Below are 136,316 nucleotides of genomic sequence, written 5' to 3' on the forward strand. Positions count from 1 at the left end.
AATATTATTTCAATGTTGGGTTTGAACTTTGAAAAATCGCAAATTGTCAATATCTGTAGAATAATAAAACAATCCGATCTATGCAACAAGGGTTTACTTCTGACGGATAAACGGTTAAACAATTGATATTGAGTTGAATTCCTCAAAACAATATAAAACAGAAAATAAGTGACTATTTTGTTCATAACCGAAGAGACATTCATATTTTGTTGTTTAAATATAATGCCTGTTACTACATTCTCCTCGGTGGCATCTCATCGTTAGAGGATTAAGAAAAATCCAAAAAATATCTATTACTACCCTCATTTTCTCGTAGTTTATATACAACTACAGAACCGACATTTGTTTCCTAACTACAGCATCTCTAACAATATTTTGATGTAGGGGGTGAATTCACATTTTCTGCTTACAGAAAAAAACCTTTTACTGCATGTGTACAGAAGTAGCAACCAAGGACACAATGAGCATATAAAATGGTGTTACTGGCAAAGAGCTCTCTGCTCTCGTATTTAAAAGATAGCAATGTAAAGCAAAATGGCTGCAAAAGAATGTTCAAACAGTTGAGATTACTCGGTGTGCAAAGGAAGAACATTATTAAATTTGCTATTCATTAAATTATGAAATCAACGATTGTCATATTTATTTTATAGTTTATAGAGTTTATAAAGATATATTAACTCATACATAAAAAAAAAAATATTTTAATAAAGTTTTAATAACGGGTTTACAAATAATGTACAGATTTAAATATTATTAACTTTGAAATAAACACTATTTAAAAAAAGGACATTTTAAACCTTTTCGCACAACATTGAGTTTTCAATCACATCTATTTATTAGTGTTCGCTAGTTTATACTTGAATAAAATGGCAATATCCGACAGTTTGTTTAATTTCAAAGCATTCGACAAGCTAAATAAATTAACACTATACTACACTTACTATCCATTATCTGGTGTAATTTCAACCTGGTGTTATTTTAATATTTAATTTATTGTTTATTTTCACTTTTGTCTTTATTTAAATGGTACATTAAAACCAAAAAAACTATAACTACAGGTTCTATTGGACACCTTATCTCTGCTGTCGTGAATTAAATTTAGTGATGAATCTTAAACAAATTGTGTTTTTAAATAGCATGACCAAAGCAACAAACAATCATGGGCTTTCCATACAAAATTTATTCTTTTTTCATTTTCCTTAAAAACGATGTTGGGGATCACCTGACGTTGACTTTGGTAAATGACGGAGTACGACCATTTATATCAGTAAAATAGTTTACATCTCCCTGTAGTACTTTGAGGCGATAAATTTGCTATAAGGAATTTTTGATAATTCAATTAATTGTTTCTAGAAGTCAGAATTGCTCCTGTTCTTCGTGTACCATATAAACTTACTACTCAATGTGGAATATTCATTTGAGCGTTTGAGAGTGAGACTTGAACACCTCTGCAAAGGTGAAGCATTTGTACTACTTAGTACTGTAGGAGACATATGGTATGCTTGTGTGACTTTCTTTTATAAAACATCTTTTTTCCCGAGGAGTCTTCCGACGCTCTTTATAATCAGTACATGAAGTGAGAAAGTAAATAGGCATTTAACTAGGCAGTTTACTGGGCGGTGGTCAATCTATCAATATTCATTACGAGTTTCTTAACTTATTAAGATGTGTAGTTTTAAAATAATATACTCAACACACAGCCGTTCTGAAATGTATTGAAAAAAAAATTACGGTACATCTAGCTTTAGAAGGAATTATATAAAGTCAGTTTTTATTGGTCAATGTGTCACCTGCTTTGAACCTTATTGTGCAAAGAATATTGATGGGAATGTAATTACATACTATTATAAATTTTAAATGATCAATAAGAGTAATCAACATGCAAACATATATTTTATTAGAAGTAAACGAAGGAAGCAAAGAAAAGAAATATAAAATGCAAACAAAGCAGAATGTAAAATAGACTATTATTTTCTTTTTTCAAGCATAGCAGTATTGAATTTCATTGCATTTAGGAAACAAACAATATCATAAAATAGTTAAAGACTAAGGTTAGTATGGTAGTTACGGATTGGAAGTTATTGAGCTACTGCAACGCAAAACATGTAACTATATAACTGGGACATGCAAGTAACTAAACACATGTAAGAATAAAAATAAATCGGCCCATGAGCGCAGGGGCTCACCACCTCGACGGCGTGGGTTCGAATCCCAACCGAGACCGGACCCGCCCTTGTACAAGAGGACTGACTATCCACGTACAACAGGGAAACAAGCCTTGTAAGCCTTTAACAGGCAGGCAGAAGAATAAAAACTCCGGATTTTCAGATAGCATTCCGAAATAAATATATGAATGAAGCAAAATTAGATAACTACCATTCAACAGAGGGGCTAACTTTTTTATTTACAATAAATTTGGCGATTTTACAATACGGCAAAGCCCGACATACGTTTATAAATAATTAAATTTGTCGCATATTTAATTGTTTCAAATATCGAACATTACGGCCTGCACTGTGAAAACAGAAAAAAAACCGGAATTATCTTAACTAGACATACTCGAGGGGGTCCGCGACAGCCGAGCGGTAGCGCCGGTTAGAAAATCGGCCCATGAGCGCCGAGGCTCAGCACCTCGACGGCAAGGGTTCGAATCCCAACCGAGACCGGACCCTCCCCTGTACGAGAGGACTGACTATCCACGTACAACAGGGAAACAAGTCTCGTAAGCCCTTAACGGGCAGGCATGACCAAGAGGTCGTTACGCCAAGAAGAAGAAGAAGAAGAAGACATACTCGAGCAGGGGTTTCTTGAAATCCAAAATATATGGGATTATATTTCATGTCTTCAGAAAGGACACTTCCCTTGCGTCAACTCCGTCTTGTTATTGTATTGAAAAAGGGGACTTATACTGGATGTGTAACGGTTCTTCGCACAGGAGTGCTGATTCCTGGGAACTGACCGTTGTCCGGTTTACAAATAATAGATATAACCCAGTCTGACGAATGCATCTTGTCGTCCCCTGTAAAGTACATTTGCATTTGCTCCGTCCACGATGTTTGACCACTTTTTCAGCATTTAAGTCTTACCGGTTACGGGACCGTTTTTCGGTAATTCAGCACATTTTAGGCCAGAAGGTATTGGAAAACCTGAAAAACAAGTTTCGATTCTAAAAGGGGATGAATTTTCTAATTCATTTGTGAATTGTTTCTGCAGTAGACTATAAAAAAGAGGTTTTGGTGTCCATCTGCTGTTTTCCCTGACCTTTACTGAAACAGAGGTATCATGAGTTTATTTATAACGTTACCAGCTTGACAGCCTGTTAGAGAAAATGTGTAGTACAAGACGAGTTTTTAAGAAAAAGACCGAAATTTATGAACTTGTATGAAGCTAAAAAGTAAACCGTTGCTTTATCATGACAACTAACTATCGTCCAGAAGAATGTGGTAGCTTTTTTTATATCACTCAGCCCGATTGGACGGCTTGGAAACATAAAAAATGTCAAAGCAGTTCCAAATCCTGCGTAAGCCATACATTACTAAACCATATATTTGTTGCAAACTATAATATAATAAATATCTATCCTGGTTACTTACGAATACTTGATTCTTTTGCGTACAATAAGTTGTTATAAAAAAGAGGTTTTGGTGTCCATCTGCTGTCTTCCCTGACCTTTACTGAAACAGAGGTATCATGAGTTTATTTATAACGTTACCAGCTTGACAGCTTGTTAGAGAAAATGTGTAGTACAAGACGAGTTTTTAAGAAAAAGACCGAAATTTATGAACTTGTATGAAGCTAAAAAGTAAACCGTTGCTTTATCATGACAACTAACTATCATCCAGAAGAATGTGGTAGCTTTTTTTATATCATTCAGCCCGATTGGACGGCTTGGAAACATAAAAAATGTCAAAAGCAGTTCCAAATCCTGCGTAAGCCATACATTACTAAACCATATATTTGTTGCAAACTATAATATAATAAATATCTATCCTGGTTACTTACGAATACTTGATTCTTTTGCGTACAATAAGTTGTTCCCTGTTGAAATGATTATTTAATTAGAATTAGAGTTAGCATTAATAAAAGTATTGCACATCACACGAAAAAGTAGTAAACATTTCAGAGAAAATGTGGTTAACAACAGGGTCTTCGAGTATGTTGAAATCTTCATGATGAGTGATACTCATTGCTAAATTTTTTAATTTTTTTTATATCTAGTAAAGCATTTATTACGAATAACTATACAAATGTTCATCGGTGACAGAAAATAAACTAAACAAGATAATGAACTCAATTGATTTTGCTTCGTAGTCATTGCAAAACACTGGGTAGATTGGATCTTTCTGCGACAGAGTTGATCTTCTCTTGGTCCATCTATTCCAATTATGTCTTGTAATTAATTGTGTACCGCGGCCCGGTATAATGATGTTTCTAAAAATGTTAAATTGTATAATTTCATCAAAAATAAGACAACGTTAGTTTTTGCCGTTTCTCCTCAATAACATAAAAAATGTCAAAAGCAGTTCCAAATCCTGCGTAAGCCATACATTACTAAACCATATATTTGTTGCAAACTATAATATAATAAATATCTATCCTGGTTACTTACGAATACTTGATTCTTTTGCGTACAATAAGTTGTTCCCTGTTGAAATGATTATTTAATTAGAATTAGAGTTAGCATTAATAAAAGTATTGCACATCACACGAAAAAGTAGTAAACATTTCAGAGAAAATGTGGTTAACAACAGGGTCTTCGAGCATGTTGAAATCTTCATGATGAGTGATACTCATTGCTAAGTTTTTTAATTTTTTTATATCTAGTAAAGCATTTATTACGAATAACTATACAAATGTTCATCGGTGACAGAAAATAAACTAAACAAGATAATGAACTCAATTGATTTTGCTTCGTAGTCATTGCAAAACACTGGGTAGATTGGATCTTTCTGCGACAGAGTTGATCTTCTCTTGGTCCATCTATTCCAATTATGTCTTGTAATTAATTGTGTACCGCGGCCCGGTATGATGATGTTTCTAAAAATGTTAAATTGTATAATTTCATCAAAAATAAGACAACGTTAGTTTTTGCCGTTTCTCCTCAATAGAAACTCAACAATCATTGTAAGACGCTGCGTTAAAGGGAGCGCATCAGTTGTCAATCTTATAAAATGAAAAATAAATGTTACACTGCCTCATTTAAAAATGCCATTAATCAAATATTTTAACATTGTTTCATTATAAATGGCCCTCGATTTCTTGTTACGAAATTAAAAAAAAGTAATTATATTTCTTATTATGGAGGAAACGGGTTATACACAATCAAAACTTCGCCGCCATCGAGGCGAAAGTAAAATACATCACAGAGAGAAAATAAGAAGAAAACACATTCTCTTAATCTCAGTAGCAAACGATGATAGCGAAAAGCATGAAATTTAATCAAAAGATGTGTGTGGGAGTGAAATAGCTAATACGAAATGGGATGGAAAAAAGGATGTCTCACAATTTTCTTCTTTTTTTTATTTGACTCAGAAGCACCAACCTTACAGTTTAGCATCAGGAATCGCTCCCGTTTCTACCAAGAAAGCGAAGCGAATCCTTTGGTTGGCTGCCTACACAGCGTTGAAACTTGCCTAAAGAACTGAAGAAAAACTTGTTTCTTTTTCTAAAACACCACTCTTTACTCTTTGAAGGGGCTTTTCATATTCTAGGTTACCTCGCCTCATCACCCTCATCTCGTATAAAGGAACATCAGAGCAGGCGCGATAATTTCATTCCTTATACCTCTTCCTTTCTGAAAGTATATTCATCTCTTCGCGACGCGCAAGTTTTTTTTGTTATATTCAGGTCTATCTTCCTTACTATTACGAACACGCAGAAAAAGGCGTAGCAATAGATCGCGCCTGCCTTTACTGCGAGATTTTTTCTATGTTCTCTCTCAGTTTTCTCGATAATTTAACTTATCGTCTTGCGCGTTAACGGATTTTTTTGCCGTTTTTATGTACGCGACGATGTTGAGTCTGGCAAGGGAGAATACTGCGAGGGAGTCTTTGCGCATTACAAATATTAGTGTTGGAAAGCAATCCGCTGAGATGATGCCGTGGTCTCAATTATTAGAATTTGTTACAAAAAATGAAATACTCATTTTTGTTCAAAACCTTTTATCCAAAACCTTCAACGATTACGGTAAATCGCTTTGTTGTTGTTTGTTTTCGTCCTAAAAGAACATATGCTGTTTTACGTTCAAATGCATAACTTATCTTTTGATTAGGTTTGTTAAACCATACAATAAGATATTATATTTTTTTAAGTTTTAAAGATTTAAGCAATATAAAACGAAAATATTGAAGTGATGTTGAATAAATGTTAATACAAGAACACATTGCTTTAGCAATCTTAAAAGCAATAATGCTTTTTAGAGGTTATTTTGACCGCTCTTTGTAAGATGCTATAACTTTTCTATTTTTTGAAGATTTTTGTAATCCGCAAACAGCAACTTTTTAGTACATTTGAAGACTATCTTTTGGCATTTTTAATTTGTTGATACCCTTATTTTGCTTTTCGTCCAACATGTAACATGGTTAAATAGTACGTAAGAAAAAATTGTTATATACGCTTTAACAAAAGCCTTTTTTATAAAAAAAAAATCATCATTTCGCTCTACACGAGGTGTAGATGTCCTGTTTGCTTGGTTTAAACCAAAAAACATCAAATTGAACGGAGTTTGAATCCCTTTCATCTTTTACTTTTTTTCCAAAATTAAAGAAATAGTGCACCAGAAAACCAATATACAAAGCCAGCTATTAAAAACAAATTCAAAGTTCATATTTCTAAGATCACAAATGACGCCAGAAATTGGCCTTGAAGTTGTCGATTTTTGAATTTTTCATAGGCTGTTTCCGTCCTGTGATTTCTTCTTATTTCCACGCGAGCATAATGCGGGATGCGTTACTGAGGAAATTTGCGTTATTTTCGATCTTTGGGGTCAAGTTAAGGCTTTATTTGTGATCAGCAAAATAAATTTTTGAATCATTAAGTACGAAAAAATGTTGCTTAACGTATTTGATTTACAGCGTACACTTTTTTTATTGTAAATATAAAAGGTCCGCGGTACGCGACAGCCGAGCGGTAGCGCCGGTCAAAAACATTGAACCCTTGAGCGCCGGGGCTCACCGCCCCAACGGCGTGAGTTCGAATCCCAAACGAGATCGGGCCCTCTCCTGTACGATAGGACTGACTATCCACGTACTCATAGGGAAATTACACCGAGTTAGCGGATTGATGCATCAAAAACCAAAAACGCCAAAAGATAGTCAACAACGCCAAAAGATAGAAGCCATGGCGCACAACTGGGACGTGGTGATCCAGAAGTTCCGGCAGTTGGTCGGTCCGGCTTCATCGTGTGAGAGATCTGAACCTGGTCCAAAAGGTGCTACTGCTTAACACCTTCCTGCTCTCCAGGCCCCAGGCTGTGGTTTGTCGCGTCGGTCTGTGGAGCTCGGCAGCAGGACGTGACAAAGGTCTCTCACATGATTGAATCACTGAACCAACGGCACTGGTGGCATCCTCGTACCTCTCCACCAGCTAGCGTTGCCACGAGACCGCGGTGGTCTAAACCTTCACATTCCCGTCATCACCACACAAGCGCTGCTAACTAACCGGTACCTCCTGGAGCAGGGATGTTTGGTGATCGGTTCTGAGCATATCGCCAATGCTGGGAACCCTCCCGATACCAACTCCATCCCGTCGTACTACCCTTGCCTCCGCAAGGTTATCCAGCACCTGTCGTACGTGCCAGAGACCCTCCGACGAACACCATCAACACGAGGTCTGCCGCGCGCAGCAACAAACGCCCTACCGGACCCAATGATGGCTGGAGCTTCCTCACACACGATGTGGAGAAGATTGTGGGGAAACGTTAAGCTCCAGGAGGCTGACGTCAGCACAACGTTCCGCCCTGTACCTGCTAGAAAATGGGAAGATACTAAACGGGGAGCATCTTTTCCGAGCCGACAGAGCCGACACACCAACATGCCCGTCCGCTGTTGAGACCCTGGAGCATAAGTTTGCAGCATGCCCTCGCATTACGTTAGCGTGGGGCATTCTGCAAACGCAACTGCAACAAGTTGCTCCAGGGTACCATTTTTATTTCTCGACCTGTACTGGCCCGCTCTAAACTGGATAAGAGCTTTCACACGTAGTGCAATACCCTAGGGTTTTTCAAACTACATTATCCACATCATTAGAAACAATTGTGTTGCGATTGATGTAGATGTCCTTACATGTTTCTTGTAAAAGCATTCTGTATGTAAAAAAATGAATTTGTTTCCCGCCCAACATGTAACACCGTAGGTTTTTACGACAAAGCAAGACTCATATATGAAGTAAATCCGACAAAAATTGAGATTTGATGTTGGTCCCTGACGGGCCCATGGATCTGACTTTGCCCACCCCTGGTTGAGAGGGGTATAGTCAAGCCTGGCAAAATACCAGGCTTAGTTACTATAGTTATTGATTACATCCCATGAAATAAACCAAATACAAAACATTTGAATGAAATAACATTGATACACCTCATATAGTTAAATTTAAACATCAATACTATTATTGGTTTAATATTGATTGACATTTTAAAAATACTACAATAAAAAAAATGTTTGGTGAATTTAATGTGTAGTTTTACTATTTACTTATATGGCGCTACAACCGCTGAGCGGTCTTGGCCTGACGAAGCTCCATCAGAAACTGTTCACTTTCGCCCGCCACGCTGATCCATTTCCGTATCGCGGCATTACTGGTAGCTTCGTCTACGCCAGGGATGTCAAACATGCGGCCCCCAAGAACATTGGATGCGGCCCGCCACTTCTTTGAAACAATACATCGAAAGTTTGGATCCTTGAGTATTGACTTTCGTTTGAGTAGCAAAATATTTTTTCTGAATGGTGAATAGCAAGAGAACTGAACGAAATCAATTTAAACAATTTCTATAAGAAAGTGATATACAACATTGATCCACATCACGCCGATATATAGCAGTTGACAAGAGCAAAGGTTGTACACATATTTTTGGCGACAAGTGAGTATATAGTGTTCATAGAAAAAAAGTGATGAACTAGAAGAGCATTCTAAATAAAATAACAGATGTGGAGCAATAAGTTAGCTATAGTATTGTACGTGGATAGTCAGTCCTGTCGTACTCATGGGCCGATTTCCACTCTAGTCCAGATCAATGTCGTAACTCTTCGAAATTAAGGAACCGCTGGAAGTCTTCCGTGCCACATGACACAAATTTGAAAACGTTTGAAATCAGTAATAAATGCGGGTCAAATAATAAATAAATATCAAATCACCTTAAACTGAACAAAGTTCCTGCCCGATCGAACTAAACGCTATGAAATTACAAACGTTTACATTAGAATGTGATTATGATATAAGGTTCTTCATGTTTTTATTCAAAAGTAATATTCATTATATCTTAATTTTTAATACTTCAATAATTTACATTTAATTGTACACGGTAAAGAATTGTTTAGTTTTTGATTTCAAATGATCGAGTGCTACCGCCGCTTGTAATTTGGTCACATCGTCCGTGTCAGTAACAATAACATGTTTCAGAAAACGATAAACGGAAATCAAATATTCTTGCAAATCCATTAAACCTTCCATTCCTTCGATTAATTGTGACAGTACAAGAATAGCGGCTCTCCGAGTTGGTAAAAACGTATCTGTTTCCATTATACAGCTTATACAGGCAAATACCTGAAAATATGAAGAAAAACGGATTGATTGCGATGAGATGTTTAATTTTTTTTTGTCATTCTTTATACATACCTCGTAGAAAAAATGATGTACTTGATAAGAAAGGATGCGACATATGTTTCCAATGTTCGCAAGGCTCGATGTGCGAAATTCATCAACGGAATTTTTCATCCCAAAAAGAAAACAGTTTAATAGTTCATCTCTGTAGCGAATTGCAGTTGGGCCAAGAACTTCAACTATCTTTATAATTGCTTCGCCGATCTTTAGACGGTAGTCAATGTTTTTATCCACGCTATGATATTCCTTTATAAGTACTTCAACTGTTTCTGTTTCGAAGACTTCGCACAGACTAACAAGCAATCGAACGGAGTTCAAAAATGCATAACTTTCTTCGCTCATCAAGTTTTCTAACGCCAATATGAGGATAGTATGACGTCGTGCCACCGTTTCGACATCACGTTCTTTAATCAATTTTATGAGAAGTGTTGTACCGTACACTTTGCTATACGGTTCTGAATCAGCACACAAGGACAGCGCATTGTGACAGGTGGAATCGGATATCGTATCGTTGTCTACCATTGATGTGTTGCAAATATAATCTATCTTTATCTTCATTTGATCGGTACATCCCGGTAAACTTTTATATTGTTCCAGAAGCCTTACAATTTTATTAATTTTATCAGAACTTCGTACTCGTCTCAAAAAATCTCCTAAAATAGACAAGACAATATCTAAAACATCTGTCCTTTTGCTACTTCTTGTAACATTAGACTCATTTTGTATATCAATACACTCATCGCTTATGTGGGAGGCAAGTGAAGCTTCAAAGATCTTCAAAATATCATCAGGGTTTTCGTATATCTGATTTTGGAACCTTTTTACATTAATTAAATCTTCCAGTGACTGAATTAAAACACACTTTTCATACATTCGTCTGCATAATACGTCTTCTTGTTCCGCCGCATCCATGATAATAATAGGCTCTGAAGAAATTTCTAGTCTTGTAGATAACATAAGTTGTTTCAAAAGAATTATGAAAACATCGTGAACAAGTAAATTGCGATCCGTTGATTTAAGGATAGTCACGAGCGGTGGCAGTAGATGTCCACCTTCTAAGCTGTTTTTATTTCCTTGAGGTCCTACCTGAATAGTGTAATAGCCGTTAACTGGCGTTTGTTTAATGATTATCCTAGGATGAAGGAAAAAACATCCGTTTTGAGTTTCAAAGGTTGAAAGTTCCAACGCCATGGATAGCACAACTTGTTCCAATTCATTTTTTGTTCGATTGGATAGACAAAAGATGATCATTTCCTCAAGATAGCTTCTTTCTTTGCATCCCAAAGGCAGTATAGAGTGAAGTTTCAAAAAAAGTGGTAAATAAGGAGTTAAGATCGATGATGGTAAGGAATTGATTGAAATTCCAGTGAACGCCATGCGACATTCGTACAGTTCGGCAAGCAGTTTGGATTGATCTACCACGACGTAACCCGTAATAAATTCTTCAGGCGAAGAGAGTTTTTGAAAACGTCGCATAAAATACGTTTCTATTTTGTTATGTAGTTCACTATACGCGATAGGCAACTGGTAAAACTGTTTTAGACACTCAACGCACGTATTTGTGTACGTAAGGGCGTTTTCATTTTTTGCGTAAATTGCCCCTTGATACATGGCAAAACAATCGGTCAACACTTGGTTGTAAAATCTTTTGGTGTGTCCTTTGCTAGCGACAATTTTCGCAATCACTTGGCTTTTATGCCATACGGGAACATTTGCTTCACTTCCACTTATTGTCAACAAAGTACGACAGAGTGCGGTAAATCCGCCTGGCTCTCCAGTAAGTTCCAATAAATTCCCGTGTATTGCTTTGGAAATTTCCAATGGCAATTCTTTACACCCTTTTATCCTAAGCAGACATTTAAACATCATTTCTTTAGGAAATGCAATTCCTTCCATCTCCGAAAATGCACATGCTCCGAATAAACTATATGTTCCTGCCATGAAATCGATGACACAATCGATCATTCTGGAATGCAAGGCTAAACGATTGTTCTTAAATAGGCTTCTAAATTGAGCAACACAGTAAGATAGCCTTCGAATACGTTCCTGTTCTTCCACTATCACGTGCAACTGCGTTTCACTTTTAGTCAATCGTCTTAGTTCTTGCGGAAGATATAGATGCAATGTGAACTGACGAACGAGATCGATAGCTCCGTGGAAATCGACTGTATCCTGGCTTGAAGAAATGTCACTCTGTTCCTCGACATTTTTCTCGGCGAATTTGGTCAATACCAAATAGTAATTGCAAGTTATTTGCCACAAAGTGTCCGATTTAGATACATCAACAAGAGCCGTATGCTCAGGCACAGACTTCAAGCAATCTGAAAGCTTCGCCAAGGATATGTCTAAAAATTATACAGAAGTCAGTATGCTATACACACATATTTGATAGTGATCAACTAACCTGTCGCTTTCAAACTGGCAATACAATTTATTACTTCTTGCAGCACTTTACTATCCATTTTTTGTTCAATAACAAATCGCGTGTCCCACACCTGGCACCTGGAGACTTTGACGTGAATAAAATTGTAAACAACTTCGTTCGTGACGCTGTCGAATATCTTTCATTTATTTTGACAGCCAAGTAGTGAAATATTCCATTGCTCCTGTTTTCTGTAAAATGGACAAAAAGAGAACATGGCTCACCATTTTTTTTCATACGAACGCTCTTACGGACTTAGTAATGTTTGAATAACATTCCTAATCGCATCTCATACATATGATGTACAAATCTTTTTCAAGATCGTAACCCTTCTTCCCGAAGAGGGAACCATTTTCGATACTATCAATAAATCCGACACAAGCCCACGCAGAGGAAAACAATTTTTCTACCCTATAATTGTTTTATATCATTTCATTCCTTCGATACAAAATAAAGCAATAATTAAGAGCAAACGTCGATAATGGACACAGGATCTAACTTATTCTGCATCGCTATGATCAGAAATGTTGTTCTAGTCATCAACGTTTAAGAATATCCGCCTCGCAACGCCAAAACCAAATGCAAGACAGATCCGCCTTGTACTTTATAGTCTTGAGCAGTTTTATCATCGTTCCTGAAAAACAAGACAAAGTTATTTCCGCACAATGATGCGCTTGCTCAATGTTGCTATACATACATTTGTTTGCCAGAAAATATCAATCGCTGCTGCTGCGGAGGAATGCCTTCTTTTTCCTCTACACGCTCCTTAATTCGATCCACTTTATCCGTAGGCTCGATGTCTATTTCTATTTCCTTGCCGGTCAGAGTCTTCGCATCACCCAAGATCCGGAATCCGCAATGTTGTCCCCAACGTGAATGTTGGATAGAGATAAAACAAGAAATGGAACACTAGCACCAACCAAGTCTCCACCAACTTTACTTATCGTTACAAACCTTAACTTTAATCAACATGATTGAGCTTATTATTAGGAATTTGTAAACCACTGCAAAATGCTGCAATACTTCAGACGCGAGATCATCCAACTGACAGATAGCTGTCATAAAAAGGATCACCCTTTAGAATCGGACTAAACGTCAATTGTCTGTCAAAACCAAGATGATTAAATACTGAATAGTATATGGTTTGTATTTATCATCTTCAAAACTGATATGATATCCGACAGGGATTGAATAAATATAGAATGTGTGTTATATACATGTAGTTTTCTTAGATAATACAATTTTTTTTTGCAATCGACAGGTACCTGTCATAAATGAATAACCTTCTAGAATCGGACTAAACGTCGATCATTCCACTGACAGATGATAGCTGTCATAAAAGTGGATGACTTGCAGTATGTGACTGTGACACATTAAGTTTTCATCGCTATTGTGCTTTTTATAGGTTTTTTGTTATTGTGCTATTGCAAAAGACAAACAAAAGACAAAATTAGTGTGCTATTTTGCAAATTTCAATTAAATGGTGAATAACCAATAAAATCCTTTGTGCATGTTTATGAAGTATACAACTCATCCCATTTCCTTTCGTAAAGGCTCATGATCCTTGGTTGAAGCATATAGAAGTAAATACACGTGCTCAGAACGCAGTGCGGTACATTTATTTGTAATCAAGTGACATCAAAAACTTTAATAATGAGTGACTCGGAATCTGATAACGGAGACCAAGCTGGAAACATTGAACATTTCAATGGACCAGTGGAGAATGCTTGGTTGTTAAAAATACCGGAATTCAAACCAGAAGACAACCCGAACGGGATGGTGGAAGAAAGTTCATTCTCATGTCTTTTTCCAAAATATCGTGAAAAATACATTAAAGAATGTTGGCCGCTGGTTGAAAAAAGTCTCAGTGCACATCATATAAAACCGGAACTTGACCTCATAGTCGGAAACATGACGGTTCGGACAACGAGAAAAACTTGGGACCCCTTCATTATTCTGAAAGCACGCGATCTCATCAAATTATTGTCTCGGTCTGTCCCGTACGAGCAGGCTGTTAAGGTGTTGGATGACGAAATTAGCTGCGACATCATTAAAATAAAAAATCTCGTTCGCAATAAGGACAAGTTTGTGAAACGACGTAGCCGACTAATAGGCCCTAATGGTTGTACTCTGAAGTCGTTGGAGTTGTTAACGAATTGCTACGTACTGGTGCAAGGAGCAACTGTGTCAGCTATAGGGCCATATAAAGGTCTACAATGTGTACGGAAAGTTGTCGAAGAAACGATGAAGAATATTCACCCAATATACAACATTAAAGCACTGATGATAAAAAAAGAGCTAATGAAGGATGACAATTTGAGAGAGGAAAACTGGGAGCGATTTTTACCTCGGTTCCAGTCAAAGAATACATCAAAACGCGCGAAACCGAAAATGATTAAAAAGAAGAAGGACTATACGCCATTTCCTCCGCCACTTCTGGAGAGTAAAATCGACAAACAGTTGGCATCCGGCGAATACTTCCTGACCGATGAACAGAAGCAAGCTAAAAAACAGGAAGAGCAGATAGCTAAAGAAAAACGTGATGCCAATGTTCAAAAGAAGCGTCGCGAGCAGGCCTTCGTGGCGCCAAAAGAATCTAGTGGTCGTGCAGACTTCTCAGTTGCTAGCTCCTTTCCCAACAAAATTGATGTGAAATTACTGAAAGGAAAAATTGCGAAAGCCAGCAAAAGAGCAGTCAACAATAAATAATCAAGAAATACATTATGAGAGATTTAGAAAAGTAACAACATATTCATCATTTATTTATTTCTCATGTTCGAGCTTTGTATCTCAACCCATCCCTTGTAGGATAAGACTGGCTATCCTCGTACACAAAGGGAAAGAGTCTAGTAAGCCCTTAAAGGGCAGGCATAACAAACACGGCCGTTACGGCAAGAAGTTTTTTTATCATATTTAAGTTGTTGGCAAAGAGCGTACAACTGTTTCTTTTCACTGAAATTTTTGTTTTCGATACCTTTACCTAACATTATTTTAAAAAAACATGTAACTCAGTGAAAGATCGCAAGCTTCGTCCAGCTTTCTTTGCAGTATCTCTTTTTCTTCTGCTGTACGCTCGGTTAGAATCGATAAACAGCTATCTTCGTCATCTGTGCTGCTGGTACTTTCATTACAAACTAAGGATACGTGTTCACCAATTATTTTGCTAAGCTCCTCAGGTGGATTTTTCATGTTTTCGAGAGCATGTTTCACTTGCAGGTAAACACCTTCTGCCCGCTCGAGTACAGTTGTTAGATGTAAATTGCCTGACAGCTCGTTAACATGCTTCAGGATTTCAGTAAAACTGAATTTTCCATCGATAAACACATCCATCTCCTGATCCAATATAGCGACACACACAAACAGATGAAAGTTCCGGCAGGGTAACCCTGTCCACAGAACTTCCCACAATTGCATTATATCTGAGTTAGAAAATTCACGCTTAAACCATACCAGTAACCATCGGAAACAGAAATACATATTTTCCGACTGGTTCTCACGCATATAATTGAATAGACGTTCATTGACGAAGGAAAGCAGCACCCGCAAATTTTCCAGTTGTTGTTTCATTCCTTTTTGATCGATATCGAAATTGGCAAACACCTTCTGCATAAATCCAACAAAACACCAAAAACTCTCCGCTTCGTTTTGTACAAGACTGAGAATAGGTGCTAGTAGATCGCTCATACCTTGCACATACCCTAAATCAAAATTGTACATTACGTAAGTCATCAGAATATCCTGCAGTTTCGCCAAGTTGGGGTTATTATCACCGGCGAAGAATGCGTACGTACGATCCGTGCGTTTAACGTCCTTCTCAATCTGACATTTACGTTCACGGTAGCCGGTAAAGTTGTGCTCTTGAATTGGTGTTATCGTTAGCCATTGGAACTTCATTTGAAAATACTCTTGCGTTTTTTGTGCGCGCCGCTCGTCTCTTTGCTGCAAACTGTGCTCCCAGATGTCAAACTCCAGCAAATACTTCCATACTTCCGCTCGAATATCCTGCTTTATTCCCTGCAAAACAAAAACATTGGATGGATACATTTTCTTAAATTTACTGATAACAGATAGAAATGTTGTCCTACCCCATGAAAGATAATTTCTTTCACTCGTTCTGGATCAGAAATAGATCCGTTGGGACACTTGACATCTTCCCATGATCCGGCGTCTAAAGGGAGCCCTCGAGTCACTTGCGGTCTTGCAATGAGTTTCCATTTCTCATCGTTAATTGACTCTTCTGTATCATTCGTCGCTATAGAAACCTGATTTGAATCAGCTGTTTCAGTTGGAGTTAATGTACTGAACCTAAGTTCCCTGTGAACATTACTCTGCGCTGGTCTGGTTAAGGGGAGTATTTGTTGGACGTTTGCAAGCTTTGATAACATATCCATGTACGGACGGGGTCGAGGACGAGCACGGATATCAGCTATGTTGAGCTCAGAAAATGATTTCTGCAATTTGTCTTGATCAGGATCGTCGATACATCTATAAAAATTTTTCCGATGCGTACTTCTCCGTATACAGCGAAATCTTTCCAACAACTGAATCAGAACACTAGTAGATGATTGTCGGAAGAGATAAACACTGTGCACTGTATGGTCACTGTTATACAACCTGAACTCTTCTTTGTGTGTTTCTATTCCTCTTAGATCACGCAAATACACACGGAGAGTAAGTTTCAATTTTATGGATCCGTACGCGGGTTCATTGCACGAGACACGATCATTGCCACCTCCCATAATGGTAGAATCGGCTGAATGTGATGCTGCTGATTTCGATGCAGCAAAAGGATGGACTCCCTGTGGTGGGGACGAAGGCTGTTTTGATATAGGGTCAACCAACGACCATCCACTTTCTAAACTCTCCGAATCGGTGATTTCGCATGTTTCAGGTTTCCACTCAAAAATATGAAGATTTGTCTTGGTGCATTTTCCAAAGACTAATATACCTTCCGTATTGAGCAGCGAAATGTAAGCTGCATTTCCTTTTTTCAGCAAGACACCGTTCTGAATAAACTTTTCCTTAATACGTTGAAACGAGAGGAAATAAAAACTGCGTAAGCAAAACGAAACAATATTCTCTTTCAGTGCCAAGCATCTTACCTCTATTTCAATTTCACAGTCCATTATGTCTCCTTATGGTTGGCCTGTAGTTTAAAAAAGGTGAAGAGGTACGTATTTAACAACTAAACACAAGTTACGCCAACCAAACATTTACAGAAATATAATGACGATAAACACCTGGCTGATCTGCGCGTCAAATAAAAATTCCTAGATCTAACCAATTCCGTGTCTTTGTTTTATTTGACGTTAACTAATAAAAAAAATATTTTTATCATGGCCAAGGTCCGTCCAACAGATCGGGTTCTGTAAGCGAAACCGAGTTGAAGTTTTAAAAATTGAGGATATGTCTAAAGTTACTGGAACGAAGCAATACTTGCACGATGCAGTTACACGTTTCTTTCTCTACCTTGCACGATGGAGCGAAGCCGGGATAAAAATCAAAAATTCATTTTTGGATTTCAGAAAAATGACATATGTTTTCTTAAACTACAAGATGAAACTAAGAAATGACCCAAAAACTAGAGCCCCCGTTCTTCCAGGTTCTGAGAAACAGCCCGTCAAAGTCAAGATTTGTGAAAATATTGCGTGAAAAATTGAAAAAAATCCATCAACTTTGAAGGTCTGTAACTCCTATAGTAATGGTCGGAATCGAATTTCAAGTAGAGTTTTGGAAAGCTATATTATCATGCTTTAAAATTGTTGACAGTTTAAGTAAATTGAAATTGAAAGTCACAAAATATTAAGCATTGTTTCGCATAACTCTATGAATTTTTTTCAATTTTCTGTCTTTAACCTTACGCCATCGCTAAGGATTGTGAAAGATTGTAATATGATGCATACCCACTTATAGTCTAGAATGTTTTGTAACAATAAATGATAGGTTTTTTTGCGCATACGCGCGCATCTGTACGTCATTCTGTACTTTATATGTGAAGCTTATAGTTTATCACCTACTAGGCGTCTCCATCATGCCATATGCAGCATCATGTGTGGTAAGAAATATATGAAATTGTCATTCAATCAAATATAGGTAGATGATCGTATCGTTAAAATGTGAAGCAGGGTAGTGGTTGAACATCACGTGAAAGGGAAAAGACAAGCCAAGTCAATGGCAAAGAATGAAATTTGGTTTGGCTTGCTTTGAATGTATTAGGTCGCTTTTTCTTGTTCTTCAGCTCACAAACTCATCTGTTTATACCCAGAATTCCTCGGAATAATGTACCCTACACTAACATTTTGTTCTGTTTGTACCCTTACCTGTAAAAGTTGAAGTTAATCTTCAAGAGTTGGTGAATCACACTGCATGTAGAATAATTGAAATGCAAAAAGCAGAAATCTTGCGGCACCTTTCATCTTCTTTGTGTGATTCACTAAGCGTCGTATTATTGCGCTCGTGGGGCATTGACGGATCTAGTAGACACAGCATATACAATCAACCGGTTCATGGTTCCGGAGAAAATACTGCATCAGACAGTGATTTACTAGTATCGGCGTTAACGCCTATCCGTCTTTCGTTCATTAGTGACGATTCAGGTATCATCTGGATTAACTTGATGCCACAAAGTGTAAGGTTTTGCAGGCCAATTGTTATCGAGATTGCGAAAGAGTCAAAAGATAAAGTTATACAAACAGTAGACGAAATCAAAAGCCAAATAGCCAGGTTAGTTCCTTATACAATTAAGCTAAATGAAACAAGTTATGTGGCAGTAAACTATTCATATTACATGAGTTTAATTGATGGAAAAATATTGGCATATTTAACCGACACTCTGTCTATGCAAACATGTTGTATATGTGGTGCAAAACCAATAGAAATGAACAGTGTAGAGCACTTAGAATAGAATCCTGAGAATTTATATTATGGAATATCTCCACTGCACTGTTAGATGGATTTTTCGAATGCTTGCTCCACATTTCGTACAGAATTGGATTTAAAAAATGGAAGGTTACTAAAAAATATAAAAGCAAGTATAATGATCGAAAAAAAATGTATTGGAGAAAAAAATTTAAAGTAGATGAACCAAGGCAAATGGGTGGAAATAGTACGACGGGAAATGTTTGTCGTCGGGCTTTTTCAAACATAGAAAAATTGAGCGATATTTTGCAAATAGAAACAGAACTTATAGAAAGGTTTAGAAATATTTTAATAGCCATTAACTGTTCACAGCCTTTAAATCCAAAAACAATTAGTATATGTTGCAAAGACACATACATGTTTTACATCCATCATTACAATTGGTACAAAATGCCTTCTACTGTCCACAAAGTTCTTGCGCATGTAATTGTCCCAGCACCATTGGGATCCTTAGGAGAGGAAGCAGCAGAAGGTAGAAATAAAATATAAAGAAGGGATAGAAGAGAACACGTCCGTCAAATGTAACGAGAATTCAATATTAAAGACATTTTTATGAGAGCATTAAAATCATCCGATCCATACATTTCAACAATATCTCTGGCTAAATTGTTTAAAAATATAGATAGATTACAGCTCCTCAAATAGTAATAGTCCCTTGCCAATTCAAAACCAAGAAGATAATGGTACAAGTTCAGAATATTCAGATAGTAGCTCTTCGTTAGGAGACGTTATGTCCGCGTTAGATGCTTTGAATATCAATTATATTCCAGATGACAATATTTTGAATGAAAGTTTGTAGTAAATTTAGTTTGTTTTGTATCAAACTTAAAAAAATCTTTAAGTTAATATAAAAAAGAAAATTGAAAAAATAATGCACCCATAGAAAATTCCTAAAATTTGTGGATTTTGTAGCGCCACCTGGCGGGAATGTCCTGAAACATCATAATTGCATGTAATATAATAGTATTACACGATATTACAATGAAAAAATTGCAAAACATTTGATTCCGAATTTTATCCCGGCAATTTGCTCTTTTTGCTCCATAGTGCCTTGTAGGTACTGAGTCCAAAAACGAACCAATTTTGAGGTTGGAACCACTGTTGATGTACATACACCGACAGGAGTATTCCTTAAAATAGTAATCAAATAGATTTACTGATTTGTAGCAGTTGATCAATATAAATGTGTTTTAAACCCCGGTTCAACTATTTTTTTTATTATAGAATTGAATTCATTCGTTGGTTATGGATGTTTGGTTTGGTTATTACAAGTTCAATAAAACAAAAGGAGCAAAAACCGAATTAGACATAAAACACAAACGTTAGACTGGTTATAAAGGGCATGGTAAACGAAGTGTAATCGCTAGTGTAATCGGAAATTAGTCTTGTCTCTCGTGTATCGTCAATATTCGAGCCGTAATTTGTGGTAATTCGAAGCTACGACTGTTATTTTGTTAATTATTGTTGAAAATACAAAAACTACGCTAAATAACCAGCGAATCGTATAAATGGTTCGTTTGTTTATGTTTTGATAAGATTACACATTACGATTACGCTTCGATCCCAGTACCCTTTCCGTACAAATCCTTTATACTATTGAAATCAAACCGATTTATTCAGGACGAACACATTTGATATGTTATATTCAGCTTGGCAATTCCTTGCTGTCAGACCTGATTGTCAACAGCCATTCTGAAACTTGAACCTGAAACTTGAATTTCTAAATACCTGTTCGGCATTTCCGATAGTGCCTTGTGTTGTGACAAGCAGAACAAATAAACAGGAAATAACATTAGATCCGGAAAACTACGTCTTGATGTAATCGGCAATAAAGACAATAAAGATTTAATCCCCACGAATAATTTGGTGATGGTTTGTGTTTTCAATCGTACAGCGCAAAGTATAGCACAATGAAACAAGAACCCGTTCCTGAATATAGTTCAGTACCCATTATGAGAGGACGAGAGAAACTAATACGTCCTCGGAATAAACGTAAATGCAAAAGAAGAAAAATTACGCGTGCCCATAAGCGTTTTTGCAGTTTGAATGCACACAAGGATTTTGCAACCACATCAAAACAATCATCACAAGACAGACAGTCTCGTTTCAAGCTTCAAAATGTTGCTGATTTTGGCCATAAATATGCACAAAATGTGTGGATAAAAACATATGAGAGGATTGTTAGATGGCAAAACATCCATCAGATAAACTATTGGAAATTAACCGCTCAACGGTTAAAGGCAGAAAACAACAGGTTACAGCAGCAACTCTTATGCAAAAAGGTAACACCCGAATATGAAAAACACACAGTTAGAAGCACCAGATTTCACTTAAATAATCATAACGATCCGTATGGAGATACTGAGAACGAAGATTCAGACGATTCCGTTGGTAAGATGTTTTATTTTCCTAAATTATCTAAAGAAAAACCAATAAACCAACAATGAAGTTTAATCACACCGTTTTCAAAAATTGTTTTTTCTTGCGTTCAACAGAGGTCAGAAGAAGCTGCATTGGTAAAACAGCGTCAACGGGAAATACAAACACAGAATTTGATGAAGACTTCCTGGCCTTCATGGAAGTATCCGCACGGCATAGATTCGAATATAGGAAATTGAAAAATCAATGCATTAATTAACATTATTTGAAATAAATTGACATAAAGTTTAAATTTCTAAGAAATCAATGAAGTTAATATTAAATTGAACATCCAAGCGTTACACTATAATACAATAAAATTATAAAATGTATAAACGTATACTGCTATAGCGGGTCCGCGACAGCCGAGCGGTAGAAAATTACGGCGTAGGTTCGAATCCCAACCGATACCGGACCCTCCCCCTGTACGAGAGGACTGACTATCCACGTACAACAGAAAAACAAGTCTCGTAAGCCCCTTACGCGCAGGCATAGAAGAAGAAGAAGTATACTGCTAAATACATGAATGTAATATTGTATCAATTAAAATGCCATTTGTTAATGGAAGACAAATCCTTGGAACTTTGAAACATTCCCGGGTATATGAAAAAAGCTAGATTTTTTAATTAAAAAATTAGAAAATTCAGTTCTATTAACAACAGATCGTAGAATTTTGAAACGAATCTTTGAAAGTTCCAGATTTTTCAAATCTAAAATGTTATAATGTGTTAGGCTATGGTCATGCTTTGTCATAATGGGCCTACTAGAGATTTTCCATGTTTTACATAGACCTCTTGAACACACCAGGGCTTAGTCTCGGCTACGAATCAATGCACTGAGAATGTCCTGCAAAGCTCATGAGCTGTTATAGTATACCTGAATGGTATAATATTATTTAAAACAAATAAAAATATCAACTTCATTGTTAATAAAAAAATCAACATAACATAATTTGCAAATCATGACGCAGTCGCAATATTCCTGCTGTTGCGCGAACATTGTCCTGGGCGCCTTCTCTGACATGAGTCGAATTTACAAGTAATCCCACTATCATAATGTTATGCTGTGTTTATGTAAATCTTTTAATTTACGAAAATAAACAAATATTCTGTAGAATTCGTCTCCAATCTTTCAACATCAACGGGGTATTTAATAATACGTTTTGAAATAATACATGGTTCCTGTAGGAACCAACTTCTTTTACAACTCAAGCTAAAACAACCGTTAGAAAACAGTTCCTATATCAACTAATGTATATTTGAAGATGATTAGGATATTATTCAGAAACGGTATGAGGAGAAAATCGTCCCATGAGCGCCGGGGCTACACCACCTCGACGGTGTGGGTTCGAATCCCCAACCGAAATCGGAAGATTATCATATTCTCCATATTGATATACAAAATTGCAACTCATGATGGCTTTCTTTAGAAGTTAACCGTGTAACGGTTGGCTACGTTTTAGCTATTCGTCATGTAAATTTGGTGTACTAGCTGTAACTTTCTGAATAAAATCTAATGATTGTTATCTTACTTATTTCTATAAAATTCTCATTTTATCTTTCTCAAATTTCTGTCACATTCCTTTTTTCATTGATATTTAATTTAAATTCATGTGATTTTTACTAGATATATTTGTGTATTAGAAAGCTTATGTTTATAAGCTGATAACATGTCCTTTTGCGGTATTTTTTCACATTTTTCACTATTCTCTGTGCATCCTTTTGCAACGTATTTGTAAACGACAAGAAAGTAGTCCATATGAAAAAAATAAAAATAAAATGGAGCACAGAGAATAAACTACATACTTTAAAATACAAAATGTCTTCTTCTTCTTCTTGGCGTAACGACCTTGTTGGTCATGCCTGCCCGTTAAGGGCTTACGAGACTTGTTTCCCTGTTGTACGTGGAAAGTCAGCCCTCTCGTACAGAGGGGGGTCTCGGTTGGGATTCGGGTACGGGTCCGGTCTCGGTTGGGATTCGAACCCACGCCGTCGAGGTGGTGAGCCCCGTCGCTCATGGGTCGATTTTCTAACCGGCGGTACCGCTCGGCTGTCGCGGACCCCAAAAAAAAAATAAAATACAAAATGTATAAAATTTATAAAAATACCAGCTGTCCGTCCTGTGGTTTGACGGCTCATCACAGTACCGATTGTTAAACAGAGTGCACGATATCCTAAGGATGAGGCAACCCTAACGTACACTGGGAAGCCAAGCACCATGTATCAACTTAGCATTATGTTTTGATGGTACATAACATACGTTTTTTCTTTCTTTCTTTCGTTATTAAACACACTTATCATAAGTGTATAATGAAGTGCATCCAAGAAATACCGTATCTTTCGAAACTGAAGTTCTGAAACAAAGCCTGATTTTGGAGGATTGTTTTATTTCCTAAGTGTTGGTAATGAGCTTTTGATGAAAGAAATAAGTTTTAAGAAAAAACTGAGAACGTAAAAAAACAGAGAAATATGAATTTTTGACATTCTTATAAAAATAAACCCGTAAAAGAAGGGTACGCCCTTCTTTGTAGGGCCGTGCTTGTTTATGCTGCTTCGAAGTTTCATACAAAAGTCAAATACAATTTGACTAAGGAATGATCGTAACGCAGCATCGCATCGTGAAATCGAACCAACATTTCAAGATGTTGTTTCGATCGCAAGCTAAAACGAGTTCGGGATATGCTTCTTCTACCAACACCAACACTATGGACATTCCTCAATTGTATGCTATATTTTCTTCCTAAGCGTGTCGCATAGCGCTATTCTTCTCCTTCATTTCAAAATCTAGGTCCGATCATGACGCTTTGCCGCTTTCTCAAGCTGTTTTTTCACCGACAACACTAAACTTCTATCTCCCATACTATTAATCAGCATGACAGTATTCCATCATTTCTATGCAATTATCTAAAATATTTTGCTAAATTGGCTTTCCCTAATTCCTAAAGGAAGATTGTAGCAAAATGTTGTGTATTATGAATATATATTTTTTGTTCCCAAATCGTCGATGCTTTTTTATGTTTAAAGTTTGCCTTATGATGAAACTATGTTATTTTTTGTCAGGTTGTGCAAGCCAACCGGCAAACATTTAATTCATCGACATATTTAAAAATAAAGATGATGCAGAAAACGACATCACAACAAATGAGTCACAGATAACAAACAAAATAAACATACAAACGACCATATGCAATATTACTTCTGCCTACCATTTCATTAAGTTTATTGTATTATGTATGATTACATATTACATATGACATGCAACCAATATATTAGGTTTTGGTGTTTGCAATCCATCCATTTTGAATTATAGTTCATCAATGCAGTGCTGTAATTGAAGAAAAATTAGAAAATAGGTTTAACATTATTAGGTATTTAGTTTCGACTAAAACGTTTTATTTGCATTCTTTGCAGGTGAAAAATCTCCATAAACAATATTGAGCACTTATAGCCTATCTAAGGTAACGAATCCAAACTTCTTAGCATGGGTTTAGGTTTTGACCGACAACAGTCCACGCAAAACATCTCCACGTACCAAAGTATCCGATCGTGGTTGGTTCAGGTTATAATTTCACATAAAAACACTCACACACAGGGAGTGCCAAAAGGGCACCGCAAAGACCAGCTCAAAGGGCGAAAAAAGTGGTCGCTTACCTGATCGTGGCAGGTTCCTACCAGTACGAACACATACGGCGATCTGGATGAGATGGTTTATTCATATATTGTTGATGCTTCTCGTTACTGCAGCATAGCACATAATCGATTGGTGGCTTGCGGTGAGATGAGTTTCTTTGCACCCTGCGTGTTCCATTCAACTACCAAACCAAGGAACTTTTTTTCGGCATTCCATCTACTAGTTCGGCTCATGAATGTGTCAGTGTTGCCTCTCCAAATATCAGTTACCATTGGTATTTGTGACTTCTAGTGCCCTTAGTTGTGGAAGGAAGAAATGGGATTCTTCTGTTGTAAGAAAATAAATTCCCATGTATCAAATTCAGTTGAAGTCGGAATACGACGGTGTTGAAGCAACAAGTGACGCGCTGCAATGGCGCTAACGCCCTGTATAAGTTTTCAGTGGTATCACTAAAGTTAGTTGTAGGTTTTTCATCGGTATCAAAAGTTTTCTTTATGTAGCTTATGTTGTAAATCGAAGTTCATTTTTCGAAGCAGTTCGAAGCAAAATTGTACAAACATATTAAATTGGCTTAATCAGCACTACGTTACACGGATCTTCGTCGCATATTATACGAATATAACGAAAAAAGATGAAATAGACATGAAAGACTTCAACGATACGGTAGAGGTGAACTCCATACGGTTGGGTTTGTCGCAAAGTGTCTCATTTGTGTTGAAGTGGTTTTGTGAAATGTTGCTTTCCATTACCTATGATGTCAGGGTAAATAGTAAAAAATTAAGTGCTTTTCCCAAATACAACGTGGCAAGTGAATATGAAATGTGCATAAAAAAAAAGATGGTTTCTTCGAATGATAATATAATTGAAAAGAGCACCTTAAACCACGTGTGAGATCTTAGATGCAATAATTTTGTACCTTTTCTGTAAACGGAGTAACAGAAGATGCAGCAGAATGTTCATAAAATAAGCATACTCCAAGAAACAAGAAAAGATGAAAAATCGTTTTAACACAAGAAAAAATTGGAATTGATACTAACGGTAACACGGATGTGTTTTGATTTTGTGTGCGTAGGTTCCAGAGTGTAGAAACGCAAGTATATTATATATAATATGTCAAATATATATTTATATATATAGCTTTATGGATACATATATTTACATATATGTAGATATATAAAAGCATTCCCTGTGCAAGTGAGCTACACGTGCTTACGTGTGTATTGTGTGATCGCGGCTATAAGTATATGTATTTGTACGTTTATGTATGTGTATGTGTTTTGGTCCACATGAGTGTGTGTTTTTGCGTGATCGCGTGCGCATGAGAAAGAGATATACCCTTATTCGAATGCGAATAAAAAAAGGATACATGTAATCTAAATTTGCTTCAGGGTTCCCTATTTCACTGATTGTTTCAAATTGAATCTATTTATTTATAAAGATGTATGCAAAAAGACGTTAAAATATAATATAGTGGATGAGAAAAGTGAATTGAAGTTGAAGTGATTAGCTTTATGAATTCAGGTGTGTTAAACATGAAAATCAGTTCTTGTGTTCCAACATCACCTAACCGAATGTGAAAAATTCGACAAAAAGTGAAATGGGTACAACATGTTCTTGTTTGACGTTAGTTCAGGCAGAATAAGTGGTAAACCGTGACGAAATAATAATCAATGTTCACATAAAAGCTTCGTTTTGTCCATGTGGCTGAAAGTTAAACGAGAAAGGCAAAAAAATACAGTGATGCTGTTTGCTGCGCCATGATGTAGCACAGTGGAATAAAGTGATTTGCGCAAATTTCAAATTTGATGCTTGAAGCAACGCTGGTATAAGTTGTAATCGTACATACGGTACTGGAAAAGTACATGTTACCTTATATTAGTAGATATGTGTGAAAAAGAAGATAAAGTGAAAGAATTAGTGATAAAAATTACAAAAAAGGAAGAAATTGGTACATTTTAGTAGTTTTCGTGTTAAGTACCAAACAAAACCTATCAACCGCATTCACATCATTAACAGTCTACAATATTAATACATCCGGAAGTGTGAAAAACGTTAATTATTGTTTTTCAATATTCAGACTTTATAAGGTAAATAAACGGTTTGGAAACATAATCATGTTCGAAAAAAGAATTGAAAGAATTGAAAGAATTGAAAAAATATAAAAGCTTTGGCATAAATAGAAGTCAAATACAACGAACTTCATAAGTTCTAACATAGATGATCAATGATCATAAGAGTTAAAATTGAGTATAAGTTAGGAACCTTGGTAGTAATGGTCAGCAACCTTTGTTTTTTTATGTGGCACAATATCCCCCTAGTGGGACAAGGCCTCTCACCGAAAAAAGTTACTGTGACAGACACACGGTATATTACAGATCGGTGTAATACCGGGGGTGCCAGACTCGAGATTAAATCCCAAATTGTGCATAGTATTACCTCGCGCTACTGCTCCACCATCAGCACCCGTCATTTTACTGGTGTTTTATTAAATTATAAATTCTTATCAGTTCCTTTTCCTTGTAAATGTAAGCTATGAAATAAAAAACAAATTCATCTGCTACTGAATTATGGTTTTTCGAAGTAAACTTTAATTTAAATACATGTTGTATAGAATAAATGTAGTGAAAGCTCGATAGTTTTTCAACCCACTCATTTTTTAAATAAAAGTTTGAACCTTCGCTCTCAAAGAGCTTTTTTGTTTGCTCTACGATCAATACATTTTTCTGGAAATGCTGCACTAAAGTGATATAAGCTACTTTTTGGCCAATGGCATGAAAAATATCGCAAGAGTGTCTTAGAAGACAAGTTGTAATTAAAACTTAGGCATTTTGATCTGACCACTCGGTTACCTAGTTATATTCGGAAAACGTAAATATATGCTTATCGTCAACTTTTCTATCGTATTAAATTCGTTACAATCATAAATAAATACATTTGTTAATGGAACCATCTCCTGTGTTTTACAGATATCGTCACGAACTACAAATCGAAAACGTTAACAAATACCGACGGGATGACACAGTGTATCAAATGTAGCATAGTATGTCGAGATCGTTTACGGGCACAAAGGAGGTGATGATTTGTAGCGACTGGCGATCAGCGGTGAAGGAGTTACGCCGGTTTCAAAAAACTCCATACGCTGTACTACTGCAGTATTATCGCGAGAATCCTGGCATATCAAGTTCCTTCATCTCCGACAGACAAGAAAAATTCAGAGTGCACAAGCAAGTTGATCATGTTGAATGTACACACAATGACAGCAAATGAAACCACAGGTAGTCACAGTAGCTGCAGTAATCGGCACAGAAAAATGTCACTCCTGTGGTTTTTATTAATGATCTGTGCCTTTAGTGGAGATAGTGGTGGAGGGGGAGGTCCTGGAACTTTGTTTAATATGCTACCAATAGCAATAGCAGAGCATGTACGGGAGCTGGAGGTATCAGAGGGTGTCCCGATAGGACATCAAATCGGTTTCATTGGGGAATTTTTAAACGACGAGAGTGGTGACAGTGGACCACCGTATCTGATTGTGCCTGTTCCAGGCAGCGCAGTAGATACAGACTTAGCAATAGATCATACGACGGGAGAGATTCGGACAAAGATAGCACTGGATAGGGAAAATCGTTCGTCCTACTCACTAGTAGCCATTCCGCATAGCGGGGAGAACGTACGTGTTTTGGTACGCGTACTGGACGAAAATGACAATGCGCCTACCTTTCCGACAAGCCTGATGAACATTGAGTTCCCGGAAAATACACCTCGAGATGTAAAGCGGACACTCAATCCCGCACGAGACGCTGACCTCGGCCGATACAATACACAGCGGTACAGCATAATTTCGGGTAATGCAAACAACGCGTTCCGGTTGTCTTCACATCGCGAAAGAGACGGTGTACTGTATTTGGACCTGCAAATCAACGGATTCCTCGACCGGGAAACAACTCCAGCCTACAACCTTGTTGTCGAAGCGCTGGATGGAGGAAGCCCCCCAATGCGCGGTCAAATGACGGTCAACATCACGATCCAGGACGTGAATGACAATCAACCAATCTTCAATCAGAGTCGGTATTTTGCGACTGTGCCCGAGAACGCCACGATCGGTACAACGGTCCTTCAGGTGTACGCTACCGACCAGGATGCCGGTGAGAATGGTCAGGTAGAATACGCAATCAATCGGCGGCAAAGTGATAAAGAGCAGATGTTCCGTATCGATCCTTCTACGGGACTCATATCCGTCAACAAACCACTTGACTTTGAGACACGTGAGCTGCATGAACTAGTCGTAGTGGCCAAGGATAGAGGAATGCAGCCGCTGGAAACGACAGCCTTCGTGTCGATTAGAGTGACAGACGTGAACGACAACCAGCCGATCATCAATGTTATCTTTCTGAGCGACGATGCTACACCCAAGATATCAGAGTCGGCCCAACCAGGCGAGTTTGTAGCTCGGATTTCCGTCAACGACCCAGACTCCAGGACGGAATATGCTAACGTAAACGTGACCCTTTCTGGAGGCGAAGGACACTTTGGGCTGACAACGCGAGACAACATAATCTACTTGGTGATCGTTTCGTTACCACTCGATCGTGAGATTAAGCCGAATTACACCCTTAGTGTGATCGCGACCGACACGGGTAATCCTCCATTGCATGCCGCAAAGGACATTTTCCTAACCGTGACCGATATCAATGATAACGCGCCTGAGTTTGAGAAGGACGTGTACCACGCAAACGTCATGGAAGTTGCTGATCCGGGTACCTCCGTTATTCAGGTGACGGCAATCGATCGTGACGAGGGCAATAATTCTGCTATCGTATACTCGCTTGTTGACACGCCCGATACACACTCGCATTGGTTCCAGATCGATAGTCACTCTGGGCTTATCACGACACGCGCGCACATCGATTGCGAGACGGACCCGGTGCCACAGCTAGTTGTGGTGGCTCAGGACAACGGAAGGCCACCCTTGTCTTCTACCGGCACAGTGCTAGTTACGATCCATGACGTCAATGATAATGAGCCTATCTTCGACCAGAGTTTCTACAATGTATCCGTGGCTGAGAATGAAACTAAAGGACGCTGCATTTTAAAGGTGAGTTAATTATGTTGTCATTTGCTCAGTGAAGTCAATCTGACACGGAAATCTTATCTCACAATGAGTCAAGGGAAGTCTAGTAAAAGGGACACTCTTTTCTAATCTAATAGTAAACAATTTTAAAAATGTTATTCACTTCATGGATTCATTTTTAAGCCTTCCTGGTTTGTATCTAGAAGATGGTAATAGTTGCCTATTGTTTAACATGGGCGGACTGAAACAGTTTTTTAAGCCAGAGAATGAATTTGATTGACTTGAAAATCTCAAGTAGAGGTTGTGACTCTTCGAGTTGAGCATGATCATAGGTTCATTTCCCCATTTGTTTTCCCTGCATACCATATTTTCTGTGACGGACCGATTCCAATACAAAAGGGCTGACTATCTACTTTCGTTAAGAGAAAAAGGATATATATATATATATATTTTGAGGGCAGAAGAAATAAAAGATATTATGAAAGCTATTGAAGAATATTGATCAGCCATTTGTCGTTATAATTTGTTTGCTAAATAATGTTTTTACAACTTAAAGAACTTGTACAAAATTAGTCGCGAGCTTAAATTTGTGTTCAATGCGAGAAGTTATTATATATGAACAAAAATGTTTAAGTAGGTATATTACTAGAACATACAAGCACCTTTACAATATGTCATTATTCCAAAATTATAGTCTCATATTTTTATAGCGTGATGTAATTTATGAAAAGATAAGTTATTCTATTTGCCTCTTCATACTACATTCAAAAACTGTCATACATTCAAATTCATACTATCGAAGTATATTCTAATAAGCTGTTGTCAATAGTATTAACGCACGAACGATGTAAACTAAAGCATATTTACATTGCTTGTGCCTAAGAAGTAATAGAAACATGAAAAACTGATAGATAATATAAACATACGCCGATGATACCCATGTTTCCGACAAATGAAAGTAGTAGCTGATCAACAATGAAGCAGACAGCGACATTCCAACATAACAATGTGTACGTGAAACATAAAAAGTTACACTTTCGTTATAGTTGCACGTATACAAGTAACGTCTGAAAATAACATAAGACATCCACACTGCACCAGATCATTTGACAACGGGGTCGCGGTTCCTTAGAGAACGATCTTACAAGAAAGGTGCCGCTGCGGGTTGAGGCTTCCACCAGACCTGTTCATGAGTTCAGAAAAACTTGTTTCTTGGTCAGTAAGACCGCGTAGTTATCGGCAGCTCGCTCTTGAGAACATTCCCTTCACACTTGGTTTACACGGTTCGACATCGGGAAAAATTTAACTTTTGTTTCCGCCGAAGCTATCTTCAACCTTACATCCTTCCCCTCTTGTACCAGCAGCTCACTGGATCATCAATCGCCTCATTGTGTCTGTCACAACTACAAGGATCAAGTATAGTTGGACAGAAATTGAACATGGCGACCAACTGTGGTTTTCGTGTGTTAGTGCAGACTGTAAGATGAAAGCTTTTCGAAGATTCTCTTTTAAACTCTGTTGAGATGTTTTTTCTTCTATCCAACGTTTTCACCTCCTACATCGTTGTGGCGCAGCGATCGGCAGAATAGAAACATTTTATGCGGCCATGTGCCTCCTCACATACCTAAGGATTCCAAAGCTCCCAGTGCAAGATACACGTTATTTTTTCATCTTCGCGTTTCAGCTTCATTCAGTTTTTCTCCTTTGCACACACGAACTATTTCAGGTTTCCTTAACTGTACCGTTCACCACCTTTTTTCTCCATCTTATGACACGACAATCTGCGTTTTATGCATTCAACCTATTCGTTCGTTTGAATTATTGTTAAAAATGCTCAATTTGTGTCATTGTTTAAAAGGACTGATACTTAGTAAATAGCATGGGCAAAATCAAAGAGTCAATGCGCATATCCAAATTGTTTATTAACCATTTTGGGCTCGAATAATGGATAAATTTATAATTGATAATGTTTACCTTGCAAATCTTACATTCCCCTGTACCTTTTGCGTAATCATATCTTAGGGGTGAATGCTAATGCGATTTTCATTAGATAAGTTATATGGGCTTTGTTGACAAAATTATGCTCTAAAGAAAAAAACATTACTAGACCATATTACCTGACCTGAGATATCTCGAACAAAATTATAAAGAGGGATCTAAGGAAGTTTGTATCCACATGAACCAATTTATGTAGTCCAACCGCTGTCATTTTGTTCATTTCTATAAATTTTTCTTTTAGTTGTGTGATACTGATTCGTTCAATTCGTTTTTTCAATTGATGTGGTTTTTCTACTTTTCTCTCCGTTTCTGTTGACGCCTCAATGTGATCTGCTTGTGTAAAACAAGGCAAGCATCAAGAAGGGTTATCAGCAAGAGCGAAAAGCAAGAACAAACGAAAGAAATGGAAAAATGAAATGGGAAACACAAACCCTTAGACCCGATGATTGGCAGTAAAACTTTTCGGACTAATGATGCCTGACTTTTCCTTTTCGTTAACTGTTTGCGGATGGCATCCCTACCACAATCGAAACGTAAACGATGAACAAGCAATGCTGAATATTGTGGTGGTCACTTTTACATTTCTGTAGAACTAAGACATAAGATGGTGCTCTGCACAATGAGCTTTGTCTTTCATCCGCTTATGTTTTCTTCGCCTTTATATTTTAGTTCAAAAGCTGTCGACTGCTATTATCGCACCTTTTTCGCAGTCCCGACTTCGGTGGTGAAAATTAGACTTCAAGGGGGAGCGTTCCCCTGCCAGATTATATCGCTTCCTTTTACTTTTAAATGTGGTCTTCTACTTATTTGTTTATGGGAAATCAGATGGAACACGTTAGTAGATAACCTGATAGCAAAACTCTATCGTATGAGTAGTAATATGTTAATATGTTTAGTGAAGACGTGCAGCACTAAATGTTTTATTTTATTTTATTTTGTTTTGCGATTCCCTTTTGTAGTGTTGCTTCTTTTGAAATGCCTCAAGTTAACAAAGTTTGTTTAAAAAATTTTAATGTGAGCTCATATGCGGTGCAAACGGAAACCCAGCCTAGTGCAGTTGCTTTTGCATTGCATACCAATCTAGCTGCTTTCCTAATAGATTAACGACCTTATGTTTAAAAATAGAAAGACTTTTTTGTGATAAAGCTTTGAATTCACTATACCATACCTGCTTTTTATAAGCTTTGCAAAAATGAAATTGAGTAACTTTGAGAATAATTACATTACTTATAGATTTATAGCAAAACCTTAACATATTTAAAACCCTGCAATATAGACAATCACAAAGAAATGTTGTAAACGATATTCGTACTTCGAAATAGCAGTAGTTCGAGTGAGCAGTACTTGCAAATTACAAATCGGAGTTCACGCATGTTTCTTCCGACATCGTCAAAGTGGTCAAGCAGCAAGCAGCTATAAATTGAAGACTCCAAAAACTTACGCTACATTCATATTTCTTTCAGTAAAAACGGTTTTTTACATGCAAAAAAAAAACTAAAATGTACCATCTATTACAAAACGGCTGGGTTTTTCCCAACGAAGTGTTCTGGTGATATGTTCCTTTTGGTCCTATTAAGGTTTTAGGGAAATAAAAAGCTTGAAAAATTTCCAAGGAAAAATCAGAAAGTCAAAAAACTTGAAAAAATATTTGTATCTATAGTCGAAAAAAAAATGAAAAACTCAAAACCGGCGGGACCAATCTTGGCGATGTCTTCGTATGTTGTGTTCCTTGTTACCCAAGAAAGGATAGGAAAAAAATAAAATTTGAAAATTTCTGAAGAAATGCTAAAAAATTTGAAAATTCATGAAAACAGCTTTTATCTATGCTAATAACTCCAACTGGATCATTGCGCTCATGTACTGATCGCATTGAAAATGAAAATGAAGTCGTGAATCATTTAGAGAAATTTCTAAACATTTTTTGGGTTTGCCTGATATGCCACGACTTAAAGATGGATCTGTTATTCTTATGTGTGTTCCCTTGAGTTTCAACAATTTGTTATACCAATATTAGCGTATTGTTAATATGGAACGTGGCGAAGTTCGTTGGGTCCATAATATCAATTTCTATGATCAAAATTAGCACATAATTTATTTTATAACTTTTTAGTTAAATATCTTTCCACTTGTTTTAGTCCGTTTTAAAACTGAAAAAGTTCGGTTTTGGGAAATGAGTCAAATAGAAAAAGTTACTACCATTTGAAGATTGATTTCTATATTTGGTAATGTATAGAAAATTTAATTTGCTATTCTTTTATTAATGCATTATCCTCAATCTATTCTACGAGTTGTCCTCCACTTTGATAAAATCTTTAAACTGATCTCTTTTATATACGTTAGTGCATCAATCTTTTTATTTTAACCAAAACAATACACGAGAAAGCGACGTTTGGTGACCTTTTCTTCATTGAAACTCAATGCAGATAATTCAGTTGCTACATTCTCACATTTTCATATTCTTTATTTCCTTTCATTCGAAAGTAAATTCACAAACAAAGTATCCAGTTGTTGGCAAAGAATTCCAACATCAAAATTTGAAAAAAATATGGACAAAAAGAACGGGGCCCTCGAATGCTCGGGATCCCAAGCAGCTGCTGCTGCTTAGATTGATTACGCTATGATCCGCCTATGGCCATCATGCATTTATTCGGGACAAAACATATAGCATAGAGTGCAAAAGCATTTTTTAATAATGATATAAGCATTGTGTTGTTCATCTAGTAGAAGTTCTGAAAAGTTAGGAACGATAAGCTTCTGTTACTGAAAGTGATATAAATCTGGGCTTGTTTTTTCGATGGCATACTTATTATTTAGTTCAACATAACTAAAAAACAATCCAAAGAGCACTTTGTCCCAGCCATGCTCAAGTTAACACGTTAAGCGCTACGTCGGTCCCGTGAGTCTGACAGTGTTCTTTCCCGTAAGCTGGCGTCGGTCTGCTTGGACCGACAGAGTCCGTTAGGTAGGCCGGCGTTTCTACGAATCGCTGGCAGAACGGAAAGCAGTGCAATTTGCGCATAGCGCATAACGTGTTAAAGTCCATTTATCGACCTATCTTATCAGTAGACTACACACGCCACCTGCTGATAAGAAATGTGTGATGTGTTTAGGCGATTCATGCACTCATATCGCATTACTCCATCATCTACCAGCGCTCCAAATAACCTCTGTCAGTCGATATTTGCGTAGTGGTACAGCTACACACATACAACGTGTCAGTTGATTCACAAATAGTTGAAATTAAGCAATTTTGTTTCCTGAAAATCATAGCCACAGTCAAAATGCAAACGCATTTGTTCATAACATCGCTTTTATTGGCTGTACTGACTTCCTCAGTTCATAAAGCGTACGCTGACATCAACTCTGAAATGGCAGCTTGTGCGTGTCAACTCATATATCGACCAGTTTGTGGAAGCAACAACGAAACCTACTCAAATGATTGTGTTTTGAATTGTGCAGTGAACACACCCACTGGCCGATCTATCGGACTGCATAAAGTAAAAGACGGAAGTTGCACAGAAGAAGAGTTATAAAGACATTTCTACATATGATCCAAAAATAAAGTCTGAAATATTCAGTATATACCTCATCTGATAAATTTGTCATTGTATTATTGGTTACTACTAGTCCTATCTCCATCTATAGACTGCATATTAAGTGGCTCAGTTGTGAAGAAACTTATACATTGAGAAACATGATTTTTCAAATGTTCCGGCTAATTAGTTCTTTGAAGCAGCATTAAAACCAACCAGTTTTCGTCTGTTAAAGTAACTATCAGAAACGTACATGAGCTACAATTGAGTTAACTCATAGGATTGATCACCGTTTATCTAAGCTAGTTGATCCCCGCTTATGTGCTATATACATTCCTTTTGTCTCTCTGCGAGAGCATGTCACAAAACGTGTGTAAACTCTTCGTGCCATGTTAACTTCTAATAACGATGAACCTAATAGCATATATATTACCCATGCCATGTTAACTTCTAATAATGATGAACCTAATAGCATATATATTACCTTCAGCCTTGAAGAAAGAACGCGATATATCAACTATATTTAACTACATATATCCCAACGATTTTTTTCCTTTTTGTGCCATTTCAGTTTGTTAGGATTAGTGCTTCGTTTGCCATAGTGACAGTCTTTTCATTCATCTCCATTTTTTTCTTCGAATTAAAAAAAATATATTTCGGTGATTGAATTAATTTATTACGCTCGAAGGCGACGAGAAATCAGAAGCAGATCAATCTTCTCTTGGGCCCTAGCGGTAACCAAACTGATTTGTTGCTTATTTTTATTTAATTATTGTAAAAACCTATACAAATTTAGAAAATACTGTTTTTTAGCTCTGACCAAGAAGTGGGCGACAACTAAGTTAGAAAATGGGCCTACGAGCGCCGAGGCATTCACTCGATGGCCTAGGTTCAAAATTCAACCGAGACAAAATGTAGTCGATTCGCTAAAGAAGAAGAGAAACCTATACCAAATCCAATCCTGCTGAACACCAAACGGCTAACAGTGCTTACTGTTATCTACAACAAAGGAATTTATTGAGATAGTGTTGTAAGATGGTACTGGTACAAAAAATCATGTAATTGGATTGTATGTCGTCCGCAGGTAACTTTTTTATATGATTGTACAGCACATGGTTAGATGTAGAGGCTGTACATGGTTGTACAGACCATGGTTGGTATAACACAAATGTACTTCTCAAGATTACATTCATAAAACTACCCTTTAAAAAAAAAGTCTCAGTAAGGTAACGAACGTATTGTGACAGAAACACTTAGATTTATATATTGTTATACTGATTTTAGTACAAGAGGAGGGTCCCAGCGTCAGTATGGATTCGTACTAACGACGCCTAAGGAGCCCAGCGCTTATTTTTTAACCGGCTTAAACTGAATATTTTACATTTAGACTGGTCTTTAATGGTTCATGTTAACCGTTATGTAAGTGATGTGTAGATTTGCACAATGTTTCATCAAAACCAAAATCAAAATATTTGTCCAAATTTGTACATTGTATCACAAATCTTAGTATTAACGAAAATGAAACATGATCTATCTTACCATCCCTTATTGCACATGAAGTAAATTTAATTCGTTCACCTGCGCGTAGCCATCAAGATCCTCAAACCCAATCTCCAACTTGGGATGCAAGCGGCGTTAAGATTCACTTTAGGAGTACATCGCCAATTTTCCCGCAGCCTTCCCTGTGGGAAGGGACGATCAGCCCACCCTCCGGATGGTGTCGAATGACCCGTCCGTAGGGCATTCTGTTTCAATGAATCAGGAAGATTCCGAAAAAAGAAAAAGAAAACGATCAAGACGATCAAGTCCTGGTGAAGCTATAAGGGAAGAAAGTTAGCCTTCTACATTCCATTCATCTTCCTTTTCGTCTCTGCACAAGGTAAGATGCATACATAGACCGACAGTCAAAAAACGTTATGATTGCGATGCTATCTCATTTGAGGATGGGTTTCATTCAAGTTCTTTTCCCTCATCACTCGCGCTGCACAACCGAATCCCAATCAACTTCCTGCGTTTTCCACTCACTTCCATTCCCTTTCACGCATTGCCGGTTTTTTGTATTTTATTTTCCACTACTTGGCTGAGCAATGAAAACCTTCTTTGAATTGAGTTTGTATTGAACGAAAAATCTCATTTATTTAAAAGAAGCCTGAAACAAGCTATAAGGCGATGGGCGATAGTGTGCATGTATTCGTTGATTGAAGGTTCCAAGGATGGAGATAAGAGTACATTTTCCCTTGTTTTTCATTACACCATTGAGCCTCTGCATCATTGATTTTCGCTGAACCGCTGAACGTAATAAGACGATCGCGGATCCAATCGACGGCCATTCGATGAGCACCTTCATGGTCAACCGATGATGGTGACGAATTTGGTGGTTAGCGTATTGGTTTCAACGAGAACGTTATTTTCAACTGCATTGGCTTTTTCATATTGCTTGTCTTCTCATATTATTTGGATTCATTATTCTACAAATCGATTTATTTTGTTTGTTGGTTCGTTCGTGATCAATGTTAGTTTTGAAATGTTTCAATAATAATGGTACCGGTTTAAAATAATTTCAACAAAGAAGAAATATCCAGTTCTAAGTACGCCAGTCAAAAGTGTATCAGATTTCTCATTGCTATTCTTATAGCGTATTATAAGACTTAATAACATATTGTTAGTAATTTGCCAAGCACTATTAATTAGCTTAGATGTAGGAAAATACATTTTTAGTTAGTTTGTTGCTTCTTAATATCTAACAACAATAACAGTATAGAACGAATAAAGACTGTTATTTTGAATTGTAAGCAATGTTTTTCAATGTATGGCAACATCTAAAAGGTTACGTTAGATAGATGATAGGAAATGGTTGTTTCTTTTCCTTTAGTTCATTTGCAGAAACGCATTGCTTGTATATCAGAGAGATGAAAATGTTTGTTTTTCAACGCACTCTTTAAGTATTGCCCTTGATTTATTCGAAAACCTTGTATTTTTGTACAAACAAATACTTGTTTCTAATTGATTGACTATCAATATTTTTCTTGCGTCTCTGTTCTTTGGGTTTAGTTGAAAGATAATTTCTGCATGTCCACCGACTTGTTTGATGGAGTCATAACTATTAATATAGTTTAACAGATATTGCACACTGATAATATAGTGGACTATCCTTTCATTATTTAGTTATCGATTAATTACAGCGACTAGTGCTAGGCCTCGACTGCGTGGGTTCGAATCCCAACCGAGACCGGACCCTCCCCTGTACGAGAGGACTGATTATCCACGTACAACAGGGAAAGTCTCGTAAGCCCTTAACGGGCAGGCATGACCAAGAGGTCGTTACGCCAAGAAGAAGGAGAAGAAGATGTGCTAGGTTCTAATTATTATAGGCTACAGTAAAATTTACCATTATTATAAGAACGAGATCATTCCAATTTATTCCCAGTCAATCGTAAAAGAATGTTGATAAAATATTTGCTTATGTTCATAAATCTAAGGAGAAGGATCGAAACACAGCGATATATGATTATAACGGCGCACCTGCCAAACATATTATGATAAAACTTTGCAAGTCTAATCAATGATTGTCCAGTCCAGTAGTGAATTTTGGTGAAAAAACTCCTGGTGATATATTCGTATTTTTGATGAAATGAAAATTAGACATGGTGCTGTTAAAACCATAAATTGTGCAATTTTGCGAAGAAAATGTCAGGATGTGAAAGATAACCCGTTAACGTAACATCAAAGTGACAGAGTGTATAACATTGTAATTTATTCTCTATATTATCCAAATTTGCAGGTTTCGGCAACTGACCCGGATTGCGGCGTCAATGCGATGGTAAACTACACCCTCGGTGAGGGATACAAAAAGATCAACGTGTTCGAGATCCGGCCTAGTACTGGTGAAGTGTGCATCGCTAATGAACTTGACTATGAAAATCGAAATTCGTATGAGTTTCCTATAATTGCCACCGATCGGGGTATGTTTTAGCACTCACATTTGTTTATCAACTTTTAATGCTGTTGCACGTTTTATCTTTGGCTTTCTTTTTGTTTCTAGGCGGTCTTAGTACGACAGCTATGGTGAAAATTCAATTGACTGACATCAACGATAACCGTCCCACGTTCTATCCGCGCGAATACAATGTGTCTTTGCGAGAATCTATGCCAACCAATTCACTCCTTTCTACACCTGTAGTAGTCGTAGTGGCCACGGATTCAGATTCCGGTAGCTTTGGTACCATCAGTTATCGAATAGTGGCGGGCAATGAGGCAGGCATATTTCGCATGGACCGATTGACAGGCGAAATTTTCGTTACTAGACCCAACATGCTCTCGAGCAGGACACAACCGTACCATCGGCTTAATATTTCAGCGAGCGACGGTGGAGGTCTACGGTCCACGCAAGATGCCGAAGTTTTCATTAGTGTTATCGACGCCACGCAACGCCCACCAATTTTCGATAAACCGCGGTACACGTACTATGTCAAAGAGGACGTCAAACGTAATACGGTTGTGGGAACAGTTTCAGCAACGAGCAGCAGTTCCGGTAAGCATACAATACTTTTTTCAATCATTCCAAACATTAGTCAGTTTTTAGTCTTTTCACAAAACATTAACTTTCCATTTTACTTCTACGTTTTCAGGCAATCGGGGGTCGCTTAGATATTTCATCTACTCTGGCGACCCAGACGGATACTTTGCTATTGATCCAGTATCAGGAAACATTCGCGTGGCTAATGCACTCGATCACGAAACTAAGCCACAAGTGCTGCTGAATATCCAAGCAACAAGTGGAGATCCTCCAGCTTATGGTCACACGCAAGTCAATATTGATATTGAAGACGTAAACGACAATCCACCCGAGTTCGAATCCAACATGGTTCGCATTTCAGTACCAGAGAATGTTGAAATTGGTTCCCCGCTGTATGAAGCAAACGCCCAAGACAAGGACTCCGGTATGAGCGGTGTCATAATTTACAAATTGGCAAGTCAACCTGACGCTAAAAAAAGAAGTAAGACCAATCTATTCAGTATAGACAGCCGTAGTGGACATTTGACGCTAGCAAAATCCCTGGATTACGAAACTATGCAACGACATACGTTAATAGTGACGGCATCCGATTCTGGTACGGTATCACTGTCCACCAATCTCACCATTATTGTCGAGGTTCAAGATGTTAATGACAATGCACCAGTCTTTGAAAAGAAAGAATACTCAGTCAAAGTACTAGAGTCAACGTCAAGCAACTCGCAGGTAGGTTTATAACATTCATCTACTCGAGAAATAGCTGTTGATTCAATCTATTTTTTCTTTTGTATTCAATAGATCCTTCAAGTCACTGCGAGCGATGCCGATACTGGCAATAATGCACGACTGACGTATAAGATTCTTTCAGAAGATCATGGTCGAACAGAAAAATTAACGCAAGATGCTATAAAAGAAGAGACCGTCTCGGATATTTTCGGAATTTTCCCTAACAGTGGGTGGATTTATCTTCGCACAAAACTTGATCGAGAAGTAAAGGAATGGTACAATATTACTGTCCTGGTTAGTGACAACGGTGTGCCGATTCTCAGTGCCACGACTCATGTGATTGTCACAATACTTGACGCAAACGATAACAACCCGATCTTTACGAAACTGGTTTATAGTTTCGAAATTGAGGAAAATATGCGGCGGGGAGCTACGATCGGAACGGTTGTTGCACTGGATGCTGATGCCGGAATCAATGCCGTCGTGCGATACAGTATTATTCCGAGCAACACCAGTTTCCAGATCAATCCCGTATCGGGTATGAGAAAAATCACTAGATTGTAAATGACATATTCGTTTCTTACGTCAACTATTTTTGTATTGTAGGTGAAATAACTACGCGCGACTCGCTTGATCGTGAAACTAAAGAAGATTATGACCTGGTGGTGGAAGCCAGAGATCAAGGCACTCCATACCGTAGCTCACGTGTTTATATCAAAATCCATATTCTAGACGTCAATGATAACGCTCCGGACATTGTAGATCCGCAGGAAGATGTAGTGAGTGTGCGAGAGGAGCAACCAATTGGAACGGAGGTTGTAAAAATTCGCGCTATCGACCGTGACAACGGCCAAAATGCATCGATCACTTACTCCATACTTAAGGGTCGCGACTCTGACGGGTACGGTGTATTCTCAATCGATACAATAAGTGGCGTAATTCGCACGTTGACCTCATTGGACCACGAGGAAAAAACTATCTATCGGTTGACAGTAGCAGCTACCGACGGAGGTCAACCACCAAAACAGACAGTTCGTCTCCTCAGAATCGAAGTACTTGATTTGAATGATAATCGTCCTACCTTCACAAGCTCTAGTTTGGTGTTTAGAGTAAGTAAATATTTATATTGCATTTTGTTGTACTTTACTTAATTTATTTTTTTTACCCTACAGTTGCGCGAAGATGTTGGTGTGGGACACGTTATTGGCTCTATCAGTGGCAATGAACAAGCAGATATGGAAAATCTTATCTCAAGTGCAACTGAGCATATAACCTACACGTTGACACCCCTCACAAATGATATTTCAGAAGGAGCATTCGATATTGATCGCAACTCGGGCAAACTAGTCGTTGCTCGACAACTCGATCGTGAGCAGCAAAATGAGTATCGTATGGAAATACGTGCCTTGGACATGAGCGCATCCAACAATCCGCAGAGTTCGGCTGTTACAGTCAAAATTGAAATTGCCGATGTTAACGACAATCCACCAAAGTGGCCCTGTGATCCCATTAACGTTTATATATCTGAAGATACTGCTGTGGGAGCAATCGTATATAACTTTACCGTACAAGATAACGATACCGGTACGAATGCAGAAATCAAATACAATCTCTCCAGACCTATACTTACTGCTCAAAAGGAGTATTTCGCAATCGACTCGCTTACCGGTTCACTAACGCTCTTATCACCTCTGGACCACGAGCAGAGTCAAGAACTATTGCTTATAGTGCAAGCAACCGATCAATCGTCAAATTTCTCAGAAAGATTAACAACCTCAGTCACAGCGCGCATCATAGTGACTGATGTGAATGACAACACGCCAATATTTGTGGTTCCACAAACGCCAGATACCGTGGTGCACATCAGCGACTCACTGGAAATTGATCAGGTTGTTTCACGTGTGGTGGCAATCGATCAAGACAGTGGCGAAAATGGTCGAATCGCGTACAATATCGTCGCTGGTAATGATGACGAGCGCTTTACGATCGATTCTAACTCCGGTATCATCAGATTGGCGAAACCATTTAGTAGTAATTTCATTGTAGACAGTGGCAAAAGAAACACAGGAAATGGAAAGTATCAGCTGCTGATTTCAGCTAGAGATCACGGTTCCCCTCATCCTCGTGACGCCAAAATTACTATCCAGATTGTAATACAAAATACAACCAACAGTCCCCCGCGCTTTTCCGAACCTGTTTATCATGTAAACATCACAGAAAACGTCCCAATAGGCAGCTTCGTCGTCCGTGTATCCGCCAAGTCTTTTTCAGACACTGGCACTCCAGGAGGTTCTGTAAATCTTACGTACGAAATCCCAAAAGGGACCGGTGATGATCTGTTTACTGTGGATTCAATTCGTGGTATCGTTACTACACGCGGAATGTTTGATCGAGAGACAAAGGATATCTACACCATTCCAATCTATGTGACGGAAGTAAACCTGCTAAGAAATCCACTCTCCCTATCATCTGCTAATCAGGATGTGGTACAATTTGACGTTGCTACGCTAGTTATACGCATAACGGATGTCAACGATCACGCACCAGAGTTTGTTGTGGGATCTTGCTATTCGTTGGCCGTTCCCGAAAACAGCGAACAATCTATCATTCACACCGTAGTTGCAACTGATATGGACGATGGACTGAACGGAGAAGTAACCTATAGTATTTCAGGTATGTATAACTTTGCTTAGTAAGCTTATATGTTGATTCCTTATTAAATGGTCAATTTACGTTACACAGGTGGAAACGTGGGCAATAAATTTAGCATTGATTTACGCACCGGTGCTTTGACAGCTCGTCCGTTAGACCGTGAGGTGTACGCCAGATACGTTTTGCAGATTACCGCACACGATCGTGGATCGCCGTTAGCTCATCAGGGACATTGCAATATTACTATTCACGTAGAAGACGAAAACGATAATGATCCCAAATTTGAGCTTCAGAAATATATTGCTACGATTGATGAGGATGCAAAAATTGGAACACATGTACTCACGGTGAAGGCAATAGATGCTGATGTCGGCATCAATTCCCGGATTGCATACTCATTAGCTAATGTTACCGAGTGGTTGTTTGATATCGACAAAAAGACTGGTCTTATAACTACGGCTGGGTTAGTGTAAAGAAAAGATATCAAAATGTTTGATTTATTACCCTAATTAAGCATTTTCAACTTACAGGCTTTTCGACCGTGAACGACAAAACGTGTACAATTTTATGGTTGTAGCTATGGACGGCGGGAAATACAATGCACGATCACAAAATGTGCAGGTGCAGGTCATCATTGCCGATGTGAATGATAACAAACCAGTGTTCGATAAATATCCGTTTCGAGAGCACATAGGAGCATTAGTGCAACCAGGGCAAACATTGCTACACATATCCGCTTCCGATTATGACCAAGGCAATAATGGAGAGATAGTCTATAGCTTGATCGAGAATTCAAGCAATGCCAAATTTCGCATCAATTCTGCAACGGGAGCACTAAGTGCAACGCAAAGTCTTGCTAGCGAAAACGGTCGCCTACTGCACATCGAAGTCACCGCACGTGATAAAGGAAACCCACCACAAATAGCAAACGGATTAATCGAGCTTCGAATTGGGGAAGTACAGCAAGATCTACCTACGCTGCGTTTCCAGAATACCTCATATAGGGTAACGCTCATGGAAAACACTCCAGTTGGTTACGCAGTGCTACAGTTGAATGCAGTGCGAAGCGATGGTCGGAGGCAAAAGATCATCTATAGCTTTGGTTCAGGAAATGAGGCAGGGATGTTTTCGATTGATGCAGTTACAGGAGAGATTAAAATTCGCAACTCCCACAATCTTGACTTTGAAAAGTTTAGCCGGTTAAAAACCGCAGGCATCGAGCTAGTGGCAGTCGCTAGGACCGATGGTAGTCCGTTGCTGTATGGATATACAACGATCAAGGTGGAACTGCAGGACCGAAATGATAATGCCCCACGTTTCACTCAGCAGCAGTATGCAGCCTCCGTTTGGGAGGGTAACAATAAGGGCACATTCGTTATCAAGATTGATGCATTTGACACAGATCAGGGCACAAACGCAAGAATTTTGTATCATATTGTAGATGGTAATCACGACAACGCCTTTATCATCGAGCCTGCGTTTAGTGGAATCGTCAAAACGAACATTGTTCTTGATCGGGAGATCCGTGATAAGTATAAACTAAAAGTCATAGCAACCGATGAAGGGGTTCCTCAAATGACCGGAACAGCCACCATCAATGTAAATGTCGTCGATGTTAACGACAATCAACCAACATTTCCTCCCAATACGGTCATAAGCGTTAGTGAAGGTATGTTAAACTATTTCTCGCTAGAAACATCTTTATTGACTATTTAATCCGGTCGGGCTCATCCCATTTTCAGCAACGAGCGTTGGAACGGTACTGACTACTATTACTGCGAACGATGTAGACAGCAACCCTCCGCTTACTTACAGCTTTTCCGAACTCATGGAGGACGATGCTACAAATTACTTTTCAATAGATCGATATAGTGGTAAAATCATTCTCATAAAACCGCTTGACTACGAGGATCGACACGAATTTCTGCTACGATTATTGGCTTCCGATTCAGCACATATTGCTCGAACAACGCTTACCGTTCGAGTGCTAGACGTTAATGATAATGCGCCGGTCTTTCAGCAGATCACATACCAAGCATTACTTTCAGGTAAACTATAACTTAAAACAAAACTAATTTGTATAGGTTTACGAAATGTGAATACAATACTTTTACCTATTTTTAGATTCTTCTGCTGGCAGTAATGGAAATGTTATGGTACTAACGGTAAACGCATTAGATGCTGATAGCGAACGAAATGCAGCAATTCGCTATTCTATTGTATCCCCTACAGCCAGCGGTTTCACCATTGATGAAACTGATGGTCATCTGTTTGCTAACATCAGTCAACTAACTAAGCGTGTTCGCTTCGGAACAGTTTACATTACTATAGCTGCTATCGATTCTGGAACACCAGCACTTTCATCCACTACTACCGTACGTTTAGAGATGGAGTCTAAAGGACTACCACATCCTCATCTTGTACAAAGTCAGTATCGAGCAACAGTGAACGAGGCTTCTCCTCCTGGTACAATAGTGGTCAACTTATTACCGAAATCAATTAACACTCAATATTCTGAATCAGTAGCTTTTCAAATCATCGATGGGAATGAAGGAGAAGTTTTCGATGTTGCATACCCCGAAGGCAATATTGTGTTAGTGGATAAATTAGATCGTGAGAAGATTGACTACTACGAGTTGAAAGTTGTAACTCTCGATGCAGGAGTGAGGCACAAGTATAACAAAATGAACCTCACTACAGTAGTGCGAGTGATGATTACGATAGAGGATGCTAACGATAACGCACCTGAGTTCCAACCGGGAATCTATGAGGCAACGATCAGTGAGCTGGCACCGGTAAAGTACTCGATTGCAACATTAGTAGCAGTCGACGCAGACCAACCTGGTACGCCTAGCTCCGAGGTATTTTACCAGATAATCTCTGGCAACGACTGCGGTGTGTTCTCTATCGATCTAGTATCCGGGCTGCTGTACACCAACAACTATCTTGATTACGATCGCGGTCCGACGCATTATAGTTTGGTCGTTCGTGCATGTGACAGCCATTTCACAGCTAGATGTTCAGTTCACCCCTTCACCATTGATTTATCCGACGAAAATGACAATGAGCCACAGTTTCCAGTTCCGGAATATCTAGAGTTTGTTGGAGAAAATGAACCGATCGGCATTAGCATTTTCACTGCCCGGGCTACGGACATGGATCGGGGCCCATTTGGTACTGTGAACTACACGATTGAAAATGCACTCTCCAGAGGCTACACTAGTCTAGACGACAGCGGAAATTTTTTCAAAGTCGACGCTATAACTGGTGTCGTTAACTCGAATGCTATCTTCGATTATGAGGAAAAAAGTCGATACTCGTTCACGCTGCGAGCCACCGACAAGGGCGGAAAATCGAAATCGGTTCGTGTAAAGATCATCATCGAAAGTCGTGATGAGTTTAGTCCACAATTTACAGAGCGCACTTATCGATTTGTTATAAAACCTCCAGAATCGGGATACTTTTCCGTGGGTTATGTTGTTGGCCACGTAACGGCGACGGATAGAGACTGCGGACCTGATGGCCGTATAGTGTATCAACTCACTACCCTGCATCCGTATTTTAAGATGAATCGTACCACGGGAGCAATCCTGATCAAAAAGAAACTAGACAACATTTCCTCGATGCTTGACACCGGAAGAGACATTAGTTTGGTTGTAACTGCCGGCTCTGGAAGACAAGGGTCGCTTACTAATATGACTGTGGTTGAGATTGCCATAGATGCATCGGCCCACAAAGGCACCGAGCCCAGCACATCCGGTGGCTATGAAAACTCACACTCCGTTTCTGGTGGCGGAAGCTTTGCGAGCTGGGCACTCGGTTTGATCATCTCACTTCTACTAGTGATCATTGGTGCTGCATCTGTTTTTCTCTTCTTGCACCTACGCAGCCGGCAACAAAAACATGTCAATAAGTCTGGCCTAAGCTCGGAATCTGTTGGCCACTCCAACAATTACGTCGATCCTAGTGCGTTTGATACAATCCCTATTCGAGGATCATCCAGTGGGACAACGAGTGCGACCCAGTTTGCCCCACCGAAATACGATGAAATTCCACCTTATGGTGCAAGCTCCAACTCAGGTGCTGCTACTACATCCGAGTTATCTGGGTCTGAACAATCTGGTTCAAGTGGACGAGGTTCAGCTGAAGATGATGGAGAAGATGAAGAGATCCGCATGATCAACGAAGGTGGACCTCTACAACGGGATGGACTGCAGCTTGATGGTCGATTGTCAGACGTGTCCGTACAAAACACTCAAGAGTATTTGGCTCGTTTGGGAATCGTGGATAACGGTACAACTGGGAACGCGTCAAATTCTTCACGTCGCTGCTCAGAAAGCATGGGCTTAGGTAGTTCTAAGGATGCCATGTTGCACACACTTCCAATAGACACGTTGCACATGTTCGACGACGAACACCATAGGGAATCTGACTTGACGAATCTCATCTATGCCAAGTTAAACGATGTGACCAATAATAGTGATAGAGCCAGCAGTGTGGACGAGACGGTCACCAATGCGGGAAGCATCGGTGCCACGGTGGACCATGTTATGATGGGTGGATATGGGGACGTACCAGTCGTCGGTAATCAACAAGGAATTTCAATGAACGGCTCGCTCAGTTCAATTGTACATAGCGAGGAAGAACTGACGGGTAGTTATAACTGGGACTATTTACTCGACTGGGGCCCCCAGTACCAGCCCCTCGCGCACGTATTTTCTGAAATTGCTCGCCTTAAAGATGATACACTGTCTGTACAGAGTGGCAACAGTGGCACGTCGAGTGCGAAAAGTAAAAATTCGTTACACCACACGGTGAAAAACATACCGCCACCATTGCTAACAAACGTTGCACCACGGTCAATCAACGTGCCAGTTTTTGCCGGGCGAGGAACCGCAAACAGCCACCATGCAGGAGCACCGAACCAGTATTTACTTCCCCGCTCTCCCATAAGCCACGACTCTGCTGCTGGTTTCAGCACCTCTTCTGCCATGTCTCCCAGTTTTTCACCATCGTTGTCACCCTTAGCAACAAGATCACCCTCGATTTCCCCACATGTCGTGTCAACAGGCGTCCCTACGTCGCATCACATGGTTTCGCTACCTCGACCACCGCAGCAACGAGGTGGAGGCCAACGTAAACCCTACTAGAACCAAACTATCCTGCTTTCCTCCATTCAACGTGGCTGTGTAGGACTAAGACCTTTTCCTATGGTGTCAACCGAAATTGGCACGGTATTTAACACTGAAGAAAAATGTAAATACTAAATATATTATTCTATTTCAATGAAAATAGCTTGATTATACCGAGAGCACAGTTCTAAGCTATTTTTACAATGTTGTACATATTAAACGACTGGCAAGACAATGACGTAGTAAAACCCACGTACAATTCACTAGCATTTGCAACCAAAACGATGAAGATGTTTTCAAAACTCAAACAACTTGATTTTTACAAACTTCATTAGACTTGAGGAAAAGTGTACAGTTGTATGGCTTGTGATTCTGTAAATATCTTCAATTCACAACCCATTTTCAACCCATTCTCAACAATTGCTTCAGGGGCTGGTTAATTTAAATTTTAATAAATTTATGCCAGAGAAAAACTTATGTCTCGAGAGATCCTAGCTATTTTTAATAGAACATTATTTTGTATTTCGATGTTAAAATGCCTCCACTAGGAATTGGAGGCAAACCGAAAATCAATCGATGAATAAGACTGCAATAGCATAGGTTTTACGCCATTTTAATAAGATGAAAATTTCTAGATTTTGGTAATGAGGAGAATTATCAATTTACTATCATAATCGTAGGAAAGATTGTTTTTGGGAAATACAGCATTTATTTGAAACTAGAATCACTTTTTGGAATTGACAAACAAGAACGGTGTTGCACTCTTTCATGAATTTATTGAAAAGTCCATGCAATAAAATAACACACTTAATGCAATGTTAAACAAATTTAAACACGATTGTGTAACAGCCCATTAACAGATTTGGAAGCATACAAAGCTACAGCACAGCAAAACTACCCCACTGCCATATCTAGAGAAAGATGATGAGATAAATGTATGTTTCTGAAAATGATCTGTAAACTGGTGTAAATAAAATGCATGTCAGCCGATTTGTTTAGAAAAAATAAAGATAATTTCCTATTGAACAAAACCCACATTTTCTGTTTCTGTTTTATTTTTTAATTATTATTGTTCGTAATTAACTCACACTATGCGATTGAAGTGGGACCGGAAATTTCTACATTTAAATTCACAGAATTTGGAAAAGAAGAGTTGCGTTTGCCAGTTAAATTTGTATCACACTGATGGTCCGAATTCACATCTGCCTCATTACAAAATAAGTCGGATTCGATGTTTTGTAGTTCATAACGAGATAGATGTTCAACAATAGCTGCAGCATAACAATCACCCAGAAGATTATTTGTTGTCCTTATTCGATCGCTACGGGTAGAAAGATACATTTCATTCATTTTCTTGTCTTTTTTTTCTATCCTACATACTTACACGAACCAGTCAATCGCAAAGAGAAGCGTGGCATTGTTAATAGGTGCATCTATTGCAGACAGGGCAATTAGTAGTAAAACAAGCGCTGCCGAAGGAATACTAGCAGAGCTCATTGATGCAGCCGTTGAAGTAAGAATAACAGTGACCACCTGCCCAACGTTGAGCGTCATGTTGCTCATCTGCGCAATGAAGATTGACGCTACTGCTATAAAAAGAGCTGTTCCGTCCATATTGATATTACACCCAATCGGAAGAACGAAACGTGTAATGCGAGAGTCAATCTTGAGGCGCTCGTTCATGCATTCAAATGTTAAAGGAAGTGCCGCGGCCGTAGATGCTGTCGCGAAACCAGTTAATATAGGCTGCATTAGCCCTAGGTAAAATTTGAATGGGTTTTTTCTCAAAAATATAAAGTATATTGCCTGCAGGATAACCCACTGGTAGAGAAACACACCGAAAACTATCGTAAATATAAACCAAGCTAATTGCCTCATTACGAAACCTATGGCGTTGACGCTCAATATTTTTCCGGCTATTACACTGCTGATGCCGATGGGTGTAAGCCACATGACTCCCGTAACCATCTTCATAATTACTTCGAATATAGCGGAAAAAAACTGTATTACCACATATCCTTTCCTCCCAATTGTTCCAAGGAGGGTTCCGAAAACCAAGCAAAAAAAAACGATACCCAGAGAATTTGTACCCGCCCGGTATTCTATGATGCGGGTCCATTCCACTTTTTGATCAGACCACACATCAGGACTCATTGGTGATATCGTTGTAATAATACTTGAGGAAGAATCGCTATCGTTTGTCGACAACAAGCTTGCCTTGGGAACATAAACTGTGTGGGCTTGTTGTAAGGCAGCTTGAAATATGTTATCGGGAATTAAATTTCTGAAAAAGATGGAAAAAAGTTTAAACATATTTCTAAATCATCATTTAAGCTAACGTACCGCCCAAGGTCCAGAATGCTGTCCATAAGACTCACAGCCTTGTGTTTGGTGATAGAAGAATCTCCTATAGGTTTCTCTAAATTTGAATTGCCTGGATGAATGATAAGCGCCAGTACCGTGCCAAGAATTGCATTGAGTAGTGATGTGGTAAGAAAGTAGACGAAGGTTCGAAGAGCTATTTTTCCATTAAGTTTGGCATTCAAGCTGGAAGAACCACTTATAAGGCTTGCTATCACGAGGGGAAGGATCATAAGTTTCAGAACTCGCATGAACAGCTCACCAGGGTAGGCAATTAACATAACAGATTCCGCGGACAAATCAAACAGTCGTAGTGTAAAGCCTATAAAGAAAATACCTTATTTAGCATCGCAGCAACAAATATCAGTTACGGTAAAACAAATTTAATGAGCGACATAGTATGCTCTGGACAGCATTGAACGAAGAGTTGAACAGAAGATCTCTTTGAAGCAAGACGAGTTTATTAACTTTTCCGTGTAGTTCAAGAAAGCAGTAATTTTCTTTTTTTGCTAAACCAAATCGTTTTCAAAATGTTTTCTTGCATTATACGACGGTGCTTGAACATTGAACGCATAGTTCTTTCCAAGAGTCATCGGTATTCCACACAAATTGGAGAAAATCGTTCGGATGTAAGTATGTTTGAAAGTCAGGACGAACCTTCCATTCCTTTGCATTTTTTAAACCATGTTCCATTTCGGCATAAAAAAAAACAATATATTTATTATTGTTCCATAGAAAGGACTGGTACTAGGGCTTTATGAGCAAGAAAATGATACAGAAGAGCCGAGACTCTCCCAAAGCGCAATCCACTTCGATGCTAAAACCGACGGAAAGCTATTAAACCTTGTAAAAGAGTAAGTTTTCTGTATCTGCTAATATGAGTAAGATTAAAATTAGTAATTTTTTTTTACAGATACAATCTAAAAGGTAAACTCGGAAGTGTTAAGGTTTTTACTAATATAGACCATGAAATTGGATCGGTTGCTATTGCCGGTCTGGGTCTGGAAGGAATTGGTTACAATGAACTGGAAACGATTGATGAAGGCATGGAAAATGTACGAATAGCAGCAGGAATTGGGGCTAAGACTCTCGCAAAAGAAGGATGTTTACAGATCTTTGTCGACCCGATGGATTATCCAGAGCAGGCAGCTGAAGGCAGTGGACTCTCTACTTGGCGATACCAGGCAAACAAAACGAAGAAGAATCGTCAACCCATACCAAAGTTAGACCTTTACGATGCGATCGATGTGGATGCATGGACACGTGGTTTGTTTAAGGCTGACGCACAAAATTTGGCACGAAGTTTATCAGATGGTCCTGGAAATCAAATCACCCCGACTTCGTTTGCCCAAGCTGCTGTTGATGCACTGTGCCCTTGTGGAGTCAGTATCGAGGTGCGCAACAAAGACTGGGCCGAAGCTAAGAATATGTCATGCTTCCTATCGGTAGCAAGAAGTTCCTGCGAGCCTCCAATTTTCCTTGAGATTAGCTACTGTGGGGACGACAAGGCCGGTCGACCAATTATGCTAGCTGGCACTGGAATGACATTCAACAGTGGAGGGCTGTGTATAAAGAATCCAGAAAACATGAGCCAATTTCGGGCTAGCATGGCTGGAGCTGCTTCGGTAGTGGCCACTATTCGAGCTGCGGCTGCCCTTTCCCTCCCTGTCAATTTGGTAGGACTTATTCCGCTGTGCGAAAATATGCCATCAGGCATGGCGTTTAAACCTGGAGACGTAATAACAGCCATGAATGGAAAGACAGTTGCTATTCACGACACAAATAATGCGGGTCAACTGATGCTAGCCGATGCTTTTATCTATGGCCAGACGACCTTCAAGCCGAAGCTAGTTGTGGATGTGGCCACGCTTTCGGAAGGAATTGTCCATGCATTAGGTGGTGCATCTAGTGGAGTATTCTCAAATTCTGATTTTCTTTGGTCTCAGATGCTAAAAGCTGGTTCAATATGCGGCGATCGTGTCTGGCGTATGCCGTTATGGCAATATTACACCCATAAAGTAACAGGTTAGTGGACATTGTTGTAATCAACACACTAAATACCTTAATTTTCATCATTTTCTTTTGTTCTACAGAGTACAGCAATGTGGATATCAGTAATGCTGGTCGAGGTAAAGGAAGCGCTTGCTTAGGAGCAGCATTCCTTAAAGAATTCATCCCGTGCGCAGACTGGGTGCATATGGACATAACCGGTGTTGGTATGGTCAAACAAGGCGCCGGCATCCCGTATCTCGAAAATGATCGTATGACAGGACGACCAACCCGTACTCTCATTCAGTTCCTTCAGCAGTTAGCATGTTCAGATCTGCAGAAACATGATCTGATTGAAACCAAAACTGGCCAAAAGTAGGATAATCAACAAAATGAGCAAAGGAAAAATTTAGCTCTTTAACAATTAGTGACCAAATTCTATTGTAACTGTCTTTTTCTAATGTCAAATAATAAAAAAATAAAATAACCTAATAAAAATAAATAACAATGCTGCATTGCTTACCTCCTATGACACCGAAGAACACTCCAGCTAATGTGATCAGCATAAGTTTGTTGCTTAGCAGTGAAACTTTCCAGCTTGAATGATGTTCAAGGGCGCAAAGTAATGGTTCTTGCCTTTCCATCCCTGTTTCTTGTTTGAGGAAACGTTGTTGATTCTGTGCCATTTCTTTTGCTATCGAGAAACATATAAGCATATAAATGCATTAAATATGACATGACACGCGCTTTATTTTTATATTGCTGCGGTATTGATGTTGTGTTTATTATACGTTTGAGTGCAAGTTAATAAAGGTTAAAAAAGTTAATTCAAATAATCTTTGCATAATGTATATGAATTTAGACGACACATGTGTGCAATCTCTCATGTGAATGGTATATACCCAAGAGACCAACCAATTGCCAGTGATTCTATGCCTTTATTAGGGTAACGAAAAGATTTGCATCGAAGGTCATTGCGTTAACTAAATTGTTCCATTTTTATTTATGTCATCAATCTTCTCCAATTTGCATATAAAGTATGGCATTCTGTGTGTGACACGAATAACACGCCGAAACCGTGATTATGGTAGCATTAATGATATATCAGCCTTTAGTTATTGAATCAAGTGCGTCTTCAATCACGATTGTATGTAAGCCGCAAAAATGTAAAAAAATAACGAAGTTAGATAAGGGTTGGTCCCAAAGCAATCTAATTATCGCACAACCTTCATACATGCAAAAAATTAGTTAAACTATGTTTTTGCAAGGCAGGTCAGCGAAGAAATATACCAAATTTTAAAGTAGTCAATGAAATTTGGATTTTGCAAATTCCCTAAGATTAAAGCCAATTAATAAATCAGTAATACGTTCAAAACATAACAAGTTCAAGGTTTAAGCCAAATAAATCAATCATTAAGTAAAGGTCAATTTTAATACAAGTGTTGACTATATTGAAACCACTTGAACTCTCAATCTAAATTGAAAGAGCTGCATGCCTATCATATAAACGTATTTATGTAAAAAAATATGTACTTTAATTTATATTGTAGCATGAACATGTGATGGAACTAGAAATCGTTGATTCTGCACTTTATCGCCTTTACCTATTCTATTACGCCACAATCTCCTACGCAACCTTGCATATGCTTGTTCAAAAAGAAACAGTCTTGTTTATTCCACTAAACAAATACACGAGCAACAGTATTCAACCAAAATAATCCTTTTAAACTGTACGTAGACACAACACAAACGCAAAACACAACCCTTTGCCGTCATTGGCCACATAGAACTGTCTGTTTATGCATCGGTTGAAAATGCATCGAGTGAAAGATGCCTGCGCTGAACCCATCGTCTAACAAACGACAGTGCAAAACCAGGTCTTACTTGGTAGGGCAGCCTGTACTCTATGAACGTTGTAAAGGCAAAAGAACCAGAGCTCTCACGGTCTTGAACAAGGCACGAAGCTTCAACTACTAGTGTGGGTCGCGCGAATCTCGTAGCATTTACGCGAAAGTGTGCCGATCAGTGAAAAAACACACCAGCCTAAAACTATCACTGGTCATCACCGATATCTAAAGCGTTCTATAAATACAATCAATGGATCAAATAAACAATCCCTTTGATTCAGTTTACGACGAAAAAATCAGCTGTTAACGTGCAATGTAAACCACCACAAACATTTAAACTTTGATTTACCAATAGAAAAATCTCAAATGTTTGCTTAATACAGTGACGGTTGCTGTACAAGTTACAGCTTATGATAGATGAACGAATAAAAAAAAATATGTGAAGCATCCAGGAAACCATAACTGTACGTAACAAATAAACGAGGCTTATGGGAGCAAATCTGTTTAAACCATTTTATGATCCTTTTTTAACTACACTATCACATCGCCGTGGAGCGCATTAATCGAAGGGATTATCTGCGGACCTACAATTGACGGTTCCAAAGGCGTGTTGATTTTTTTAATGAAATAATTTAATTCTACTTTAATTTGTTCGTTTAAAAACAATCTACAGCATCAAGGGCTTATTAGACTTGTGTACTTGAATAGTCTCGAAATGGTGCGCTAGGCTTCGTGTTCCAATTTTCTAAAGGGCGTAGTCACTCGGTTGTGTCAGAACCCCTCATTAATAGAATTATTAAAATAAAAAACTGTTTTTATGATACCATATCATCTGATGGCGTAAATTATACATCAGATATGTAGCATCAGACTATCTGTGGATTTTGACTATCCGGCAACTGTTCGGAACCGAATACCTCGAATAATCGACGCTGTCGACGCTATGGCGTTTGCAGCATTGAATCAATTTTGAGTCCATTAAGTTAATAAAAATAATAAATAAAAATATATAATTATGAACGAAAAGTATTGATAGCAAACTAATCTCTTAATAAAAACTCTGTGGCTAAAATCGTTCTTCTTTGTTATAGGGTAAAAGTACCAATTATGGCCCACTTAGAGTACGGTCGTCGCGAAAGAAATCGTAGCATCATTGTATCGACCATATAACGATAAACTTGGTATTGTAATGTAGAGTAGCAATCTAAGTACGCACCAAAAATATTTTTGAGTTTCTTCTTCTTCTTCTTGGCGTAACGACCTCTTGGTCATGCCTGCCCGTTAAGGGCTACGTGGATAGTCAGTCCTCTCGTACAGGGGAGGGTCCGGTCTCGGTTGGGATTCGAACCCACGCCGTCGAGATGGTGAGCCCCGGCGCTCATGGGCCGATTTTCTAACCGGCGCTACCGCTCGGCTGTCGCGGACCCTCATTTTTGAGTTTATTTTATGTTTTATGTTCACTTGAAAACAATTCCCGAACACACTTTTTGTCGCTATTTTGGCCAACTTGTGTATCAGTTTTGACCCACATAAAAAATGCTTATTTTATGTGTTTTATGTTTTATACAATCTTTAAAATAATTTAGACACTGCTATTTACTTTTACCGTTTCACCCAAGTGAGATTAAATTTTTTAATTTGGTATTTTATTATCCACTTTTTTGCAGGATGATAGTTTTTTCGTTTAGAAAATTAGGCCTTTAGGCCTTTAACAAATTCCGGAACATGGTTCATTGCTCCGTTACGAGGAACGGCACTGTGTAGGTGCAGAACCGTTATGCCAACACTAGCCAAAACAGCCGTAAAATTTTCTTTTCTTGAGTCAGAAAATTGCCAGAAAATAGAGAAAACACTATTTTCTAGAGTCAGAAATTAAAAGTTCACCTATTTTCAAACGTGTCCGAATATTGTTCGTGTGCTAGTCGTCCATTCGAAATGGAAGGTTCAGGCGATATGCTAGCAATATACAATTTCAACGAAAATGAGATGCTCGATGTAAGTATAGCGGAACAGTTCCCTACAATTTGTAGTTGATCGATAATCTGTCTCATTGTCGTATATGGAAGGAAGAAAAACCGTCAAAATTATGCAGCCTAGTTAATTTCTTTTCCATGTTTACACGAAACGTTTCCTATTTCATTACAATGCCTGGTTAGCTTTCTTCCAAACGACCAATATCTTTTAAAGGAAGTGTTTGTACTATACCCCTAACTTAGACCATTTTGTTGATAAAATAATTCTCTGCTACTTCGTTTCCGTGATAATAGTTTGATGTAAGTGTCGTGCCATGCAAGCAGCCTACAATTAAAAATTATCCATCATATAAGAGACAGGACCGACTGCTGCGCCGGATGTTTTGAGCCAACAAGTTGTATAGCTGAACTACCAAGTAGGCCGATAAGAGACTCTCTTACTATGAAAATGAAAACCGATCTTCAAAAAACCTTCGGAGACCAAAGATCAGTTGAATAGAGAATCTTGCAGCTATGATTATGAACCCGAAAATGGGTTTAGTTTACATTTGCCTATCCGGAATTGCCGCCGAACTCTGCTACAACAGCCAACACTCTACGTGGGATGCCAAAGGACTACAAAGCATAAACCCATTAGTTTCTGTGACTTTTCATTTCATTAACTTGGTTTCTACACCGATCGTTGTCGTTCATCTGTTCACTGTGCCTCATTCTTCTATATGTTTTGAAGCAGCATTTAAACTGAACATTTCATCTACCCGCGCCTTCATGTCACTTATTACATTATACAGACATTTTTTAGTCCCTTTATGAATCATCCCGCAAATATCTTATACCTTATTTCCTTCGCAGGGGAACAATGTTTTAGAATTTCCTGATCTAGATTTTGTTTACGCCGATGCAGACAGCCATACAAATGAAATTGCCGAGCTTTATAGCTACACCGAACAGGCAGAATTCCAGCAAAATGTTAAGGTAAGCCATTTGAATTCATGGCGATCAATCCTATTCATGTTCATTATCTTATACTCTATAGGCATTTGAAGATCAAATGGAACAGTACAATTTCCCACCTTGCTGGCAGAAACTGGCTGAAAAAAAACAAAATGGCATTGTACTCAAACTGCTTGACCAGCTCGAAATGTCGAAAAAAAGTCTCCGGATGAAAGCAGCCAGATGTATTTTGTACCTTGCGCAAGGTTGTTGGGCCGAAGTTCAATCCGACCAGGAACAGCAATTGTGGGCTAGGAAGAATGTAATGATGCTTTATAGATGCGGTGTGTTTGGTGCATTTGTTGAACTACTTAGCTTGGAAATTGAGTATGTTTGCTCTCTTCTCCAAAGACGCAAATTCATATTGTAATCATACTACTTTAATTTCAGTAACTCCTCAACAGCAAACATTGCTATGCGTAAAATAGCTGTTTCGCTCGCAGATTCGATTGATTTACGTATCATACTGTCAGTGCTATATATTATAACAGAAGTTATGCGCGCGGAGAAGGAAACAAAAGGCCAAGAATATTCTCAGTTGGTTGCGAATTTCGTTACAGAAATAAGTATGTAAGAAGTACAAATTTCTTGTTATACGTATAGTCTATGTTATTAACAACTTGCAGCAAATCCTATAGGCGATGAGTTGTTGCCTGTAAAGCTACTCGGGATGGTCACACAGTTTTGCACCGGTATGGCTCCACATTTTCCAATGAAAAAAGTACTACTTTTGCTGTGGAAAACATCTCTAGTGTCCTTGGGTGGCATGGATACACTGAAAGATTTGAAAGGTAAAGATAAATAAGGTCGCAAGCAGCATATCATGCGTTGTATTCTATTGTTTGTTGCTGTTATGTTTCATAAACAGATAAATATCGCAGTATGGCCGGCCTATCCCAGAATCGCGAGGACACATTAGAGATATCAAGGGCGATGCGTGCTAGTTCGCCTCCTATAACGGCACCTTCAAATGATGATAATCAGAACGCCAAAAGAAGCAGACCATCCCGAAGAGTATGTACGAACCCTAGTCAAACGCAAGAGGTAGTGAAGCTTTCTTGAGTCTCATCTTTATTTATATTTCTTCTTTTTTCGTCCCGAAATTTCTTGTCATTCCATTCGTTTTTTCTATTTGTTCCACTATGATACTTACCACTTCTGGAATACTATTAACTTCCCGACCGATTTTTTACTTTTTCCCTTTATCTTTCTACCCTTCTCTCTGTTATCTCCCTCTTGCTCTTTCTGGTCCACTGTCTGTCTCACGCTGTCTTTTGCCTTATAATATATGACTTTATAACCGTCCAACATATTTCTTTATGCTCTTCGCTTTTCTTTCACCAGGATACTTATTTGTATTTCTGCCAAAGTATCCTATAGAACATTTCTACCCCCTCTTATTAAACAGTTTTAAATTTGGACTAGTTTACTTTTCAGCTTGAAATTCTCGATTGTCTTTTGGTTCTTTCCTGGCAAAAAGTCGAAAGCATACAGCAATCTCCTATAAAGAAGTCATTTATGCTAGACAATTAAAAATCGATATTGAAATAGTAGCTTCGTCAGTTTTTAACATATACGGGCACGATAACGAATTCTTCCTTCTTTGCCCATGTTATTAAGTAACAACCAAATGCTCATTTTATATTTTGCTATGGATAAAACCATACCGCTTCCAATGTTCAATCATACTCGAATTATTTTCTATGATCTCTATGGTAGAAAAAGTTGCTGCTTATTATGAACTGTTCCCAAGGCTACTTATTCAACAGTCAAACTTACCGGTTTTCAGCTTCTATAACACTAATCACTTTTTTATCAATAATTACGAATGGCTACGCTTCATTTAACTATACGGATATGAAAAGATTGCTGCGCGATACATAAACAGCTGCGCTGATAAGAAACAGCTGTCACGTCTGGCAACATAATTTTGGCATCTTTCACCGTTTATTGACTCAATTCGTTGTCCATACAAATATATTTCTTATCTTTTATTTCATCATGCTTTCATTTCATTAAATTCTTCTCTTTCCAAGAACTCAGGAGAGCAAATACTACCACTTCGCTTTCATATACCGTAAAAAAGAAGTCTTATCGTATAATACCAGCACTCAAATTCACACGATAATAAATAATGAAACATCTTTTTAATAACACATTCTAGCTTCAATATGTTTAATGTTTCGTGTTTTTTTGGTCGACATTACCTAGTGTTGTGTAGTCATTGTGTATCATAAAATTATTCTTAATGTTTGATTATAATACCAGCAACAATTAGACAAACGATTTCAAAATGTGTTTGTACATATCAATTTTTTTCATTATTACTATTGAATGGCATCATTCAAGACTCTAGAATAATAGACCCATTATTCTATCTATCTAATTATGTTTTCTGACGCGCTTTTAGTTTCTACATTTTTATTTCTCATCATCCTGTTAATTTCTTCTGTATCTTTTTTTCTAAAAAAATTCAGTGACATAGAAAAACAGTTTTAAACAAACTTGTAATTAAGTATGAATGCTTGTTAATATTTAACAGAAAATTACAATCTATACTCCTGCCTAAAACGCTGCTTAATGAATGTATGCGAAATGATGTAAATTTCAATTATCTTACCAAGGTGTAGTTAATGTTTTTTCGTTCCTGCAACAAAAAAATGAATCGTCAGGAACTGTACATGCATTCTCGTTAGAAGTTGGAGTGTGGTTTGAAAAGTGTCTGCATGCTAACGAAACCCAGCATCGTCTACGATATCTGGTATTTTATTCATGGAAAAAAGCCCAAGGTATTCGATCCCACTGGTCGAAACCAGCTAATAGTAGCGTATAACCTTTCGCGCAAAAAAAGGGGTAGAAACAGACGGGGGTGTTTGCACATCGAGTTGAATGTTCAATTGTTTGTCGAAAATAGTGTTTGGCTAAAATTTTCATTTTCTGTCCTGCGTTGTAGCATGAAAATGACATAGCAGCAAGAAAACCAACTAAATCCACAGCTAAATTTACATGAAGCGCAAATGACTGCAATTACATGTGCAACTATCAGTTTTGCTTTGTCCTTTGTGCATTGCGTGTAGTCGTTAATATTATTGAGCCAGTGCAATTTAAGTCACATTCAGTCTTGATCTGCGTGTAAATTTGTAAAAGTACAGCATAGTTTTATTTGTTCAAAATCATATCAACTAACATCATACATAATCGCAAACAAACAATAATGCTCCACAACTTGTAAAGGTTCCTTTGCGCTTCTCGTAAACCTAGCAAGCTTTTTCCTTATCCGAACCTAACGTTATTCATGTTGAATTGAATCTGACATACTTGGCACTCGTCAATCCGTATTTTTTTTACAATTATATTGCTTTTGAAAGCATCATGGTTAAATTTATTTATTTATTGTCGTCATACAACTAGACCAAAGAAAAATTAAAAAATAACATATTTCTAGTTTAATTGATAATAATACCGATGATAATAATTACCGATAATTGGATTCAAAATAAAATTCGTAGTTGAACTAGAAATTTTTCAATTTATACTTTCTGATAGGTGATGAAAAAATTACATATTATCTAGGATAGAATCATTAAGCATAAGAGTTATAGATTTTTTTTTATCAGAATTGTTAGTTTGAATGTTAGTTTTGCACTTTAGAACGGTGTAATTTGTTATGACATACAAGCTGTTCATGTAGTGAAACACTCGCTTTCACCTATCATTCCTCTTGTCTCAAATATGTAATCTTAATCTCAAACATTCGCTTACATTCAGAAAATTCTATATTATTCATTTATACCACAACTCACAAAACATACTACAAACATTAAATTCACAACGCCTTGTCCATGTGTTTTCTAATATATTAAGCGCGAATAGTTAAACATTGGGAGTAATAACACTTTATTGTCAACTTCTGGTAACCCCAACCTTCAGGGATTAATCAAGCAAAGCTCATTGGACGAACAGGAGCAACTTGGTCTGGAAATGGAAGCTTCTACAGCAGAAAACGAAGAAGATATAACCGATTACTTTCGCCAGTACGAAGATCCGATGAATGGAACAGGTTCGACTACTTCAGATGAAACTATCGCTGACAATGCTGAAGCACAGGATCCCAAGAGTTCCCCTCCGCCAGTTGTACTCGTCGAAGAATTACCACAGGAAATTACAAATCGTTTGCCATGGGCACCTAAAATCAGACGAAAAGATATCGATCTCTTTCTCAATAATTCGCGTAGTAAATTTATCGGTTACACTCTGAAGGATGATCATGAAACTCTTGCCGGACTGCCACAACCAATACAGGAAGGATTCAAAACATTGAAAAAGGTAAATTAAATCAAATTAATGGTATAAAATGCATAAAAACTTTTTAAAAATGAACTAATTTTTATATATTTTCTTGTGCTGGCTGTAGCATATGTATGTTAGCTTGGCCGACGTACAAATTCGACGGGAAGAGGATATAACACGTAACCCGTTGTCGACGACAGAGGGCGAAATACAGCTTACACCAACCGAAATATTATACCAAGCAATGCTGCCAAATCTATCGCAATACATGATTTCGCTCCTAAAAATTCTACTAGCAGCTGCACCAACATCAAAAGCCAAAACGGAAAGCATCAACATAATGGCCGACGTATTGCCTGAAGATATGCCGTAAGTTGATAAAACAGCTGATCTTGTTGATGATCGAACCTTAGAGATTAGAAAAGCAAAAGAAATAATGTTGATGTTTCTATTTATGTGTAGGATGACCGTCACGCAATCGACAAAACTGGGTATTGATGTTAGTCGCCACAAGGAGATAACTGTTAAAGCGGTATCGGCTATACTGCTTCTGTATCTGAAGCATTTTAAAATTAATCACATCTATCAGTTTGAGTTCATGTCGCAGCATTTGGTTTTTGCAAACTGCATACCGCTAGTGTTGAAGTTCTTCAATCAAGACATCATGAGTTATGTTGGCTCAAAAAATGTAATTCCTATTATGGACTTCCCATCGTGCGTAATCGGCGAGCAGCCTGAATTAACTTCAGAAACAATGATCATCGGCGATTCAGCTCCATTTTCTTGGCGAAACGTATTCTCTTGCATTAATCTTTTACGTATATTGAACAAACTAACCAAGTGGAAGCATTCACGCATAATGATGTTGGTCGTATTCAAATCAGCCCCTATACTTAAGCGCACATTAAAAGTACGGCATGCCCTAATGCAGCTGTATGTACTGAAATTATTAAAAATGCAAACTAAATATCTTGGCCGACAGTGGCGTAAATCGAACATGAAAACGATCAGCGCCATTTACGCTAAAGTACGCCATCGATTAAATGATGATTGGGCATTCGGAAATGACTTAGATGCACGTCCGTGGGATTTCCAGGCGGAAGAATGTGCCCTAAAAAGCGGTGTGGACAGGTTCAACAATCGTCGGTATCTGCAAGTGAATAATGGCATCTTGATCGGCATTGAAGGACTGGACTACGATGATCCAATCGAAGGAATAGGAATTGGAGTGGGTGGTTCTATAGGTGTTAGCGGTGGCGTTGGAGGTGATGGAATGAACGGTGGAGGGTCAACTGCAGGAGGCGGTGCAATGTGTACAAATGGTGGCGCTGTGTCGGCACTGGGTTCATCTGATCGTTTTAACGCGTGCTATGGAGGTCTCGCGCGCAAAGCAGAAGAGATTGAATTAAGTGAAGAATTTAAACAAAATTACGAAATGTGGCTTCAACAGGAGGTATACAACAACAACATAGATTGGGATGCATTACTCTCTGTCGAAGAACTTGATTAGAGATTACTGGTAATTTAGAGGAACACTGAATACAGATAACAGATAATGTATCTGTCGCTCTTTACCCCTTTCTATTGTATAAAACTCATGCGAAAAAAATACAACAGTTTACAATATATTGTTATTGAAAAACTATTTTATCTTGCTGCTTTATTCCTTGTAATCCACAAAGAAAAATGACGCAGAGGTTAACAACAACGAACAATGAGGAAAAGTAGTGATATTGAACATAAAGGTTGAATTTATTTAATTCTATCCTGAATGTTGTACTAATTTAGCTCCAGGATACAAATCGGAAAAGGACATCTCATCTCCCGGAGTTTTTTTATGGGACCAACATTAACTTTATCTTATTCCATGATGTAATGGTTACTAAGAATTATATAAGTAATGCCGAGGGCACTAATTCAAAAGCTATTTATTTAAGCTTGATAAGCAGATCGTCAGCAGACCCTCAAAATGTAATTTACTGTCCATTTCATAACTACAATTGGCATCTGACGATCGATATAGAAAAAGATAAGAAAAGATATTGCTAAAAATGTCCATTATATGCACAATGATGATAGGCATGAGAAGTATTTTACTTCACAGATCACCCTTCAACGTTAACGGCATTTTAAGAACGTGATCTATTCGACAATCGAGCAACGTATTTCAGAATAAGTTTGATACAATTGGTGTTTTATTTGCAAACTGTGTAATATGCTAAAACAACATGATGCAATCGTTTTCAACCTTGTTGTGTTTTAATGTTTTTCTACTTCAGTCATAGTTATATGGTTACCTTCCAAAGTAAATTTTACTTCTATTTCTATTGCTGTTGGCTATTGCTACTTGTTTTCCTGTTGTACGTGGATAGTCAGTCCTCTCGTACAGGGGAGGGTTCGGTCTCTATTGAAATTCAAACCCACGTCGTCGAGGTGGTGAGCCCCGGCGCTCATGGGCTGATTTTCTAACGGGCGCTACCGCTCGGCTGTCGCGGACCCCCGGTGTTGTTCATACCTATCCATTTAGGATTTACGAGACTTTTTCCCTATGGGTAAGGGGATAGTCAGTCCTTCGTACAGAGGGGAGGATCTGGTCTCGGTTGGCTGGTGCGAACCCCCCGCGGATGTATCGATTTACTCTAGTCTTTTAACAGGAACATTACAAAGAAAAATAAAGTCGATAAAAATCGGTAAGGAACGAGCGTAAAAAGGAAATGCTAAAATAATGCAATGATATGCTGGTATCCGTTCGCCTCGTGTCATGGCGAACATGTCCGTCTTGTCGTCAACCAAGTTAATCTAAGTTAACCCGAACGTGTACGGCCCCGTCAATAAAGTGTTAACGCAGATTACAAAAGTGCACGTTCTATTGACCGTCAGGCGCTCAGTCCGAAACAACCTGAATAGTCGAAGTTATATTGTTTGTTGATGGCTACGGGTTTACTCGCAGATGTGTTCACGTGTGTAAAAATAATTGTTTCTGTGCAAAATCGAAAACAAGCCGACCAAGAAGAGCAACATTTGTGCTGGTATATTGATTTTGTAACTGAGTTACATTCAACTGAAAAATTGTATCCAAGCATTATTAACGTATTAAAACGTGTTAAAATTAGTTTTATTGTTTGCCTGATAAATATGTCAGCTCCTTAACTGATGACACGTGAATAATCTTGAAAAAACGTACTAAAACTATATAAAAATAGGAAAACACCTGATTGCTGTAAATTACTTTCTTATTAAATTGAGCTTCAACTAGGTCATATCAAGATGAACGGACAACGAAACCAAACAATTATGAATTAGATTTCACTGGCACCATAAATATAATATACATTAGATAAATTGCAATAACTTGCACTATTGAAACTCACCAGAATATATCATTTATAATTAGCATGGTACAATCATACCTTGCAAAACTCAATGTTTCGCAACAAAAATTTCAATGATTACAAACCTGCAGCATTGCAACAATATTTTTACTGTGGTTTTATTGAGGAAGTATGTATTTGTACCGGCTAGTGGCTTAGTAAACGCATTTGGATGGTTTCAATAAAGTGCATATATATTTAGTTTCTACTAATTATTGATGGACTCTGCTTGTTGCTAGCACTTTTTACTAACAATCATGGTCTGATTATATTACCATTTCTTTGCTTAAAAACCAATATATTCCAAAATAAAATAAAACCATTACACCATTGATTTTTGTATCCTTAATCGTTTATCATTCAGTGATCAGATTGTTTACTTCCTTTATCCTTCTGTTTTCTCGACATTGCTGAAACTCTCCATTTTTCCTGCAGCAGTTAATATATACCGATTTCCATGCAGATAGTTTTCTTGTCTACAAGTTTATTTGTTGGGTTTGATCCTTTAAATATAATGTATTACTGTTTCCTGGTATGCCATTACTAGTTTGGAATCGATCTTACTTCCTAACAATTTCATCATCAACTTTATCATACTCCTTTTTCTCATGACCGTCAACCCCAGCATAACTCTAATTACCATTTTACAATATTTCATGCAGAAGCTTTCACTTCCATCCATCGGACAGCGCACTGAAAAATAAAGCATTTTTATTATGAATACCAAATCTTTTAATTAGCATTCAGAATTATTCGTTCCGGTACAAAAACAGGCTGAACACTTTTAATAATACAAAACGAAACGCCAATTAAAAGGACCACAATACGTGCAATGACAAACTTTCTCAATACGCTAACACAAAATAATACCATTTGTTAATCTAGTAGCTTAATTTAAAAACATATCAAATTCACTAAAAATAGCTGTGTTTTAAAAGCATTTACGCCACAATTTTCCTCCTGGTTTAGCATACATATAACATTTTTAATTGCACAACATTAACATTTCGACATTGCACGTTTAAACCAACTGACATAAAATCGTTTTGGATTATTGATTTCGTCAATTATAATGATTATTTTCCTAATAAGCAAAACATTGCGCAGAAATAATGGGTTTTAAAAAAAAGTACAGTACCGGATGAAGAACATCACTTGCTGCAGCAACCACTGGTCTGTCGGTTTGTTTCATTTTGCGTTGGTCTAATATTTTGCTGCGGACCAGCACCTTCATTCTTAGGTAGCTTTTTAGCTGTTGGCGAAAAAAAAAACAACATTATCACCATCACTTAAACATATCACCAATCTACTTTATCTGCATAAGCATCATCCTTAGATATTCAATATTTACTAAGCAAAAAAACATGTTAATAAATTAATTGACTGCAAATCAATGTTATTGAATGTATTTTTGTTTACAATTTTGAGCTAAAATGCCGCTTCGAATATAATCATTGTTGTGGCTTTGTTTTCTCTTTCGTTAGTCGCCGTTTTTACTAAACCTTCGAATGCTAATTAGATTAAAATTGAATCCATACGGTTTAAATTATTTTTTTGACTTTACGTAGAGAGATTCTGTAGAAAACAAATAATATTGCGACGCCAGTTAAGGTCATCATAGTAAGCGAAACCTGAGGTGTGACCTAAACCTATAAAAAGGTTCATCAGACACGCTATTGTGACACTTTAAAGCAAATACAAAAATAGCTACACACACACACACACACACACACACACACACACACACACACACACACACACACACACACACACACACACACACACACACACACACCACATTGTGGCTGTAGCACACCAAAAATGTTTTGGATACAATTATCCCAAGAGCTCAAAACATTGTAAACAATCCTATACTAAATTAAGGGTAAATATATCCTATTATAATTATTAAATTTAAGGGATATGCGATGAATCAATAATCACCTATTGCAAGAAATATATCGTTCACATTGACTGCCGTCTTTGCCGAAGTTTCCATAAACAGCAGCCCATTGTCGTCCGCGTATTGCTTGGCTTCTTCATAGTCTACCACGCGACTATTCGCCAAATCGGCCTTGTTCCCGGCTAATGCAATCACAATGTTTGGAGATGCCTTTAAATAACGTAAAACGTAAAATAAGATAAATTAAATCACAACAAATAACTTAAGCGAAACATTACCTGTCTTTGAAGCTCCTTGACCCACGTTTTAGCTCGCGCAAAGCTATCACTGTTTTGTATATCGTAAACCACGATCGCTGCTTGGGCGCCACGGTAATACATTGGGGCCAAACTATGGTATCTGAAAATACAAAACTAATAGCTTTAGAACACATATCATTACTCAACATTATTATTTTTGTTACTCCGTACCTTTCTTGTCCGGCAGTATCCCAAATTTCAAACTTTACTGTCGTGTCATCAATGCACAAAGTTTGTGTTAGAAAAGCAGCACCGATAGTGCTTTCCTGATACTCGTGAAACTGTCCTTTGACAAAGCGTAACACAAGGGACGATTTACCCACTGCTGATTCACCCAACAGAACGAGCTTGAACTGGCAGATTTTGTTCTGTGTGGCACCATTTGGGCGCTGGGCTGCCCCGCCGGCTCTCGGACTGGATGCCATCTATTCAAATTCAACGATTGGAACTGTTTTTCGACTGCCACTGTTTTTCGTTGATACTGACAAAACTGTATTTGTTCCAAATCGTGCGTGGGCGGTTTTTTTTGTAGCGTTGGATGACTTTACTCTAAGAATTTCAGCTGAAAAAAATAGTAAAAATCAATATCAGAATAAAAGTTATTCTACGCTAATCCAATTAAGTGATAGTTTAAAAAATACAACACATATTATTCGTAGTAAAGCATATGCAAAGCTGATATGTCGTATAATTTCACAAAACGATGAGTCATATCATGATTATACAACAATGAATGATTCAGAGTGTAGAGTATGAAGGACATTTTTGGGACCGGGTTTTACATGTTATTTTTCATAAAAGATACCAAAACAATAGAAGAGATCAAGTGCTAGTCCAGGTCAGCGAAAAATCTTGATACAGCAGAACCGTTAGGCCTCATTAACATTACACCGCTAACATCGTATATTAAGCACATATTTAAAAAAATGATTTTATAAATATATTTGATAGCACTAATCAACGATTACTTTTAGTTTTTCTGGTAATATGGACTACTTCGATAAGCTTCCACAAGCACCAAAAACGCCTACCGCTCTCTTTTGATTTATTATGTGTACTAATCAGATTTACGCTCACTGTACCCAACTGCTTTGCTCATTTTCAATTGTTCAACAAAATCGTCCATTCTTTTTCTATAGGAATGGTAGAAAATCCATGTATTTTTTTTAAACCACAATAAATTCCACACTTTTCATTTTCAACAAAGCCTTACCATAAATAACGCGACTCTTTGTTACACAGTGAACTATCTCTTATTACGCAGTACCACGTACAGAAAATCGGGGAGCTATTGCCTGTTTGTATTAAATGATAATGTGTCAACTACCCAAAAATGAATGAGTTGTGGGACACCCACTACTAGAACCCCAATCCAAAATGCAAAATCAACCTCATAACGTATTTCTTATTCAATTCATCAACCACCCAAATTCACTAATCACAATCTGTTCTTGACTCTTTCTTTGATTGGAACAATACCGAAACGCTAGTTATTGTTTGAAAGCATTAGCACTGCTTACGAAGTAATTATTGTAATTAGTATAAACTTTGCACTCCATATTATTTACTTTTTGCACTAATTTCACAGCGTATGGCGAATAGAATCACTGATAAACGCACACTTGCATAGTTATAGCATCGTTGTACTCCGCATATTTCTAATTGTAATACGTAACCAATGGTCGTCGACTAAACTAAGTTTTACTACAATAGAAGGTTTTACGTCAGCAACTAAAGCGTCAGCAACAGACCGTGCATTGTGCAGTGAAGTAGTAGCCGAGCCACTTACATACATGCTACTATGTACTCAGAATCCAGAAAAAGATTCCAACACTTTATGTCTTTAATTTAATAAGGAACAAAAAATGTTATTACATTGCATACATTCTCCCTCATTGGTTTGTTGTTGCTTATTCCCGGCTTTCTTATGGCATTTTTTTGTTTACTCTTATGTTTACTCCTTAATACTTTCATTCAATGATGAGTAATCAATGATCAATAATCAGGATTTGTTTTTCTTTATATTTAAATCACCATAGCTCTGCCGTAGTAATCTGAACTTGTACCTTATACTTCTCCAGCCCATTTGCTTGTATATCAGTGATGGCCAATGTTAACAGAGTTTACAATTTAAGGCACTTTAAAATATGCCTTACATGTTTTCGCAAGCACGATGATGATGGAACAAATTTAGCGTTTGAATTTTAGCATCCTCTTGAATTGATTTAACCGAAAGGGAAAATCTTGCATGCTGCTGGAAGCATAAATTCAACTGTGGTTATTAGTGTGCGTATAGTAGATGTCAAATATACGCTGGTGTTCATAAATAAGAGCAACAGTCTTTCAATTCATCTCCCATTTTGCACAATCAGTAGCTGACTACTACTTACAATTATAAATTACTAACTCTCACCACGCAGTAAACTGGGGTTGATGAGAATTTCCAACAATAATTTTGAACGCTGAACAACGAGTATCTCCTATTAAACTGACTTTAAAATACATACTTTATACATCACCATTGCTTTTTCTCTCGTGATTGGTTTGCTCTTTGTTCGCAATTTCTCTCTTTGAGAGGATTCGATACTTTGTTCTCAGGTTGCTGTTAGTTTTCTCACGACTGTTCATGCATTTAATAAAAGGAATCCTACTTGCATGTCATTTCAGCCGTAGAATTTATCTTACGAATCTGACCCCACAAGTACGTATGTGTTACGGAAGTTGAATAAAACGGAACATATTTCTGATCTGTAAAACCCCCGTTAGTCGATGTTCTTCTTTCTATACTCTGCAATGCAATGCTCGATGACACAGCTCTGGCGAAACACAAACACAATGAAACACTCTCTTGGGAATGTTTATCGCTTTTTTCAAGCAAAATTTTTCATTCCAGCAGAAAGCTGTTCTGCCGCACCCGTCTTTGATGGACGTAGAAGGAAGCAAACATTATCAGAATGCTACGAAAACGGTTTCTCTTTGTTCCACCGGTTGTAACAGAATTAACGCAATTAAATTATTTCAAAACAGCTTCCACTCATTGATGCTTAAGAAACTGCATGCCTTTGAGGCTCAGTTTTGTCTGGAATACCTGTCGTACTACACTCCTAACAGTAACCTGGATACATATACAGGTTGAATCATATTTTACGAAGTAGCAACCTTAGAATTATTCGAAACAACTATCTTCCATCGTCAATTGGTGAACCATATATTTTAATTCCAAATTCCAGAAGCACGGACACGTAAGCACACGTACATCGCTATCTAAGGCAAACAATTCATGGGAGGCGGAACCTAGTGTTAGATTTTAGCCTCGAACCTTCCAACACTACACAATACACTGATCGCGTTTGGCTTACTTTGATGTTCAAATAGCAATCATCAGTGAATTATATGGCAAGAACAAAATACTTCAACGAAATACATACTCCAAGGAGAGAAACGCACCTTTAATCACGATTGTAACTTGCACCAAAAACGAAAATTATGACGACTGATTTCACTGTCATACTCGATAGTCCTACTGGTCAGAAACGATTGAGCAGAAGAGGGACGGGCTACTGACTCGCATAAATGACTTTGCGAGCCTGATGAGAGCTTTGTCAAGCATTTCTTACTGCATTTGTGTGCGTGAGAAACTAGGAGAAACCAACGAATATGTGAGTGACGACAGTATGACCGACTCGAACCAAGTACAGTAGGTCCCCGCAGTACGCTATACTCGTTATACGCGAATTCGCAATAGCGTTTAGCGTTGTTGCTTGAGTTCTGATAAGTCAATTTTGCTTTGTTTTGGTAGAATGAAATTTGTTAAACGCAGTTTTAAACTGCAAAGACCTGAATTACACCCGTTTTCACTTAGGGTGGAACCGCGCCCGACTTCTGTGCAATGGCACGCTATAACGGTGGAAACGCGAGTATCAACGGTGGTACGCGGCGCATGATGACTAAATCGCGTTTGACTACTGTTGAAATGCGGACGCGGACTGTTGTATGGGGGCAAATTTTGACGGCCGCGCAATACGATAAAACTGTGCACGCTTTCCAGACTGCACCGTCGCGTAACGCGACGTCGCCTGACAGGCGCACAACACCATGCAAAAAAAACCTAGCGCGATTCGCGCGACGGTGCAGAGATCGCGCAAGGTTTTTTTTATATGGAGTTCCGCTCCTGTCAGGCGACGTCGCGCTGTAGTGTGGACCCCGAGTCAGGCGACTCGGGGTCCACACTGCAGCGCGACGTCCCGTTTCAAAAGTAGCCCAGTTTCGGCAGAACAATCGCGCAAGCCAAGCGCGACAGAGGTAGGAGAGTATGTGGAAATATGTATCACATTGGGGCGCAAACTTGGCTAAAATTTTTTATTGAATTTTGAGGTAGTAATGCATGATATTTGTTTAGCTACGTATTTTATGCACCCTGAGTGAGTTTGGCGCTTGCACATTTGAAATTAACTGAGAAAACAAACTTAAACAAACAACGACGATATTTTGGCCCGCCGTAGGAAGTATATATTTCCACATCATCTCCTACTTGTTGAAGAGCAGTTTGTTTACGTTTCGGCACCCGAAAAAACTTTAGTAAAAATATCAATTAACACGGAGTTTGATAACTGAATTACATTTGTGAAGCCTAAAAATAAGAAGTACAACGAAAAAACCCATGTTTCGTGAAGAATATTGCTCGTTTTGATCGCGTTTGTGATTCGGTTTATTTACGTTTTGTCCAGCTGTCGGTTTGTTTTCGTTTCGAATTGACATTTGACAAGAGCTATCGCGACGTCGCGTTTTTCGCTATTTCTACACTAGCGCGATTTGTGCGACATTTTTTTTGTATGGAGTTCGGCCGCCTGTCAGGCGACGTCGCGTTTCGCGACGGGACGTCGCGCTGTAGTGTGGACCCCGAGTTACTGTATTTGAAACACGTTTAAATATCACCGTTAAAAGGTAGATGCGCTTTGCATTCATTCGATATTTTTACATTTATATATTTATTTATCAATCCAATAATTACAAGAGTTCAATTTTCGATGGATAGTGATGTATTTCGCAGCATTTTGTGTTTTTGGAACGATAAAGTTTTGGCTGAATGAAACCCTGTAAAGAAAGAATATAACCACATAAAATTTGAGTAAACTTAACATGCTAAAGGCATATAAAAACTCACTTATCAAGGCAGAAGCAGGACAGTTCGTCATGCTCGAGCTTTTCAAGAAAACTCAAAATAAAGGTATAACAATTGTGCGATTGTTCGTGATAGTCTTCTTTTTTCCATTGGGTGCTTTCGAAAAATTGTTGCAGTAAATTGTCCCATTTGTCATACCACGGTAGAGAAACTTGTGCGATTAATATACACTGATTCCAAACGACATTACCATTATTTTTCGTTGCCGTGTGTTTTAAACCATTCAGATCGTACTCAAAAATAGATCCATCGGAGGCAGTTAATCCAATATGCAAATTTTGCTGATTAACAAAGAACCTACAAGATATGCCAGATTTATAGCATAAAGCTCGAGAGAAAAATGCAACATTTTCATAGTTACCTCAAAAAATCGCCGTCTGAAGGGCGTAAAACCACTGAACAAGGGTATTGACAGGCTTTTACGAAAGGATATGGTAGCCTAGAAGAGGGGAGAAAACTAATAAACTTCTCGCGCATTCCCAAATTATTTATTAAATACTTACATTAATGGAATACTGGTCAAACTGCTACCTAATGGTGTATGGCATAAAGGACAAGTCGTTGCTATATCATGAGTAAAAATCGATTTCCCACAATGTTTGAAACATATTACATCTCGGTAGAAAGACATAGTTCTAAGAAATAGAAATGGGCGAAAAGATAATAATTAGTGAAAAGTGCGGCTGTCGCAAAGTCAATGCTCACATATATTTATTTTTTAACGTCAGCATAGATTTTACGGACTAGTTTTTCCCTATGCTAGATTTTTGACATGGAGAATTCGAAAAAATAAATATTTCCACACAACCTTATAGAGCATTTGTAGAATGGAATTGTACAGGACGTGAATGTAGAAAGTACTAAATCCGTGGTCTTCCAGAAATTTGAGTTTTTATTAACTCAGTTACTTTCACATTATTTTATCGCTGGACGTTACCTTCGAACCAAACATAGTTTATATATTTGGTCTACTTGTTTTTTACTTGTTCCAATCGAATCATTAAAATGCAATACAAACATTTTTAATCGGTGGATAAGCTTTATAGGATATTGAGAAAAACCATGAATATTCCAGATGTGTTGAAAAGCTCCAATCAGCTGAAGTTGGTTGTTATATTTCATCACCATGCCAACCAAACTCGTGTCCCTGTGTTACACGTTGCGATACAAGAATATGTTGCTTGTAGGTAACCAAATATATAAGAGCGGTGAGGGCAATACCGAATAAAACTCTTGAATAGATACATTCAACGTAAGATTTGAAGCATTCACACCAAACTAACTTATACAGTGGTTGCTTTTGGATCGTAAATAGTACTGTTTTGCCGTAAATTGCCGAGGAGCATAAGAAAGTGAATTAAATTCGATCAATTTCGTTTCATTCGTGGATACTATGAAAGTAATGTCAGACTTACGTCCGTATAAGTTTTTAAGTTAAAGACGTTTGTTTCGGAAGAGCCATAGATCTTGTGGTGTATGTGACACTGTTAAAACAGGATAGTAAAACGGGACTAGCAAATTGTACAGGTTGTTTGAGTAGCCATCATCAATCCTCCTACCAATAGCAGTAAATTTCTTCATGAATAATCTAAAAATGCCAAGAGTTGACTCATGCTCCACGGAAAGGACCCGACGCGGCTGGTATTTCGTAAAGCTAGTGTTCTGTGTAACTACCGCTTCTGTAGTTCACTTTTCCAACGCTGGAATAGCCTGTCTCAGTAACCCTTGTGTTTATGGTGTCTGCATCGATGATCTTAACAGGTAACTTATGCGTAATGTATAGTCAAACATCGATATTACTCGGATGCATTTCTTCCGACACCTTCTAAAAACTAAAAATATTTGTTTATTTTGAGATTCTTTACCTAGAACAAAAATGGTTGAATTTTAAATTTTCTTTTCAAAAGGTAATGTGATACCATGTCAGCGAGCTGTATAATCGATACTGATGTATCCGTACTACTTTTAATTAAATTCACCTTTTTATCAACCGCGAATTAGATGTCGAACTAGTCAACAATTACAAGTCAATGTGTATAATATTTAGCTGATATGAAGTTTTGGACATTATTACGCTTAATAGTGTCAATGATAACATCGAAAACCGTAGATTATTTTCATGTCTTCCTTTTTTTTTTGTTATTACTGGTTTGTTAGGCGCAAATGGTCGCGTATCCAGGAGATATGCGAAGACCATACATTTTGAGGAGTCCCACATCATAACCTTATTTTTTGGCATTTATATAGTGTTTGGTATGTTATTTGCATTTTTGTTCAATTTGTTTTATAATGGTATGCCGTTCCTACACTATTGTTTGCAATAAATGTTGTTTTATTCTACAGTACATACTCTTGCTATTGCATTGACGGATATACAGGTGTGCATTGTCAAACAAACTGGGACGAGTGTTGGTCTAGCCCATGCCTAAATGGTGGCACATGTATAGACGGAGTAGCATCGTACAACTGTAGCTGCCCGGATGGTTTTTTAGGTAGTTGAAAAATTACAGATGAAGCTTTTCATTTGTCTAACATACTGTTTTGCTCCTCTCTATTAAAGGATTGCACTGTGAAGAAAATTTCAACGAATGCCAATCAAACCCATGCCAAAATGGAGGTTTATGCCATGACAAGGAAAACGCGTTCTACTGTAGCTGTGCTCATGGTTTTGAAGGTGATTTCTGCGAAATAGACGTTGCAGTTTGCAATGCAGGGAACCGTTGCCACAATGGAGCTAGTTGCATTGAGGGGCCTGGCTTGGAGTACTCCTGTCGTTGCACCGAAGGGTATGAAGGGCAGTACTGCGATTCAGAAATCAATGAATGTGCATCGGCACCATGCCAGAATGGAGCAATTTGTATAGATAAATTTGCTTCATACGTCTGTGCTTGCTCTATGGGATTTAGCGGAGCGAATTGTGAAGAAGAAATTATGCTCTGTACAGATTCTCCCTGTGCGAATCAGGCTTTATGTCTAATAGAAGAGGAGTCTCCAACGTGTTACTGCGTGCCAGATTACCACGGCGAACGATGTGAGTTACAATACGACGAATGCCAGCTGGAAGTAGAACGGTGCGGCAATGGCGGAACTTGTATCGACGGAGTAGATGAGTATTACTGCACATGTGCCCCAAATTTTTCTGGAGAAAGCTGCGAGTGTCTCATACTGGAAGAAGAAGGAGGCAAAGTAACCATGGATTGTAATTTCACATTACCGTTTGTTGAAACTACATCTTCGTCGGCGACAATCGAAATGTTTTTTTCTTCAATGGAAACTACTCCGGGGGAAAATGATATATACCCATCATCCGACAACATTTCTGTTTCGCCATCAGTTACACATGCGGTTGATTACACTGACTCGCATTTGCAAACGGCAAATGATAATTCTATCGTAACACAAAAAAAAACATATAATGGCGATATTCTCTCCACAACTCCTGAAACTCCGCACATAACAACTTTCATTGACGACAGTGCAACTGGCAGTTTTCCGTATTACAGTACAACATCCGGAGAAATAACCACTTACATTCCGAAGTCAAATGTCGACAAACAAAATCAAAATATTTCTACCATCCCACCATCCTCGGCTACCATTGAACAGGAAATTGATGGAGACCGCACAACAATAGGTGTAACAACTACAGACTTTATAGCAAAACAAACTTCGACTGATGGCTCACTGGGCTATACGACTAACATTCCCTCAGAAATAACAATCTCTCCATATACGGATACGCTAGATACATCAGAAGGTGTCCCTAAGGAGACTACAACTGTACCCGTCATAACTTTATTTTTCACGGAAACTCCAATTGACAAAATTCCGAGCTCCCCTTCCTTGCAAGGTGAAGATCAAGAAACGAATTACGGAATTCTTACTACCGGAATAAGCGTGCAGCAAGAATCAAGCACACCCGTTGTATCAACTACGGATTTTGTGGAAAATGTCGGTGGAAGTGTAGTATCAACAGGCACCATTTTACCGCCGTTAACGACTCGATCTCCTGAAACTATAGAAAAGTGTGACTTGGGTGTATGTAAAAATGGTGGTATTTGTACAGCAAGTCCACATGGCGTTCGCTGTCACTGCACTTTTAAGTATGTCGGTGCATTTTGCGACATACCCATAAAAATACTAAATGCAGCTTTTTCAAAAGATTCATTCGTTCGTCATATTATTTACAAAAACAACAATTCAATTTACACTGCTCCATCCAATGCAGTTGTCTTCGAACAAGCAGCAGCTATAACAGTGCGATTTAATGCAAAGTTTACTTCACACGAGGGGTTGATCATGCTGGCAAGTGCTGAGAGTGAAGAAGGATACCATTATGTTGCGTTATTTTTACGCAATGGATTGCTACAATTCCAGTTTTCCTGTGGCTTGCAAACAATGCTTCTAAGTGAAATCGAAGGAATAGTTAGTAATGGTTCCGAGTTAAATATTAAAGTACAGTAAGTTTAAAACATACTTCTTAGGATTACAGGTAATATTATTCAAGTTTTTTTCTTCTTCTAGATTAAACTTTAATGAACGATACAGTCATTGCAACGCTTCATTGCACGTAAACGACACACTTGCAATGAGTGGTGAACAACCAACCTGGCTCTCCAAAAGAATTTTGCAAAACGGACACGCCAATGCTTTAGCTTCGATAAGGCAAACTTGGCTACATTTAGGAGGACGGCCATTTAAAACAATGTATACTCTGAGTCACAATATATCGCGCTATTATGGATTCACCGGATGTATTTATGATCTTGAAATTAATAATTTACCGGTAGCTGTATTTGAGTAAGTTAGTTAGAAACCAATAATTACTGAGAACCAGAAGAAAAAAAACTTGCTAATATAATATTTTCGTTTCTTAGCAATGCCGAAGACGCAAACAAAATATATGAATGCAAGTCACTCGCATGCCTATCAAGCCCTTGTCGTAATGGAGCAGTATGCATGGAAGATGATAATTACGGTCCCGAAATACATCTTGGCATAGCTCCCCGAGAAAACGTACTAGGAACATGGAGCTGCAAATGTCCTTTTGGTTATATGGGGCAAACTTGCGAACGATCTATCTGCGACAACAATCCATGCCAATTCGGTGGCACATGCGTACCATTTCCGGAAACTGGTTATTTATGCATGTGTCCTTACGGTAAGCACGGACATTTGTGTGAACATGATCTGGACATTCTGCAGCCCTCTTTCTTCGGCAGTATAAAAGGCATCAGCTCGTTTGTAGCATATCCGATAGCTTTTCCTCTCGAAGATCGGTTTGAGTTCAGTTTTAAGATCATACCAACAACCATGTCGCAAATTGCTCTTCTCGCATTCATCGGACAGTCGAACGATCACCAGGATCAAAGTGAACATTTTGCAATAAGTTTTATACAAGGTAATAATACCTGCGACAATGTTTTATTCAATGTGTAAAATTTTTTTTTTTATTCTAGGTTTCATTCTCGTAACATGGAATTTAGGAAGCGGGCCACGGAGAATTTTTACCCGGAGACCAATACAAGTTCAACCCACTCGACCCACAATGATACAAGTAGGTCGAAATGGAAGAACCACTTGGCTTACAGTTGATGGCAAAATGAATATTACGGGCAATTCTCCCGGCAGTAGCACTAAGTTAAATGTAATGCCACAGTTATTTATAGGTGGGCATGAACGCGTGAACTTTTCCAGTTTACCACACGACCTACCATTACATTCAGGATTTCAAGGATGTCTATTTGATTTCCGGCTTATAGCAGGACCATTGAACATTCCACTGCAGCACATCGGCGGAATGCGAGGAAGAAGCGTTGGTCAGTGCGGTACAAAAGAGTGCCATCGGTATTCGTGCCAGAATAATGGGGCATGCCTGCAGCACGGATCTACATTCACGTGCATTTGTCAAGAAGAATGGAATGGCATTCTGTGTTCCCAGAAACTCAACCCATGTGACGTGAGCATCAACAAGTGTGTCGGATCAGATTCAAGTTGTTTTCCGTTGATTACTGGTTTTGAATGCGATTGTCCATTTGGGAAAACTGGCAAGCGTTGTGAAGTAAATCTAAAATACTTAAGTGACGTTTCTTTCTCCGGGAGAAGATCATACCTTGCGCTACGATGGCCATCAAACCAAATATCCAGTGCCTATTATCAGGAAAATGAGGTACACTACGAAAAGATTGTTCATCATTCGCATGCAATTCCGCACAATCACTCTATACTGCTCAAATCCATTCACGAATTGGACAAAATTAATGATGTACTGAAAGTACTACGTACACCAAATATCAGCGAATCAGACGGAGATCATGCCCTTGTAGCGCGCTCAGAAAACTATCGCCAACTCACAATGAGACAAATATCAATAGAGCTTCAACTACGTCCACTAACCGAAAAGGGACTTATTCTATTCTTGCGAACGTTTGATTCAAATGCGCAACAAAAAGGCTTCATCAGCCTTAGTCTGCAGGGAGGCGTAGTCGAATATCGCGTATCATCTAGTCGATTACAGACTTCCGTAGTGCGAAGCAATCATGTCATGGCGATCGGTGAATGGCACACAATTCGGGTGGTAAAATTTGGCAAACGACTCACTCTGTGGGTGGAGGGAAAAGGTACTTCTATTGTTGGATCAGTTCAGGACGAGTATGTGGATCCCACTTCTGAGGTCTACCTTGGAGGAATGCCCGATCTTTCCAAGCTTCCATACAATGCAATATCAGGCTATCCCGTCCCCTTTAGGGGGTGTGTCAGAGGTGTTATTCTTAATGGAACTCGGATGGTCCTAAATGAGAGCTCGATCATCGCGTCTCGAAATATTGAGGATTGCGATGGAACGCCTTGTGGTGGGGACATTTGTGCGTATGGAGGTTTGTGCTGGTTGGATGAGCATTTTCAACCTCATTGCAAATGTCCAGAGCACTCCAAGGGTACCATGTGTGACATTCAGGAATCTTGTGAGGTTGTACAGTGCCATAATAATGGACAATGCATGAAAAATGGTCTTTGTAGCTGCGGTGTTGGCTGGACCGGACACTATTGCGAAATAGCAACGTCGAAATACTCATCGATTGGATTCAACCATCGAAGCTACATCCTAATACCCTCTCAAAAATTAAAAATGAAAGACAAACGAAATGATGAAAGCAACATAGAGGGAGCAAAGCCATGGTTAGAACTACAAATTTCCTTCAACATATCCACCCTGGAAGACGGTCTCTTATTGTGGACCACGGATATAACAGGAGGCTACATTGGCATTGGCATCCGCGACGGATTTCTTGTCATTGTTAGTAATATACCCATGAAAGCGGAAGGCAGCAAGAAATTAGATGATGTTCGGAGAATATATGTGACCGATGGAGATTGGCATAACGTAATGTTAATGACGAATGCTAATCAAATTAATTTCTCTGTCGATGGCATCGTACTTTTTTCCGGATTACTCCAAACCACCATTTCACCTTATCTACGGCCCACATTTGAAACACAGATAAACTCAAATGAAATTACATATATTGGTGAGTTATTATAATAATTAACCAGGATGTAAGCATATGCTGAAATTAATATTTCAATCTTACTTTTGCAGGAGGATTTCCAGATGAAAACATATACAATCGTACGCATGGCAACTTTGTCAGATCATTCAGCGGATGCATTCAGCATATCTTCTTGGGTAAACGGATGGACCAATTAGATGCTACTTCGTTCGAAGGAGCGAATATAAAAGAGTGTGTGGTTTAAGAAATCTCGATCAAGACGCGTGTAGCTAAAATAAAAAAAACAAGCATTTCATAGTAATCCAAGAGGTAACTAAAGTGCTTGAACAAAAACTGCCTGAAGCAACATTGTTGCTAAAGCTGTATAGAAAATGTAGAATAAAAATAACATTCACATAACTTTAACAACTCCAACACCAAATTATTCGCATTTTGACACGAATACGAAACAACAAATATCTTACTTTCTCTGAAATCCTATACCAATTTGTATATCAGACCATCACACCGTTTTAGATCGCGATTCGCACAGATTGATATACTTTTGATAAGCATGGAATTGGTATGTAACTTAGAAAATTCCTTTTACTAGGTAGTTCAATAAAACTTTTAAGAATCCTTTATACACAGATGCGACAAATGACATCAGTATTGCGGTCTATAATGCAAACGAAAGTGCACAAACTAGAATGATTGGATAATCATTCTTAAGAACGATTGAGTAAATATCATTACACACTATCAACATAGATGAGGAATGTTTTTGGTTATTATTTATTCGAATGTTTTTCTTTTTACACTCTATTCAACTCATTTGTCAAACAGCGGTATTGTGTTCGCGTCGGTTTGGACTAGCGGTGGGAAAATTGAATCCCTGCAGGGATTCGAGTCTTTCGATTCAAATCCATTCTGAGATCCGGATCTACGAATTCGAGTCCCAATCCGTCGTATCATGCATGCTTATCTAACTTGCCGATTTCTCATATCATTTGTTAAAGTAACTCGGGGTCCACAGTACATCGCGACGTCGCCTGACAGGCGCTGAAATCCATACTCGGGGTCAACACTACAGCGCGACGTCGCCTGACAGGAGCAGAACTCCATATAAAAAAACCTTGCGCGATGTCGCGCGAATCGCGCTAGGTTTTTTTTGCATGTAACGCTAGAAAGCGTGTAACAATTAGGCAATCAATTATTGAAATGATTCAAAGGCGATCTCGATGCTGCGAGTAGTCCCCAGGACGATCACGATTGTACTCACGGGGGAGCTGTTTCATTTCGATTCCGTCGGAGTTACTCACCTTTATGGTAAATCCTATAAGGTCAATCGTTCACCTGAAAACGTTCAAATATTTTTTTTTTAATTTTAGAGACTTTGACCTATTCGGTCATTCGTCTCTAAACATTCAAATATATATTCCTACCCGGGTCGTTTTTGGAGGCTTATTTTAAAATAACTTTTGATAGGATTGTCGTATCGACATGAAACTTTTAGAATGGCTAGGAATATTAATTCCAAAAAAAACCCCTAATAAAATTAATAGACTTTCAATCACTTCGTCTTTCAACTGTAGGGTCTGTTGCACTTCAACACAGCTTTGGGTTGGAGATGTATAGGGTGAAATTTTTTGGAACCTCAAAATAATATACTCAATGATTTTTTTAAATTATAAAAATTATACAATATTTAGAAAAACTCAAGTATTTTCACCGAACATTTCAAATCGATCGATACAAAAAACGGAATCTTCTTACAAAATGTATGGGCTACCCAGGTAGCCCGGTTGAACGTTAACGTAGGTAACTTTGGTTGAACAGGTGAAGGTTAATTCATTTCATACTCTCACTATATGTACCAGAACACCGAAGAAAAGCTGTACATGGAAAATTATCACAATGTTAAAGAATTGCCACATTATATTTGGGAAACGGTCCATCGATCCAATATTATTATTAGAGCTTATAAGAAATGGACATTATTTGCAAACGAATAATGAAGAGCTGAAAAAATCCCTTGCTTTACTTTCTTACTTCTACTTCTTCCACTATATTTACCAGTTCAACGATAACAGTGACACTAAATGATAACATATGTTCCCCATTTTTGGTACATATAGTAAAAACATTATTATAGACTTTTTCTTTGCATAATTTCACTTGTTACGCCGAAATTCACTTGCATTAATTAAATTTGCAATACAGCATTAATCAAATCATAAGATTCGAGCTCTATTGTTTTATATTCCTTCAAATGGCTTATTATTGTCTTGCTTATATTACTATGCTCTATTTATTTCGTTGATACCAGAGCTATTCTGAGATTGTTAGAACTAGACTTACATTCTCACATACGATGGGATCGACAATATTATAAAAAAAAATTCACCTTTAAATTTTAGAATCCGAATCTTATCTCTGGTCAAATCTCTCGAAATGTTCAATTACTTAATGATTCTTTTGATACCGGTAAAACACACTCGTCATATAAGTTGACCAAATATATCTCTCTCTATCAATTTAATTAAGTATCGGTCTTAAAGATGGAATAATTGTTTAATTAAAAAAGACTTGAACACACACATGCGGCTAAAAGAGAATTCTTTTGAAGGGGGTAGTTTGATATCGGGTTATGCGTCAAGTATATCGTTCAGCAACACTACAAAGTCTAACTAAAACGTGTTGGAGAAATTTATAATGAGTATAAACAAAACCAAATTAAACTGAATATTGCTATTTAACATGTGAAATACTAAGAAAGGCATAACCTGACTGTTTGAATGCATATTTCTGTATGAGCAAACTATTATATAAAGCATAGTCACTTCATTACTCCAAGTAAGCGTGGTATGTATTACGAATGCCTCACGTTAACAAGTACAAAGTATTTCTCAATATGTTTTTCCTTTTCAATTGATAGCATATTTTGCGTTTTTAAAGAATAAATAGCAACTAATATTAAACATACTAGCTATAAAGATGACACTCTAGCCAGTAGCAAGAGCACAAATACACAGAATTACTAACAGGGGGTTGAGAAAACATTAACTAGGCATAAGCTAGGTATCTCCATTGATATTGGAAGATCGATTAATAGTGAAACGCTTCTTAATTGCGCGTAATGAAAGGCAATTGCGGGGCTAAAAAGCAAGCCACCACATAAAGAATACCAAAAAACAAGTTAAGTTTCGCTGTTTCACGTGGTACCTTTTGCAGTGTGCTTTCATTGCGAAACTGACGTTCTATGTCAAAAGCCTGTTTAAGGGTTACCATAGGCAACAAGAATAGACCTGAGTATTTCATACTAAGTACCACGAAAATCACATACGGCGTGAATAGCAGCAGGGCGTATAGAACATGCGAGCAGGTTTTTCCGATCAGGATTGCCAGAGTTACGATGCCAACCTTTTTGTCCGATTCGGCGTCTCGTGTGTTATTGCTGTGCAGGATTGCTTCCGTGTTGAGTGCAAGTGGAATTGCGTAGAAAATCGTAGCCCATTCTATGTAACCAGTTTGTGCCATGTATGAAAATAACACCGAAATAGGACCAAAGATGACCAATATCAGCACATCACCGAGCGCTATGTACTTTAAACCAATTCCTCCAGTGTACAGGAAACTAGATGACATTCCACCAAAGTATACCAGTGCCAAATGTTCCAATTTAGCTGGTGAAAGATACAACAACAATGCGAAGCCGGCACAGCCAGCACCGTACAATAGGACCCCCAGAGTAACCACCTAAGGAATAAAAATAAAAAATTAGTAGCAAGTTCATTAATAACTTATTCAGTGCCATCGCATTTTCGTCTCTACCTCATCCTTACTGAGAATATGGTCAACTAATGTTCTATCGTCTGATTTGCGATCGTCGATACCTTTGACAAAATCATAGTACGTATTCACTACATTTCCGGCGCAATGCACTGATACAGCGGTCAGGACGGTGCAGATGAAAGTCAAAAAATTAAACTCCTGGAACCCTTGGACACGTACTGCGAGAGTCGTTCCCAGCAACGTGGGTACTAGACTGGCCGATAAAGACCAAGGTCGAAGTGCGGATAAATACGTTTTAATCTTCATCAAGGGAGCTGCAACAAAAAAATATGTAAAAATATGTTTTTTATTATATAGAACATAAGAGGAAGGTAGCTTCATTAACAATCCTTCAAACCTACCTTCGTTACGTTGCCGCTCTACCGGTTCCCTCCAATCATGTTTGGACCTCTCATTGAGGAAAGTGGTTGACCCTAGTGCTGCTGGTTGATTTAGTGTCGATTTGCTTCCATTTAAATCAATTTGTGCCATCTTTTGATATGTTTTCCCCCTATAATGATTGAACAACCGCAGTTCACTCGTTGATGTATTCTACACCGCGAAAATGCGTTTTGGTGCGCAAAAACTGTTATGTCTAATTATAACCGGCTCCTGTTTTGCTTCTTGCTATAATGGTTTGCACATGCATATCGTCATTCTACAGCATAGCAAATGTTTTTCACGCTCTAATTTGTTCCTAAAACAATCGCTTTCGATAAGCAACGCATCGCTTGCACAGGAAGAACAGATTATCGGGTTTAGATTATCGAACACTATTTTTATTGTAAGTTTTCAAGATTCTGTTCGTTTTGTTATTTGTAGCAAAGGTGCTACGACACTATGTTTCGATTTGTTGTTCGATGGTTTCCCAGTTCAAATCATCATCGATATCTTTCGCATTTGATAACTTGCGCACTAATATTCGTTTTGAATGTTATCCAGATTGAGAATAACAATCGACGTATCCCGTTTTCTGCGTTTAGAAAACGATGCCGCTGATTGCCTGCTTCTTGCAGCTGCAAGCTCTCACTTGTCACGTCATCCGTGGTAGGAAAGGTGCAAACTAGTGTTGGCAGAATCAGTATTCGGAAGATTCGAAGATTCAATCCCTAGACGGATTTCAAAGATTTGATTCGAATAGGACTCGATTCAGATTTGATTTGTTTGCGACTTGATTAAAATTACAGCAATAGAAAGGTACAGGGGGGGGTCCTCTCAAACCTATGTAGGGTTAAGTGGTGGGACTTATCATCATCATCATCATCATCATCATCATCAGCATCATCATCATCATCATCATCATCATGTAAACAAATCAATGTCGGTCTGGAAATTGTTTATCCTAATCTGAATCCCCAGAATCCGATTCAAAATTCGGTAAAAATAGTCTGGTCCTGATGATATGGGTTTGGTTGGGTAGAACAACTCGGATAATGGACATTCTACTGTATTTCTTTGTAAAAAATAGGTTCCAGGAATTTTTCTACAGCAAAACTTGCAAATCGCGCAAAAAACTCAATCTATGTCCATTGGACATTCTACCCAGCGGTCGATTTGAGTATACTTAAATCAATTACATTAATGTAATTGTCTCTAGATCGACTCGTAATGTGACTTATTCGACTCAAATCATTGTGAGTCGATTCAAACAGTTTAGGATTAAGTCAGAATCGAATCAAATCTTTAGAATCCGTCAAATGAGATCCCATGGATCTTTAGAATCTGTCACACGCTTTCCAGACTGCACCGTCGCGTAACGCGACGTCGCCTGACAGGCGCTGAACTCCATGCAAAAAAAAACTACCGCGATTCGCGCGACATCGCGCAAGGTTTTTTTATATGGAGTTCAGCTCCTGTCAGGCGACGTCCCGCTGTAGTGTGAACCCCGAGTCAGATGAGATTCAAATCTTTAGAATCCGTCTAGGGATCGAATCTTCGAATCTTCCGAGTCCCGATTCTGCCAACACTACCGCCAACACTAATTCATTGCTTGAAGACAAAATCCGAACTATTGCGTCTGCCATTTTGCCGGTGCAATCCTGGTAATAAAAGCAAGTCTCTTGGAGTGGGCTAGCAAGCCTAGTTTGTATTGTTTTGATTATCGACGAGATTCCTAGATAAAGTTAAATTGTGCCGTGTTACCGGCAGAATGTCGGGAACAATATTAGAAAATCTCAGTGGAAAAAAGTTGAGCATTTTAGTAGCGTGCCTGTTGTTGCTGCAGTTCCTTTGCTTTTTACTGGGTGGCCTTATAGGTAAGTCTTAAATGAAGATATAATCGTGCTCAATATGGCGTCGCTGTGTATGTATATATATATTTATCACAATTAATTCTTTAATGATACATTTTTACTTTTTCCAGCACCTGTACCAGCTAGTGTCCAAACAATTCTTGCAACTATATGCAAAGACATCCCCGGATCGCACAATGACACCACAATATGGCTGTATTCACGGGGCGAGGACCAATGTCGAAGTTTGGATCATTTAGATATTGAAAACGATGACATGAAGATGGCAAACCAAATCGTATTTGTATTTCAAATGCCACTTCCTCGCGAAGGCCGACAACTGGATTACTCTCGGTGGCAGCAAAATTTAATAGGTGTTCTCCAAACGGATATTGTTTTTGACGCTAATATGTTGCATACACCGCACACCAAGATTACGATTGACGCCCGGTTAGCATATCGGAATAAGGGTGATTCTGATCAAGATTGGAAATATTTAGCCTCGTCCTTGGAGCAACGAGATTTGGACTGCACAGCTAATAATGTAACCGACGACTATTTATACAATTGCAATACCATTCCATTGTTTGAACTTGGTTCGTTACACCATGACTTCTACCTTCTAAATGTCCGACTCCCGGTGGATAGCAGCCTTCGAATGAACCTGGATATTGGTCATATTAGAGATTTGCACCTATCGGTAATTTACCAGAACGGTGGCTTCACAAAAGTATGGGTTTCTCTGAAAACTGCATTCCTACCGTTTATCTGCTTAATTTTGGTTTGGTTCTGGCAACGAGTACATCTTCTTCAGCGCAAACCGGCCTTGCTAGAGGTGATGCTATTATCACTTGGCTGTGCATTAAGCTTTTTGAACCTTCCTCTTGAGTATTTTACACTTTTCTTTGATATGCCCTTCATGCTGCTACTGAGTGACATTCGGCAAGGAATATTTTACGCAGCATTACTCTCGTTTTGGCTGGTATTCGCCGGAGAACATATGCTGGTATGTATTAGCTTATCAATGTTTATGCACAATTTTGATTTATGTTGTTTGTTTTTTTTTTAGATTCAAGAAACAGGAGATAAATCAAGCCTAAAAACATATTGGAAGCACCTGAGTGCCGTGGTTGTTGGTTGTGTTTCTCTTTTTTTATTTGATTTGTGTGAACGAGGAATTCAGCTACGCAATCCTTTTTATTCCATATGGGTATCTAAAATTGGAGCTAATGTAGCAGTGAGTATTCACACAATTTCATAATTGCAGAGTCCAATGCTAATCGTTCAACGATTATTCTATTTTCCCCCGTTTAGCTTGGATTCATCATATCGGCTGGTATTTCTGCAGCACTGTACTTTTTCTTTCTTTGTTATATGATCTGGAAAGTGTTTTGTAACATAAACATCAAGCGAACCTCACTTCCGTCGATGTCATCTGCTCGAAGACTCCATTACGAAGGAATCATCTACCGTTTTCAGTTCTTAATGCTGGCCACTTTGCTTTGTGCAGCCTTAACGATTATTGGGTTCATCATTGGCCAAGTTTCGGAAGGGCGTTGGAAGTGGGATGAAAATATTGACATAGAGTTCACTTCAGCTTTTTTTACCGGTGTGTATGGTATGTGGAACATTTACATCTTTGCGCTCATCGTATTGTATGCTCCAAGTCACAAGAAGTGGCCGTCGAATGAAACTACAGGTTTGTTTTTTAATGTCGAATGAGATAACACTTTTAAAAACGTATATTTGTTTTATTTCCAGAAAACATAATGAGTGAAGAGATTGAATTCAGCAACCTGCCATCAGATTCTAATCCAAGTGAAATCTCTTCCCTCACTCAATTCGCGCGTAAAGCAGCGCAGGATTGAACTTTAACTAACCAATTTCGGACAGTATTCGCAATGTATTTCAGCATCGCTTTATCATACGTTGCGGTTAATTAATGATCTTCCGTTTTAATGAAAGAATTTATAGAAGCCACATAGATTGTGTTTTCAAATACATAGCAAAGTCATTAGTAAGCCAGGCGAGTACAGAAAATATCTATTCTCAATCATAAGTGTGTATTTCTTCAGCATCTCAGTATTAACGTGTTCATGTTAGTTAACAACATATTCAAATTCATAATAAATATACAGCGTAGGGTTTAAATTTCATACTTTATTAAACTCAACAAAATGTGTGTGTTAAATGAAACATGCTATTTAAATCACAATCGACTAAGCTAAGACTTATAACAAAACTCTTACCTTAAAAATATTTTTCATATACATATTGTATCTATTAAGTTTTAGCTATTTTTTTGTATGGAGTTTCGTGATCACACGACCAATTACCAGTTTCTGTCAATGTTGAGGCCGCCGCCTTCGAGTTGAACTTTGGGGATGAAAATTTTCACTTTAGTAACAGGAGCGTAGGATTACCTTAAAAACTTCTAAATCCCAAAATTGTAGTATCATTTGCGGTTAAATTAAAGATACTTACCTATGTAAAATCTTTTTTGATGATGTGTATCAATAACTTGACAAAAGGAGGTAATTTATTATTGATTAAAGTGCTTCTATTTAATCTTGAGTACAGCAATGGCGATGAAGGCATGCAGCTTAAACTTAAGCAATATAAGGCGCCAAACTTGACAATTTAAAATACCCGCCAATTTACGAAATGTTAACAAAATCAGATTGCAATAAATTTATTGAAAATATAGTTATAGTATCATTTTTTTTATCATACACATTTCAGGTCATCAAATGCTCAACATGCGGGCAGCTGAGTATATTTATTCACTCCATTAATTTAACTTTTTGCATCTTTTTTATGGGGTTATCGTTTTCAAAATAACATGAAATAATAATTCAAAGAGCGCGCGACATTATAAAAATAAAAATCAACATGATTGTTACCAACATTTAAGGTTGAATCGCATACGGATTTGTTTGATTTTAACTATGGTTTAAAATAAACGATCGCCCATTTTCATAGACCAAGGGACTGGAAATTAGATTTCATTCGTTTTTTCTGGATTCTGCTAAGTTATAGACAGAGGCACAATAATAGTTTTCTTTAATTTCAATCACACGCACGACAAAAATACTTGCTTGAAACGGTATTGTTAGTACTGTTTACAGCGAGCAACTCTTGTCGCTTTTCAACATGCTTTCCAATTTTGTTCCCTTTTGCTGAAATAAGAATACAACTTGGACAATAATGAATCTGCTTTGAACGTAATAGTTTGTCATTTTATCTTTAATACCAACTTCGACAATTCTTATTGACTTATAAAATGATTGGTACTTTTATTCTTTTCGTAAGGTTCTGTTCTAACGCTAGTAGGGAAATACTACGGAACTAATTTTCCAAATATGTAGATCACAATTTAATATATATTTGTGTTTATTTCGATTTATTAAGTATAAACCTACAAATAAACTGTTTTTACTTAGTAATAGCGAAACGATACATTACAATGGGTTTTAAGACATTGAGACAACCATGGAGCATACTTTTATCCATTGTCATGTGTTCCCATGTACCAAGTGTTCTTATGCTCGTTATCGTTTCGCAATAATTGTATGTACCGTTTTTTTACAAAATAAACATCCGCTCTTTTTGAATATTTAAAAAGCACCAATCTGCATTGCTTTTCAAACTAATGTATTATAAGTTCCGAGAAACCCTCAGGAGTAAAAAATCAGTATTTCCTATTTCCCATCAATCGAGGACTGGAGGACAATGAAATACGCAATGCGATTACGTGCCATTGCGCCATTAAGTATAATTAAATACGCTTGATTAATATGCACTACTTCATCTGTTAACGGTAAATAGAAGAGAGATAATTCCTAATCACGTAGTTTTGTTCATGGTAACACTAGTAATGTCTTTGACAATCATCTCAGCTACTTGCCAAGCTAATTCTTCCTGTGCTTTATCTTCTGGGAGGTTTACCAGCTTGCGAACTGCCTTTTTAATTTTATTACGATTCCACCGATCATCACTCAAAGGCGGTCCTGCAATATCGAAGTCTCGTTCGTACCTTCCTAGAGCATCAACTCGTCCGAAAGATAAGCCGATCGCAGCAGAATTTCGTCGCCATAATAGATCAGGATTATTTAGTTCTCGAGAGTCGATCTGCATTATATCAATGGTACTGGTAGATCCCGACATACCTGTCCCATATTCAGGCATATTCATGGAACCTACCAATGTAGTAGTTACCAGATGTTTCCGATTACGTTGTAAGCTTGTATCGGACATTGCCAATAATGTGTTTTTAGATGAAATGGATGTCCTCGCATTTCCTCGCTTTCCACCAATGCTACTATCGCTTGAAACATCCGACAAAGTTTTTCGGTGACCTTTACGTTCAATTAGTTCTTTTGATTCGAAGTTTCTATTACTTTCCAGGGATCCGCTATGGCAGACATTTGAATTTGTTTTAACTTTTCCTAGCATTTCATTGATAAACCGACTATATAGTGTGGATTTGATAAAACCAGAAAAGTAGCGTTGCTCAAGGAAACGCTCTATGATTTGCATCGGCAACTCGAAACAGACGGCTATATTAGTAGGATCTGCTGAGCAGATGTGTTCTTCGAGTATGAGTCTGACATTATCGCTTAATCCCAGCGAGCTTGTGGCTTGAAGAGAAAAATATTTTTCATAAAGGACCACCGCATCCTTTTGAGCTTGGGCTTTATTTTCAAAGGACCGTTTGAAATTCACCGCTGCCACGTAGCACTCTAAATAGTGTCGCTTTTTGTGCTGTTCAAGATATTCCATAAAGTAGAACAGTGCCATTTCACTGCCCAAAATATCAATGAGAGTAAGGTTTTCGCTAGTCAACACCTCTAGCGTATATTTGCAATAGTACGAGCTCTCCAAGAACAGATTCAAATAATTTTGTTCTAGTTGCTGCAATAGATACTGTTGTAACTCGTTGAAAATTATTCCACTGCAGGCACCATTGCACAAAGTCAGAGAGATGGTGGACAATATGGTGGCTGGCACTTCTACATGGTGTATCGAGTTGGTAATCAAATACTTTTTGTAGATCCGTACTGCATCAGAGTTGATTAATGAGTTAAAAACATCGCTAGCGCTTGGCGCCATTGATGACGACGATTCCCCGGCTATTTCCTTTCCGGCTTCACACATTTGTTTCTTTTCATCATCGGTTAAAGATTGCCGCATTATTGCCATATCACAGACTTCTAACTTTTTCACCAACTTCTCTTGAACCATCAGCTGTTGTCGGTTATATCTAACGGTGCAGGTTTCTTCTCTATTATCGACCTCCTGCACAACCTGCAGGGCCATTGTAGGCATAGAAGGGTATGTTTGTGGCGTCCGGGAGTCCATCTCTCGCACGTCATCGGTCGAGTATGTATCGTCAAATATGTTTTCTGAGAACGAGTTTGTCGATAGTGAGTCGCAGTCTGCACTGAGGTATGATATAGTATCGTAACCGTCGGACGAGACGCTTCGTTGCAATCGTGTTGGAATATGATATCCAACAGTACCTGCTTTTTTTGAACAGTCAGTTTCAAATGCCGCTGCTTTGAAACTTTCGATATCCAACCAGAATTTAACTAAGGCAAGACCCTTTTTTGACTCCATATACTGAACAAAGTAGAACATGCAGCTCTGTTCAGCTAGAATATCTGCCATTCGTCGAGATAGCTTTGACACGCGTACAGGACCGTCTGAAATGTTTCAAAAGCGTTTTAATCCTTTAACTTTTTCTGGGTCCACAAGCAACCAGTGAGATCTTGCACAAACCTCTTTTTTCGAAGCATTTCCTTTCTGCTAAACAAAGCGCTTCCGCGTCGTTTTCTGGTGATCGAACATCATCGATGACATCATCCGATTTTTTTTGCTCGGATTTTGCCATTAAATCCTGTCCTACGAGGGTTATTGTGGTGCTGCCTGTGTCACCGTTACCTACGCCAGATTGCCTCCGACCTGTACGATAGTAAAGTATGTTACGATATGCTAAAACAAGTTATCCATACGAACGAGCTACTACACTGATTATGAATTGCATAGCGGACGCACTGCGTCTAGCCTGTTTATACGCAGCGACTGCAAAATCCCTATACCAACCTGTCTTCTTTAAAAATTGCAACATTTCGCCTGATGGTGATGCTGCTGCACAAGTGATACGTGCATTGGAGATTCGCTCGTGCCCTTTTTAAGGGAGTTTTCTTATATGTAGATCAAGCACGCAAAACAAATTGCGCAAACATCGTTTGTAGTTGATAGAGCGCAAAAACTACGTCACTCATTTTTTATTTATGTATTGTGCTTGGCGTGATAAAATCATTTCCACCAACTTATTAAGTGTGATCTTCGTTTTGTCGAATATGCACTTTAGGACTTTCTCTTTTGATTGCAGTTCACTGCTTGTAAACGTACTACGAGGAACGTAGTGATGAAATATAAATAAAGGAATGTCAACATATGTCATACTGACATGATGATTTACTTTATGTATATGTTTGATACTGCATTCATATCGTCGGGTCAACGATAAAAGAAAAGTTTACCAGAATAACGATAAAATAATAAAAGATAAAAAGTTTAATCTGCTCTAAATAGATTGAATCATGAATTATATCAGTTCAGAGACATTTCTTCCAACTGGTGGTTCTTGTTTACAACCTTCTTCTTCTTCTTCTTTAGTTTAACGAACATCTTTGACACTTCCTAGCGGCTTCCCTCAAAACTTCTGATTTTCCAACACCGTCGAGGAAAAGTTTAGGAGTTTAGCAGAAAAAATGGTACGTACGATTTAATTGCATGCGCCGAAGTTCGATTTGTTCAGGTAGGTCGGAAGTGCTGAGTGAGGTGAGCAGAGTGAGCTAGGTGACTCTTTTGCGCACCAACCAACACTACCCATATGTCGAAATGTCAAGTTGGCCTAAGCCAAGCTGTCAATGCTGAGCTGTCAAAGACAGTACGCCAAATGCATGGTCGGTATTGACTACGGCAAGATAAAAGAGTTTTACGTTAATTATTAACAGTTTGTTAGATTGTTGGTTCACTGTGTGATACAAAGTGGAGCGTTATGTCGCTTTCTATTACTGGAGCCACAGAAGGCCAGCTGCAAATCCATTTGTTCACGAAACAGAAACAGTACGTATGCCTGGTTCCATTAGCTAACATGTGAGGTTATGACCGTTTTAATGTTGCTGTTTTGTTAATAGGTACGCAGTCCCAGACGTGCCGTACTCGATTCGGGCGAATGTTGGAAACAAAGAATTGAATGTGCTTTTAAACACATTGCTGAACGATGCTGGCTGTACGTCGACCGAGAAAGTAGAGTTTGATTTCCTCTTGAACGGGGAATTCGTGAAGATTCCTTTGGGTCAACATTTAAAAGAACGAGAAATCTCATTTGAAGATACCGTCGATCTTGAATATGTTGAACGGTATCCTGCACCCGAGCCGCAGGATTGTTTGCTTCATGATGATTGGGTTTCAGCAGTGCAAGCCAAGGATGGTTGGATTCTAACAGGATCGTACGATAATACACTGAACATATGGAACACCAAAGGCAAGCACACGCTAACCATTCCAGGCCATGTTGCTCCGGTGAAGGGAGTTGCTTGGATTTCACTGAACAATCAAACGGGAGTATTTGCAAGTGCTAGCCATGATCAAAATGTCATGTTATGGGAATGGAACGTCGTTGCGAATTCGGTTGAATGTGTGCATGTTTGCAAGGGCCATGAACGAGGCGTCGGTTGTGTTGCTGTCAACCCATCTAAAACACAGATGGCTACAGGCAGCATGGATACAATGTTAAAAATTTGGTCAACCGATGTACAAGGAGACAAAATTGAGCCATCGGCAAGTAAGAAGGCTAAACTAGAGCAAGAAAATGTACGCACGCCAATAGCTACGTTGGCTGGTCATCGTGAATTCGTTTCCGGTGTCCAGTGGATGGATAATTCGACATTAGTAACTTCATCTTGGGATCACACTCTTAAAATATGGGATCTAACGCTAGGTGGTATAAAAACAGAATTTACAGGAAATAAATCGTTTTTCGATTTGAGCTACTCACCATTGAACGGTATGATAGTAACAGCATCACCTGATAAAAACCTTCGTTTGTATGATCCTCGCTCAAAGTGTAAGTTGAATGCTATATTTTGTATTATTGGGAATGTTATAAAAATACAAGCAATTCATCTTTGATAACTCTTTATTTTCAGATGCAACATTTGTTAAAAATACTTATCTAGGACACACGCAATGGGTGCAAACGTGTTGTTGGTCGACGACAAACGAGTATTTGTTTGTTTCCGGTGCATACGATAACCATGTAAAATTATGGGATTATCGTTCACCGAAGGCACCTATATACGAGTTGATTGGACATGAGGACAAAGTTTTAGCGTGTGATTGGTCCAATCCAAAGTATATCTTATCAGGTGGCTCCGACAATGCAGTGCGTGTCTTCAAATCAAAAATATCTGGCAGCGCCAGTAATATTAATTGAACTTAGGAAAAAAAGCTAATAAAGGCAAAGTGAATAAAGGCCCTTGAAACTTTCGGAAACAGAACGGTTAGCCTTTGAAGGAAATGAGAGAAAAAGTAATGAGCACAAAAATAGACGATTGCGAGGATCGCCGTTATATCTTGTGAACAACTCATGTAACGAAACACTGTTCATCACGGGCATTGAGAACAGGACACAGTCGTATTTATTCCCTAAGAAGATTGCAGATGGAGATGCTTTTTTAAATATATATTATTTTTATTTCTATTTTCACGGTGCGGGCCGTATTGTACATACCCTAAACTTTATACTATATCCTAAAGAACTCATATCCCCTTAGCATAGTAGGACGTAATCGAGACCATCAAAGCGCTCCAGGTGGGAATTCACACTGTCTGGAAACGTCATCGACAGGGAAGTTCTGCTTTCAAATCTTGCTTGTTGGTGTGGTTTGGGACCGTTTTGGCCGGTTTTGGTCCTTTCGTTAGTTAAGTGGACAAGCTGGGTGCTACAATGAGGGCTCTTTAGGAGGTTCATTGGAAGGATAGCTTGAGGGTGGATACATAAATGATGGAGGGAAAGGCGAGGAGAGAGGAAAACGAAGACTGAAGAGGGAAGGGAAATAAAGTGTGAACCCGTTTTCCCGAACAAAGCGGAAAATTGTTTTGAGTTGCAGCAGATCGTTTCCCGCTAGGATGTCACGGATCGGAATGGCGGACTATTTATCAACCGTCTCTACTGCGTCGACCAAAGAAGGTCGCACTGCTCCGTAGTCCACACTGGACCACAGAATCTCACAGGTGATCCACGTCATGGGATCCAGAGCCACAGCCACATATCTTAGTTTTTCGCCAGATCTATCCATTGCACGTGCGCTGCTAACGCAGTGTTTAGAACGTAACCTGCATATAATGCGGGAGAACGCGCGGCTTATCGCTCATCCTTTAAACCAGCGTCGTAATGATACTTGAGGCGTAATTGAGAAGAGGAAGTGGCCAAATTCATCCGACTCCAACAACTTCTGCCAATTTTAAATATTTATAATACGAAAAACTGGAAAAGTACATGGATCTCCGACAGGCATAATCCAATGTTAAGTACAACTACAAATCTGCATGCGTGTTAAGCTTTTTTAACGAATGCCAGATATAGTTTTTAAATATTGACTAACAATTTAATGTCCTATTGTGCACTTCGAAGTACCCATGATGGACTAGTTAATACGATAAATTACAAGCTGTTTCAAGAAAACTGAATTTAATCGCATCGTGTTTAAATCAGCGCGCATCAAGTTCAAATCGGTTTGCATTAAGTCCAAATCGAGTTCCAAACAAATCAATCAGTGTTGACAGTTCAATATAGTTAACGTTTTTATTGGAACCAAACCTAGCGAAATAAACGTTTGGTAGACAGCCTCGGATAACCGACGTTCTATTGTATTTTTTTTATAAAAAATTGGTTCATGAATAGCCCTCTACGTTGATACGATATCGTGAATTCAAATTGGTTCTGATCAAATCTGAATCCAATCAAGTGTCATATACACGACCGCCAATAGCACCTCATATATTCCACGTTCTTCTGTATTTCTTTGTTAAAAATAGGTTCCATGAATAGGTCTGGATTTAGTCACAACAAATTCAATTAGATTCCGATCAAGTCAGCATCGAATAAAAGCGAGTCCAAAGCAAATCAAATCTGATTCCAATCCTTCTTATTCTTCTTCTTCGATTCAAAACCCAAACGAATCAAACCTGATCCGAATCAGTCAAATGAGATTCAATCCTTTAGAATCCCTTCGGGATCTAATCTTCGAATATTCCGAATCCCGATTATGCCAACACTACTGCTCTGCCTCAGAAGTTTCATCGATCCGCCGCAAAGAAAAGCCAAGGGCTTTTAGTCGGCTGCTTGTGAATTGTGGGATTTTCGGTTAATCACAGTTTAGTTTGGTTGTGCGAAATCAGGCCATAGCGTTTGAGTATTTTAAGCAGGTACACCGTGTAATTTGCATTTCATTGTTCGTCTCGAGTGGAGAAAAGTTTAACATAAAAATGCTAGACTCAAAATGGCCGCTGTCATGGTTTATCGGCAGAAAAGAACACGAATGATGTGCTTCATTAAAGAGACTTATTTACCCAGTTTCTGTGATACACTATAGTATTAGTTAGTACTGCATCGTTCAAATAACATGTATTTTTGATCAGTAAATTTATTTACACTGTGAAGTACCAAAGAAAAGTGGAATTGAACTTAAACCCTAGAAGGCATATGCGCCCTTGTGTTTTGACAAAGACAACCATCTAGATAGAATTTATCTTTTTGCTAGTGCAATGAAGTGTTTCATTATTGCATGTTGTTGATAATTTTCCGAGGCACGCGAAATGTGAATAAGTCTAGTTTTAGATGATTTGCTTGACATTTTACCAAATTGTATTTTTAGTGCAATTTTAGGGTGAAGACGAGATGTCGACAAGTGCTGGTTCTAGTAGTACGGGAAGTGGTGCAGGAAGTGGATCTACCGGTGGCAGCAGTGGTAGTAACGATGGTGGCAACAACGGCCGAAGAAATGGCAATGGCGGCGGTACAGCGGCAGGAGCTGAAGCAACGGCAGCCAAGCCTGATACGAAGGAAACTAAGTCCAACCCAAAAATATCAAAAGCACTAGGCACATCTGCCAAGCGAATTCAGAAGGAGTTAGCTGAAATAACACTCGATCCGCCACCAAATTGTAGTGCTGGTCCTAAGGGTGATAATCTATATGAATGGGTCTCAACCATTCTGGGGCCACCGGGTTCAGTTTATGAAGGAGGCGTTTTCTTCCTAGATATTCACTTCTCACCTGAATATCCATTTAAGCCCCCAAAAGTGAGTAGGTCACGATGCCTCCATTTGAATTGTCGCTGGGATGCCGCACGTTTATTAATTAATTGTTATTGCGTTTTTCGTAGGTCACATTCAGGACAAGGATATATCACTGTAACATCAATAGTCAAGGTGTGATTTGCTTGGATATTTTGAAAGACAATTGGTCTCCTGCACTGACAATTTCAAAAGTTTTACTATCCATTTGCTCCCTACTGACAGACTGCAATCCTGGTGAGTTTCGGCTTATAATAAGCATCATAAAATTAGCATAATAAAATACCATATGTGTTCTATTTTCAGCTGACCCGCTGGTTGGCAGTATTGCTACGCAATATTTGCAAAACAGAGAGGAACATGATAGGATCGCTCGTCTTTGGACAAAGAGGTAAACATTGAACGAAAACGGAGACAACTTCATTTTGTAATGGCTAAACTTGTTTTATTGCCCATTTTACAGATACGCTACGTGATTCTCCTGCCTTTGGAAAACTGTATATTTTTATGTGAACTCGATACTATTTATAAAATTGCCCTTGATTAAACCACATACATACCTTTACAAAAACACTCCTCCGAATGCTGTAACAATAGTAGATCGAAGTGCTTGTAAGGAGGAATGTAATCTGTAATAGTAATGCAAGAAGTTAAAGATGTTTGTCAACATTTTGATTACATGAAAGCGAATCAACAGCTAATCGGTACCAATTTTAGTATACTTTCTATATCTGTCCATCAAGCAAAAATCTCGAACATTGAAAATCAGCGATCGTATAGAATGTAACGCCCGAAACGGCAATAAGAACAAGAATATTTTATCGATCGCTATTGCTGAATTGATGATATCAGATCTACTTAAACTAAAGTGTTTATTTGCATTTTAGTTAACCATCGATGATCTTTTGTCAAATAGCATTTGACTGATCAACAATAGGTGATATTCTATGTTAAATTGAAACTTTAAGCCTTATACGATGATTCGATATAAATGCGATGAAGAACTATTCATAGGCAAAAGATAAGTTATCAATCCATGTTAAGTCGTACACTTGCGACTTTTGCGTTAAAGCGCAAAAAGATGGAAATAAGACCAGCAGGAATGAATTAACGCATGTTTGAGTGTGTAACTGACTAAAAATTAAACATAAACATCATAGAATACATAGGCAACAAGACTCCGTTCCAAAAGGAATATCTAGCTCTATAGATGACCAACAAATCTTATGTATTTGTTCCTCATGTCTACATTCTTAATGAAAATAAAATACAGTACATTAGATGAAAAATGTATATTATTTTCTTCTTTTAGCATATGCTTCTATTCGTCTTGATATCCATACAAATAAGTTTATGTTTGTTTAGTGACTTCACAATATCAAGATTCTAAATAAACCCGGTTTAAAATATACCTAATGTACTAGGAGCTGACAGATCTTTAAAATCGTTTAAGTTGCTACTGGATAAATTCTACATTGTACATTCATGATTCTTTTTTCACCCCGGATGACACAAAAATCCGAATGAATAGTAACGACGCTGAGCGAATGTACTCCATAAATGTGTCAGAACGATGTTGAAACAAAAAAAAAAACAGTAACAATGATTACTTTTACTTTAGTGGGTAAGCCATGCTTAAGTTGGTGAAGACTAACTAAACCTCTATGTTATTTATAACATTACTTTAGAATATCATTTTTATTGCATGTACTTTGTATCATGTACCATCTAAAGAAGTTTTAGACTAATCTGTTCGTTTAAGGCTAGCTACGCATAATTTAAGATTGATAAACATTTTGCATTTTTTTTATAAATTACTTAATACTGATTATATTTCGTCATGATACTTACTGCACAATCAGATTCAAGATAGCACGCTTAATGGAATGAGGTGTTTACATTGACAACAATGTAAACATTTTAGTTTATAACACAACGAATAGAAGCATGTCTTACTTTAAATCGCGACATACTGATGATAAAGATGAACTTATGGTAATCTGTCATTGAAGATACCTGAAGGATTAAGCGGTTCTACTATGAATTTTATCTGTTGTAGGTCTGCACTAATATAGCTTCACGCAATAACATCACCTAAACTATCTCCAAGGATTTGAATACGTTAGGTGATTGTTACCAGTCCTTATGCAGGGCCCGACTTGTATGGAATAACTATTGGAGTACCAATAAGCCACGTCTACTAAGCAGGTGTATAAATCTAGAAGAAATGTAGAAGAAACAGTCATGTGATATGTAAAAACAATTTGGACTTGATTGTACCGTAGCGTGAGTAAACGAACTATCAAAAATATGGTAGCCGTTGGTTTGCATCCAATTTATAACAGAACAAAAATGTTTTCAATATGAATTGTGCATTGTATTTGCTAGCATCCAGTTGGTTACACAAAGACGGCATGCAAACAAGAGTTTGAAGATAGTTTAATGCGGTGTTCCGCCCAGGTTTCTTTATGTATTAAATGTCACGTGCGATACCAACAGTTTCCTTTCGAATCACATAAAAATGCAGCTATCAGCATTAGCAGTTCAAACAAACTTCCACAGACACGCTGTTTCGCAATCTGATGAATCGATGTAGAAATGAAACTACTACTTTATGCTACGTGTATCTTTTTGATTTTATTTTTATCATACACGTTTGTATCATTTTGATAAGAATACAATCCATTGACGTGGGCTTAATTAAAAGTGAGCAAGAATCCAAAACATAAAAAAGTAAAATAAATATCTGATATTGAATGGCATACAAAAGAGCCTTATAATGCTGTTTTATCATAATCATATTTTATCAAAGTACATGTATGCAGCATAAGAGCTGAACAATCTAAAATAATGTTTGTTTGTTTTAAGATGTAAAAATGTAAGTATAATTGCAACACTACTCAGTTATTAAATTGTTTCTAACTCATATCAGAGAGTCCCAAAAAGATAATATTGAGTATACGCAGAAATACAGCATAAATGTAGTGGTACAATATTCAAATTCGTAGAGTACAATCATCTAGACTTTAGATTATAGTGAAAAAATTTAGACAACTCAAAGTGAACACGTTTGGAATTTAAATTAAAACAAAACACTTATTTTATTGAAGGTATTGAAATAAGCATTTTAGCTCTCTGGACATTTTAGCGTTGTTTACGAAATTTTGTTCCAAGCAGATACTTGTCGAACGATGGGTTGGATTCGACAAAATACGCCCAGTAACACTTCTCTGCCATGAAAGCAATCATGCTGACAACATATCCAAGACCAAGTGCTATAATCCCGGCATACATTTTGGTAAGATCAATCGTGGCTTCTTGTGGTGGTAGCTCGACGTTCGATTGGAACTGTTCAATAGCATTTGAAAGCCATTTACCAGTTAACCCTCCTTCTACTAATGCTCGAACGTAGCGGTCGACCTGTGATTTGATTGGTGAGTTTTTTTCTAAACCAATCGATATCGGCATGTTGACGACGCACTCTTTCATAATGTGCAGAGTTTGTCGGGCCTTTTCGGACTTTTGTGTTGAGCGAAGTTGGCGTAGAAGGTATATATTTTCATAGAATGCATACATGCCTTGAACTACTTGATCTACGGCTTTTTGTGGGTTGGGAGCATGTTCCAGTTTTGTGCCAATAATTTGCGAGTGGGGATCATCTGCCATTTGAAAGAATAGAAGATTTTGCTCTCCCCAAGCACCACACCTGATGGGACTTTTAGCTAAATCCTGCAGCGTGTCGATCGTCAATCGAGGAATTGGATTAGCTAAAATGGCGGTAAACGAAGCGCGGTAGGCAACAACTACTAGTACACAATATACCCAATACCAGCCAGTTAAGACGCGCAATGACCATCCAGTTGGTAATCGAGGTAATGAAACTAATAAGAGCATACTATACGTGTAGATAATGCACCCAGCAAAAGAGTCAAATATATCTTTCGGAGGCAAAGGATCATGCCAGGGTTCCGGTTTGCGCTTAAACTGTATCATACGTATTTTATGCAGTTTCATTTTTGAGTTGTAGAAATTTGATGCAACTGTCGATTGTGTATTTTTTTTTCGATTCTTTTGTGTAAATCGCAAAGACGAGTTGAACAGTTTCCTGTTGAAAAATGTTTTACACGGTGCGAGACCAGCTTTACGCGTCAATATACCAAAAATCTCCTTTGGTTTCCTGCGGCGACGATGGCTACGCTTTATCATATCATATTCTGGTTGGTAACTCTTTTCGTGACGGTGAACATAACTCATGGTACTGGAGAATGCGTAGAATACGAATCCGACAGAAAAAAGAGAAAGCAAAACTCCAGCCCACATTTCTCCGTTAAATGGCATTATGAGTGTTTTCCAGGAGTTGTCGCTGAGGGCTTCTGGTGTAAGGAATGTTAGGCACTCCGTGTTATAAGGAATCGTTAAGTCCATAAAACCGAGATGATGGTTGGTATGATGTAGATCAGCAAGCGCAAAATCGGCTCGTCCTTCATGCATCTCTCGAAGCAGGCCCGTAATCGTTCCATTCAAGCTCATCGTGCCCCATCGTTCCAGACTGGCATCAGCAGTCTCGTAAAAGTTCATCTGGAAATGCATCGATTTAGAGATTGCCTTCAGTAGCTCAACTTCTACTCCATGGTAGAGTTTTGTAAATGTTTGAATGATTGGGCGATCATTAAGACGATTATTGTCGATTTCATTTGCTGGAATAGATTTGAGGACAGCCGGTGTGTGCTCCATTACAACCACTTGCATCATCTGTCCGCGAAGATCTGCCGTTTTATCGCCAAACAAAATACTGTTTAAAATTCGAAATTTTCCAGACTGCCAGAAGTTTATCACTTTTGCAAAAAAAATTCCTTTGATCGGTATAGGAAATGGAACGGTGCTAAGTTCGTAGACTGGTAAGCTGAGCATATCTGTAGATTGGTCAGTATAGTTCACAATTGATACTTTTTGTCTTAATCTTCGTGCAAATATGACATTAACAATCCGTTTCCAAAGGTAATGCAATTCCGGAACAAACAGACGATAGTCATGGAGAATTACAAATTGAGCTCGAGTATCTATGATGCGTGTTTTATCTCCAAATCGCAGTAATCGCTCCATTTGAATACCATTGGCTAACAAGATTATGTATCCACCACAGCCTGCTCTACGTACTTCCTCCAACACGCAGTTTAGCGCAGATCGCGGGTTGAGCGTATCTTCATCTTGCGCAATTTTTGCTACGAATCGTGCTGCCTGATTAACCGTTTGGAATAGTTCCGAACTGAAGACCGCTTCATAAACTGCATCAAACACTAGCGCATAACAGTGACTAGGGTGCATTTTTGCAATCAAATCCAGTATTAACCAACGAATGTAGTCATGTTTATTGTCGGTTTCGAAGAGCTTATAATCGGCATATCTTGAATTGTTCAAATTAAACCCAATATTCAACTCTCGGCTACTCGATTGTGCTGCCGATGTTTGATTAATGGTAACACTTATAATAATCAAATAAAACCACATAGTTATCAGCCTACCGAACATTTTCAACTGATGAGGTCCTACTGTTGAATACATTGGATACAATACCTTATTAGTTATTCGACCTGATTTGATATGCAAATTAAATTTTCATTTTTCATGGAGCCTCGCGCTTTCATTTGAGTTCTACAGAGGGTTTCAACAAACGTGTACATCATGAACGTGGTCATGGACGTTCAAAATGGTGCAAAACATTGTTGGTAGTACTTAGCATGTATCCTTTTCTTCAAAAAGCTAAGCTAATCCTACCAATATCGATTATTTTTGTTCTTACGCCTATCCCTTTCATGTGAAACATTGTGATCAGATGTAGTTACCATTAAGTTTATTTTTTTTTTCATACTTCAGGGTTGTTACCTGGTTAACCTTCAGATCTACAACCGCCTACCTGGGTAAGTTTTGCGCTTTTATTTTGCAATTACTTCGAATTGAACAGTTATATCGACTCGAAATTCCTGGAATGCCTCAAGCAACATGTTCTCTATCATTCTGCCGAAAACCGACTTTTTATTTTTATTCTAAGTATTTTTTACACCATTTTTCAATTTATACCCCTTAAATCTACAACCGCCTACCCGGGTAAGTCATACGTTTTGTACGAGAGTTTATATTTTTCTGTACCAAGACAAACCACCAGTAGGTGAAAGGAGGTGCCCCTCGGGTTTTTTCTTTTTATATTTATATTGAAAACAATCCAAATTTATCTAAGACACACTATGAAAAACTGTTTTACTCCTCGAACTCCTCGAACAATTAGTAATAAGATAAACTCGAAGACGATGTACAAATATGCAAATTATGCTACATTTTGGACCACACAGCGGCAACGAAAGCATTCTAGGTGAACTTTCATAATTTGGTACACAAAATAATAATTTATTAATTGCAAGAAAATCATGATGCAACGGGTTGAATTAAATACAAAAGAAACTGTTATCGTTTGAAACAAAACGATCGAATTTATGTATATGAGCTAAGTTTTAAAATGTTAAGGCTTAAATATCAGATGTAACAATGTATAATGAAGAATTTCCTCCAGATATGCCACTGAATTTACTGAGGAACATGAACATTTCCAAAACGTAAAATTTAATAGAAAAATATTTCTACATCGTTGAAATTTCAATTTATAAGCAAAAATGTTGAAGGCACCAAGAAGTTACTTCACCAGAAACTTAAGAAGTATAAACAAACACAATAACTTATTGAAAATGTATGGTTTACAGAGTTGGCGATTGTAGATCTATGGGATAAAATATATTTGAATGAAAAAATTACTTACTTATCGAATTTTTAATATTATTATTTGAATGGGATGTGTTAGAAAACATTCTTAAGTATCATTACTGAAAATTTCAACTCACTACGGCATCTAGAACAAAAGATATTAGTTTTGAAGCACAGCAAAATGCAAACCCCCATACCAAACGTATGGCCTACCCGGGTAGGCGGTCGTATGTTAACGTAGGTATTTTTGGTCGTAGACCTGAAGGTTAAAGAAATTGAGGTTTAATTAATTTTCAGTGCAGTATTCAACTATGCTGTGTACGCTCTGCGTCAGCAGTAGGTTTCCGGACCGTTTCAAAACAAAGTGTCAATGTCAAGATTTGTTGTGCTGCAAGGCGATGCTGTGGTGTATCCAGAGAGATTTTCAATTCGAATTTGCTAACCTTAGGTGCCGAATATGGATCGCAGTTTTAATTGAAATTGCTTGGCATTTGAGCTATTAGTTGGGTGGCTATAAAATACCCAGAGGCTTTCTAAGAACCACCCGTTATTTGTTTTGCAAAGCTCATGATCCAAACTATCCAACAACGTAATGCCACGTAATGTTACAGGCGAATCATCGGCCCGGTGAATTTTCAGTTTTATCGTTCGTTATCTGGATACGTTGTTCCTAACACAAAGTAGTGCAAACATCGTTCGTTAACGCTTTTGCAAAAATAATAGAAAGGTACGAGTCTTCGAGCTTAAATATGTTTCTTCCATCATTTGTCATGGCATATACAACGTATCGATTTTTCAATGCTAGGAAACTTATTGTCAGCTTGTATCAAACTTCTAATACTAAAATTCTTCTATTTTCTTTCGTTTTGCAAATAGTCTACGGAAGTTGCCGATCACAAAAGATTCGTCATATAGGATGGATACAGTGCTGCAAACAGTTGGCGTGATTTGCATTGCACTGTTTTCAATATCGTTTGGTTATGGCACGGAAACTAAACATAATATCATATACGCGATCAATGCAGGCGGAGAAGCGCATTCTGATTCGCATGGAATTCACTATGCTAGAGATCCACTAATGGGGAAAGTCGGCACGGAGTCAGATTACGGCAGACAGTTATTAGTTATCAATAGAGTTATGCCGAATGACGAGATTCTTTATCAAACGGAGCGCTACCACCATGATACATTCGGGTACGAACTCCCATTGGCCGGCGATGGAGATTATGTACTTATTTTGAAGTTCTGTGAAGTATACTTCAATGGGCCAAATATGAAAGTGTTTGACGTACTACTGAACCGCCATACGGTTCTACCTGATCTCGACATATATGCTCTAGTAGGTAGAGGCACGGCTCATGATGAGTACGTGTATTTTTCGGTGTCGCGTGGTAGAATGTACTTCAAAGGAGATAGTTCTGAAATTCGCGGAGGCAAGGTGAAACTTGAGTTTTTGAAAGGCTTTAAAGATAACCCGAAAATCAATGCAATCGTTCTTATTAAAGACTTCGATGAGGCAAGTCTTCCTCGTTTAGGACCAATGAACAATAATAATGTAGCAAAACCGCATACGAGTGTCCATGGCGAATCGTTTGATGGATCCTTACCGGTAAACAATCACAATGGACAGTTAAATGAGTGGGGCAATGAAGTGTTGTTAGACGACATCCTCAGCGAATCTTCTGAAGAAACGACTAAGTCATCTTCAAAGCAGCGGAAAACCAGTGGCCCGAAGCAGCCAAATCCATATTCACTCGACGAATCTTCTATGATGCTTCCAGTGTTCATCGCAATCGGCGCCTTCATACCGTTGCTGTTTTGTTTATGCAAGCTGTGATGGTAATATTGGATCAAAATAATGTTTGTAGCGTTACAAAAATGTTAAAATTTCCCGCTGAGCAAATTTCACCCAGCTTGTGGAGTAATAACCAAAATACCATACAAACAATTTTTTTTTATTAGATTCCGTGGTATTTTTTTTAAGTACATTTTTTTATTTATGTTTGCTGGTATAGTATAATACTATTGTCCGGATATTCAATAACATTGGTAAGAATAACCAAGAATACTAGCTCTTCTCTTTTATTTCTGCGATCTGCTATGACATTTATTTTAGCATTGTGCAATATTTCTATGAAAAACTCATCCACACGTTAATTGTCAACTCTAATGAACCCAAACGCAGTACTTAATCAGAGATACTTCACATTAGCAATGATTCAATATGGTAGCGTACTTTGGTATTAATTTAAGGAAGGGGTTCAAGGCACCTTAAGTATTTTAGCTAGTTTAATTGTAAAAATAATGAGATGTGAATGTACCAGATATATGCGATGTAATATTATCTGTGAAATGTGATGCACTGGCTTGGTTGAACATAGATAATTTATTTTTTATTTTAATTGCAGACAATAGGTTGCTTTAAATATAAATGTTGAATGCTGGTAACTTACAATTATTGTAAAAATCCGGAGAAAACCGAAAATAGGCAATAAATTAAAACAAGCATCTGCGCAATTATTGTAACCTAGAAATGTTTTGATTTATATTATTTATTATGGATGGTTTCATCCTACAATCCTTTTAGTAAACTGAACAGCTTTACAATAAGATAAAATTATCCGAGCGTACAGTTTTTGGTCATATTTTATAGAAATCATTCACTTTACTAATCCTGCAAGGTTATATTAACTAAATTGAACGTACAACAGTTAACATACATTCCATGAATAGGCCAGGGAATCGAATACAAATTGTCGTATTTTTAACACTTTTTCCATTTATTTTAGCTGCAAGTGTGTGACACTACAAAAAAATTTCATTTATTATATTTTGAGAGATTTGTTTACAGATACATTTAAAAAACAATACTAAACATTGTATGAGCAAAAGTGGGGAATAAGAATTCTTTTCTCCATGGACAAATGTTATCCTACGAATCGTCACGACCTACTTGGGGATGCAATGGTAGCATTTCTGTTTCCAATCAATCCTTGGAGTTTGATAGTAAATAAAATAGTTTAACGCTGCAAATAGGGAAGCATCAATGAATGCAAAGAAAGTTATGATAATTTATTTTTTGTTCAACTTGTCAACTTACATCCCCGAATGCTGCGCTCGACATTTTCCTTCCGTATCGTAGAATTCACCCTCGAGACAAGCGATCATACTTCGTTGTTGAGGCTGATGAGAGGTGGTAATAGCGGCGTTTTGCCCAAAGTTAAACAATTAGTTAGTATTAATTATTGGTTCACCACTGTTTCGATACTTTGGGCTTACGATCGGTTCTACAATAACTTTCACGGGTATTTTCTGGTAATCATGGTGAATTGCAGCCGTGACAGGTTTGATCTTTATTACGTTGCTCGAAGGCGTCGCGGTAGAGGAAATGTTGGGAAAACTGGTAGGTGTTTGTGGCTTGAAGTGGTCAGAGGGATTGTGCGTCAGTGCAGTTGTTTCTGCTAAATTTATTCCAATTGATCCTTTGAGCGATGTTGTACGTATTGGAATAGCAGTGGAAGTTTTACTATAATCAGTTACAGGAGGACTTATAGTCATGCTCGAAATAGGAGCCACGTTAGTTGATTTTTGCGGCTTGCTTGTACTGGTAATCGACACAGCAGATATACCCGAGCCAAATATTGGCAACGGACTTACAGTAAGATGTGCAGGATCGTAATCGTAATCTCCATAATCGTAGACTGCATCATCACCGAAATTTCCATCCAGATTTTCTTTACCAACAGCAATTATTTTAACATCTTTAATATTCAAGTGAATATTGTATTTTCCGTTTTGGCGCTGGTCATATGTTCTAACCAACTGGAGAGGAGATTCGTTCGTGAAAGAGGCTTGGACAGCTGTGTCTCTTCTGAAGCTTGTTGGGTTTAGATTACGAAAAGCAGCACCAGACACATACGGACTATTACTGAAGTTGGTAAGAATTATTGTTAGAAGTAAACCGATATTTTGCAAAATTAATTGAAATGACGGCGGGATAATCATTTTCCGTTTGCTGCAAATGATGATTTAGCTGCAAAAATGAAATATATTAATCTATTAATTAGGATTTGTATTTGTATATCTGAATAAAATTAGCGAGTAAAAAATTTTAATTTGCAAAAGGCGAATAAGCTATTGTGAAGTTTAAAGGATTGTTACAGCATCAGCACAGTGTAGTATCGATATACTTATAAATCATCTTAGACCCATGAAATCCTAATAATAAACAGTGATCGGAGCTCTTCACGTTTTTTGTATTACTTGTAGGTATCTATTTCAAACTTATGTTGGCCCTTGCCACAAGCCATCATGGAATTTACAGAATATACTGAAAATCATCTTTGCAAAGATATTACTTTTTCACATATTTATCATTTCTTGAAAATACTTAGATGTCGTTTCTAATATAGTATTAAATAAATGAGAAGGCTGGAAATTGTGCTGATTAAAACCACTCACTAAATATATTCAATATCAACAAACGATTAGTGCGACTGCATCAGCGACGAACCTTTACAACCGGTTTTGTGGCATCTGTTATCTGCACAAAGAATAATCAAGAACTGCAAGAATAGCGGTCATGTATATCCGCTTATACCAACGAATACGCGAAAAGCTGCTCATCGTCTTGCATGGAATCTTTCTCTTTTCTTTTCACACGAAGAAATCAGGTCACTGACGATGCGAAGGGCTGTTCAAATGCCCAGACTTGATGAAATGATGCTGATTATTTTACTTTCTGCTGTATATTTTTACCCGATGGGTAAAAATTCGTCCTCATTAGTCTATCTAACTTGACTTACGTGCGCTAAAAAAACTATGCCCACTAAATTGATTTTTAAATTAAATTTAGAGCTCCAAACTTTAAAGGTCATTGCCACCGCTTAAGATTTTTTGCTAAGTGCTTTAATGAGTTAAACAAGTAGCTAAAGTAGCTAAAACCGAATCCTCCCTGATACAGGGCATATGTTTGTTAATACTGCCCTTATTGCGTTCGGACGAATGATTGAGAAGAAAAAAGGCGCAACCAACTAACATTGGTAGAATTTGTACTAACTATACGATTTCCGTACATAGGTTTTGTAAATGCAACTTATTTTATTCCTTCGTACGACAAAACCGCACGATCGATAATTTTCATATACATTTTCACCGGGGAACTGGTTCGAGTATGTTGAATGAAATGTCAAATTTTTCGATAGTAGCCTACCTGTAAATCTACGAAACTTGACAAGACCGCGTGTTGTTCCGGCGAATTGGGAATTAGATATCGGTGTAGAATAATAATATTCTAAAATTGGTGTTTAAAAGAGAATACTTTTGCAATATGTGCATAGAAACGGCCCCTCTAGTTAAATCGAACATTAACACAAGGCAAATGCAACAAAGTAAATCACTAGGGATATCACTTGAATCGGCCATGGATCGAACAACGAATGAAGATCTACGCATAAAGCGTGTTGCCGGAGGGTATATGGTTCAATATGTACCACTTTTTTCGCTGGATGGAAGGTATGGATTGCCGCTCGATCTACAACCTATGGTTATACCTAACGTAATATCTGTAATTCTGTCGTTTTAGCCTGTTGTTTGTCATTTATGAAAGTTCTATTCAAGCGTTCAGCGTGACCACCGGTGATCTTGTACGCAGCTATGAATACAGAGCTAATGAAAGTCCTCTAATCGGTGTGGTAATTGACCGTACTCAAGGAAAATACATCTATGGCTGCACCAGAGACGGTTTCATCATTTCGTGGAAGATAGATTCGGGATTGTTGATCGATAGATCCGAGATTGTGAAGGGTAAATTTGTCGCCGAATCTTTCCATGTTCTTTACGACCCGAATGGCGTTTCATCGTTTCTAGTACTTGGGACATCAACCAAAAAACTGTTTATTCAATACTGTCCACGCAAAAAGGTGGTTATAGAAGTAATCCGACCCGCAATTCACGAAAACTTGAAGTACAAACGAAGTGGGGCTCCTAAGGAAAATAACGACGCGAGTACCGTGCAGATTATTGCAGCACCAGGAGGCAACGGATTGAACTTTTTCGCTTATATAGCCAAAGACAGATGGTACTGGGTACAATTGAAGCCGAGAACGTTTGTGGGCAGTATGCCACATTGCGGAGGAGGAGAACCAGTAGTGTTGACTTGCCATCCGAAGGAAGCTATTATTGCAGTCGGAGACACATTGGGCCGTGTTGTGCTTTACCGAAATTTTCTGTCAAAAGACAAAACAATTTTCGAAACATATCATTGGCATCCGCACCCAGTTATATGTTTGGCATTTTCCAACAACGGCACGCATTTTTACTCGGGTGGTCACGAGCGTGTGCTGGTGAAGTGGAGTGTTGGGCAAGAGGAGAAGGCGGATCTGATACCCCGTCTCACTGACAGCCTTTTGAACATAGCGATTTGTCCGGAAAATGCTAAGGTAGTTTTATGCACTGCAGATAATGGAATACAAGTCATGAATGCTCTTCACAAACAAATTGCAAATGTTCAAAGTTTTTCCAAAATATCGGCGGATGTACCTGGGGACGAACTGTTTCCGGCTGGTTTACAAGTAAACCCGCGTACCCATGCCATCATTATGAACGCCCGAGTTGGGTGTATTCAGTTTTTCTCAACCCACACAAAAAGTTTGCTGCACACTTTGGACATTGCTATGCGCAATTACAACACAAAAGAAGACCGGGACGTGATCCACAACACAGTCGTTTCAAATATTTGTGTTAATGCGCATTGGTTGGCGACCGTGGAGAACTGGAACGATAACCATAACTCGATTGAAACGCGTCTAAAGTTCTGGAAGTATAACGAGTCTCGCCAAACGTATTACCTTAATACGAATTTGGAAAATGTTCATCACGGAGCAGTATATGATATGGCGTTTTCCAGTACTTCTCGCGAACGAGACTTGCAGTGCGCCACCGCTGGCCAAGACCGTCGTATTAAGCTGTGGTCCTTAGAAGAAGTTCAGACAACCAATGGAGGTGAAAAATTTGTGTGGGCATGTTTTGGTTGCGTCCAGCATCGTAATCTACCAGTGCGGTCGGTCGCTTTTTCCCAGGATTCTTCTCTGCTGGCCGGTGGATTCGGAAATGTTCTTTGCATCTGGAACCCAGATACGCTTAAGCTGAAATGTGTTCTTTCCGCTCCTAGCGGTTACGACGGATGTGTAAACAGAGCACTCATGATCTTTCCGGCCGAAACATCACAAAAGGGCGCAAAAGGCAATAAACTAATTAACCACGACGCACGGATGAAAATTATTGCTGAAATCATTGCGCTAACTAATAGTAAAGGCAAAAGTTCTTTATTCGATGATGTTACTGAAAAATGCCAGAAACTACAGCGAATCAGTCGTATGAATGCAATCCGCGATGAAATAATAGAGAGTGTTTCGGAAAATAACAAAAAGTATATCGTACAAAAAATCCAGAAAAACAGCAAGATAAATATGTCGCAAAGAGCCGAACTTTTCTATGCTCTCCGAACCACGTGTCGAACAAATGAAGAAATGAAGATTCGCATTCAAAATAAGCTGCTAACAAGCCGTCGCTCAGTCCATAAAGTTCAGCAATATCTACAGAAGATATGTGCTAATATGACCAACGCTGTACGGTTTCGTGCAGTCCGAAAGCAGCAAAACTTTTTGCGTCGACAATTGCCTTCAACACCGTTAAAAAGTGCTATATCCAACATTTTTTCTCAAAAAAACATCGCAGATCAAAGGAAGATATCGGAAAAAGAGAAAACTTCCCAAAAGGATATAATGAATGACAAGAAGAAAGTGATAGAAAATCCGATAAGAAGTTTTTTGCAAATTCATAATGTCTTCTTTTGCTACGGGCAGTTCTCCCATTTGGTAGTGGTAAACACAGAAAATCGACTCGTTGTATGGAACCTACTATCATTGAAAATTCAGGTATCTGCTGCCATTACGATCGATCGCATCGCCTTCGATCCTATTACTAACTTGATCGCTAGTTTCACCAAGGATAAGGAGCGTAAGTACATGCGTTCTACATCGTTGATAGCCGTGCCATATTCTAAGTAGTATCTTTTCTGTAGTGTATGTGTTTCTACCAAATATTCCGATGCCCTTGTATCATAGGAGTAACATGCCTAAAGTATTTGGTGCTGTATGGGTGCCTAGACGTTACCCAAGTTCGCAGTCTTTCAACGTTGACTGGCAGGCCACATCGCAGCTTTTCTTCCTCAATGAGAAACAGGTTAATAGGATACATAAAAACTCATTACAAAAACATTCATAAATTGACTGTTCGTTAACAGGAACTACTACATCTCGTCTCCGACAACAATGAAGATACGCTAGCACCAGTCGATAGTGATGACGAAGAAATCCTAGTAGCAGACGAGGGTGGAAAACAATCGTCGGTAGGATTAAAAACTCCTTTTGCAGCGATGGTCGCTAAACAGGTGGTTGGAAGCAATGTACAAAGAATTTCTGAAGTACGTTCTGGAAATAATGCTGGAGTGGCGGGAAAATCAGCTCTAAGAGATGTAAGTATATTTATTGTTTTTTTTCTGAGTTTTTTTAAAATTATTACAATAATTCTGGTGGTAATATGTATAGAACCGTGTTTGGCTTATTTTTTTTATTTCATTTCGGTCATACTATTTATTGTTAATGATAGTGAGATTGTGTGTTACATTGCATTCCTAAATATACATCATCATGCGCTGGCTAAAGTGGTTAAAATTTTATATTTTATAAATTATTCATCAAATCATTTTCACTTCGTGCTAAAATTACGGGTTACGTAAACGCTATAGAGAATAGAAACAGCAATATAAAGTGCATTAAGGATAGGGTTCCATAATTATTTTCTGGATATATTGATTCTCTTAATATTCTACTGTTCGAATATGCTTGTTATATAGGTATTGTCTATCTATCATTTGGCTTAAATTATTCCCTACGGATACGTTACGGAAAGGGGTTTTCCATAAACCATAATGGTATTATATATTTTCATCTTGTTGAATATTGAGCAAAAAAAATAGAATAACGCATAGGAAGCAAAGGGAGAACTATATATTAATTTGTTTTCAAACAATTTGTTCGATATTTATATCATATCATTTGGCCGTCGCAGCATGTGAAGTCGATAGTTACGACAGCGTCGCATCAGATGAATGTCATGCTTGAAATACCGCAGGCAATGCCACTGAGGTATATCTCGCATCGACTGAGCTGCCTATGAAACAAAGACAACATATAAGTTTAACACACAACCATTTTTTGATGAACAATCCACGATTTTACTGATAGTATAGAGACTGAAGAACAACATCTGCTCATCCGAATAGGTAGAATGAGTTATTAAGCGGAAGCAGATTTGTGAGTACATACCTCTTCAGGATCGGCAAAAATCAGGCTGTCTACTATTTCAGGGTTGGTCACTGGCCAACAATGGACGAGTGTTGTGCCAAAGGTACAAACCGCTACCACAAGCGATATAAGAAGCCCGTAAAAGTACATATTGTTGTAAAATAACACGTTCTCGATTTGTTACAACCTCACAGAATTTTACGAAGTATATTAATCTTCTATGCTCTAGAACAAACATCAGAATGGGTAAAAATGTTACAATTTGAAATTAACACTTGCTGTACTTTTAATGTAGTAAACAAAAAAGCTCTATGAAGACTATGGTTTTATTGAATAAGTTAATAGAAACAAAAGCAAAAATAAAATTTGCTAAATTGGCTTACCGTAAAATGTTGGCAGACTACGGAAACAATGAACTGTGATCTGTGCAATCGGCACAGTGCTTTTAATCATCTCACATAATTCAGATCGACGCTTATATAGTAATTGCGGATTACAAATTTCGTGGAGAGAGACGCATCCAGGATGAAGACTCGACGGGTTGTCGCTGTACCTGTCGAAAGCATCTTTGCTGAAAATGTCGTTTATTTATTTATACACCCACTGCGTTCGACTTTTTGCTAATCGCGAATCCTGTATACGACGTATGATATATTACTTAAAGGACATTTGCCAACCTGCAAACGGCAATCAAATCAACAACGGGTCGTCTTACAAAATGGAACTTGTATATTATGGGGTAAACTTAATGAAACAATATCCCTTTTTGAATAAATGCATAAAGATGAATAAATATAAATTATGCACTAACTGGGACCTGGGTAGCCGTACCGTAGCCGTATAAAATCGACCCACGAGCGATGGAACCTCCCCTCGGTTGCGTTGCCAGACCCCCTTCCCTTGTACTAGACGACTCATTATCTAGGGGCAAGTATCGTAATGCCTTAATCCACGTAATTAACGTATAGAGTTATAATTGTTTAGCTTTCTATTTAAGGATGGATGATGAGTCCCATCTCTTACCCCAACATAGTTTTGAGAATGGCGGAGTTATCTTAAGATATTTGTGAGCAATTAACAAAGCAAATCACGAAGTGGTGGTATCAAAGTGACCATTCACGAAACCGACCAGTCAGCTTTCTTTTCCTTGCATACAGCGCTTGGCACAACGTTCAAAACACAGAAATAATGAAATATACTCTCCGGGGTGCACGGCCAAAAAATGCTCTCTCTCCTATTCGTGTGGCCGTATCTCACTTGTCCAACATATGGAGGGGAGTTACCACTTTCAAGGATTGGCATATTGCAAACCTTATTCGTCAGACAGTCGGTCCCGTCAAAAAAATCATCAATGGATTAATTCGAGGTGCCTGCCACGTGATTGCAAAAAAGCGGCCGATGCAGTTCCTACAGAAAGATCAACTTAAAATTCCACTTTTACGCGCGCGTAAACTTTTCACATTTTACTGGGTTTTACTACGCTTGAACTCGCGAACATTTAAAGCCTCGTCAATCTCTCTTGGCATGCTGTTGCACCATTGTACCTCTTTACAAAATATTACACCTTTTAAGATACTGTGTTTCTTGTTGGATAATGAAAAATAATTCAATAACTATATATTGTTTTTTCTTTTCTAGATTGTTGGTTCATCTTCTCATACAATGGCTCCAGTAAATTTATTGTGTAGGGATTTTCTGCGATCGTTACTTATCAGCGGGGATAATCGGGTAAAGGAAGGCAATTTGCAAGACCAGCAGAGGCAGGGCACATCCAACGCTGATCCAACAGACAAAGCTGTCTTTTGTGAGATCGGTAATAATTTTTTAAATGCTACAAATGATCCTGCTGTTGATTTTAGAAACGAAGATGAAGTTAGTTCGAATGATAGCATGATTCAATTAAAGCAAAAGATTAATACGCGTAAAGCAACTGCTGCTGCAGTTAGCCAAATGAAGCAAAATCATATATCTAGAACTGCAAATGTGTTAAGCATGAAACTGAAAAAGTTGCCTGATGAATTAATAGAAATATTTTTTTAAATACCTCAGCGATACACTTGAAAAAGTTTTAGTTTTAGCCCAATCACTATCGTAAAAGTCGTTGTGAAAAATAAAATGTCTTTCATTTTTTGCAATTTGAAAAATGAACACGGCACACAACTGTTCAAATGTTATTCAAATAATGTTTTCCATTCAAATTTTCTAAACTTGCCTCGGGCTTCAAATTGTGTAAAACTTAATCTATGGTATTTCAAATAATAAAAAAACAGTTTAAACAAATGTCGCTTTCGCTGGAATATGATAGAGCAGATTGTGCGTGTTTTTGGCGGATTTGATAGCCAACTCAAACGAGATTATCAGCGGGGTGCGCATTACATTTGCGTTTTCATCGAAATGGAAAAAAAAATTTCCAATTGAAAAAAGTTATGATGCAAGGAATCTTATGTTTTTTATGGCTATGGAAGCTTTAATTTTCGTTCATGTATTGTTTCACCAATACTGCCAACCACCACAGATTGCCTCTTGAGGAATTGCATGCGCATCTAGTTATTCCTACCAATACTTCCATCTACATTACAACGTGACGAGTTGGAGTGTTCCAGATTTCCGATAACCTTTATTCGTTTGATAACCAGTTGTCTCGCTACCACTCGTAGAAATGTCAGCTTCAAGTGATCAAGTTTATTATTCGGTTGACCAATTTGGTATAAGTAAAAGAGATTTAGAGACAATTTGGCAAACATATTTTAGATCCCATCACGCTGTGCAAGTACATGGACGAGTACGTTCTTTTGCAAAGGACCGTGTCGGATATCTTGGAGATCACTTCATGTTGGTGTTGGAATCCAGTGAATGTTCCGAGTCCTCAGTAGAACTATTCCTCAAAGTATTACCATCAGGCATTCCTGCCCTTACTGATTATCTGCATTCGATAGGAACTGCTCGTAAGGAGTCCAATATGTACCGTGAATTACTTCCAAAAATGGGACAATTTTCCCGTTTTGCTCCACAATGTTTCCTTGCATTAGAACCAGCTGGACAACTGTTAGTATTGGAGAATCTACACGTTCAAGGTTTCCGAAACATTCCCAACGAATCAGCTGGCATTTTCGATAAGGAACATTTAAAATGCGCATTGGTTGCCCTGGCCAAATATCATTCTGCTTCGTTGCTTTTAGAGAAGGAAACTGGCGAAAGTTTAATAGTTCTTGCCCCAGGAGTGTTGGAAGAAAACGCTTGGGTTCGAAAAGAAAATAATCCAAGAGTGAAAGAACTAGACAATGCAATAGATGTTTTACTTGCAATGGTACGAATGATTGAAAAAGATAATCCACAACTAATAGCGATTCTGGAGAAACTACCAAAGTTTATGCAACAAATCTACGAACTCGTAAAACCATCCAGCGTATACAGGAATGTTGCTTGCCACGGTGATCTTTGGTCCAATAATATGATGTTCCGATATACTGCCGTTGATGGACGGTCGATACCGCTGGAGTGTTTGATAATAGACTATCAGTTCACACGGTACGCTCCTCCTGCATACGATTTAAATATGCTCATCACCCTGACAACAACTGGCCACTTTCGACGGATTCATCGCGAGGAGCTGATTCGGTTCTACTACCAACGAGTGCTAGAGGAGCTGAAATGCCATCATTTGGATTGCGATTTACCTGGCGAACTAAACGAGGAATCGTTTTACAAATCTTGTGAAACGTATAAAATATCCGGCTTAATTGACAATTTTCTAATGAACCACGTTACGCTGCTTCCGCGAGACTATGTAAATAAGATATTTTCTTCTGCTGAATGTTATAATAGTTTTAGCGGAGAATCCAAAATCAAAATGTGCTTAGAGGTCTTAGAGAACGATAAGGTTTATCGTGAGAGAATCATAGGTATAATTAGAGATTTAATTGAAGTTATATAATTTGAATTTTTAGTTTGTAATACCATTCATAAGTTTTGCTTTATTCAAAAACGTTGAACATAGTGTACTAATAAAACTTGTAAACAGTAGGGTAGGGTTCTAATAAATTACAAATTCACACCCAAATTCATTCACATATTCAGTGTACAGTATTATTAAGCTATTTATGGAGAACCTTGATAATCATCGAATGGAATGGTGCATTTTGATATGCTATTTATCAACCAAATACTCTAATATTTCTGTTACTATGTCATCCATGGTTTCACGATAGAAACGATCGCAATCGTAATATTTTAAAATAAAATCATCCCGATTTTCCATAGATATCCGTGTGTAGGTATCGGGATCACTTTCGTGTAACTGATCCAATACTCCCGTGGGAAAGTTGACGAATCCTTGCAGCACACCAGCCCAAATGAGCCCAACTATCCTATAGTATTTAAGACTCCGCTCAAATTCTTTCCTGGAGAGTATAGAACGGCCATTCAGACCGAAGCTAATTAGCTTACGTTGCAGAGATTCGTAATAGTATTCAATGTACGAATCTGTAGAACATTTTCGCTGCACACGATTTGTCAGCTGATACAGAGCACACATGAAATCGAAAGCGGGAGGTAAATACCGTGCCAGCTGAAAATCTACCAACACACAGTCTATCGGATTAGTGAAATGGTCATCTTTTTCGGCAAACTTGAACAAAATATTGTTAAACCACAAGTCACGATGAACTATCACCGAACGAAACTGATTCGTACATTTCACTAGGGTGTAGCTTTGCTCCAAGACGCTCCACAATTGGTCTTTGATTGCTGAACGCTGTGACGCATCATTCGCAAGTCGATTTAATGCAATTGCATAAATACCCTGTAGTAAATGATAGTTAACAAAGAATTAGCACATTTAGTAAAAATATATTTGATTCTATAATCCTAATTTAGCGCCACTTACTTTTAGACCTGCTACAAACCAACCACTTTTCGGTGTGAAGGTGGTTTCAAACAGTATTTCATCATTGAAAAGTGAACCAATGGATTTTCCTTCAAGGTGCTCGATTTCAAACTGAATAGAACATGCATGCATTTGGGCCAGGCGATCGAAGACCAATTTCATATGAGCATCATTGAAGGGCGTTTGAAATGGCATAGCTCGAAATCCCGATTTTGTAAGATCTTCCATGACTATCAAGTCGCTTCGAGCTAGAAAACATTCTGGAGCCCACTTCATCTCGTCGATCGGCTTGCGTTCGTAGCTTTGAAAGATCTTACTGTACAAGTCAGCTTCCTTCCGAAAAATGCCCCATTCTTCTACAGCAGTTTTCAGGACCGCATCATGATAAGGAAGCGATTTTGCAAAATATTGCCTTGATTCAACGACGTTGGATTCCTGCAGCAGTTAAATTTGTTATTTTACATTCAGTTGCTAACGCTGAACCAGAAGATTGCGTAACTTACAGCTTGAAAGTGGATTGTGATAAAGAAGTACTGGCCTAGATAACCTGGGTGACCAGGAAGCTTTTTGATTTCATATTTTAAAATGTTTATGCTTGCATTACGAGAAAGTTTAACATCTTGGCGAATTATAATAGCACAATCGTCTTTGGAAAGGATACCGTCGCAAAAATTCATCGTAAGACGTAAGAAGGTTGCGGAGAATTTGTGAAAGTGACCTTACCGGATAGCGCAAAATAGCAAACTGAAGTTACGGCTCTTGAAGCCAGTTCCACTTTAAACGGCTTGAAACAGATTCCTACAATGAATAAATCTGTACTTAATTGAATTATCTTGCTAGATGCTGTTTGCAAAGATGTTAGCCTCATCCACTAGTTTGCGATATCTCTGTCGCTCTCGTATCACTGAACTGTGACTGTGTAAATATATATCATTAAAATTGTGCTTACAGCACCCAATTAAACATACATATTTTAAAAACTCTTATCATTTGTGAGCACTTCTGCTGGCTTCTGTAATTGTATGCGCCAGTTCAAACTAAAATAGTAAATGTAAAAGGAGGTAAACAATAATCTTTTGTGATATAAATTGAATTTGTCTTATCATGTGACTTTATTCACGATTAATTAATTCCTTACAAGAAACATACAATTTGCTATGAACATTTATTCTCCATACGTTACCCTCACGTTCCCCGGGTTTTGAGCGAAACGTCAAAATCAGCTGCTTATACGCCATCCGTGATAGCCATTTTGAGGGCACGATATCATTCATGGTAATTGTGTGACATTTTAAACACCTGAAACACATTATTGTTGAGAACGGCCAATAGGATAGAGGTCTTGATGGGAAAACATTACAAGTACGCATCGATCTAAAGTAGATCTATAGAACAGTGACGTGTACGCTGCATGCAGAAACTATCTGTCTAGCAAATTGTTGAAAGTGGAAGAGCTCCCATTGCTCCACTTTGTATCGAATCTGTCGGAATTACAATGTGGAAGTTTGAAAGCTAAGGAAAAAAATAAACCAACTTCGTAGACCACTACCATATTCAGCCAAATAGTTTGAATACGCTGAACTTTCCACCCATTGCGTTCGGGTATACTGATATGGTGGTTTTGTTGGAGTTGATTACGTCATTACAGTGAGAATAAGCAAATCATCGTGCGCTAGAAGCTATTAGTTTGGTTATCAAAGCTACGATCGAACATTTTAAGCGTAAGGTTGCTATGTGGAAGAGGCTATGGATCCCGTGAACTTAAAAGTGATCAGTAAAGAGGATGTTCAAGCCGTGCTGGAGCACAGTAATATTTCTTACGGCAAAGTTGAATCGTATTGCTTGAAACGACTAGCTGATGAACCCATCGGATATTTGGCGGACCATTTAACGCTACGGGTAGTACTGGATAATGGTGCACAAAACGAGCAAAAGCAACCAGCAACCAAAGCCTCCAGGAGGGTAGCTACGAACGCTATTGCGTCATCGAATTCGAATTCCGTTTCATACTTCGTGAAGATGCTTCCGGAAACTAACCCTAAGCTAGCCGAATACATAGGAGAGATGGGGTGCTTCAGTAAAGAAATATTCGTCTACAGCAAGCTACTGCCGGAGTTGACCCGGAATGTACGTGGCATTGGTACGTTTGTGGCAAGCGTGTACCTGACGAAGGATAACAGCCTGATTGTCTTCGACGATCTTAAACAACAAGACTATACAATGATGCTCGATAGAGGTTCGAGTTTGCTAGATCAGGCGCATATTGAAGTGGCGTTGAAAACCATCGCTAAATTACATGCAACGTCTTTAATATACGAGGAATGCAACAATATCAAGCTGGCTGATGCGTGCAGAAAGCTCACTGATACTAATGGGAGGAATATGATGGAAGAAAACGTGTACGTAAATTGCGACAAATACGTTCGAACAACGAACTTGGAAAACTGTATTGAAGTAATGTGCGAAGTAACTAAAAGGATCGATAAATACCGAAATTCAGCCCAGCTGATCTATATTCTGGAACAGATTCCCAGATTGATGAGGAGAATATATGAATTCGCCAAAACTTCGGAAAAGTATCGAAATGTATTGAATCATGGGGATCTTTGGTGTAACAATATCATGTTTAAATACGCAGAGTTGGCAAATGAAGGCAAGTACCATTAGTGATAATTTATGAAATACTGTTTGACCTTATATGCAAAATTAATTAAAATTATATTATGTTTTGGTTCATTTCACAGTACAACCGATCGATGCCAAACTGGTTGACTTTCAATTTTCTCGCATTGCTCCCCCAGCGTACGACGTCATGGCTCTGATAATGATATCTACCTTAAGTACCTTTAGGGAGCCTCTTTTAGAACACTGGAAAAATGTGTACTATGATCACTTAAAAACGTTTTGCAAAGCTAATGAGGTTGATGTAGAAACAATTCTACCAAGATCCGTTTTTCTTGAGTCGTGCCTACACTACCATCTAGCAGGATTAATTGAAAGCTGCATGTATTTCCACTGGCCACCGGAGCAAGATTGTTATGAGTGGAGCGACAGTGTATCGGACGAATTTGACTGTAAATCAAACTCGACTGTTTTTGTTCGTGCAAGCATACGGGGTTTCGAAAAGTACGAACAATACCGTAATCGTATAAGTGATATGATCACGCAGATTGTTGATAAATACGTGATAGCACAATAAAGAAAGTATGGTGGTTTAAGGAGCAAATTCCTTGCGAGTATTATAATTCTTTTCAAAATGATTAAACATGTAAAAGTTGCAAATGCTTATTTTGAGTCATAACCACTAGTTTAAAAAAAACGCAGCATTGCAAAGAATTTAACTTCAGTTTTCACCAGGATAAACCTAGTTATCATCCAGTACCTTATGATTGGGCAAATTAAACACCAGACTGGGGATTCCTCAATTAATCTGTTGATTATAAAAATAAACTATGAACGTATCAAAAAAAGTGATACTTAGGTTGATGATGTCGGTTATATTAGAGCGACTTTGGGAAAATTAAACGGAGTTTTGACAATCGATGAGACGACCCCTGCGTTAGAACAGTTGTAGCTGTCATGGCGAGGCTACGATCCCACCTCCTGTTATATGGTATGGAATTGAAATCACGGATCATAAGCAAGATTTTTGCAGCAAAACGTAAATAATGGAATCAATTTGCTTGTGCTGTTTGATGGAAACTATATCTTCTTGCAGGCTTGAAGCCAATTGTGAATTCTCACCAGAAGAGTGTAACGACGTTTTACCATCCTACATTCCTTTCAGTGAAATCTATTCTCAACTTACTCAGATTCAGCCATTTACGAAAGGATTACCTTCCTCGCTAATGCCGAACGTAATATGTCTTCATTGTGCAGTTATGTTGAAGGATTTTTATCTGTTTCGAATAAGAACTCAAAAGTGCTACGAAGAGCTTCAGACAAAGGCCAACATTGCTCAGATAATAAGTCATCTGGAGAAGAGTAGCGTTGGTAGCGTTAGATCTGAAAGAAATGAAGAAGACATTGGGCAAATTGCAGTTGGTCAAGGAGTTAATCAAGGAGTCAAGGAGGAAGAGGTCCCAGAGAAAGCTTCAGACCACGCCCAACGAAAAGGTCCATTTCGCTGTACGGTATGCGAAAAAGTATTCAAAATGCGCAAGCTTCTTTTACGCCATGAGGAAATCCACCTTCAAGAGAAGCGTCATCATTGTCAATATTGCAACAAGGATTTCGTTGCCAAAGCGTCGTGTTACAATCACGAATTAAAAGTGCATGGACATCGCAAGAGTAAAAAAGAGCCTCGCAACAAGCAACAATACGTAAAAAATCCAAACGACGATGAAAATTTGTGTGTACTGCTTCAAAGCAAAGCCAATTTATCAGCAGTGATGTCAATGGATAAAAAGCGTTGCGTAGAGAAACTATTCCCCTGTGATCTTTGTTCAAAAAGCTTTACACGAAAATCGTCATTGAATGATCACAAAATGGTACTTCATGCCGGAATAAGACAGTACACATGCCATATTTGCAATCGTGCATTTGGTAAAGAAGATTCTCTAAAGACACATTTAGCACAACATTTGGGTAAAAATCACCGATGCATATTGTGTGGTAAAGCATTCGCCAGAGGTAGTTTTCTACGTAAACACTTGCAGAATCACGATTCTCCGGAGTCCGCACGGAAATATGAATGTTCAATTTGTCTTAAAAGGTTCATCGCTAGGAGTCATCTATCCGATCACGAACGTATCCATACCGATAAGCGCCCCTACAAGTGCAATGTTTGCGGTGATTGTTTTCGACAGAAACAACAGCTGAAAATTCACAGTTACCAACATTTTGGTAAGCCTTTCCGATGCAACGAGTGTAACGAAGGGTACGGATCACGATCGAGACTCCAAGCACATGTAGAGAAACACTATCGGAAAGCAAACGAAGCAGAAGAAGATGCCACACCAGTGCAACCTGATTTTGGCGATAAGGTAGTAAATGAGGAGATACTGAATGAAATTTGCTTCCAAATTGATTCTAATCCAATAATTTTACAAAACATTGAAGCCGATGGTGTCAGCCTTATTTGCAGTAATAGCGAACAAATAGTTTTTCTAGCAGATGATGATAGTATGAACCTTTTGCCAGAGATGTTAGGCTAGTAATATTACTGTAAATAATTTTGAATTTGTATGCAGGAGTGTTCCCCAACATAAAGTACGAAATAAATTAATTAAAATTTAATGGTTAACAAAATGTACCAGGAGATTTTGTATAATTCTCTAACACAAACCTACAGTCATTCCGACCACACGTGTCGTTTTTACGTCAAGTAAGGTGACGAAATAATATGTAATGCAGTACGGACCAGAATAAGCTATGCTAAGCAAAGTTCTGCTCTGGTATAAATGCTGCGGTTGAAGATAAGGTGATATCTAATGGGGGTATTTGCATTGCTTATCGCTTTCTTTTCACAGTCTTGTCCTTCTGTTATATAAAAGAATCCGAACGGTCTTTTGCCACTTCAATTTTTGAACTTGAAGGTGCTGAAGTAAGTAGAATAATTATCCACATGAATCCATCGACAATTGGTCTTTCCGAAGATGATATCGAAGCTGTAGTTAAAAGCTATATCAAGGACAAAAGAAATCGCGTCAATGGCAAATTTCGGTTGGTGTCCTACCAAGTGCGGCGTCTTAGTGAAGAACCCGTAGGTTATTTAGGTGATCACTATATACTTGACGTGAATTTGCGTGAAAAAATGGTTCATTATTCGCCAGAAGAGGAAGAGGAATACGCTGAAGAAGAGTACATAAGCTTCTTTTTAAAAGTACTGCCAGAAAATGTACCAAAGTTGGCGGACTACATCAAGGAAATGGGATGCTTTCGGAAGGAAATATTGTTGTACAAACATCTCATTCCAAGATTGCAGGACGTGATGATCGGTACACGAGCATTTGTGCCCACGGCCTACTACACAAAGGAAGAACGAATGGTGGTTTTCGAGAATTTAAAAACGGACGGTTACAGCATAGTGCAAGGTACGAAGAATTTGCTCGATTTTGATCATTTGAAAGTGGCACTCCAAGCAGTAGCAAAACTGCATGCCTCGTCCTTAATCCTGGAGGAGCGCTCTGGAGCTCCTATACCGAAATTGTTCGTAGGGTACCTGAACGAAAATGCTTATGTATATGATGATGATCACGTGCGTAAAGCTAACTTAGAAAATGCCATTTACGTCCTGTGCGAGATGATTAAACGCATTGATGTGTACGCAAGCTTAGAACGACTAGATGAGATACTAACTAAGTTTTCGGACGTTGTGCGGAAGATTTATGACTTTAGCATACCCTCGGTGCTATTCCGTAACGTGTTGAATCATGGCGATTTGTGGAGTAATAACGTGATGTTCCGGTACGAAATGATTCCTACAAGCGTTGAAAGTAGTATGTGTAGCGAAGGTAAGTCTGTTGGACCTTCTTACTGAAACCCGTGGATGAGAAAGTGAGGGTTTTAAATATCTCTTCTTTGCGATTCCCATGATAAGGGCGTCTGGCAGAGTTCGAGAAAGCGACGTCCGACCGTGAAGAATCGAAGGAGCTAGAAGCAGCTGCAGCACAGGCATCGAAACAACCAGCCTGTTCTAACGGTGAGCGTCGTCGACGAAAGCGTTCATCCATCAAGAAGCCAAATCCATTCGAAGTGTTAAGTTTAGGTAACTGGTCCGAACCGGGTGGTACTCGTCCATCGAGTTGCATATTAATCGACTTCCAAATTGCACGTTACGCACCACCGGCCTACGACGTTCTATCCTTATTAATGTCCGCAACCACAAGAATCTTTCGGGAGCGTTATCTCGAGGAGTTGTTGGATGTGTACTACGACGCTCTGCGTGCTGAACTCGATTGGTTCCATCGGGATGTGCGAGAGGTTTTTCCAAATGGTTTCCCTTCCTTTCACGATACGTGTGATCAGTATCGACTCGCTGGACTCATCGATAGTGTACTGTACCGCCATGTGACGATGCTCCCGGTCGAGCTCGTAGCCAGATGTCGCGAAGAGCATCGACTACCTGGCTCTGTTGGCAGCCCCCACCAACCGGGCGACCGAAACGCCGGAGTGGACATTTGCCTACAAGCTTGGTCCCAATACGATGATTATCGGTTACTTATGACGGATATGTTGTCCGATTTGGTCGACCGTTATATACTGCAGGTTTGAAGAAACAGATTCTATGGTGCCCGGATTATGATAGTTTTCCATAGCAATAGGCATTAGTAACGTAGACCAAATCAGATCGTGATGAGAAAAAAAGGTTTTAATTTAAGACATTTTTAGCCAATAGCTCCGGATGAAACACATACCAGTAGAGGCAACACACGTTGATTTTCAGGTGGCTCAACTGACTTCATCTGGTATCGTGCGCGACTTTCGACGAAACTCTGCGCCTCCCCCTTGAATCTAATAGTAAAAGAATTACTTTTTACAAATGGGAAAATGGATATCGAAGCTGTACTGCCTCGCACGGAGTATGACGCATCATGTGTACTTTTCACTAGCCGAAAATATTATTGAATCATTGTTCTTTAGCCACTTGCCGCTTATACCTAAACGCTTTACAAAGTATTTATTATGTTCTTCGGGAGATTTCAATAGCTTCCTAAGGGGTGACGAGAAGCTTTCGTAAAAATCGAATGACCGAAATGCTTGCTGAGTTAATCGACACATATTGTTTGTAGCGTATGTAACATTCAAGGGTTGCATTGTGGCTAGGCAGTTGGAAGAGAGGAATCATTAATAATTCATAATACACGTACAATGCCATTTCCATCAAGCGGGTGCGAGAGTTCATCATTCCGTATCTGCAATTATGTTAAGAATTCGTCATACCAACTGTATCATTTAGTCGCACTGCTTCTGAACTGGCCACCACGCTACCGTCACCATGCGGATTGGAAACATCCTAAAGGAGTACTTAATAAATTCCACGTTTCATGGTGTTAAATTTATTGCTGATGACTCTTACCATGTTACAGAGCGGTAAGTGTTAGCATATGTTTCCCAAAAAGTCAGGACAAAACATTTAAATTATTTTATGTTCCATGCAGCGTCTTTTGGATAGCATGCGTTATCATTTCTTGGATTGGGTCTGCATTTCTCATCGATGCTTCACTCGAGGCATTCCAAACCAGTGCTATTTCTTTCGTGGTGGAAACAAGCTACCGTGACTGGAACACGCGCTTTCCTTCGATAGCAGTGTGCGAAATGCGAAATATGGAAAGAATTCAGGCCATTGCGGATGAGTAATTGTTTCGTCCTTTTAAGCACGATGGACAGAAAATGAAGGCATATTTTTTCCATCCTACCATTAGGCTGTGGGGTGAAGATCACGATTTCGCCATGGAAGAAGTACTGAACGAAATCGGTTACTTTCGCGGAGAGTCCTATCACACCGTCAACGAATGTACGGGGGAAGACAAGGCAGAGAATTGCTTTTCCGATAACTTTACCACATACGCCGAGTTGGTCCGGAGTTCGTGCGAGGAAACGCTTGAAGATTGCTACTGGAATGACAAGCCGTTCGATTGCTGCCGATACTTTCAGCCGATGGAAACGGAATTGGGTTTGTGCTATGCTGTTAACTCGCTGCAAACCAGCGCCAAGCATCCAATTAAGCTTAATATGATCTCAAATAAACACACCGGGCCGGGAAAGCTGAGCATTACCGTCCTCACCGAAGCGTACGTCTACACGATCGGTGAGGAAGAGGTTCCCAATTTGATCACCCCGAAGTCGGATGTTCTGCTTGTAGATCATTACATTGCCTACAAGAGACATATATCCATCAAGGACATCGAAAACGACCCGGAGGCGAAGCAGGTCAGCGTGGCGCAAAGGAAGTGCCGGTTCGCGGATGAAAATAACCTTGATGTCCATCGTTACTACAGCTACAGTGCATGCTCGGTCCAGTGTCGTAAGGATAAGCAGCTGAAGATTTGCAACTGCACCAGTCATTTGATGCCAAACACTGGTAAACATGTATCTAGTTTGTGGGTTAGACAGCATTTTACAAATTGAATGTTCATATTCGTTTAGATTCATACTTGAAGTGCAACATGTCGGGTTTAATTTGCCTTAATGAGCATTACGAAGACCTCACGATTGTCATACCCAGGTGGGCAGTCGGCCGCAAGGGGGTTGTTTGTGATTGCTTACCTTCGTGCACAGAGGTGGACATCGGTATTGTGCATGATTCACGCGAAAGCATCTTCGATTCTGACCGACGCTATTCTACTATCGAGATCCAACTGTCCGCTCTGCCGACTGAACGTTACAAGAGAAATGTGGTCCGTGGTCGCCTCGACCTAGTCGGTAAGGTGTCGTCCCACTCTTATCGGCACATAGATTTAGCATATTTCTCATTTATTTTGTTTTCTCAGTGTCGGTCGGAGGTACAACGGGGCTATTCGTTGGAGCCAGTTTGTTGTCGTTTGTGGAAATATTTTACTATTTTTCCGTGCGACCTTATGGAACGCGATACATGCGCAACCAGAACCAAAATACAGCACAGCCCTAATACTATTCTGAAATAATAACCGCGGGACTACATTACACCGTACCATACCAAAAAACTGGTACGGTCAGGTGTCAAAAATCGATTCTGGTATGGTGCGCTGCAACCCAGAAGTGCAGGGTGCTCGCAGTCACTTGACCGTACCAGTTTTTTGCCTGACCACGCTGTAATGTGGTCCCGCGATAACAAAGCTATATATTTTTAAATATACTTTAAAAAGATAAATAAATAATCGTTGTATAAAGTATTCTGTAAATATCTGAACTGCATAATGTTTGATTTCCAGAATCAGGAAACTTATGTGGCAAAATTAAACAGTTTACCCTATTGATTTATAAGAAATAAAAAATCATGCACCTTCTTCTTCTTCTTCTTGGCGTAACAACCGTCTTGGTCATACCTGCCCGTTAAGGGCTTAAAAGACTTTTTCCCTTTGCGTACGTGGATTGTCAGTCCTCTCGTACAGGGGAGGGTCCGGTCTCGGTTGGAATTCGAAGCTACGCCGTCGAGGTGGTGAGCCTCGGCGCTCATGGCCCAATCATGGCTGTCGCGGACCCCCAGCGGAGACATCATGCATGGTAGATGTTTTATTGGGATTTTCCAGTTACTCCCTTTTCCCGATATATTCTATAGAACATCTCGTTGTGACTGTTAAAAGGACCCAAACGGTATAACAGATGGTCGGGAAATGCGTATGACTCATCGCCATGATGTCCTCCTGTCTCTTTTAGATAGAGTTTCCGCTTATGTTTGACAATTGAATGTACCCAAAGATTTTGGAATAAGTCACATAAATCAGATCAAATGATTGCAGCATGTGACATAAAATAAAACTCTTGTTACATCGGTAAATAGTATATTTGGGGTTTTTTAAAATCATTTTTCCAAGCACTTTTTTTACCAGAATGAAGATAGAGATTGTTAGATGCGATATGCTTATAACACAAACGAACCCAAAATCGTTGGGGATTCTATTTAGTTCATACGCTCAAACAATCACACAGTGTGTTTATGGACATACTTGTATGTAATTTTGCGAAACATTTTACCATGCTTCGGCAATCTTATGTTTCACTGATATGGACAAGTTTTTGAAGGTTTAAATTAACGATGGGTTGTAAGCTGTGGAGTTTTGTATTTGGTCGGTAGAATTATTATTTTTTATTATGTTTCAAATGCATTCAGTTGTTTTACCCAATTATTGTGAATGCTCCACGGGCAGGTCATTAATAAATCACATGTTATCGAAATACGTTGAAGTGCGTGTATGGACAAAACGATAGTGTGCATGTCAATGTCGAATCGAGGCAATTAGTAGATTACCAGGTGCATCCAGGTGTTACTTAGGCATGGATCTGTACCGACACTCGTTATCAGCGCTTCACCAATCCGGACGGTGACGGTGATTCCATGGCAATTCCTCAATCAAGATCCGAGCGTTGACTTACTAGTATTAATTAGCCTCCAGCTAAACGTGGTTACGATAAGGGTTTGCTGTCTATTCTGTTCGGAAGATTGTCGATTATAGATAGCGGCTCCGGGTATCTTAACGAGCTTCGAGTGCACTCGTACCAATCACTCTAGTGTCCTCAATCGACCTCGTCGCTGAAGAAGAGCTATGGTGTAACGTTGGCGCACCTGGCCACCTAGAAAAAGCTGATAGGAATAGAAATCATTCCTGCGTCCCTTACCAATTTATTGGTTTTTGTTATTCTTCCGTGATAGCGCAAGTTCCTTTTATCTGCGTCCGCGATTTCACACGCAAGTGCAAATAACAAGTACAGTGGACAAGCACTGCTGGAAGAAAACACACTTCGACACAACCAGTACACCACTTGATTGTACTGAAGCAAATGATCTTTGGTACTGGCTGTATGCGTCACCATAGGCATATGCAGGTAGTACACGCGCACTTGTTCCATATCTGTCGTTGATGACGAACGCGACGCTACGGTAAAACCACGGAGTCATCCCCTTGGTAAGTGCAAACTCGCGACATACTCTTTATTTTACGTGTGCCGCAGGTGTAAGACGTTAAGGCTATCGGAGTGCAAACACGGAATGGATCAGATAAGACCGAATTTTAGATGTCTGCCATCTCTATTTGACCGCGATGTCGTTGACGAATCCTCCATTAATTTGCATATTAACACGAGGCGTCATAATTTTGTTTCAAATATCTACGCTTGTAACACCTTAGGAGTCAGTTCAACAGGCTCTTAATTTGTGTCTTGATTCTACGTATTGGTAATTTTTCTTTTTGTAGCGTGTAGCCTTGTACCTTTGGCCTTTATGTTACCCAAAGTGTTATGCGGAGCAAACATTCCTTCAGACCAGGATATTATTCAACACCACATATCCGTCTCCCAAATGAAAGTCGGTTTCATTCTCCTGTGCGTGGTGCCAATGCAACAAATCTATCACGCTGCAGCTACAATCGCTTCGGAATCAAGACACGAGTGGGAAGCCAATGAGTATTAGTCGGATACGGGCACTCCTCAAAAGTGAATGATCCCGCAAAACTGGGTGTGTATGCTTTCGATCGTCACGACCATTGCTCCCCACAATGGAACATCACTTAAATGCGCGGCCTCGGCGGTGAACACGTGCGGCACACTTTTAGAGACAAATGCACGAATAGTTGCTAAAATGATGCTGGAGCCGTCGAAAAGCAATACTCGGTGGGAATGATGATGACGGTGCCGGCATTATCGGTGACATATCCTGTTAGTTGCGTCTGAAGGCTGGTAAAAAGATAAACACTTGAATTACTTTGTCGAGATTATGAGGTGATCGCCATAATGATTCTAACTAAAACTCCGTAGTCATAGAAATATTTTGTTTGTTTCTTAATTTTATTTGTGTTTGCTCCTTGCTTTATTCTTAATTTTGTCTTAACTTGTACTACATACAGTATAGTGTACACAATAATTTATTTCTCTCGTGGCCAACCATATACCTTGCATGCTTTTATCTTTTATTTTCAGAGTTTACTCTTTTTAAATATGAGGAGGAAACAAATAAATTCCTAACTATTTTAAAGTGAGCACAAATACAAATACGTTACTTACCGGTAACGGCCTAAAGCTGATGGAAAAATTAATCCGGTTCAAACAAAAAGGGTCAATTCGATGAAATGTTAAAAGCTGTTTTAGGTATGCTACGTTAACACGGATATGTAACTCAGGCGAAAGTTAATAATATTAGAAGTTACCAGGATTGCTAGCAACATACACAACTGCAGCAGCAAACTATATTTTCTTACTCCATTGCCACAGATGTGTGGTGTATTTTTGCATACGTTTTGTGTAATTATTTTCATCGTATAAAAACATATGACTACAGATCACAGAACATTAATGGAATTAATTAATTAAAAATAAGAGTTTATCATCCTCGATTTCTCATATGCAGTAAAACCCTACTAGTCTATTTTAATGTGCATAAAAAATCTGTGGCAAGACACTCGTTCCCTCAATTTACCTCCACAAGCTGCCATCTCAAGTCGAATCTGCCGAAAATCCACGGCACGAAGAAGGGGAACCATGGGATGTGGACTGTTCATCAAGTCATTGATAGTATTTATGTATATATTGCATCGCATGTAAGAGCTCATTTTATCGTTTAAACAGTTTATCATAAAGATGTTTAAGATGACGTCGTGACTGTATCAACCATCTGTGGAAAAAGAGAAGAAAATATTATGGACTACGGGAAACTTTACTCACAAGAGTATATAAACTAAAGACTTTAGGTAACTAAAGAATAAAGACGAAATTGAACACCGGCATTTGTTGATAATGGAAGTATGGAGGCAGAAAATAAGTGTTTGTAAGTTAGCTAGATTCCTGATTTAGAAAATCTCGCTGCGTGGTATGACCAGAAATTGCTAAAGAGGCAAATTTTTCAACTGCAAAAAAAAAAGATGATTGGATGACAAAATCGTGGTGTCTCGTTTCATTTACGGATTAAATGCTGCTGCTACAGTGAAAATCCATTGTGGTTGCTTTTTTTTTTGATAAAGTAGAGTAAGTTCATGAATTTACTTATTTGTTGGTGCCCCCCTTTTGAAGAAAATGCGTGCGATGAGGTGATTGAGGCAATCACCAGCGCCGGCACCCTCCCAAGAAACACCCTTCAGCAGTATTGGTGACTTCATTTCAATATCCTCTTGAAATGCAGGTGTTCAGCTAAACTCGCGAGCGCCGCCACGGAGCTGGCGCCGTTGAAAACATGCTCCGCCGCTACATCTCACCCCATTCGCCGCCATCCCCCCCCCCCCCCCCCTCTCCCCCCATCCAAGGTTTTGTGCACTAGGTACAAACAGAAAACAAAAAAAGGAATGTCCGTACCGATTTCATGAATGACAACGGATAGGGATGAATTCCATTAAAACGACGCAGCCGATTGGAAAATTATGGTTCAGAGAAAAGCAAGATTATTGTTGATTTTTAACTTTTTGGAGACGATCACATACATTTGAGAGATTGGGACTGTCCTTCAAGACTAGTAAGCCAACTAAAACTCCATATATCTCCATATCTGTCTACAGTCGGTTGCAGCTATGAATATTATTTTCGCACGATTTCTTAGATAACTGCTTTCTTAAAGATATCCGGATACTTACACTGGCTGCAGGTGTTGGTTCACTGATGACGGAAGAGTTCGAAACAGTGTTAATGCTGGCGTTGGTAGTGCTGGAGGTTAGGATGGTGTTTGGAGCAGCAGGTCGTACGCCTAGCGGTTGTCGTTGTCCTATCGGCGCAGATGCGTCTGATGATGCGTCTGCGTGTGCGAGTGTATTTTGCAATTCGCAGATGTAGTCTATGACGTTCCGGATAACCTCCAACTTGGACATTTTGCGGTCCTTCGCCATGAAGGGAACCAGGTCCTTGAGCTTCGACAGGTACATCTGAATCTCTGGATCATTTTCACCTTCCCTATGCCGCGGGCGTATGCGACCATTAGCAATGGCAGGAACAGAGGCACCAGTAGCACATACAGCTGTGATGGCCTTCATTGTTTAATGCTTTTACCAGATTTCGACACAAATGAGGCAGCTTTTGATAACACACAATAGCGCTGAATACTAAACTTCGTCTCAAAAGAATACCGAATATATTACACTTTACTTTATGCACACACTAGAGGGCTACTTCACTCACTCTCCGGATTTCTTTAACAGCCTTATTCGGTTAATCGTCGAGCGCCAACCAACTATAGAAAGGTACAATTATTTCACAAGATTGACTTTCAGCAGCGTTTGTTTTCATTGAAACTGAATTCACCGAGTTATGATTGGAATCGATTTATGATGAAGGTGCTTACAGAGCACTTCAACATACAACGTCCTGTTCCCACGAGCGTTTAGTGGACAATGTTCATCAGAAAGAGTCTACATGCTCGGATGCGGGAGAAATAGACTCAAATATCGTAAGCGAGAAAGGAAAAGGCGCTGACAAGAGCACTGGAGAGAAAAGAGAGAGAAGGAAGAAAGAGACATGGGAAGGAGGCTGCAAAAGGGTAACGCATGCGCACTCGCTTTAACTCGCGTAGTGCTTGAATGGGAAACTGGTCGCTCTTTCTTGCATGTCGAATAACGAATTCTCTTATGTTTTACTTCTTTTTCGTGCAACGTAATGCTGTTATGGGTATGTAAACATCACGAAATCGTCAGAAAGCATAAACTATGGGAGCGAGGTTTCAAAGCATTTTTTTCTGTTAAAAAATGGCTGCAATTGGGGTGCGTCGTTTGCTAAAGATCAGTTTTTTTTTAAATCTTGACCACATTTACCGTATCTGGATGTTTAGCCTGTACATATGCTAAAACATGTAATAGTACAACAACTGTATAATTTTAATACATATCCTCTGAGATATTTACGAATCACAGTCATTTAATTTCTTGGTTTTAGATTCGACCTTGTATTTAACCTGTAAGAATGTATTTAAACTCAAGACGAGACATCACGCGTTTAAAAAGAATGACATGAATGGAAGAAGAATGGTGCTGGGAAAGCGTAGAATTCCCACATGGAATGCTTTTCAAGGGTCAAAGGCTCGTACCCGATGCCTATGGGAAAAAAACGCATTTAGGCAAGAGGCACAAGTGTTCAAAAGAATGATCAACTGAAAGCAAGCAAGCGGATTCCCTTCAACGTATGCCTCCTACCTCAGCATGCGTGAGTCCTGTTCTTCCTGGAACATGTAAACCGTGACGGATCGCAGAGTACGAAGGAAGGCATAAACGAAGCAGAAGGCAAACCATAATCATTGAAGATTGAGCTCAAAGAGAGAATGGAAAAGAAAGGCTATCCTCCGTCTCGTTGAAAGTTCAAAAGTAGCGGTCTTGAAGGCAAGAAAAAACAAGTTATGATTTTCTCACCCTTACCTTGGATTCAATGTATCCCTGACGAAATCTGAGCGCGATGCATCTTGATTCAAGCGTTCGTGGTTGTGCACTGTTCTCTTTACCATGTTGGAGCTGGGGTTTTTCCTTCGGCTTGTTCTTTGAGAAATGTTCCTTTTTGGCCTGTCTTGTTACCCACCTTTTCTGACCCTTTTTCCTTCTAGACATTCGTTCAGCAAGGGAAATTTAGATGGATTAAGATTGTTAAAAGAGTGAAAATGTGCATTGTTTTGTAATGGATTTACATTTGCGTTTACGCATAATGAGTTAAATAGATAGTTCAGTTATAGTATATGCATTGATACTTTATTATTTTGTTGTCTTTTGAAAACTAGAAGCAAGTTCTAGACAAAAACTGGTCTAGAGAACCTGAAGGAAATTACATTACGTTAGGGCTCAAGAACTCTGTTGTTGCTTAGGAGTGTGTGATGCCGTATGCACCGATATTTTAGATGCACTAGGATAAAGAAAGATACTAGTCACGTGGCTGGCTGCATTTATTCGCGGAAAGTGAATTAGGAGAGAATGCTAGTTTAAATAATCCACTTGAACGATAGTAGAATATCGTTTTGATGCAACATAACAATACTAATGCTTGTTTGCGCAAATTTTCTCATCTCCTATTATATTTTTATTGAAAAAAGTACTGATACGGAAACGATGACACATTGTGGTTATGTTAAATTAACAAACTATGTCCGCGGGACTACATTACAGCGTGCCATACCAAAAAACTGGTACGGTCATCGGATGTAAATAATTTATTTTAGACAATATTGGATATATGTCGTTTGACATATTGTAGTGCATTTATCCTGTGAAAAATTACCCAGTTCACTTACCCAATTTAAAGTTATAGTTTCAAATTTTAAGCATAAAAACTGGCAACTCAAAGTTTAAAAATTTAAATTACGATCAGTGATAAAAATTCAAGATAGGTCGAATTACAAATTTAATGATGGTAACCCTGTTTACAGTTAACTGTCAATCTGATCACAGCAAACAGTTCAAATGCTTTGGTTACATCGTTCCAAGAAGATCTGTTCATTGCATTTATCTCAACCATGTGGAAATCACACAACGATCCTAACCTTCTAGCTACACGCACCAGAGGACCTGAGGTTGCTGCTGCCAGACGGACATTGTAAGTACACATTTTAATATGCTAAATTTTGCCGGCACATGATGTGAGAATCCGTGTTTCAACTGAATTTATTTGATTAAATCATACACCATAACTGATGCCAACACATAAACATGACTATCGTTTGTTCAGTGTTTCTAAACAAACTAATATCTAAAGAAACCTGTATTCTTATTTCAGGTTCCGTCATGCTCGAGTGAAGCCTACATGATTTAAATCACTACACGGTGTG

At 38.5% G+C, this 136,316-nt stretch overlaps 28 protein-coding genes across 33 annotated transcripts; 16 read left to right on the forward strand and 12 right to left on the reverse strand.

Moving 5' to 3' along the window:
• Nucleotides 1–9,504: 9,504 nt before the first annotated feature.
• On the reverse strand, nt 9,505–12,163 carry LOC131282836 (transport and Golgi organization protein 6). The gene is made up of 3 exons (XM_058312377.1): nt 12,049–12,163; nt 9,832–10,469; nt 9,505–9,759 (listed from the first exon to the last, which is right to left on the reverse strand). Exons 2-3 carry the CDS (start codon nt 10,372–10,374, stop codon nt 9,505–9,507), a joined length of 798 nt encoding a protein of 265 aa, XP_058168360.1. The 5' UTR covers nt 10,375–10,469; nt 12,049–12,163.
• A 464-nt stretch (nt 12,164–12,627) lies between these two features.
• Nucleotides 12,628–13,290, reverse strand: LOC131291220 (NEDD8). The gene is made up of 3 exons (XM_058320409.1): nt 13,193–13,290; nt 12,936–13,066; nt 12,628–12,872 (listed from the first exon to the last, which is right to left on the reverse strand). Exons 1-3 carry the CDS (start codon nt 13,208–13,210, stop codon nt 12,785–12,787), a joined length of 237 nt encoding a protein of 78 aa, XP_058176392.1. The 5' UTR covers nt 13,211–13,290; the 3' UTR covers nt 12,628–12,784.
• A 397-nt stretch (nt 13,291–13,687) lies between these two features.
• LOC131289772 (KRR1 small subunit processome component homolog) lies at nt 13,688–14,966 on the forward strand. Its single transcript, XM_058319086.1, has one exon. The coding sequence runs from the start codon at nt 13,892–13,894 to the stop codon at nt 14,945–14,947; it is 1,056 nt and encodes a 351-aa protein (XP_058175069.1). The 5' UTR covers nt 13,688–13,891; the 3' UTR covers nt 14,948–14,966.
• Nucleotides 14,967–15,202: 236 nt separating this feature from the next.
• Nucleotides 15,203–17,471, reverse strand: LOC131288110 (TBC1 domain family member 15). The gene is made up of 3 exons (XM_058317224.1): nt 17,341–17,471; nt 16,324–17,259; nt 15,203–16,252 (listed from the first exon to the last, which is right to left on the reverse strand). The coding sequence occupies exons 1-3, from the start codon at nt 17,362–17,364 to the stop codon at nt 15,230–15,232; spliced, it is 1,983 nt and encodes a 660-aa protein (XP_058173207.1). The 5' UTR covers nt 17,365–17,471; the 3' UTR covers nt 15,203–15,229.
• Nucleotides 17,472–21,004: 3,533 nt separating this feature from the next.
• Nucleotides 21,005–21,871, forward strand: LOC131282842 (uncharacterized). Its single transcript, XM_058312383.1, has 2 exons — nt 21,005–21,547; nt 21,652–21,871. Exons 1-2 carry the CDS (start codon nt 21,067–21,069, stop codon nt 21,792–21,794), a joined length of 624 nt encoding a protein of 207 aa, XP_058168366.1. The 5' UTR covers nt 21,005–21,066; the 3' UTR covers nt 21,795–21,871.
• Nucleotides 21,872–28,457: 6,586 nt separating this feature from the next.
• LOC131282846 (protein dachsous) lies at nt 28,458–48,844 on the forward strand. Its single transcript, XM_058312386.1, has 11 exons — nt 28,458–30,296; nt 39,585–39,765; nt 39,846–40,334; nt 40,432–41,042; nt 41,115–41,580; nt 41,649–42,151; nt 42,215–43,715; nt 43,785–44,157; nt 44,225–45,363; nt 45,437–45,742; nt 45,819–48,844. The coding sequence occupies exons 1-11, from the start codon at nt 28,458–28,460 to the stop codon at nt 48,842–48,844; spliced, it is 10,434 nt and encodes a 3,477-aa protein (XP_058168369.1).
• Nucleotides 48,845–49,914: 1,070 nt separating this feature from the next.
• On the reverse strand, nt 49,915–53,862 carry LOC131285030 (excitatory amino acid transporter). Its single transcript, XM_058313894.1, has 4 exons — nt 53,700–53,862; nt 51,170–51,509; nt 50,211–51,110; nt 49,915–50,147 (listed from the first exon to the last, which is right to left on the reverse strand). Exons 1-4 carry the CDS (start codon nt 53,860–53,862, stop codon nt 49,916–49,918), a joined length of 1,635 nt encoding a protein of 544 aa, XP_058169877.1. The 3' UTR covers nt 49,915.
• On the forward strand, nt 51,718–53,555 carry LOC131281700 (cytosol aminopeptidase-like). The gene is made up of 4 exons (XM_058311048.1): nt 51,718–51,816; nt 51,923–52,041; nt 52,101–53,212; nt 53,281–53,555. Exons 1-4 carry the CDS (start codon nt 51,718–51,720, stop codon nt 53,553–53,555), a joined length of 1,605 nt encoding a protein of 534 aa, XP_058167031.1.
• A 2,970-nt stretch (nt 53,863–56,832) lies between the features above and the next one.
• Nucleotides 56,833–63,882, forward strand: LOC131293350 (striatin-interacting protein 1 homolog). Its single transcript, XM_058321433.1, has 9 exons — nt 56,833–57,018; nt 57,849–57,971; nt 58,033–58,342; nt 58,394–58,555; nt 58,616–58,780; nt 58,858–59,003; nt 61,920–62,315; nt 62,404–62,648; nt 62,742–63,882. Exons 1-9 carry the CDS (start codon nt 56,959–56,961, stop codon nt 63,787–63,789), a joined length of 2,655 nt encoding a protein of 884 aa, XP_058177416.1. The 5' UTR covers nt 56,833–56,958; the 3' UTR covers nt 63,790–63,882.
• Nucleotides 63,883–65,770: 1,888 nt separating this feature from the next.
• Nucleotides 65,771–68,408, reverse strand: LOC131282172 (ras-related protein Rab-5B). 2 transcript variants are annotated; one of them, XM_058311588.1, is made up of 5 exons: nt 68,024–68,408; nt 67,832–67,952; nt 67,595–67,763; nt 66,789–66,902; nt 66,203–66,343 (listed from the first exon to the last, which is right to left on the reverse strand). In XM_058311588.1, exons 1-4 carry the CDS (start codon nt 68,275–68,277, stop codon nt 66,802–66,804), a joined length of 645 nt encoding a protein of 214 aa, XP_058167571.1. In that variant the 5' UTR covers nt 68,278–68,408; the 3' UTR covers nt 66,203–66,343; nt 66,789–66,801. The 2 variants fall into 2 exon arrangements, with proteins under 2 accessions (XP_058167563.1, XP_058167571.1); XM_058311580.1 differs by lacking the exon at nt 66,789–66,902 and having other exon boundaries at nt 65,771–66,343.
• A 4,403-nt stretch (nt 68,409–72,811) lies between these two features.
• Nucleotides 72,812–73,665, reverse strand: LOC131281609 (MKRN2 opposite strand protein). The gene is made up of 4 exons (XM_058310951.1): nt 73,538–73,665; nt 73,396–73,473; nt 73,017–73,331; nt 72,812–72,946 (listed from the first exon to the last, which is right to left on the reverse strand). Exons 1-4 carry the CDS (start codon nt 73,663–73,665, stop codon nt 72,841–72,843), a joined length of 627 nt encoding a protein of 208 aa, XP_058166934.1. The 3' UTR covers nt 72,812–72,840.
• Nucleotides 73,666–74,628: 963 nt separating this feature from the next.
• On the forward strand, nt 74,629–80,786 carry LOC131282848 (protein eyes shut). The gene is made up of 7 exons (XM_058312390.1): nt 74,629–74,795; nt 75,378–75,526; nt 75,595–77,494; nt 77,559–77,834; nt 77,912–78,435; nt 78,494–80,560; nt 80,632–80,786. The coding sequence occupies exons 1-7, from the start codon at nt 74,629–74,631 to the stop codon at nt 80,784–80,786; spliced, it is 5,238 nt and encodes a 1,745-aa protein (XP_058168373.1).
• A 1,930-nt stretch (nt 80,787–82,716) lies between these two features.
• LOC131285469 (ubiA prenyltransferase domain-containing protein 1 homolog) lies at nt 82,717–84,963 on the reverse strand. The gene is made up of 3 exons (XM_058314330.1): nt 84,718–84,963; nt 84,356–84,630; nt 82,717–84,280 (listed from the first exon to the last, which is right to left on the reverse strand). The coding sequence occupies exons 1-3, from the start codon at nt 84,845–84,847 to the stop codon at nt 83,648–83,650; spliced, it is 1,038 nt and encodes a 345-aa protein (XP_058170313.1). The 5' UTR covers nt 84,848–84,963; the 3' UTR covers nt 82,717–83,647.
• Nucleotides 84,964–86,371: 1,408 nt separating this feature from the next.
• On the forward strand, nt 86,372–88,589 carry LOC131281179 (protein wntless). Its single transcript, XM_058310438.1, has 5 exons — nt 86,372–86,610; nt 86,718–87,592; nt 87,656–87,823; nt 87,901–88,285; nt 88,348–88,589. Exons 1-5 carry the CDS (start codon nt 86,505–86,507, stop codon nt 88,452–88,454), a joined length of 1,641 nt encoding a protein of 546 aa, XP_058166421.1. The 5' UTR covers nt 86,372–86,504; the 3' UTR covers nt 88,455–88,589.
• A 1,725-nt stretch (nt 88,590–90,314) lies between these two features.
• LOC131285816 (A-kinase anchor protein 10, mitochondrial) lies at nt 90,315–92,997 on the reverse strand. Its single transcript, XM_058314673.1, has 3 exons — nt 92,692–92,997; nt 92,368–92,550; nt 90,315–92,291 (listed from the first exon to the last, which is right to left on the reverse strand). Exons 1-3 carry the CDS (start codon nt 92,714–92,716, stop codon nt 90,433–90,435), a joined length of 2,067 nt encoding a protein of 688 aa, XP_058170656.1. The 5' UTR covers nt 92,717–92,997; the 3' UTR covers nt 90,315–90,432.
• A 548-nt stretch (nt 92,998–93,545) lies between these two features.
• On the forward strand, nt 93,546–95,103 carry LOC131285304 (ribosome biogenesis protein WDR12 homolog). The gene is made up of 3 exons (XM_058314162.1): nt 93,546–93,723; nt 93,795–94,726; nt 94,809–95,103. Exons 1-3 carry the CDS (start codon nt 93,656–93,658, stop codon nt 95,093–95,095), a joined length of 1,287 nt encoding a protein of 428 aa, XP_058170145.1. The 5' UTR covers nt 93,546–93,655; the 3' UTR covers nt 95,096–95,103.
• A 1,847-nt stretch (nt 95,104–96,950) lies between these two features.
• Nucleotides 96,951–99,266, forward strand: LOC131282756 (ubiquitin-conjugating enzyme E2-24 kDa). 3 transcript variants are annotated; one of them, XM_058312294.1, is made up of 5 exons: nt 96,951–97,089; nt 97,539–97,963; nt 98,047–98,194; nt 98,264–98,348; nt 98,421–99,266. In XM_058312294.1, exons 2-5 carry the CDS (start codon nt 97,562–97,564, stop codon nt 98,431–98,433), a joined length of 648 nt encoding a protein of 215 aa, XP_058168277.1. In that variant the 5' UTR covers nt 96,951–97,089; nt 97,539–97,561; the 3' UTR covers nt 98,434–99,266. The 3 variants fall into 3 exon arrangements, with proteins under 3 accessions (XP_058168277.1, XP_058168279.1, XP_058168278.1); XM_058312295.1 differs by having other exon boundaries at nt 96,958–97,089; nt 97,550–97,963; XM_058312296.1 differs by lacking the exon at nt 98,421–99,266 and having other exon boundaries at nt 98,264–98,352.
• A 1,991-nt stretch (nt 99,267–101,257) lies between these two features.
• Nucleotides 101,258–106,658, forward strand: LOC131282389 (malectin-A). 3 transcript variants are annotated; one of them, XM_058311840.1, is made up of 2 exons: nt 101,258–101,391; nt 105,587–106,658. In XM_058311840.1, the coding sequence occupies exon 2, from the start codon at nt 105,627–105,629 to the stop codon at nt 106,545–106,547; it is 921 nt and encodes a 306-aa protein (XP_058167823.1). In that variant the 5' UTR covers nt 101,258–101,391; nt 105,587–105,626; the 3' UTR covers nt 106,548–106,658. The 3 variants fall into 3 exon arrangements, with proteins under 3 accessions (XP_058167823.1, XP_058167821.1, XP_058167822.1); XM_058311838.1 differs by lacking the exon at nt 101,258–101,391 and adding an exon at nt 102,064–102,174; XM_058311839.1 differs by lacking the exon at nt 101,258–101,391 and adding an exon at nt 105,366–105,437.
• Nucleotides 106,659–107,938: 1,280 nt separating this feature from the next.
• Nucleotides 107,939–109,020, reverse strand: LOC131282850 (uncharacterized). The gene is made up of 2 exons (XM_058312392.1): nt 108,974–109,020; nt 107,939–108,524 (listed from the first exon to the last, which is right to left on the reverse strand). The coding sequence occupies exons 1-2, from the start codon at nt 109,018–109,020 to the stop codon at nt 107,939–107,941; spliced, it is 633 nt and encodes a 210-aa protein (XP_058168375.1).
• Nucleotides 109,021–109,976: 956 nt separating this feature from the next.
• On the forward strand, nt 109,977–116,178 carry LOC131282550 (WD repeat-containing protein 75). Its single transcript, XM_058312046.1, has 5 exons — nt 109,977–110,224; nt 110,295–112,729; nt 112,794–112,954; nt 113,016–113,246; nt 115,717–116,178. The coding sequence occupies exons 1-5, from the start codon at nt 110,040–110,042 to the stop codon at nt 116,116–116,118; spliced, it is 3,414 nt and encodes a 1,137-aa protein (XP_058168029.1). The 5' UTR covers nt 109,977–110,039; the 3' UTR covers nt 116,119–116,178.
• LOC131282551 (uncharacterized) lies at nt 113,816–114,228 on the reverse strand. Its single transcript, XM_058312047.1, has 2 exons — nt 114,100–114,228; nt 113,816–113,944 (listed from the first exon to the last, which is right to left on the reverse strand). The coding sequence occupies exons 1-2, from the start codon at nt 114,226–114,228 to the stop codon at nt 113,816–113,818; spliced, it is 258 nt and encodes an 85-aa protein (XP_058168030.1).
• Nucleotides 116,179–116,737: 559 nt separating the features above from the next.
• LOC131282853 (uncharacterized) lies at nt 116,738–118,012 on the forward strand. The gene has a single exon (XM_058312396.1). The coding sequence runs from the start codon at nt 116,738–116,740 to the stop codon at nt 118,010–118,012; it is 1,275 nt and encodes a 424-aa protein (XP_058168379.1).
• A 213-nt stretch (nt 118,013–118,225) lies between these two features.
• Nucleotides 118,226–119,640, reverse strand: LOC131282856 (uncharacterized). The gene is made up of 3 exons (XM_058312400.1): nt 119,467–119,640; nt 118,964–119,398; nt 118,226–118,879 (listed from the first exon to the last, which is right to left on the reverse strand). The coding sequence occupies exons 1-3, from the start codon at nt 119,638–119,640 to the stop codon at nt 118,226–118,228; spliced, it is 1,263 nt and encodes a 420-aa protein (XP_058168383.1).
• A 1,322-nt stretch (nt 119,641–120,962) lies between these two features.
• Nucleotides 120,963–122,194, forward strand: LOC131289082 (uncharacterized). The gene is made up of 2 exons (XM_058318284.1): nt 120,963–121,616; nt 121,708–122,194. The coding sequence occupies exons 1-2, from the start codon at nt 120,983–120,985 to the stop codon at nt 122,160–122,162; spliced, it is 1,089 nt and encodes a 362-aa protein (XP_058174267.1). The 5' UTR covers nt 120,963–120,982; the 3' UTR covers nt 122,163–122,194.
• A 392-nt stretch (nt 122,195–122,586) lies between these two features.
• Nucleotides 122,587–124,119, forward strand: LOC131282858 (zinc finger protein 347-like). The gene has a single exon (XM_058312402.1). It carries the CDS (start codon nt 122,632–122,634, stop codon nt 124,117–124,119), a length of 1,488 nt encoding a protein of 495 aa, XP_058168385.1. The 5' UTR covers nt 122,587–122,631.
• Nucleotides 124,120–124,529: 410 nt separating this feature from the next.
• On the forward strand, nt 124,530–126,178 carry LOC131281650 (uncharacterized). The gene is made up of 2 exons (XM_058310997.1): nt 124,530–125,418; nt 125,505–126,178. The coding sequence occupies exons 1-2, from the start codon at nt 124,530–124,532 to the stop codon at nt 126,176–126,178; spliced, it is 1,563 nt and encodes a 520-aa protein (XP_058166980.1).
• Nucleotides 126,179–126,902: 724 nt separating this feature from the next.
• On the forward strand, nt 126,903–128,534 carry LOC131282862 (sodium channel protein Nach). The gene is made up of 5 exons (XM_058312405.1): nt 126,903–126,997; nt 127,066–127,260; nt 127,330–127,988; nt 128,054–128,329; nt 128,398–128,534. Exons 1-5 carry the CDS (start codon nt 126,903–126,905, stop codon nt 128,532–128,534), a joined length of 1,362 nt encoding a protein of 453 aa, XP_058168388.1.
• Nucleotides 128,535–131,995: 3,461 nt separating this feature from the next.
• LOC131289876 (protein extra-macrochaetae) lies at nt 131,996–133,895 on the reverse strand. The gene is made up of 2 exons (XM_058319218.1): nt 133,159–133,895; nt 131,996–132,209 (listed from the first exon to the last, which is right to left on the reverse strand). Exons 1-2 carry the CDS (start codon nt 133,549–133,551, stop codon nt 132,180–132,182), a joined length of 423 nt encoding a protein of 140 aa, XP_058175201.1. The 5' UTR covers nt 133,552–133,895; the 3' UTR covers nt 131,996–132,179.
• Nucleotides 133,896–136,316: the final 2,421 nt, after the last annotated feature.

Source organism: Anopheles ziemanni, chromosome 2 (assembly GCF_943734765.1).
Source record: "Anopheles ziemanni chromosome 2, idAnoZiCoDA_A2_x.2, whole genome shotgun sequence".
Lineage (NCBI taxonomy): Eukaryota > Metazoa > Arthropoda > Insecta > Diptera > Culicidae > Anopheles > Anopheles ziemanni.

Coding starts and splice junctions, on each gene's coding strand:
- LOC131285816 (XM_058314673.1), bottom strand. CDS start 92,716: ATGTTGCAATTTTTAAAGAAGACAG. Junction 92,551..92,691: donor GCAATTTTTAAAGAAGACAG/GTTGGTATAGGG, acceptor ACTATCGTACAG/GTCGGAGGCAATCTGGCGTA. Junction 92,292..92,367: donor GAAATGCTTCGAAAAAAGAG/GTTTGTGCAAGA, acceptor GAAACATTTCAG/ACGGTCCTGTACGCGTGTCA.
- LOC131285469 (XM_058314330.1), bottom strand. CDS start 84,847: ATGGCACAAATTGATTTAAATGGAAGCAAATCGACACTAAATCAACCA. Junction 84,631..84,717: donor AGAGCGGCAACGTAACGAAG/GTAGGTTTGAAG, acceptor TTTTTGTTGCAG/CTCCCTTGATGAAGATTAAA. Junction 84,281..84,355: donor ATATTCTCAGTAAGGATGAG/GTAGAGACGAAA, acceptor TTTATTCCTTAG/GTGGTTACTCTGGGGGTCCT.
- LOC131282389 (XM_058311838.1), top strand. CDS start 102,146: ATGGCTACGCTTTATCATATCATATTCTG. Junction 102,175..105,586: donor CTTTATCATATCATATTCTG/GTTGGTAACTCT, acceptor TTTTGCAAATAG/TCTACGGAAGTTGCCGATCA.
- LOC131282846 (XM_058312386.1), top strand. CDS start 28,458: ATGACAGCAAATGAAACCACAGGTAGTCACAGTAGCTGCAGTAATCGG. Junction 43,716..43,784: donor AGTAACCTATAGTATTTCAG/GTATGTATAACT, acceptor TACGTTACACAG/GTGGAAACGTGGGCAATAAA. Junction 45,364..45,436: donor GGTCATAAGCGTTAGTGAAG/GTATGTTAAACT, acceptor TCCCATTTTCAG/CAACGAGCGTTGGAACGGTA.
- LOC131282862 (XM_058312405.1), top strand. CDS start 126,903: ATGCGGATTGGAAACATCCTAAAGGAGTACTTAATAAATTCCACGTTT. Junction 127,261..127,329: donor ATTCAGGCCATTGCGGATGA/GTAATTGTTTCG, acceptor TCCTACCATTAG/GCTGTGGGGTGAAGATCACG. Junction 128,330..128,397: donor TGGTCGCCTCGACCTAGTCG/GTAAGGTGTCGT, acceptor TTGTTTTCTCAG/TGTCGGTCGGAGGTACAACG.
- LOC131281650 (XM_058310997.1), top strand. CDS start 124,530: ATGAATCCATCGACAATTGGTCTTTCCGAAGATGATATCGAAGCTGTA. Junction 125,419..125,504: donor AAGTAGTATGTGTAGCGAAG/GTAAGTCTGTTG, acceptor TCCCATGATAAG/GGCGTCTGGCAGAGTTCGAG.
- LOC131285304 (XM_058314162.1), top strand. CDS start 93,656: ATGTCGCTTTCTATTACTGGAGCCACAGAAGGCCAGCTGCAAATCCAT. Junction 93,724..93,794: donor TTGTTCACGAAACAGAAACA/GTACGTATGCCT, acceptor TTTTGTTAATAG/GTACGCAGTCCCAGACGTGC. Junction 94,727..94,808: donor GTATGATCCTCGCTCAAAGT/GTAAGTTGAATG, acceptor CTTTATTTTCAG/ATGCAACATTTGTTAAAAAT.
- LOC131293350 (XM_058321433.1), top strand. CDS start 56,959: ATGGAAGGTTCAGGCGATATGCTAGCAATATACAATTTCAACGAAAAT. Junction 57,019..57,848: donor ACGAAAATGAGATGCTCGAT/GTAAGTATAGCG, acceptor TTTCCTTCGCAG/GGGAACAATGTTTTAGAATT. Junction 57,972..58,032: donor AATTCCAGCAAAATGTTAAG/GTAAGCCATTTG, acceptor TATACTCTATAG/GCATTTGAAGATCAAATGGA.
- LOC131281700 (XM_058311048.1), top strand. CDS start 51,718: ATGTTTTCTTGCATTATACGACGGTGCTTGAACATTGAACGCATAGTT. Junction 52,042..52,100: donor CTATTAAACCTTGTAAAAGA/GTAAGTTTTCTG, acceptor TTTTTTTTACAG/ATACAATCTAAAAGGTAAAC. Junction 53,213..53,280: donor TTACACCCATAAAGTAACAG/GTTAGTGGACAT, acceptor TTTGTTCTACAG/AGTACAGCAATGTGGATATC.
- LOC131281609 (XM_058310951.1), bottom strand. CDS start 73,665: ATGTCTTTCTACCGAGATGTAATATGTTTCAAACATTGTGGGAAATCG. Junction 73,474..73,537: donor TTGACCAGTATTCCATTAAT/GTAAGTATTTAA, acceptor CCCCTCTTCTAG/GCTACCATATCCTTTCGTAA. Junction 72,947..73,016: donor TCCTGCTTCTGCCTTGATAA/GTGAGTTTTTAT, acceptor CTTTCTTTACAG/GGTTTCATTCAGCCAAAACT.
- LOC131281179 (XM_058310438.1), top strand. CDS start 86,505: ATGTCGGGAACAATATTAGAAAATCTCAGTGGAAAAAAGTTGAGCATT. Junction 86,611..86,717: donor TTTACTGGGTGGCCTTATAG/GTAAGTCTTAAA, acceptor TACTTTTTCCAG/CACCTGTACCAGCTAGTGTC. Junction 87,593..87,655: donor TCGCCGGAGAACATATGCTG/GTATGTATTAGC, acceptor TTTTTTTTTTAG/ATTCAAGAAACAGGAGATAA.
- LOC131282550 (XM_058312046.1), top strand. CDS start 110,040: ATGTGCATAGAAACGGCCCCTCTAGTTAAATCGAACATTAACACAAGG. Junction 112,730..112,793: donor TTTCACCAAGGATAAGGAGC/GTAAGTACATGC, acceptor TCTTTTCTGTAG/TGTATGTGTTTCTACCAAAT. Junction 112,955..113,015: donor TCTTCCTCAATGAGAAACAG/GTTAATAGGATA, acceptor GTTCGTTAACAG/GAACTACTACATCTCGTCTC.
- LOC131282842 (XM_058312383.1), top strand. CDS start 21,067: ATGAAACAAGAACCCGTTCCTGAATATAGTTCAGTACCCATTATGAGA. Junction 21,548..21,651: donor AGATTCAGACGATTCCGTTG/GTAAGATGTTTT, acceptor TGCGTTCAACAG/AGGTCAGAAGAAGCTGCATT.
- LOC131282850 (XM_058312392.1), bottom strand. CDS start 109,020: ATGGCTTGTGGCAAGGGCCAACATAAGTTTGAAATAGATACCTACAA. Junction 108,525..108,973: donor TTTGAAATAGATACCTACAA/GTAATACAAAAA, acceptor CCAGTTGGTTAG/AACATATGACCAGCGCCAAA.
- LOC131282853 (XM_058312396.1), top strand. CDS start 116,738: ATGTCAGCTTCAAGTGATCAAGTTTATTATTCGGTTGACCAATTTGGT.
- LOC131282848 (XM_058312390.1), top strand. CDS start 74,629: ATGCCAAGAGTTGACTCATGCTCCACGGAAAGGACCCGACGCGGCTGG. Junction 75,527..75,594: donor CTGCCCGGATGGTTTTTTAG/GTAGTTGAAAAA, acceptor TCTCTATTAAAG/GATTGCACTGTGAAGAAAAT. Junction 78,436..78,493: donor TGCAATAAGTTTTATACAAG/GTAATAATACCT, acceptor TTTTTATTCTAG/GTTTCATTCTCGTAACATGG.
- LOC131291220 (XM_058320409.1), bottom strand. Junction 12,873..12,935: donor ATATTTTCTGGCAAACAAAT/GTATGTATAGCA, acceptor CTTGTTTTTCAG/GAACGATGATAAAACTGCTC.
- LOC131282551 (XM_058312047.1), bottom strand. CDS start 114,228: ATGTACTTTTACGGGCTTCTTATATCGCTTGTGGTAGCGGTTTGTACC. Junction 113,945..114,099: donor TTTTTGCCGATCCTGAAGAG/GTATGTACTCAC, acceptor TTTGTTTCATAG/GCAGCTCAGTCGATGCGAGA.
- LOC131282856 (XM_058312400.1), bottom strand. CDS start 119,640: ATGAATTTTTGCGACGGTATCCTTTCCAAAGACGATTGTGCTATTATA. Junction 119,399..119,466: donor TCACAATCCACTTTCAAGCT/GTAAGTTACGCA, acceptor TAACTGCTGCAG/GAATCCAACGTCGTTGAATC. Junction 118,880..118,963: donor GGTTTGTAGCAGGTCTAAAA/GTAAGTGGCGCT, acceptor CATTTACTACAG/GGTATTTATGCAATTGCATT.
- LOC131282756 (XM_058312294.1), top strand. CDS start 97,562: ATGTCGACAAGTGCTGGTTCTAGTAGTACGGGAAGTGGTGCAGGAAGT. Junction 97,964..98,046: donor ATCCATTTAAGCCCCCAAAA/GTGAGTAGGTCA, acceptor CGTTTTTCGTAG/GTCACATTCAGGACAAGGAT. Junction 98,195..98,263: donor ACTGACAGACTGCAATCCTG/GTGAGTTTCGGC, acceptor TTCTATTTTCAG/CTGACCCGCTGGTTGGCAGT.
- LOC131282836 (XM_058312377.1), bottom strand. CDS start 10,374: ATGAAGATAAAGATAGATTATATTTGCAACACATCAATGGTAGACAAC. Junction 9,760..9,831: donor TACATCATTTTTTCTACGAG/GTATGTATAAAG, acceptor TCATATTTTCAG/GTATTTGCCTGTATAAGCTG.
- LOC131282172 (XM_058311580.1), bottom strand. CDS start 68,277: ATGGCATCCAGTCCGAGAGCCGGCGGGGCAGCCCAGCGCCCAAATGGT. Junction 67,953..68,023: donor GATACTGCCGGACAAGAAAG/GTACGGAGTAAC, acceptor TTGTATTTTCAG/ATACCATAGTTTGGCCCCAA. Junction 67,764..67,831: donor TCAAGGAGCTTCAAAGACAG/GTAATGTTTCGC, acceptor CGTTATTTAAAG/GCATCTCCAAACATTGTGAT.
- LOC131289772 (XM_058319086.1), top strand. CDS start 13,892: ATGAGTGACTCGGAATCTGATAACGGAGACCAAGCTGGAAACATTGAA.
- LOC131282858 (XM_058312402.1), top strand. CDS start 122,632: ATGGAATCAATTTGCTTGTGCTGTTTGATGGAAACTATATCTTCTTGC.
- LOC131285030 (XM_058313894.1), bottom strand. CDS start 53,862: ATGGCACAGAATCAACAACGTTTCCTCAAACAAGAAACAGGGATGGAA. Junction 51,510..53,699: donor GTTCTTCGGTGTCATAGGAG/GTAAGCAATGCA, acceptor TTTTCTTTATAG/GCTTTACACTACGACTGTTT. Junction 51,111..51,169: donor AGCATTCTGGACCTTGGGCG/GTACGTTAGCTT, acceptor CATCTTTTTCAG/AAATTTAATTCCCGATAACA.
- LOC131289082 (XM_058318284.1), top strand. CDS start 120,983: ATGCTTCCGGAAACTAACCCTAAGCTAGCCGAATACATAGGAGAGATG. Junction 121,617..121,707: donor CGCAGAGTTGGCAAATGAAG/GCAAGTACCATT, acceptor TTCATTTCACAG/TACAACCGATCGATGCCAAA.
- LOC131289876 (XM_058319218.1), bottom strand. CDS start 133,551: ATGAAGGCCATCACAGCTGTATGTGCTACTGGTGCCTCTGTTCCTGCC. Junction 132,210..133,158: donor AACCAACACCTGCAGCCAGT/GTAAGTATCCGG, acceptor CTTTTTCCACAG/ATGGTTGATACAGTCACGAC.
- LOC131288110 (XM_058317224.1), bottom strand. CDS start 17,364: ATGGACTGTGAAATTGAAATAGAG. Junction 17,260..17,340: donor ACTGTGAAATTGAAATAGAG/GTAAGATGCTTG, acceptor CAACGTATTAAG/GAAAAGTTTATTCAGAACGG. Junction 16,253..16,323: donor AAGAAATTATCTTTCATGGG/GTAGGACAACAT, acceptor TTTGTTTTGCAG/GGAATAAAGCAGGATATTCG.